The sequence below is a fragment of the Cervus elaphus genome, chromosome 14 (genome assembly GCF_910594005.1).
Source record: "Cervus elaphus chromosome 14, mCerEla1.1, whole genome shotgun sequence".
In the NCBI taxonomy this organism is placed as follows: domain Eukaryota; kingdom Metazoa; phylum Chordata; class Mammalia; order Artiodactyla; family Cervidae; genus Cervus; species Cervus elaphus.
The window spans coordinates 44,077,010-44,215,897 of record NC_057828.1 but is presented as its reverse complement, the minus strand read 5'-3'; the positions used below and the strand labels follow the sequence as shown (position 1 = coordinate 44,215,897).

General features: G+C 51.7%; 6 protein-coding genes and 2 long non-coding RNA genes across 15 annotated transcripts; 4 read left to right on the top strand and 4 right to left on the bottom strand.

Moving 5' to 3' along the window:
* Window positions 1–34,779: 34,779 nt before the first annotated feature.
* Window positions 34,780–41,257, bottom strand: FBXO2 (F-box protein 2). Its single transcript, XM_043923415.1, has 6 exons — window positions 40,637–41,257; window positions 36,806–37,174; window positions 36,220–36,349; window positions 36,052–36,147; window positions 35,459–35,597; window positions 34,780–35,221 (listed from the first exon to the last, which is right to left on the bottom strand). Exons 1-6 carry the CDS (start codon window positions 40,656–40,658, stop codon window positions 35,087–35,089), a joined length of 891 nt encoding a protein of 296 aa, XP_043779350.1. The 5' UTR covers window positions 40,659–41,257; the 3' UTR covers window positions 34,780–35,086.
* Window positions 41,174–46,304, top strand: LOC122707668 (F-box only protein 44). 3 transcript variants are annotated; one of them, XM_043923423.1, is made up of 6 exons: window positions 41,174–41,302; window positions 42,208–42,479; window positions 43,595–43,721; window positions 43,881–43,976; window positions 44,094–44,229; window positions 45,148–46,304. In XM_043923423.1, the coding sequence occupies exons 2-6, from the start codon at window positions 42,215–42,217 to the stop codon at window positions 45,289–45,291; spliced, it is 768 nt and encodes a 255-aa protein (XP_043779358.1). In that variant the 5' UTR covers window positions 41,174–41,302; window positions 42,208–42,214; the 3' UTR covers window positions 45,292–46,304. The 3 variants fall into 3 exon arrangements, with proteins under 3 accessions (XP_043779358.1, XP_043779359.1, XP_043779357.1); XM_043923424.1 differs by having other exon boundaries at window positions 41,243–41,302; window positions 42,059–42,479; window positions 43,595–43,692; window positions 43,894–43,976; XM_043923422.1 differs by having other exon boundaries at window positions 41,243–41,302; window positions 42,059–42,479.
* A 1,432-nt stretch (window positions 46,305–47,736) lies between these two features.
* On the top strand, window positions 47,737–64,274 carry FBXO6 (F-box protein 6). Of its 5 annotated transcripts, none has more exons than XM_043923417.1 (8): window positions 47,762–47,886; window positions 50,472–50,618; window positions 56,108–56,293; window positions 59,680–59,974; window positions 61,834–61,960; window positions 62,479–62,574; window positions 63,512–63,647; window positions 63,858–64,274. In XM_043923417.1, exons 4-8 carry the CDS (start codon window positions 59,710–59,712, stop codon window positions 64,029–64,031), a joined length of 798 nt encoding a protein of 265 aa, XP_043779352.1. In that variant the 5' UTR covers window positions 47,762–47,886; window positions 50,472–50,618; window positions 56,108–56,293; window positions 59,680–59,709; the 3' UTR covers window positions 64,032–64,274. The 5 variants fall into 5 exon arrangements, with proteins under 5 accessions (XP_043779356.1, XP_043779352.1, XP_043779351.1 ...); XM_043923416.1 differs by lacking the exon at window positions 47,762–47,886 and adding an exon at window positions 47,976–48,068; XM_043923419.1 differs by lacking the exon at window positions 47,762–47,886 and adding an exon at window positions 48,104–48,243.
* An 87-nt stretch (window positions 64,275–64,361) lies between these two features.
* On the bottom strand, window positions 64,362–69,741 carry MAD2L2 (mitotic arrest deficient 2 like 2). Its single transcript, XM_043923425.1, has 9 exons — window positions 69,617–69,741; window positions 69,113–69,164; window positions 68,892–69,010; window positions 67,506–67,577; window positions 66,824–66,924; window positions 65,915–66,009; window positions 65,519–65,592; window positions 64,954–65,046; window positions 64,362–64,732 (listed from the first exon to the last, which is right to left on the bottom strand). The coding sequence occupies exons 2-9, from the start codon at window positions 69,150–69,152 to the stop codon at window positions 64,691–64,693; spliced, it is 636 nt and encodes a 211-aa protein (XP_043779360.1). The 5' UTR covers window positions 69,153–69,164; window positions 69,617–69,741; the 3' UTR covers window positions 64,362–64,690.
* Window positions 69,742–77,140: 7,399 nt separating this feature from the next.
* On the top strand, window positions 77,141–105,020 carry DRAXIN (dorsal inhibitory axon guidance protein). The gene is made up of 7 exons (XM_043924441.1): window positions 77,141–77,240; window positions 91,546–92,006; window positions 94,884–95,071; window positions 96,713–96,824; window positions 97,908–97,997; window positions 99,484–99,573; window positions 103,998–105,020. The coding sequence occupies exons 2-7, from the start codon at window positions 91,586–91,588 to the stop codon at window positions 104,108–104,110; spliced, it is 1,014 nt and encodes a 337-aa protein (XP_043780376.1). The 5' UTR covers window positions 77,141–77,240; window positions 91,546–91,585; the 3' UTR covers window positions 104,111–105,020.
* On the bottom strand, window positions 104,856–112,769 carry LOC122708233. The gene is made up of 3 exons (XR_006345067.1): window positions 112,608–112,769; window positions 107,350–107,843; window positions 104,856–104,992 (listed from the first exon to the last, which is right to left on the bottom strand). It is a non-coding gene; the product is annotated as an uncharacterized LOC122708233 (long non-coding RNA).
* Window positions 112,770–115,442: 2,673 nt separating this feature from the next.
* Window positions 115,443–119,608, bottom strand: LOC122707977. The gene is made up of 2 exons (XR_006344973.1): window positions 119,158–119,608; window positions 115,443–116,015 (listed from the first exon to the last, which is right to left on the bottom strand). It is a non-coding gene; the product is annotated as an uncharacterized LOC122707977 (long non-coding RNA).
* A 124-nt stretch (window positions 119,609–119,732) lies between these two features.
* On the top strand, window positions 119,733–137,545 carry LOC122707976 (angiotensin II receptor associated protein). Of its 2 annotated transcripts, none has more exons than XM_043924033.1 (5): window positions 119,733–119,864; window positions 131,675–131,709; window positions 134,203–134,308; window positions 135,157–135,352; window positions 136,845–137,545. In XM_043924033.1, exons 1-5 carry the CDS (start codon window positions 119,838–119,840, stop codon window positions 136,946–136,948), a joined length of 468 nt encoding a protein of 155 aa, XP_043779968.1. In that variant the 5' UTR covers window positions 119,733–119,837; the 3' UTR covers window positions 136,949–137,545. The 2 variants fall into 2 exon arrangements, with proteins under 2 accessions (XP_043779968.1, XP_043779969.1); XM_043924034.1 differs by having other exon boundaries at window positions 119,737–119,864; window positions 135,157–135,331.
* Window positions 137,546–138,888: the final 1,343 nt, after the last annotated feature.

Sequence of the window (138,888 nt, the reverse complement as noted above, 5' to 3'; positions counted from 1 at the left end):
CCTCTAAGAGGTCCTTTGATAAACACCATGTGGTCTTCCACATGATGGAATATTAGCCATAAACAAGAATGAATTACTGATACACACTACAAATTGGGTCAAACTTGAAACATATCAAGTGAAAGAAACCTGCCACAAAGGGCCATGTGTATACTGTATGATCCCATTTACATGAAATGTCCAGAATAGGCAATCCACAGAGACAGAAAGCAGATTCGTGGTGGTGAGGGGTTGGGGGGAAGGGAGAAGTGGGACTGATTGCTAATGGGTTACAGGGTGACTTTCTGGGGGATGGAAAGTTCTGGAATTAGATAGTGGTGATGGTTGCCTCACATAGTGACTATATTAAAATCTAAAATCCACCAAATTATACATCTGAAAATGGTGATTTTTATGTCATATGATTTATATTTGAAGAAAAAAAGGATGAGATCTTTTGGTTACTCTGGAGAGTAAGCAAACAGGAGGGACTGGGTTGCAGGAAGAGCAGTAAGGGGCATGGAAGTCACCCTAGGCCAGCAGCCTCATGGCAACTGGAAGGTCCCACTGCTCGCACCCCAGTGGGCTGGTTGGGATGGAGGCAAGAGGGATCAGGGTGACTCCTGATGTGAGTGTGAGCATGTGATGGCTCAGACAGTAAAGCATCCGCCTGCCAATGCAGGCAGTTCAATCCCTGGGCTGGGAAGATACCCTGGAGAAAGAAATGGCAAGCCACTCTAGTATTCTTGCCTGGAGAATTCCATGGACAAAGGAGCCCGGTGGGCTACAGTCCATGGGGTTGCAAAGAGTTGGACCCGACTGAGTGACTTAACACTTTCACTTTCACATGTGGGTGGGAGGTGGGTCACGGGAGGAGCAGACTTTGGTTGTACAGTCTTTAGGTTCTGGGTTCTAAGGTGTCATCACTGCTGCTCTCCTACATAGTCCCAGGCCTTCTCTTCTGACCCCCATGGGGTGGGGTGGGCCATGCAGTCAGTTCTGGCCAATGAGTTGCAGGTTGAAGTGAAGTGCATCCCAGACTCTCCAGGGCTCTATCTGGGCCAAGGTGGCCAATAACCCTTAAGACTGGGGTGCTCCACCAACTAGGTCCTGGGGCGAGAAGACAGAAGCACAGCCCCTTGGGTCAGGAAGATCCCCTGGAGAAGGAAATGGCAACCCACTCCAGTATTCCTGCCTAGAGAATTCCATGGACATAAGAGCCTGGTGGGTCATAGGGTCACAAAGAGTCAGACACAACTGAAGCGACTTAGCACACACAGCCCCACAGCTCCCTGCAGACCCACGATGGATGATTAGTGAGTGACAAACACTCTGTGTTGGTAATGCGCTGAGATGCTGAGGCTGCACAACTCAACCCATCCCGAGCTGTGTGATGCCTCTGAGATGATCAGCCAGCTTTCTCCAGCCTGCCTCCCACCCTGAGGGCAGGGCACCATTGAGCCCTGAGCTGACAACAGAAGACATTCCTTCAAGCCAACACTTTGAGGGTTTAGTCTAGATCCTTCCATGCCCAAGGAACTTGAGGCCAGGTACATAGGAGGGACCCAAAAGAGGAATGCAACCAAGTGGGTGGTCCCAGAGCAGAACAGGAGGTGGGGGTTGAAATCAGGTGGAAAAGATAAGTCAACTTAAGGAAAAGTAAATAATGAACTTTGCTGGTGGTACAACGGATAAGAATCCACCTGCCAATTCAGGGGACACAGGTTCTGGTCCAATCCCTGGTCTAAGAAGATCCCACATGCTGTGGAGCAAAACAAGAGAAGTCCGTGTACTGCATGCAACAAAGATCCAGCGCAACCAAAAATAAATAAGTTTTTTTAAAAAGAAAAAGTAAATAACAGTGCTTAACCAAGCACTGAACTGAACATAGCCAACTTTCACTGAATGTAGACAATGTTGACAGTAGTGTTTGCAGCCAGTCTAGGTGGGTGAACAGCAGAGGGAGTAGACCCATCCAGGAAGGCATCCTAGAGGAGGTGGCAGGTTTCATCCTGAATACTTCACCCGGCCCAGGTGAGGGCAGGAAATAGCATGCAGAAGAGCTGAGAGGGAGGAACTCTCCTGCAATTCAACAAGAACTGCCTAGTTTCTCTGTGGTGGTCCATGGATCTGGCCCCTGTAGGGACCCCCAGGAAAATGAATCAGTTATTCTAGTGACTTCAGCTCTGTCCCTCCTTTGGAGTAAGACCTTGGCTCTAGAAGCCACTGTTATAATGCCCAGTTCTTACCGAGATGGAGAGTGTTAACTCCAAGACTAGCCTCCCACCCCTCGCTCAACACAGCAGAGACATCAGGACCCTGGAGAGTTGGGGGTGATGGGACCTCACTGAGAAGGTCTGCCACCAAAGACCAAATTTGCAACTTGGCTCCCAGCCTGGAGTACAGCTGAGTTCCTGAACACCAGCCCTTCTGCATTCTTTCCCCATCCCCCACTCCCACCTCCACCCCCACCAGCAATGTCTGAAGTCACGGGACACACAGGTCAGAGCCTCTTTTTCTCTGCATGACCCATTCTGCTCCTGAGAAATAGGTCAGAATAGCCCCTGATCCAGAGGACTGAATGCCATCCAACCATCTTATCTTTTGTCATCCCCTTCTCCTTCTACCTTCAATCTTCCCCATCACTAGGGTCTTTTCCAATGAGTCAGCTCTTTGCATCAGGTGGCCAAAGTATTGGAGCTTCAACTTCAGCATTAGTTCTTCCAATGAATAATCAGAGTTGATTTCCTTTGCTTGCTAAGTCGCTTTAGTCGTGTCCGACTCCTTGCAAACCTATGGACTGTAGCCCACCAGGTTCCTCTCTCTATGGGATTCTCCAAGCAAGAATACTGGAGTGGGTTGCCATGACTTTCTCCAGGGGATCCTCCCGACCCAGGGATCAAACCCGAGTCTCTTATGTCTCCTGCATTGGCAGCAGAGTTCTTTACCACTGGTGCCATCTGAAAAGCCCTGTATTATTATTATTTGTGTCTAATTGAAGCTGGCCTCTCATCTCTGCCAGACCCCATATGGATGGCTTCATAGCAGCTCCTGACTAGAGCTAACTGCATGTTCGGAAACAGTTGAAGCCAAGTTCATATCCCAGGTCCACCACTACCTTGAAGAAGTTGCTTAAATTCTCCATGCCTCTGTTCTCCACCCGTGAAATAATAGTACCTATCTGCCAGAGTTACCTGGCCCATAGGAAATACTGAATACATTCAGATTAAGTTAATAAAGAAATGAAAAAAAAAAAAAAAGAAATGAAAGCTGGTATGCCAGTCAGGTACTTTCAGTCACAAGCAACAAAAGCTCAACCAAGCTACTTCATAAGGAAAGGGTATTTAGCAGCTCCAGTAACTGAAAACTCCAGACATGATAGATAGCTTCAGATACAACTGAATCCAGGCACTAAACAATGTCCTTTGACCTCTTAGCGCTCTCTCTCTCTCTCTCTCTCTCTCTCTCTGTCTGTCTCTTCCATTTATTGCTCCATCTCTATCTCATCTCATTCTCATCTTCTGCACAGAGCCATCTCCACTTGGTAAGGAGAGAGTGAGGCTACAGACAGCTCCAGCTTACATCATCCCAACTAGTGATTTCAGAGGAAAGAGAGGATGCAAAAATCCCAGAGAAGATCTCTGATTGGCCCAGCCTGACCACTTGTGTAACCTGGAAGGAGTCCAGTAATGAAAAGCACCCCACAACCAAAAAAGGTGTACAGAGAGGGTGTTCCCCCAAAGGAGGAGGCTTCTGTCGCCAGAAAAGAAGAAAGTGATGCTGGGCAGATACGAACAATATGGAGAGTTTGGATAGTCAGGGATTCCCTACAGTGGAACTAGGCAATTTCCAGTGTGAGGTTGCAGAGGAGAAAAGGATAGAGGAGAGGGAGGAGAAAGGAGATGTAAGAGGGGTGAGGGATAGGAGATGAGGGGAGAGAGGAAAAGTAAGTGGAAGGGGAAAAGGGAAGGGGTACACCTGGACCATACAGTGCTGAAACTCTGGGCTCAGCATCCCTACATGCCCTTCAAAAGCCCTATTTGCATGGGAGTAGCCCCATGCTAGCCCCAATCCCCCTTCCCACAAGGTCCCATGCCTCTTGCCACAGCGGTTGGTTTATTAATAGATAAACCAGGTCTGAGCCAAGCCATTCCTGTCATTCCTCTGGCCATAGGTATTGGCTCTGAAGTTGAGTCACCCAGCCCACTTGGCTGAGGACTTTGGCTGGAATTCTGGATACAAGTCTCTCTTTTTCTGTACTAGGAGGTGTGGCTAGAACTGTGCAGTCCTTCAGCCTCCACAAAGGAAGCCATCCTCCAGTGAAAACTAATACCAAGAATGGAAAGCAGTGGAGAGTTGGGAGAATAATTGGGCATCTAGTGAGACTTTTGAGCTTCTGAGTCAAACAACCCTGGAGGCTGACTTGCCAGTGAAGACCCAGAGAAGAGATGACACTGCAGCTCAAATCTGGAGGCCTCCACCATAGGAACCCCCTTGTTTGGGGGAAGTAATTCTTTTGTTCTATGTAGGCCTTCAACTGATTGGATGAGGCCCACCCACATTATAAAGGGCAATCTGCTTTATTTAAGTTTACTGATTTAAATATTAATCTCATCCAAAATACCCTCCCAGAAACATCCAAAATAATGTTTCACCACATATCTAGACACCATGGCCCAGCCAAACTGACACATAAAACAAACCATCAGATCATTATTTCCAGATGCATGTTTCTCAGGTACAGACAAGAAACAACCCCTCCAGATATAGACAAGAAATAGAGGTCCAAAGAGGCCCAGAGGTCTGTCCAAAGTCACAGAGCAATGCAGCAGCAGAGCTTGGCTGCCTCCATCCTGACTCCCAGGCCAGTGCTCTCTGGAAAATCCTCTCACTCTTGCCATGGCTCCTGGGAACCCAGGGATAAGATGAGAGCAGGAGCCACAAGCAGGCCAACCACACTGCCATCCTGACACACCTGAGTAATAGGCCCCGAGAAGAAATGCTAACTGGCATGGAATTTGTTTATCATTTGCATGCTGTTCCCTGAAGTTCAAAACACACAGATATTCATCAGATCTGCCTTGTCCCCTACAGCCTCTTATCTTCAACCACATCCTCACAGAAGGGTCTCAGAGAGCAACACTTCTGCTGGTTGGTTACCTTTTCTCCTCGCATGTCTCCTGACCCCATCCTAGGGCCACATGGGCCATGGGTCTGGAAGCCCAGGTGTCCTGTCAGGTGGGTTTATTATTATTGTTGATTTATTCTTGGTTGCTCCGGGTCTTCATTGCTACATGCGGGCTTTCTCTAGTTGGGGCAAGTGGGGTGTACTCTTTGTTGCAGTACATGGGCTTCTCATTGTGCTGACTTCTCTTGTTGTGGCTCAGACTACAGGGCAAGTGGGCTCAGTGGTTGCAGCATGTGAGCTCAGTAATTGTGGCACACAGGCTTAGTTGCTCCAAGGCATGTGAAATCTTCCCAGACCAGGGATTGAACCCATGTCCCCGGAATTGGCAGATGGATTCCTAGCCACTCTTCCACCAGAAAAGTCTCTGCCAAATAGCTAATACACCGCCCCCCATGTAAAATTCACTTTAGGTGGTACAAAATGGACATTTTTAAATTTTAATACCCATGCATTCATTTTGTGTTGCTTTGAATTTATGACTAGGGGATACTGGTTTTCCATTTATGGTGATGATATAAAGTTTCCCTTTAAACTAAATTTAAGTGTTTTTTTTTTAAGTGAGTCAATGGAAATAGAGTGAGTAAATAATATTACAGACAGTAAGTCGATACGGCCCAAACAGATATGAAATGATTGAGATTTTAGAAACACTGGACTGATCAAAATGTCTCCTGCCACCATGTTGATCCACCCCTACTTGGCCTGTTCTCAGCAGAGATGAAGGCCAAGGGGACACAGTCCTGTGTGTTTGGGAGACATGTCCATTCCCCCACCTGTCTGTCTTGGAGGCACCTGGTCTTGGAACCATGGCATGTCCAGACACCTTGCCCCAGAACCCAGGGAAAAGGTCCCAGCAACAATTCTTTGGACCCAGTATCTACCCAGGACTCACTTCCTCTCATGCCTCTTAGAAGGGGAGACATGTTTTCCCATCTAGACCACTCACCATCATGGAAATAAGTCATTTCTCCACACAAAAATGCCTGCAAGGTAATTAATATCTCAGCCATTTAACTCAGCAGTAATACCCTCACCGTTAATAAGCTAGCTAAGAGTTCTGCTTGAAATTAATAACTTGCAAATGACCCAAGAGCCCTGGTTTCCTACCTTCTTTTTTTAAACAAAAAAACACACAGAGAATTTCAGTAGAAAAGCAATTTTCATTTTGAGCCAGTATCATTATTCATAACTGGAGAATTTGGAGAATTGTATTGAGTAAAAGCCTTTTCCACTTAATTAGAATCTTGAACATCACAGGAAATGGGGAGAGACCACATCTAGTACAGGAGACAAAGAGGCAGGAAATATGAATCAAAAGGAAGAAAATCTCTCCCGTGTAACTGCAGGTTCGCACAGCCAGGTGAGGAACAGGACTCAGCGTTTGCATCTATTGTAGCAAGAAAATCCAGGGCTTGCTGTCACATCCAGGGCCAAGGCTGGCATGTCATAGCCATGTCCTCAAGACTCAAGCACTAAAGTCTAATCTTAAAAGCTACAAGGGAGGAACATACCTGGTGGTCCAGTGGTTAAGACTCAGTGTTGCCAATGCAGGGGGCATGGGTTTCGACTCTGGTCAGGGAAGTAAGATTCCACATGCTATGTGGCCAAAAAGATTAAAGTATATATATATATATATATATATATATACAAGTGAAACCAGAAGGGTGTGCACAGAGGCAGTGAATGGAGAAGAGGTGAGAGGAGAGGTTTGGGGAGAGAGGCTTGGAGGCAGGAGGGGTGGAAGAGGAGAAAACGGTCCTGTCCTTCCCCCAAGACTGAGGTCCAGCCTGTGGCTCATCCCTCATGGCCACCTCATCTATGCTGCGGTGCAGAGGCTTCCTCTAATTGCAGCGAGCAGGGGCTACTGTTGGTTGCGGTGTGCAGGTTTCTCGCTGCAGTGGTCACTCTTGTTGCAGAGCACAGGCTCTAGGGACCGCAGGCTTCAGCAGTTGTGGCACACAAGCTTTAGCTGCTCTGTGAAGAGTGCATATTTTTGTACAGGTGAGGAGGTGAGGCTCAGTGAGGTGAAGGGACCTGCTGCAGGGTCACCAAGCCAGCAAGTGGCTGGGCTGCGAAGAAAGTTAAGTCCCTTTGATTTCATGCAAGGCTGAGTCACCACGGCCAACAGCCCCTTCATCTGCACAGCAGTCCTGCTGAGTTCATCCTCCCCTCCACTCTCTCTAAAGCCTCCCAGCCTGCTGATAAAGCAGGCATCATCATCACACTTCACAAATTTGGAAATGGAGGCTCAGACGAGCTGAGGGCAAGCCTGGCTGAGGCTGGGATTTCAATCCAGATCTTGGACTCAAACATCAGGAATGATGCTAGTTGAATCCAAACACATCAACTTCAACTGAACCCCTGGGAGTAGCGTCTGGGCCTTCAGCTGCCTGGAGATCCCGGTCCCACCTCCACTCCATCCCCTAGAGCTCGGAGAAAACAAGTCAGAAACATCATTGACATAATCAGTTCAGTCCAACTGGATTCACGGCACCAGCAATGAGTTGCTCTTTTTGGAGTGTTTCCATGAACTGGACTCTGAAAGCCTTCACCTCAGTTATCCCACTCTAGTGAGTAGACACCATTCTCCTCCCTTTAGGAGCAGGGAAATTGAGGCCTGGAGAGGTCAGGCAACAAAGTCCCACGGCCAGTCAGTGGCTCAGCCTCCAGAGGCCTGGTCATAACCACTAGGGGACACTGCCCTTATACTGACATTAACACCAGAGAGGCCAACAATAGCTAAATGCTCACTTGTTGTTTAGTCACTAAGTTGTGTCCAACTCTTCTGCAACTCCAAGAACTATAGTCCACCATGGTCCTCTCTCCATGGGATTTCCCAGGCAAAAATACTGGAGTGGGTTGCCATTTCCTTCTCCAGGGGATCTTCCTGACCCAGGGATCAAACCCATGACTCCTGCATTGGCAGGCACATTCTTTGCCACTGAGACACCAGGGAAGCCCAAATGCTCATTTAGCACTATTCTAAGTGACCAGTCTTCATAAAGATCCCTAAGGGAGGTGCTATGGCCATCTCTCATTGTATCAGTAAGAAAATGAGGGCACAGAGAGGTAGAGTGGCTTCCCCAAGGTCACACAGCTGGGAGGAGGCTGAGTTGGGATTTGAACCCAGAAAATAAAGTTCTGAGATCTGTGCTTTTAGCTCCCTCCCTCCTGTGACAGTGACAAGGAACCCTGGAGTCATCCTGTAGCTTCCCCCAGGCTGCCCATCATTTCTGGCCTCATCACTCCCTCCCACCCCTCTGAGCTCTAGCTCCCCTGCTCCCACCCTGCCCAATGGGCTGGGGGACCCACAGGATCCTACAGACCAAGCCCTCCTCCTGCTCCCACAGGAGTCCCCTTGGCCACCACTCTCCCACTAACTGCCCTTGGTGTCCCGTCTCCCAACTTGAACCCTAAGGGCTAGATTAGACTTGGAATGTCCCATCCCTAAAGCTCTGGCAAGCCATCTCATCCACTCTTATACCCATTCTACAGGTGGGGAGACCAAGGCCCCACAGGGGATGACCTGACATATTCAAGATCACAGGCACCTCATTCCCTGCTGGACTCAGGCAGCCTGATTCATGGGCTTCTAGTGCCCACCCCAAGAGCCAGCACCCTCCTTTCTTCTCCAGGCACTGGCTTAGAGTGACATGTCCTGATGAAGCTCCAGAAACAGCTCTCAGCTCCAAGATGCTCCATCAGCTGGTAGGTCTGGGTCCCTGTAGGGGTCACATACCACCTGTGGACAGAGGACAATCACCATAGCAGGCTGAGATGTGGCCTGGGCTCAGCAGCTGCTGTCACTTCTGATTGCACGTGAGACTTGTCCCTCTGTCCTTCCGGTTATCAGGGGGGCAAATGGGGGTGCTGCAAACAGGAATCAGCTCCTTGTCCCTTTTTTAAAAAGATTTTTATTGGAGTATAATTGCTTTACAATGGTTTGTTATTTTCTGCTGTATAGCAAAGTGAACCAGCCATATGTTTATATATATCCCTTATTTTTTGGATTTCCTTGTCCCTTCTGAGGAACCAGATTTCTTAGGCAGTGGTTCCCAAATGTCAGCTTATGAATCAGCTACATCAGAATCACATCTCAAAAATAGAGCTTCTCAGGCCCCACTCACAGATCAAGGAGAAGGCCCAGGAATCGGGATTTGAAAAGCCTCCTGTTCCCACTCGGCCTACTCTGGCCAGTGAGCTTGGGAACCACTGCTCGGGACACTTCATTCACAAAGGGTCAAACATGGGGGCATCTTAAGGACCCTCTAGTCCAGCCCACCCATTGTACAGATGGGAAAACTGTGGCTCATGGAGCTTGTCCTGGGTCACAGAGTGACTCAGTGATGGTGTTCTGACTCAGACCCAGGTGTCCTGCCTCCCAGACCGAGATGTTTGCCCTTCTAGGCCATCTGCAGAAATAGCAGAAAAGTCCTTCTAGCTCAGGGCTGGAGGCCATGCTTGGCACGGAGCAAAATTGTCATAGAGAATTGTTGGATGGAAATTGAAGAGCGTTGAATTGGAGACAGACAGTGCCTGTTTTTGCTCATCTGTCCCCCTTCTATGTGGTTCTGATGAAGCTTATTCACAATGCTCTGTGAAGCACCAACACACATCATGTCACACACACACATCACACCACATATACCCATCACACCACACACACACACATGGGAGGGTGTGTGACTGGACCAGGCTGCCCAGAGTTCTTATTCCTCTAGTCACTGTACCCCCTTCTCTTGGATCTGTGAGTGACAAACTATGTTTTCAATGTCAAATGCCTCATGATCTCTTGGTCTCACCACACCTAAATAATGATACAACTATACTTTTAAAGGAAATCAACCTTGAATATTCATTGGAAGGACTGATGCTGAAGCTGAAGCTCCAATACTTTGGCCACCTGATGTGAAGAGCTGGCTCATTGAAAAAGACCCTGATGCCGGGAAAGATTGAAGGCAGGAGGAGAAGGGGGCAACAGAGGATGAGATGGTTGGATGGCATCACTGACTTAATGGACATGAGTTTGAGCAAACTCTGGGAGATGATGAAGGACTGGGAAGCCTAGCATGCTGTAGTCTAATTTCCATCCAACAATTCTCCATGGGGTCACAAAGAGTCAGACATGACTTAGCGACCGAACAACAAAATACTTTCAAACACTCTCAGCTTCCCTGTTTATAAGCTGGAGATGCATCCATCCACCCTGCCTCACAGGATCTCAGCAGGAACCAGAAGTGATAATACTGTCAAGAGCCTGAAAACTATAGAAGGCTCAGCAGACAAGAGGAGGCAGGTCCAAACCCAAAGGCAGTCCTTTGAGGATGCACCATCAGCTTGCCTCTGCGTGATAGCTCTTTGGAACAGGTTGGGCCAGAATGATTAGCCCCCTCTCCGGATAGGTACACTGAGGCACCGCGAGGTCAAGGACTCACCCAAGGACAGGCTACCGGTTCTTCAAAGATTCAAGACTTGAAATTGAGAAAGGAGAGGAAGAGTAATCCAGGCCAGCTGGAGTTAGCCAAGGAGCGGGTCTTGAAGGAGGTGGAGCATCATGTAGAGAGACACACGGTGCCCATGTGCACACGCATACACACACATAGGTATGCACACACATGTTCACACCTGCTCTTGCTGCCAGCCCAGGCAAAATTAACAATGTAAGCAGTCTCTGTATGTGGACTTTAGAAAAATGGTACAGATGAACCTATTTGCAGGGCAGGAATAGAGACACAGATGTAGAGAATGAATGTGAAGACACATGGGGGAAGGGGAGGGTGGAATGAACTGGGAGATTAGGATTGACATACAGATACTCCCATGTGTAAAAGAGACAGCTAGTGGGAACTTGCTATATAGCACAGGGAGCTCAGTTCAGTGCTCTGTGATGACCTAGAGGGGTGGGATTCGGGGGCTGGAGGGGGATCCAAGAGGGACAGTGTATATGTACACATAACTTTGGGCTTCCCAGGTAAAGCTAGTGAGTGGTAAAGAACCCCCACCTACCAATGCAGGAGACGTAAGAGATGCAAGTTCAATCCCTGGGTTGGAAAGATCCCCTGGAGGAGGAAATGGCAACCCACTCCAGTATTCTTGCCTGGAGAATCCCATGGACAGAGAAGTCTGGTGGACTTCAGTCCATAGGGTTGAAAAGAGTTGGACACGGGTGAAGTGACTTAACACACATAGCTGATCCACTTCACTGTACAACAGAAACTAACACAGCATTGTAAAGCAATTATACTAAAAAAAAAAAGTGTATACTTGAGGACTAGATAGACAATTATCCTGTCAATCCCACTTCTAATGCCTTCTTCCTTGTCCTTGGACAAAACTAGGAATCTCTTTTACTTTTTATTTTTTGGGAAACCTCTTTTAGGTTCACAATTCAGCCCCTTCTCCAGCTGGCACTGTTTCCATGCCTCCCACACAGCCCCTCCTCACCCCACGAGTTTCCATCACAGCCCTCTCAGCCCAGCGAAGCCTGACAAATCCTTCTTGCAAACATGTATGTCTCAGGCTCAGCATAACCTCCCAAAATAAAATAAAAACAAGTTTGAAGTGCCTCCAGATAACTCAAAGTGTTCTGCTCACAGCAGCATTAACAGCATCTGCTTTCTCCCCAACAGCACAAACATTTTTTGTCTGCAGTAACCATTCAGGCCAAGTCCAAGGACAACCAGAGAAGCCTGTTGCTCCAAAGACCCCAGATAACTGGACCACAATGAATAGATTCCCCCTACCTTCCCACCCTGAGAGTGTTGGGAGTCAGAAGAAGGAAGACAGCTGGTCTCTGGTGCAGACAGAGCAGGATGAGAACAATCACAGGAATTGTCAGTGTCACTTACTATTGGCCAGGCACTGTTCTAAGCACTTTGCCTACATTAGCTCATTTAGTCCTCATTCCAGCTCTGTGACACAGATATTATTATTGTGCCATTTTACAGTTGGGGACACTTGCAGAGACTGAGACCATCTAACAACCCAGGATCAGCATCCTCTCATGGCAATCATTGCTGGAGCATAAAAATGGCTGCCCCTCGAGGTGGGCATGCACACTCCTCTTTGCCACAGTCCTGGACACACTTTGTATCCACAGCCCTGTTGTATCACACTTTGTCTGCCTGGCTCATTTAAGTCACTTGCTCCACCCCTGCATGTGTCTGGGTTTCAACTCCGACACCGTACTGTCTCCTCCCCTGTGCTTACTCCACCCTCATGCAAAGAGTCAGGATCTGAGACCTGAAGTTCTGAAAAAAGCTCCACCCTTCCCCTTCCTTTAGACTGACACCTCCAGGAAGCCTTCTTTGCTTAATCATCAATTCTGCAGGTACCTGAGGTGAAAGGATTCCTGCAGGTCATCTTTTTGCTTCCCTGGTGGCTCCGTGGTAAATTATCCATCTGCCAATGCAGGAGACATGGGTTCAATCCCTGGGTCAGGGAGATCCCCTGGAGAAGGGCATGGCAACCCACTCCAGTATTCTTGCCTGGGAAATCCCCTGGACAGAGGAGCCTGGTGGCCACCAGACAGTCCGTGGGGTCACAAAGAGTCGAACACGACTTAGCAACTAAACAATGACAACCCATCAGTTATATGTGAGAGACTGGGTAGAAAAGAGCCACAAAACGCTGCTTCCTGCCTGCCCCATCACCCATCCCCATCCCACCAACATGGTCTCAACTCCCATTCCTCCCCATGGCAGGGGAAAAAGGGCTGGTGCTGTTTGCAGGCTTATTTTACAAATGAAGGAACTGAGGCAAGACTCTGGGTCCCTCTTTGAAACATAAGAAGCAGCTCTCAGGTCCCAGGCCTCCCTTGCCACCCAGCAAAGGCTCTTTTCCCCCTCATCGCTCTTCCCCTTCTGACTCTTCTGTTAGTTCCTCAGCTCTAGGACCAGGTCTGGGTCCCCCTGGCATTCTCCTGGGCACAGGCCTCCGGAGGCCCAAGCCTGGAGCTCCCACTGAGCCTCCTCCCCTGGTACTCAGGCCCTCTATTCTGCCTCCCCCATTTACAGTCACCCTGGCCCCTCTTTTCCCATGTTCCCCTCTCCCCTCTGCACGGCCCTCCACAGGAGCCGAGCAGGGACTCCGGGACATCGCTGCAATCATTCCCCTGCTGGCCCTCCCTCCCAGGGCCCCAACCACTTGAGAAACACCTCCTTTTCTGGGGTTGGCGGTGGAGTCTTGGGCCCATCCAGGATCATCATTTCTTCGAGCCTTTGAAGCACAAGCCCTGGCAGATCACTGAGCTCCTGCTTTCTCTTCCTCCCCTGGATACTGCCTGTCTCTGGAGCCCCCAGCATCTCCCAGACAGCTGTGCAGGTTGCACACAGCACCCCCTGCCCCGAGCAGCCACATGCTGCAGTCCTAATTGTCACTCACTAGGCATCACAGCACGTCCCTCACGTCCTGCCCTATGCAGCTGCCAACTGGAGAGAGTGCCGCCGCGGTCTGTCACTCCTGCAGATGGGCGGGGTGGGGGTGGGGGGGTAGGGGGGCCTCTCCCCACCCTCGCTGAACACCCCCACCCCCACCACCAGGCCTCTAAATGCCCTCAAGCAACTGGGGGTGGACCTCAGGGACTGGGAGACAAGGGCCCCCCAGCTGGGGAAATCTCGCTTGGCTGTAATTAAACTCCGCCACCATGCTGGCAGCAGACAAAAAGGAACCCATAATGGGATTAGAATTGCCATAAATTAAAATCATAAATTCAATAAACGCCTTATCGGCCTCCCTCTGGAAACGGCTGGCCTACAGCGGCCAGCTCTGATAGGCATAATGGAGACGCTGTGGGAAGATGGGTCAGTGCAACCAGGCAGGCAGCAGGCGGGGAAGACTCTGGCCCAGCTGCCAGCCCAAGCTTACGGGGCCTGACCAGGGGGCCCTTCTCCAGAGAACTTCCCATGAGGGCAGACCACGGCACCTGGTAGTGCTTCAGAACCAGCCGTGGCTCCCTGTTACCCCCACAACTTAATGCAGCCTGGCTCTTCACCAACTCCCCACTTTAAAATCTGCTGACACATGCCTCTGCTACCCACCGCATGGATCCATAAAATGGCCTCTAGCCTCAAATGTGTGGTGTGATAGAAAGACATGCTTTTCAGGTGACTATGGTAAAAAGTCACCTAATACAAAACATAGTATTTTAACCACATTTAACTGTGTAGTTCAGTGGCACTGAGAACACACATGTTGTGCAGCTCTCACCATCATTAACTCCTGAATTTTTCACCTTCCTAAACTGAAACTGTGCCCATTCAACACTAATTCCCAACCTCCCAACCCCAGTCCCTGGCATCTCCCAGTTCTCTTTCTGATTCTATGAATCTGACTATTAGAAGGGCATGCTTGGACACAGACAAGTTCTGGGTTCTGAATCCCAGCTCCAGCACAGGCCAGTGGCATGCTCTCTGAAAGATATCTGCATTCAGGATCATCTACCTGCACGTAGTTAGAGTTCCGAATGAGTGCCAGCTTCTGTGCTCACCAGTGGGGGGGAACAGCAGTGCGCAAGACACACAGGTCACAGATCTGGCATTCTAGTGGGAAAGTCAGACACATGCAGCTTTTGCATGTGTTAATCATCAGTTCTGCAGGTGCCTGAGGTGAAAGGATTCTGACATTACTATGATTGTCCTTGTCAACAATTTCAGGAATTGTTGTTTTGTCGCTAAGTCGTGTCTGACTCTTTGCGACCCCATGGATGGTAGCCCACCAGGCTCCTCTGTCCATGAGATTTCCCAGGCAAGAATACTGGAGCGGGCTGCCATTTCCTTCTCCAGGGAATCTTCCCAACCCAGGGATCAAACCACGTCTCCTGCATTGCAGGCAGATTCTTTACAAACTAAACCAGGAGGGGCCACCAAGGGGAAGCCAAAGAGGCCCGACCAAGCTGAGAAAGGGGACTTGCAGAGAGAGAAGGTCTTTGTGAAGAACTAAAGCTGGAGCTGAGATCTGAAGAATATGCCAAGGTGGGGGTTAGTGTTAGTCACTCAGTTATGTCTGACTCTTTGCAAACCCATGGACTGTAGCTCACCAGGCTCCTCTGTCCATAGAATTCTCCAGGAAAGAATACTGGAGTGGGTTACCATTCCCTTCTTCAGAGGATCTTCCTGACCCAGGGATCGAACCCAGGTCTCCTGCACTGTAGGCAGATTCTTTACCATCTGAGCCACCAAGACTGCTAAAATGGTAGGAAAGAGCTCTCAGTGCAAGGAAGAGTGTGTGCAAAGTAGCAGGGGATCCTAATTTTTCAGGATCTGAAGTTTATACAACTTGGGTGGGAGGTGGTGGATTTAAAAAAATAATGCAAAACAGCACTCTTCATTCAAAAGAATGCAAAATTAGGTGTGAAAGTTAATGTTTATTTAGAAAGAAATACAATGAAATAAAGTTAATGTTTATTTAGAATGAAAAAGTATAACTTAACTATTTTTTAAGCTGACAAATACCACAAACATTCCAAAATCCGGGGGCGGGGATTTTTTTTTTAACTGCCTAGCACCCCTATAACAGTTTCTTACATTTTTGGCTACATATTGTTGGATTCCCCCTTCACATGTCAAGACTTTGGAATCTCATTTTCAAGAGAGAAGACAGAAAGATAATTCTTTCAGCATGGTTGAATAAAATGCACACACACATATATATTAATCTACACACTCTATTAAGAGTCTGTTATATGGAATGCATAAAACACAAGCTTCACACACAGACACACTCATTGTCTGTGGAGCTGATACAGGTTTATGTCCTACTGTTATCTACAGAAAATGTCCCCCCAAAAGATGCCTATGCCCTAATCCCCACAACCAGTGAATGTTTGGTTACATGGCAAATGGGAACTAAGGTTGCAGATGGAATTCAGGTTGCTGATCAGCTGACCTAAAATAGGGAGACTGTCCTGGATTATCCAGATGGGCCCAATGTAATCCCAATGGTTTTAGAGGTGGAAGAGGGAGACAGAAGGGAGAACCAGAGAGACGGCAGCATGAGAAGAACTCGGCCCAGCAAAGCTGGAGGAAGGGGACAAGTCAACGGATGCAGGCAGCCCTAGGAGCTGGAAAAGCAAGGAAACAGATGTTTCTCTGAAGGCAGAAAGGAATGCAGCCCTGCCCATACCTGGATTTTAGCCTTTGATTCAATCCCTGGTCCGGGAACTAAGATCCCATATGCTGCGTGGTGTGGCCAAGAAAAAAGAATCCCAGGAAGAGGATACGGAGGCTGGGGAGTGGGGGAGGATGGGAAGGATGCAATATAAGTAGGACAGATTGAAGGTGGTGTTTGAGGAAGGGGCAATGTCAGGGAGACGCCAAGCTTCTGGCTCAAAGACGGGAGGATTCAAAGAGGCAGTGGTGAGTGTGGGGGGTCCAGGAGAGGGACCCTGTGTGCCCACCTCCCCATTCCACACTCTCCCCCGCCCATAGGAGAGAAGGGAATTCACTCCTGACTTCCCCTGCAGCCTCCCAAACGCCACATTCAAAAGAGACTGAGAACTTCCCTCTGCTCTAATGCTACCAAGCACCCAGTGCCTCAGCCCCGAGGCAGAGCAAAAATCTTGCAGAAAGAAAAATGGGGCTCTCTCCTCGTGAACCACGCAGCTTCTCAGGCTCCCTCAGGAGGCCACCCATTCTTGAGCCCAGTGCTCACCCCCCACCTCTCAAGCCCCCACCCCCTAACCCTCTTGGGGTCTCCATTCCCCAACCTCAACTTCCAAACCAAGCCCAGAGTCATTGCTAGTGCTTATTAAGCCACTAATTAATTGAATTTTTCCCCCTCATTGCATGCTGTTAATTAGTTTCTTGTAGTAACAGAGACTATTATTCTTGGAAGTAATAACTTGGTTCAGGAGGCAGTTTTAATGTTACTTATAATTGTTGGAGGGGGTGGGATCTTGGGCTCAGGTGGGCGGGACTTACTCAAGGAAGGAAGGGAGTAAAGCAGACACAATTCTCTTGCCCAAAAGATGACTTTTTCATTTGTCTCAACAGTGTCCTGCCTTTTCCAATTTTCTCCAAAGAAACACATTACTTTTATAATATCAAAAGAAAAAAACTTAAGGCAGGGGAGGCCTTAGAGTGTCTTGAAAAATTGTGCCTGGGAGAACGAAGCCAGAGCGCTGGACTCGGGGGCCAGAGAGCAGTGGGCTTCCTTTGTTCCCACAGCTTCTGTTCCAGGCTGTCCTTTCTGTCTCCTCCCCATGAGCCCGCAGTGAGTCAGCCCCAAAACCAGGGTGCAAAATCAGGGCTCTGCCTCCGAGCCCAGGGACCTAACGCTGATTCAAGCTGAGTTACAAAGAGAAAATAGCTGGGAGCCATGTGTGCCCCAGATCAGGAATCGTGAGGCCACGGTGAGGAGATGATAAATAAAAACAACCAAGGGGACTTCCCTGGTGGTCCAGTGGTTAAGGCTCTGCCTTCCAATGCAGGGGACATGGGTTTGATCCCTGGTTGGGAAACTAAGATCCCACATGCCACAGGGCAACTAAGCCCATGCACCACAACAAGAGAAGCCTGAGCTTCTAGATAAAGATAACTAGATAAAAAAGCCCACGTGCCTAAATGAAGAGCCTGCATGTGCCACAATGAAGACCCAGCACAGCCAATTTTTTTAAATAAAAAATTAAATAAATAAAAGCATCCAAAATCGCAAAGTCCCTCCATTTTCATGGAGCTTGCATTTTAGCAAAAGAAACAAAGAAAGAAGAAAAACAGAAAATAAAAGAGAAGATCATCGGTGCAGAGAACCATACTGGAGATAGGATGGCCGGGGTCTCCTGGAGGAGATGCCATTTCAGCTGCAAACAGAAGGATGAGGTGGGGGGAACCCAAACATAAAAGAAGGGCCTTCTAGAGGATGAGTCTGTGTTTATCCCCAAAGAGGGGCCTCAGTGCACTCCCCCCACCACCAGATTCCTGCTTGTCCACAGAACACTGCAAAAAGCTATCACTCACACCAATAAAAGCACCCGTTAACCTTGAGTCAGCCCTCAATTAGCCACAAGGTCTTAACTCCATCATTAGCCTGGGGGTTACAGGGGAGGGCAGTGGGAACCGCATCTAATTCCCAAAATGACCTGTGATGTTGAGAAGTGGCCAAACAGAGGCTGACAACTCCTCGCTCCTCAACAGGAATTCATTTTGCTCTTCCTCAGTTCTCCCAGGACAAAGAGGCCACTTACCAGCAGGAGGATCATCCTTGGCAGCTCCAATATGACACCCATCCTTTGCTACTGCGGCAGGGGACAGTATTGGGCAAGGCGCCCAGGGGCACTGGTGTGCAGATAAATGCTTAACAACTAGCTCTCCAAGGGGGAAAAGCCCTGATTTGCAGCATCTGCCAATTTCCATGTTGTCAATACCCTAGCCAATTTCAAACTACCAAGCTGACATCACTGAACAGAGATGCAGACTGGGGTGAGTCTGCCTGGCACACCACTGCTTTAGGCATGACCCCTCTGCAAGTCTCCCCATCTGCAAAACGAAGATTAAATGAGATTGTGGTAAATAACCATCACCCTTGAGAAGTGTCAACAGAGGTTGGTGCTGACAAAACAGGGCTTCCCTTCTTCCACCCAAGGAAAGCAGAGGAGTCCTGGCACAAAGTTGAGAAAAATCACCAGAGCATTTAGGGACTGAATATCCTGTTGAACCATCTGGGTAGAGATGAGGTGGGGTGGGTTTGCAGGGGAGGGGGCAGGAAAGAGAACATAGAATCAATTCCTGCCCCCCGCCAAGCTCAGTGCAGAGTTTCACCAGCTGGGTGGTAGCAGAGGGAAGGAAAATGTAGCAGAACTTAGGGTCCCCAGGACAGGGACCAGGCTTGGCTGCCTTACGGTCTATGCCCAGTCCCTGGCCCAGGGCACAGCAGGAAACACAGCTGTTCAATAATGTTTGCCAGATGAGCTAATGAATGAATCCCAGCGTTCTCTCCAAGTGGGGGATGGGAGCCTTCCCCCCACCTCTCTCTCCAAGTGGGGGATGGGAGCCTTTCCCCCCTCTCTCTCCAAGTGGGGGATGGGAGCCTCCCCCCGCCCAGTCCACACACATGCACAGCAGGCAGCCTGAATTGTGGCTGGGGCCCTGGAACCGATCACCAGGCAAGCCCCCCACGCCTGCCCAGGACCCTGGGGTCTGGGGATGGGCCTGTGGCGCTGCATGAGAGCAGGTTAGAGACAGCCTGTGATTCATCACAGCGAATGCCCAGAAAATAAATATCACACTGCCCTAGCCCTTCCCACTGCAGCCTCTAATATCATTTCCGCGGGAAGAGGCCTTATTATTCAGTGCCTGTGGTGACAGCCAACGAGTAAATCAGTGACCTGGAGATTGCTCCCTGGGGAAATTGGATGTGGCTTCTGGTGATGGCCGCTCTGCAGGTGCTGCGTGGGAGGAGGAGGGGTGATTTGGGGGCAGGAGTTGGGGCGGGGTTTTCACATGGAGAGAAACTCCCTGCCCATCTTCCTGCTTCCCACGAAGCTCACCTGATTGGGAACTCCACCCCACGCTGTGCAGTCACTTCCCAGGTTCTCAGCGGGTTGGGAGTATGCCCACCACACCCCTGTGCTGTCACTTGCCTTCTTGGGACAGAACCAGCTCACAGACAAAGGCACAACTCAAAGGAAGCATCCTGTGGTCTTCTGGGCACTAGTCCTTCCCAGAGCCTGTCCCCCAAGCCCTAAATCCTATAACAGTATCCACTCTTCCAGGCTGGAGTGGGTGGGAACCCAATCCACCAGTTACAAGGATGAGAGATCATATCTGTTTTCCCAGTGTTGACACCTAATTCTTTACTGTTTGCCTGGCACATAATAGCCCCTCAGTAAATATTTGTTGAATGAATAGATGAATAAATGAAGGCCCAAAGAAATGGTTACAGAATGGAACAGGCATGTGTGTGCATTTTTCATCTGTTTCTCTGCCTTGTTATGTTCCTAATCTTTTCAAGGACGCACCAACACTTTTCATCACGGCAGCTGTTTAATGTACTAGGTCACACTCATTTATAGTCTCTAGCTTTAAAGTCTTCTTAGTTTTTCTTCCTTTCCTCCAACTATCATAATGACACTACTCTGAAGTCCTCTTCCTCCATCCAGTTGGTGGGCATCATGAACACGCGCCCTGCATCCACTGACCTCCTCCAGCATCATGTCTTCCCACATCCCAGCAGGCCCCCACGGGATAGACTTCATGGTCAGTCAGATGCTAAGCTAGTAGGAGCTACTTTGGGGGCAGAGGGCTTTCTTGTTGCCTTGACATTTCAGCGGAGAAGTAAAAGTTCTGGGCACAGTACCCACAGAGCCACGAACTTGGTGAAGATTAAAGGACCAGTTCCAAGCTCTCCCCAAGGTCAGCAGGATACAACAGCGCCAGCTCCACTACCTGCCACTCTGGCAAATCTTTCTCCTAATTATACCTGAATTATGCAAATCAATACCAATGTCGATATAGGATTTCCTCTAACAAGTCAAGAACATGCAAGAAGTAAAGACACGGGGAGATGGAAATCCATCTAATTAGGAGTGAGTTTCTCTCTTTCTCTCTTGGCTGTGTGAATAAATGGTTGCACGACAACCCCAGAGAAGAGGTCAGCAGGTAGAACAAAGCAGGGCAGAAGGCAGAGAGAACGTGAAGATGGGGTGTGAGCCAGAGGGGAGAGGACTGGGAGACTGTGGTCACGCTGAGAGCATGATGGATGTAGCATCAGTCACAAACAAAAATGGGATTTTTCCACCGAGCCGTTTAAAATCTTCCAAAGCTGGAAGTTGGGGGCCCAGGAACACAGAGAAGGCATAGTCAGAGGGAGGAAGGAAGGAGGCAAGGGGGAAAGAAAGAAAGAGGGAGGGAGGGAGGGCTTTCATATAGTGAACTTTTGCTATGTGCCTCTGAGAAGCATTGTACCTCCAGGCTCTCATTTAACTCTCAGCACTTTGAGTTAGGTACTGTTATGACCCCATTTCAAAGATGCAGACTGTGAGCTCAGAGAGGTAAAATATCTTGCCAAGTTTCCACTGCTATAAGGGGAGTAATAAGTTTATGTGCTCAGTCGTGTCCGACTCTGTGCAACCCCATGGACTGTAGCCCATCAGGCTCCTCTGTCTATGGGATTTTCCAGGCAAGAATACTGGAGTGGGTTGCTATTTCCTCCTCCAGCAGATCTTCCTGACCCAGAGATCGAACCCGTGTCTCCTGTGTCTCCTGCATTGCAGGTGGATTCTTTACCCGCTGAGACATTGGGGAAGCCTGTAAGCAAAAGGCTGGAGCATCAATTCTTCTTGTCCCATCGCACTTATTGCTTCATTATATGCAACTGGGGCTCAAAGGCAGAATGTGGGCAGGCAGAGAGCTGCCTTTGGGGGGTGGAGGAGAGGACAAGGACATCTACCTTGAAGCTGTAGGAGCCTTAGGCCTAGGCACCCCCTCCAGCAGACCCCTCCGGCAAGGAAGAAGCAACAGGGCCTGAGTTTATCATGAGGGCTGGCTTAACTCCCTTTGCACTTTATGCTCAATAATTTTATTATAGCTTGTCTTCTCCAGGTAGACTGGAACACACCTGACAAGTAATTTATATACTCCATGTTCAAACATCCTCCAAGCTGATGACTCAGCATGAGGCACTATAGTATAGTGGCTAAGATCTTGGCCTCTGGAAGCAGACTGTGTCTATCCACTGGCTTATAACAAGTTACTCTCCATACCTCAGTTTTTCCATCTCTAAAATGGGGCTGATGACAGTGCTTGATACATACTAGAAACTATGATAGCTGTTGTTATTGCTCAAGGCAGGGCACTAGGTCTCAAGATGACTGAGGCACCATCTCTGTCTTTGAGTAGCTCATAATATAAGAAGAAAAGGGAAAAGACAGTGCTGTAGTAAGTCAGTTACAGAGGTAAGCAAAGGGGCTATGGGAGACCAGGAAGGAAGCCTTTAACTCTGCCTGGCTTTGCCCTTTAGGGAGGCATGTTATAGTCAGGGAAGGCTTCCTGGGAGTGGTGACACTAGGTGATGGTGGTTTAGTCACTACATCGTGTCCAATTTTTGTGACCCCATGGACTGCATCCTGCCAGTCTCCTCTGTCCATAGGATTTTCCAGGCAAGCATACTGGAGTGGGTTGCCAGTTCCTTCTCCTGGGGGTCTTCCTGACCCAGGGATCGAACCTGGGCCTCTTGCATTGCAGGTGGATTCTTTACTGACTGAGCTATGGTGTTTGCAAGCAGAGGGCTCAGCCTGTCCAAAGGCCTGCAGGCATTCAGAAAGTCTGCAGCAGGCAGCAGCAGGAGTTGAAGCTGGAGAAGTGGGCGGGGCCTTGCCTCTCAGAGATCATGACCACCCATCTAAGAGGTTGAGGTTTCAGCCCAAAGTGCCAGGGAGACCCTGAAGAGAGACAGGATGAGCCTTGAACTTTGGAAGGGTTGCCGTGCATTTGGGTGAAGGCTGGAGAAGAGGTGCAGAGGTGGCGAGGCAGGAAGCTGCATCCTAGCGCCCAAGCCCCCAGCTCCTAGCTCCCAGCCAGACTTGCCTCTGGGGGGGCCCCTGGGGGAGCCTGAGCTCAGCGGGACTGGGGAAGTTATTAATCGCTCCACACCGCCGCAGGCCATGGTCCATTTGCTGCTTTTCTCGGTCTGTTTTGAAACTGTGAAATGAGCCCCAGTCTTCAAGGCGGCCGTAATAACCATCCCGATTCTGACATTTAAATTACAGATGGCATTTTCAATTAAACAGGCGCTCTCAGCAGGTTTAATTTAGCTATCAGTTCTGGTCTGTTCTTTAAGTGCTTAAAAAAAAAAAAAAAGCCAGCAGTGAATTCTAGGTCTCTTTCCAGGAGGAGGGAGGGTCTCTGAAATGTGACATAACATAACTCTCATCTTCTGGCTCTCAGAGACTTGTGCAGCGTTCTGTAAACAGTCACAGTCCATTGAATTCACCCTTGTGCACTCCCAAAGGCACTCACAAAACCACACACACACACACACACACACACACACACACACACACAGACTCAGAACTACAAATCCAGTGGCTTTGAGGGCATCGTTGAAACAAGTGTGGAGAGGCTTGTGGCCTCTCCTATCTGATAAAAAAAAATAAAGCAAGAGATTCAGGAACTAGACAAACTTGGACTGAGATCTTTGCTCTACCACTAACTTGCTGTTGACCTGGAGCAACTTACTGAACTTTGCTGAGTCTCTGTTTTCTCAGTTGTAAAATGAGAATAAAGATGAGACCAAGTTGGAATAAGTATTAAAGTGTCCAGCACTGGTGCTGGCTGATATAAGTGCCAATAATCCTTGTGCCTCTCCTTTCTTCTTCCCTTACTTAGACTGTCACCCATCAACCTGGAGCTCTCCCAGTTAAGATCGCCATTCCTTGGGTCTTGGGTCCTAGATGGTGGCAGGTCGTTGTCCGCGGTGCTGAAAAACACCTCTTGCTTACTTTCAGTTCCTCATGAGTTAGCTCCTCCCTCCTCCTGCCTGGTTGGTCTGCTCTGAGAATCTCCCTCAACCCAGGTCGCTACTGCAGGTGAGTTAGAAAGCAAAGGTCCAAATTCTCTCCTAAGGTTCTGCTTCCCCATATTCAAAGTCACTAAAATCCAGGCTGGGGAGCAGTGGTACTCAAAGAAACAACACGCCTGGTCCCTGTCCTCCAACCCTTATGGACACAGAAAATCCTCAGTTTCAGTTAAGAAAAATCCAGCTGCTGGGCTCCATCAGGTCATACCTGAGGTTTTGGTTGTCCTAGGTTGATCCCTGCTCTATTCTGGGGTTCTGAACAGGATGTAGATAGGCTGGCTTCTCTGGCCACAGCATGTGCTGGCTCAAGTACCAGGGAGAAGCTGGCTCTGGAGAAGCTGCAAGTGGCCAATTATAATGTATTTGCATGCACTGCCTGTCCCCTCACCCTAGAACACTTGTAATCAGGTGGAATTAGGGCTGAGGGAAGGACAAGGCAGAGATTATCACCCTTACTTTACAGACCAGCTAACAAAGATCCAGAGAAAGCCAGAAATCTACCCAGTGTATCAGGTCAGATCTAATTTCCCAGTCAAGCCCACACCAGCAGACCAGGTAAATGTTCACCCAAAGAATAAGAAATTGGGAGGGTCAGAAGGCTGCAGCCCAGAATCTGGTTAAAATGGTATTCCCATGGCTGTGTGTTTGGGGCATGGCTGGCTCTCCAAGGGAGAGTTTTATATGAGAGAAAGCTCTTTGGCTCTGGTAGAAACTTATTTGCAGTTCACAAAGCACTTTCTCAACCACTCACCTCCTTGGCTCTAGCAGCAGGCCTGTGTGCTAAGTACTATTATCCCATTTCAAAGGGAAGGAAGCTGAGGTTCACAGAAGTGAAGTAACTTGTCCAAGGCCATCCTGAGAGAAAGCAACAGCATGTGGACTTGAACTCTGGACATGGGAAGCTCCATTCTCCTTGTTCTAATGCCCCAGGCCACTTTACTCAGAAGGGAAGGGGGGCTGGCAGGAGCCAGGGGGGCCAGATGCCCCCTTAGGGAAAAAATACGGGGACCTGAGATTGAAACTACAGGTATTCAAACCAGACTCAAGAAGGTACATGGGTGCATATACCCACATGCTCTCTTCCAGAGGCCTGGAGTCGCCTATATGTCTTAGGGGAAAAAACTAATAACATCTGATATTTGTTTTGAGTACCAACTGTGCCCAGAGTTGCACTGAGTGATTTATGTACAGCATTTAATTTCCTTCTTATGACTGCCCAACAAGCTGACCCAACATTTATTCCTATCTGACAGATAAGTTCAGAGAGGGCCCAGCATCACACAGCCAAGAAGAGACGAGCTGGTCGCTCTGCACCGGGGCCTGGGCTGGGAACCTTGTGCTCTGCCACTTCTCAGAACCTGACACCAAGTCCATTGCTGTGCTTCTCATCACCTACCCTCTGGCTCCTGAGATCCCTTGTCCCTGGTGGACAGGGGCCAGGAAGTCCAATCAAGCACTTGAGGACCTCTAAAAACCAGGTCTCTGCCAGCTCTGCCCACTGTCCTCCTCATTTCCTTCCTGACTCCAGAAACTTCCCAATGTTTCCATACTCCCTCCCCAGCCTAGGTCCTCCTCCTCCCAGCCCTTCCTCTCCACCCAAAGGAAACCAGGGCAGTGATACTGACCTCCCTCCCCACACCTGTGCACACAGCTGATTCTAGAACCAAGATACAGAGTTGGCAGAATCAGGCTGACCCTCAAGAGATGCACATCTATCCCCTCACCAACATGGCCTCAGTTTCCTCACTTGTAACTGGAAAGGTGTGGGGTCAGGGCCAGGTAGTGACTTGAGTGCATACCCCTTAGACAGAAAGAGCCAGCACTCAGGTGGGTGTGAAACAGGACTCTCCTCTCCATCCTCTTCCTCCTTCTCCTCCTTGATCCCTGGGGGCAGTTGTTTGATTGACAGGGTAGATCTTTCTGGATGCGGTTGGGGGTGGGGAGTATAATATAAAAAGGCAGCTGCAATATTAAAACAAGACTTTACATTGGGGGGAAATAAAACAGCTACTCAGTGCTCTCACAATGCAGGATAGAGATAATCCAACTCACAAAATTGTCTTGGCCACAGGTGTATCAGACTGTGGTGGGGCAGGAGGAGGGCAGGATTAACTGAGGAGTCAGCAGAGCTACTGTGGGGTGAGAGCCCCCATCACCGCCCTCCCCATGTTCCCGCTCCTCTCTCCTTAGTCAGGCCTCCAGCCCCTGGGGAACCCCAGCCTGAATCGGACATGCCCCCTGACTCCCAGCAGCTCCCTTGGCCCCAGCTCATTAGCCCCGAAAAACCTGCTCAAATCCAGGGGGAGGGCTTTTCAGCTAAAATATCTCCATCTCAGGCTAGTTTTTTCCTCGCTTCCCCACATCATTAGTGAAAGTGCAGTCTCTGCAGCTCCCAGGCTGTGTGGTGAAGAATGCCCCCCACTGCTCCCTGGGGACCCCTGGCCAGACAGAGGACGACATGCTGGGATCTGGCCTGGGGGTGGGCTGGGGGAGCAGATGGCTCCGGAGACCAAAAGGGAGGCAGAGGGTGTCCCGGCAGAGCCCCTAGTATCCTGCCCAAGAGGATGCTGAGTCCCCAGAAAACTGGAAGCAACTGCTGTCAGCAGGGCGGTGGCCAGCTGAATGCTTGTCCTGCACCAAACACCCACTCGTCCCTGCCCGAGGCTGTGTGGGGTGGGACTGTATGTTAAATGTTCATTGCACTGCCTGGCCTCCTCCTCTCAGCCCTGTGGTTCTCAGTGACTCCATTCCAAGCCTTTCCCATTAGAATGCCACTCCTCTCACCACAATAATTAGCTCAGAAGTGGGCATATGAACCCACTGGACTTGATGCCAGAAAGACACGGGTCTGGGGGTGCTCAAGTGCCTTCTGGGGTGGGCCTGCCTGGGATGAAGCCACACAGAACTAACAGACAAAGAGAAAAACCCAAGTTCTGAATATATTGTTGGAGTTCCTGGATCCAGCTTTACCTGAAAGAAAGCTATACTGGACTTTTCTGTTATGTGAGCCCCCAAATCTACATTTACTTAAACCACTTTGAATTGCATTTCTGTCATTCATAGCCGACAGACTCGCAGCCAACACAAGCATTTTAGCACACCTCGTTTTTTCCATCAGGAAACTGAGGCCCAGAGAGGTTACACTACTTGCCCCAGGTCACAGAGCCATCAATCTGTGTGTATCGAGCCAGTGATCCAGAGCGGGGGTTGCGGGGGGGAATTCCCAACTGGAACTTGTTCCCCCTGGGGTTCTGAGAGGAAGGGGGCTGGGGGAGGCTCTGAAGCCATTTTCAGCAGGACAAGGGACAAAAAGGTAACAGGTTGCCATGGTTACCAGCTCACTGTGTGGTCCCAGACAAGCAACCTCACCTCTCTGAGCCTCGGGCTGGCAACAAAATGTCTCACCCTGAAGAGTGCAGGTGGCCCTCAGGCAGGCGGGGTGACTGCTCTTGTCCCCCACCCCCAGAGGTCTGTGAGCAGGCGGCTTCCCCAGCCAGGCAACGGAGTTCCCCCCCACCCTAAGGTCAGGCACTCCCAACCATACACACACTCCACCTGGTTTTAAATGTCTCTCAAATACCAAATTCAATTTCGTATAACTCCACCAGCTCTGCAGTGAAGAATTCATCGGATGAGGAGCCTGCTTTTCGGAGAATAATTCATTTTTCCGGTGTTGGAGAGGAGAGTAATTGATCCAGGGGGCTGACGCCTCCCTCCCTTTCTCCCTCCTCGGGACCATCCGATTCCAAATGCAGCTCTGAGACCGCTAGGTCAGAGTCAGGGGGCTTCTACTTTAATATATTGGGTTATTCCACTCGGCGGTGACGAAAAACAAGATTTAATTCCCCGAGAAATGCCAGCAGAGAAAATCATTTCCCTGCCTGCTTCTCCCCTCCTTTTTTTTTCTCTTTTTATTTTTTTCAGAGACATCTTTGTCTTCGTGCAGGCTTTACAGCCTTGCTACAACCCTACACCACCAGAGACTTCCTGAACCTGCCTACCCCATCTAGAGTCCTCTTTTCCTGTCTTGAAGAAAATACAAAACCCTCTCTGCCCACCCCACCTCAGTCAAGGGCCCCTGAGGACAGATGTTTCTATTCAAATTTGGATGACATTATGGTGCTTGTTGTTCAGTCTCTAAGCCATGTCTGACTCTTCGCAACTCCATGGACTACAGCACACCAGGCCCCCCTGTCCTTCACTATGTCCCAGAGTTTGCTCAGATTTCTGTCCATTGACATGATGCTTACCACGTTGATAAATTACAACAAGTCCGGGGAAAAGACCACTTAGTACCACAGCTCTGACTGATGGGACAGGAAGCTAACAGCTGGCCAAGGAAGTAATTTACTTTGTTACCACCTCTCAGATCAAGAGTCCACTTACTGCCTCCTCCAGGAAGCCTCCCCTGATTAAGGTCCAAATTAGCTATCCACCATGGGATATCCCAAGGTGGTGTATCCCAAGGTGGGTGTATCCCAAAATACAATGTGCTACCCCCTCACAGCCTTTTTACTCTCTGATGGTAGTTGCCAGACTTTTATTTATGTAACAAACTAGTAATAGCACTTGCTATGTGCAGGCCCTGATCCACGTGCCTTCCAAATATTAATTCATTTGAATCCTCCTAACAACCAGGAACTATGATCAGCCCCATTTTACACACAAGGAAACTAAAGCACCGACTGGTTATGTGACTTGGCCAAGGTCACACAGGTAGGGATGGTGAGAACTGGGAATCCTGGTGTCTCCTCCTTTAGTCTGTGAGCTCCCAAGGGACAGGGACCCTGTCAGTCCACTAAACCCAGAGGCCCCCACCCTCCAACAATCCCACCACTTACAGGACAGAAAACCCCGTAAAAGTCACATGGGAAAGCCCCTTGATGTGGAGCAGGTTCCAGCTCTGGAGTGAGACAGTCATCAGCTAGATTCCAACTGTGCATCCTTGGGTGGGACTGTACTGCTCTGAGCCTTGATTCTGTCAGTCTCTCAAACAGGAATGAAAACAGTACACAGGTGCACTGGGAGGATTAGATAAAGCCATGCACCAATGGTGCTTTGAACACACCTAGCATGTAATGAGCACTCAGTAGGTGTGAAAGAGCCTGGACTCGAAAATGGAGGCTTTGGGGATACACTTGCACACTCAAATAAATAACAAAACCTGATCAATTCAAGTCAATGAGGCAAGCTCTGAAATCTGGGTGGAAGGGTGGATTTTTCTTAATATTGGTAGTAAGATGGGTGAGTTGCCAAGAACTACCAAGAAGAATCTTGCAAAGTACATGCAATCCATTTACTTCTGGGAGTTACTGAGATGTGGGAGACTCTGAAACAAGGGATCACTGGACCAGAAACAGCACTTGATGGGTGTTTCAGTCCTTCAGCAAGTGTGTATCCAGTTTCTTGGAGCCATGTGGAGGTGGGAGGGGCACAAGCCTTGGGGGCCCTTTGGACCCAGCTAGCTCTGCTGCTGACTGCTTTGTGACCTTGACCGTGAGACCCACCCTCAGAACCGCAGCTTCCTCAACCATAAATTGGGATGACAAAATGAAGCCTCCCCAGGGACTGCTGTGGGGGGCCAATCATGTAACCAGGGTAGCAGATCAAGAGGGAGTCATTCCTTCCCATTTCTCAATAACAGCAGCAGCAGTCAGCCCAATCCCATCAACCTCCCATCTTGTGCAGAAAACCTCAGAGGCACTGGGAGCTGGACCGGGAACCTGACTCCTTGGAGCAGCAAAGCAGATGGGCAGGTGGGGTCGCAGGTCCCATTTTATAGATAAGGGGCAAAGGGCTTCCCACATGGCACTAGTGGTAAAGAACCCGCCTACCATTGCAGGAGACATAAGAGACGCGGACTTGATTCCTGGGTCAGAAAGATACCTTGGAGGAGGGCATGGTAACCTACTCCAGTATTCTTGCCTGGAGAATCCCCATGGACAGAGGAGCTTGGCGGGTTACAGTCCTTGGGGTTGCAAAAAGTCGGACATAACTGAAGCAACTGAGCATGCACGCGTGTATAAGGGGCAAAGCCAAGCGAAATCCAAGTGTTTCTGTCTCCAAATCCATGCACTTGATCCTGGACGAGCAGCCTCCCTGATTCCTGGGAGAAGAAGGGAAGAGGGAGATCAGGGCTGGGAGGAGGCTGGGGACCCCTGTGTGCAGGTTCATTTATCAAAGGCGACCCCAGAATGGAGTCCATGAGGCTGAGACAGGTCACAGAGAGACCCCCTATGGGAGGAAAAGTAGGGGAGGGTGCCAGGCGGCCTGGGATGGAGACAGGTGAGTGATCAGAGAGCACTGGAGCCTCAGAAAGCAAATGCCTGGTATGTGCAGGGGTCCCTGGATTCCCATGGAGCCTCCCTCTGTGTCTTATAAACATCACCTGGGTGGCTGAGTCCATGCTCTTCATCTCCCTTCTTTGGCTCTAGCCCCTCCCCTAATCCAGGCAGTTCTTCCTTACATCTAACTGAAACCTTTCATGCTACATCACCAACAGACCCTCCCTGAAGCACCGGAAGATGTCCCCAGCCCTGCCCATGCCATCTGCGAGCTGGTGGCGCTCCTGGCTCAGGGCGGTTATCTTGCTGACAATTAATTGGCTTTTGTTAGAGGAGAATGAATACCATCTCATCTTAATCTTCCTCATTATTCTCCTTGTTCAGCAGAGTCAACACAAGATTAGGTTTAATTTATGGGGAAAAAAATAGCAAAGTCATTACTCACCAGGAGATCAGGATTGGATCTGCCTGAGTGTTCTGTGTTCACTGCAAGTGAGGGACCACGAGGAAGACCTGGAGTTCTGCTGAGGCAGGGACAGGCTGGGGGGACCTTGGCCCCCAGATCCATTTGGGGCTGGATCCCTGGAGACCACCAGCCCTTTCTAGTCTTACAGGACTCAGGCCTCAGAGGACCCAGCCTCCTACATGTTTCTCAGCAACCTTTGCCATAAGACCAGTCCCAAAGGAGGGCAGGGAGCTCAGCCTCTGAAGAGTCAGACTCAACCCAAGTCCACGGAAAGAAATCAGGATTTGGATTCAGATTCTGACTTCTGAGACCACTTCCTCTGCAGAGAACTGGCCGGAACCAGCCCCTCCTGGGTGCTCCCTTGACAATGCTGCCACCTAGTGGTGCTTAGAGGAACTGGTCCTTCCTTCCATCCCTCCACATCCCCAAGCAAACCATACCATGTACCAAAAAAATCCAGATTCACAAAGTAAATCAGAAAGGGAAAGAGGGACTTTTAGCCATTTCAAAATGGTTAAATAGATTTCCACCAAGAAGTCTAAAAGAAAATTCATCTTATCTTCCCTGACTCCTTAACTAAAATGGCCCAGACCCCTTAGCACCCCCTCTTTCTGCCTGGGGAGATAATAAGCAGAGAAGCCCAGAAGCCTCACAGTCCTTGTCATTTCCAACTCTTTCCACTTCCCCTGCCCCAACTCTGTCCTCTGGCACATGCTCATCTTGGACCCTGTACCACAGTGGAGTAGCTAGGACCAGCTCAATTACTAACTCGTCATATGACCCTAGGCTAGTTACCCAACATCTGAGTCTTATCTCTTTCATTCATAAAATGGGAGTGCCTGATCCAGCAGAGAGGGCCACTGAGCAGATTAAACAAGCCTGTGTACTTAGCACAGGAACTGGCAGCAGAAAGTCCTCAGCAAATGCCTATCACCCTCACCAACATCATCACTATCATCCTTTTCATCCTGCTTCTCTGAAAGTTTGGTTTCATCCAGCTTCTAAAGGTGGCTCAGTGGTAAAGAATTCCCCTGCCAGTACAGGAGACACAGGTTCAATCCCTAGGTTGGGAAGATCCCCTGGAGGAGGAAATGGCAATCCACTCCAGTATTCTTGCCTGGGAAATCCCATGGACAGAGGAGCCTGGGGGTTACAGTCCATGGGATCACCAAAGATCTGGACACAACTGAGCACACATGCATACACCTCTAACTCCTCATCCCCAGGTCCTGCTAGACAGAAGAGATTTTTTTTTTTCCTAAAAGGACACTGATATCATCTCTGCTTCATGTATCATTTATAGCTTATTAGACAGAGCACATGGTAGGTGCTGGGGAAACTCTCAGGATCACCTGCCAGCGTCTCCAACTTCATGTCAAACCACTTCCCCACTTGTTCACTGAGCTCCAGTCACACTGGTTGCCTTTCTAATCTGTAAGTTCATTCCCAACCCCAGGGCTTTGCATTTACAACTTCTGCAATGTTCTTCCCCCAGATATTTGGTTTCTCATCACCATTCAAATGTCACTTTCTCAGAGAGATCCTCCCTGATCACTTGACCGTGCACAGCAGCACTCCTACACTCACTCTCAACTTTGTTTTCTATGCTATAGAGGTCAAGCGCCTAAGTGGCTGGGTAGAACTCCCGTTCTACCACTTACTAGCTATGTGGCCTCAGACAACTTGCTTTACCTCTCTGCGCTTCAGTTCTCATATGTAAAAATGGAAATGCTAATAATAGTGGTTCCTACTTCATACGGCTCTTATGATGAATCAATACATGTAAAGCTCTTGGAGTAGCGCCTGTTGTCTCTAAGTGTTATATCATGTTGGTAATTATCCTATTTATTTAACTGCATGTATTTATGTTTCTCCATCTAGACAGTATATTCCAGGAAGACAGAGGCCTTCTTTGCTTTATCCCTGCCTGGCAGAGAGCAAATGCTTAAAAATACCAGTTGATTAGAAAGAAATCTTAGGGCCAGGCAGGCCTCTCCTCAATCACACTCAGGTGCCTTTGAGCTAAGTAGCCAAACAGTCGGCTATCTCTGGCTTTCACACTCTCAGGGCCCTCGAGCTCCCCCTGCTGGACAGAGAATAGGTTTTGTTGTGTTGTGTTTTTTTGCCTTGAGGCTGATCGCAGCCTGCTGTAGCTGTCAAATTTCCACGCCCGCCTAGGGGACAGTAAACCTGGCTCTTTAGAGTCAGAAGCACCTGGATCAGAACTTGTGCTTCTCCAGTTATTCTGCACGTCATACGGCAGGAAAGTCTCTCATTTGAGCCTCCTTATGGGCAGAAGGGGGGTAACGATGCCCTTGCCCCCTCCCCCACATCTAACTGGGTTATAGGCAGTGTGGTGTGAGGGCACCCCGGGCACAGGGAGACCTGCAGGCCCCCACACCCCCAGAGTCAGCCCTTGAATGATGCAGAGAAGCCGTCTCATCTTCCAAAGCTAAACACCACCAGGTATCTGCTGTTTCTCTAGGGACAGACACGCAGGGACAGTCTGGAGCACCCCATTATCTGAGCCCCTTGGGTCTCCTCTGTGGGCCCTGTGGCCTGGGGAAAGAATCTGGCCTCTGTCCCTCTGGCTCCTTCCTCTGAGAGCCGGCAGTTAGCTGGAGATGGCCTTGCTGGGCTTGCATACTCCTATTCACTTGACCCTCACCTCCCTGGCTGCTGTCTCCCCCATCGTGGCCTCAGAGGCCAAGCGTTCCCTGCCTCACTCCACACTTGTTTCCAGATCTCACACTACCCTTGGCTTTAGCTGAAGACCACAGACACTGCAACTCCTATATCTCCAGCCCAGAGTCCTCATGGCCCTCTTTCCTGAACACCCCCTGGGGGACTTCTCCCTACCTACAGCACCTTTCATGCCTTCCATACCCCTGCCCTGACACCTAGTCCTTGTGGACCCCTGGACTCAGATTCCTGGCCTCTCATACCCACTGCAACTCTGTCCAATCTCCTCCCAAACCCCCTCTGTGGTCTCTGGTCCTGACTCATCCCCATCTGGTTCCCCATGTGCACATCCTGTTCCCTCACCCCCAAAGTATCACCTTGCCCATTACTCCTTTACTTAAATCTGGGAGCTCAAGGGGTAACCCTCTTCCTTCATGCCTCCTCAGCAAACTGGGTCCCCAAGGAAAGGCATCACTTACCCTGTCTGATTGGCAACTCAGGTGCGTGTGAACAATGCCTTTCCCACTGGACTGTGAAATCCTCTAGAAAGGGCCAAAGGTGCTCATGGGACAGAAGGCTGTGTCTGCACCTTCAGACTAGGAGTTTTCAGGGATGTGTCTTCCCTATCTGACTGAGGATGCTCCCAGAGCAGGGAGCATATCTCCACCATTAGACTGGATATAGCCCTTCCCCAGATGCCCCATCCTTGATGTGGCCAGGCGGTGGTGACTTTTCCAGGGACAAGGAGTGTCTTTCTCAACCTTGTAACCTTAGGACCCTGCACTAGGCCTGCCCCCAGGTTGGGGCTTAAGGAATCATGGGTGAATAAATGAACCAAAGAACAAATGCAGGCAGGCTGCAGCTTAAACTCTGCAAGCCCACTGACCCAGCAGGTGGCATCAAGGAAAGCTGGAGGGGCAGGGAGATTTTATTGGTCATCCTTCTGGAGAGAACAGATTTCTCAAGACCCTCAACCACCCCCAAGACCAGCAGCTGAGAGTCTTGGGGAGGAGGCTGGGTTTGAGAGGTGCTGGGAAGGCCAGAAAAGGAGCTCCTGACCCAGAGCCTGGTACACACCCTTCGCTCCACCTCTCCCTTTGAACCAGTGCCAGGGGCTGGCCTCTGGGCAGGACTTGGAAAATGACCCATGAGACCAGATGCTAATGACTCCTGTCTAATCCAATTCTAGGCCAAGGAAGACAGCATGAAGTGGGTATGAACTGAAGAGGGACACCACGCTGACCCTTCCTGTGCCTCCCACCTGGTCACCGCCCCCCGCCCCCCAATCTCCCACCTTGAGCCACTGGCACTAATCGTGGGCCCAGGAGAACTGGTACCTTAGACTAGGTGCTGCCATCACTCACCATCCTGCCTTCAGAAAGGAGCAGGGCAGGGGATCAAGAGAGGCCAAGAAGGGAGCCCCCACACACGCCCTGTTCTGGCTTCTGGGCAGTTTGGGTGTCAGTCAGGCGCCAGGCCCAGCTCCCCATCCTTGGCCTCACAATCCCAGCCTTTGTTCCGCCGATCCAGGCCCGGCTGGCTCTGCACCCGCCCAAGGGCCCCTGGAAACCAGAGCAGCTGGAACCCCACCAAGTATTTATCCAGACTGGGCCAGAGGCCCTCAAGAGACAGAGACTAAGCAAAGGGAGGGGGGTTCATTCATCCGTTTGTTCATTCATTCCTTCCTGGGACAAATAATATTTATTGAACGCCCACAGTGGCAGGCACTGTGCTAGAGGACAAGTGCTAGGGGATTTAGTGGTCGGCCCAGTGCAGACCCACGCCCTCACCCATCTTATTTTCTGGATGCAAATATATACCAACAAAACCTCTCTCTCCCTATGTGGGGGCTGGGCTTAGAATATGGGACGGAGAGGAGTGCGTGGGGGTGGGGAGGGTGAGGATGCTACTAAGGCCTATCTAATCCTGGGCCTCTGCCCCTCCAAGGCAGCTGGGAGAGGCTGGAGGACAGGTCACTCAGGGCTCCACCCACACGCTGCTGTTGGTCACCCGAGCCCCGAACCAGCCCTTCCAGTAGACGCAGTCCTGTCCCCCATGCTCGAAGCGGACGAAGCGGACGCCGGGCCCATAGTCGGTGAAGGTGTGGGAGATCTGGAGGTGGGGAGTTGGGGGAGGGTCAGGCTCAGAGCCCTGGGGCCTCCCCCAGCCACCCCACCCGGGCGCCCTGACCCTCCTCTAGCCCCCTGGACTTTCCAGCTCAGCATCCCTCCTCCGGGTCTCTCCCGCCGTCCAGGCTAGCCCCGCCCACAAGCCCCGTGGGCGGGGTTTCAGCGAGCCCCGCCCCTCGCATCCAGGCCCCGCCCTCCGCCCTCGGGCCTCTGAGCTCACCTCAATCCAGCCACCGTCGTCGCTGTCCGCCGGCACTGCCACCTGCCCGCTGTTGAACTCGGCCAGCACGTCCTCGTGCTCCGACAGCAGCTTCACCGTGAGCTCGTACAGGCAGCCGGCGTCTCTGCGGCCCGAGTACCTACCCCAGGGGAGGGAGCGAGCGCCCGGGGCAGGCTTCAGCCCTGCTGAGCCAGCACTCTGGGCCCAGCTCTTAACAGAAATTAACCCTGCCGGCCGGTACTACCAATGACCCCATTTTACAGATAAGAAAACCGAGGCCGGAGAGAGAAAATGACTCGCTCAAGGTCCGAACCCAAGAACTAAATCCCAGATGGGCCAGACCGAACCTTGGGACCAAAACCAAGCCTGCCGAGAAAGTTCTTGTTTGGATCGCAGATGGATATTGAAAAACAAAACCAAAAAAGCTTGTCAATATTTAAAATTCAAGAGGGGAGGCGGTTTTCCACCTTCTCCTGAAAACCCGTGGCCCGTGTGATCGCAGGCTCTAGAGTTGGGAGGCAGGGGTCCCTGAAGCGGGGTAGCCGGTTCCAGTTGGCCCTCGACCCCACTCCCCTAGCCCCCCGGCCGCTCACCAGTCCTTCACCACGATGGCCGGCTGAGTGGTGTCCAGTAGCTCCTCCCAGTAGCCCTCAGCCTGCAGATCAATAATCTGCGCTTTGCGACACCACCTGGGAGACTGGGGGTTAGGATGGAGTGGAGACTCCTCCCCTCCCCTTCCCATCCGTCCCCCTTCTCCTTACTCGAAGGAAGAGGCGAAGTACTTCTTGACGCTCTCATCGTGGATGAATTCTACTCCGCAGTCTCCGGGCAGCTCCTCCACCCTCCAGCCGTCCCCACCGTGCTCCACGTCGCACCAGCCCTCCAGGTCCTCTGTAGGAACACGACAGCCCCACGCTGGCCACCCAGTCCCTGCGAGGGTGTGGTGGGGCTGGCTCTTGTCCCCATCGTGGGGGGAGGGCAAACGTGGTCCTTAAACGTTGGGCAGAGGGTGGTGAAGGTGAAGAATGAGCACTTCCTGGTTTTCCCCCAGATTTTCTCACGCTCTCGGGAGGGTCTTCCGCGGGACCTGTCTTGCCCCAGGTCCCCGGGGATGGAAGGATCCCCAGAGACAGCGAACCTGCCCCCCCCCCCCCCCGCCCAAACCTAACCCAGGGAGCAAGACAGAAAGATAATACTACAGTATGTATTGGGGATACTCTGTGCTGGGCACAGCGCCAAGCACTTTATCTCATCTACCGCTCAAAGCAGTCTGGCCTTGTTACGGCCCATTGTATAGAAGGGGAAGCTGAGCTCCCAAGGCCAGGGAGACAGGGTGCGACCTCTCACCTTCCCCACATGGGTTGCGCAGCAGGTTGCGCCGCCTCTTGCTCAGGAAGTAGAACTGCTGCCAGTGGTCGCGCTCGTCCTCGGGGCCGTCCGGGGGCACCAGCCCCTCCTGCTGGCACTTGAGAAGCCACAGGGGGGCGCCGTCCACCAGCTCCTTCCAGCGAAGGCACACCAGGCGGCAGGCCTGCACCAGCTGGGCGGCCGGCAGCTCGGCCAGCACACGCAGCAGCAGCGGCTCTGGCAGCTCGTCCAGGTACGCCGCCTCCTCCTCCCCCTCCTCCGGCCGCTCCTCCCCGCCGCTCGCCTCCTCCGCGCACGCCTCCTCCTGCTGCTCCTCCGGGCTTACCTCCTCCGGCTGGCCCACGCTCCCTGAGGGTGGGCAGGGCGGGGGTGCTGCTGAGACTCCCCCCGACTGTCCCCCGCCGCGCCCCACAACCTCTATGTGAAGGGCATCGCCTCCACCCACGCTCCGACAGTCTGCGACTGGGGCCGGATTCCGTGACCAGAGAGTAGGGCCTTGTGGAGGAAGCCCAGGGGACCGGGGCCACGGATCAGCCCCAGGTGAACTGAAGAGGGGCCTCAGAGAACTGTTTCCCCTGCAGGGCCAGTACACCACATACCTGAGCCGAGAGCAATAACTGATGATATTTCTGACACATGGAAGTCCCTTATCCCTCTGAACAGCCCTCTGAGATCTCTGCTCCAGTCACCTCCTCAAAGGAGCCCTCCTGGACCTCCCCTATTACAAAGTCCTCTCACCTCACCGTTGGGAGTTCCATCCTTCCTAGCTTTTATCCAAGAATGTGATGGTTTATAAACACCTTTCTTTGGACTAGACTGAGGGAATGAGGGCAAGAACAGGGTCTGGGCAACTCACTGCTTCACCCCTAGTGCTTGGCATTGGACACCCTCCCCTGCCCACTGTCAGCAGCTATTGTCTATTGGGCTGGGCTTTCCTGATGGTTCAAATGGTAAAGAATCTGCCTGCAATGCAGGAGACCTGGATTTGATTCCTGGGTTGGGAAGATCCCCTGGAGAAAGGAATGGCTACCTGTTCCAATATTCTTGCTTGGAGAATCCCATGGACTGAGGAGCCTTGAGGGCTACAGTCCATGGGGTCGCAGAGTTGGACATAATTGAGCGACTAACACTACCAAGAGTTAGGCCCTATTTCATTCTAAGCATTTTAATTGTATTTACTCTTTAAATCATCACAGCGTCTCTTCAAGGTTGTCAGTATTATCGTCCCATTCCGTTGATGAGGAAACTGAGGCAGTGAAAGGTGAAACCACCCAGGATCACACAGCAAATGAGTGGCTGGAACCTGGGTTTGAACCCAGGCAATGGGGCTTCCGAGGTGATGCTAGTGGTAAAGAACCCACCTGCCAGTGCAGGAGATACAAGAGATGTGAGTTCAATCTGTGGGTCAGGAAGACCCCCTGGAGAAGGGCATGGCAACCCACTCCAGTCTTCTTGCCTGAAGAATCCCATGGACAGAGGAACCTGGCCACATGGGGTCAAAAAGAATCAGACATGACTGAGGCAACTGAGCACACCACCAGGCTCCAGAGCTGCCTTTAAGCACCACAGCCTTGAGAAAAAGATTCGTGGGGTTGGGAGTTATCATTTTGATTTCAGGTGAAAATGCTCAGGCTCAGAGGTGTGGAATGACTTGCCAAAGGTCACAATGCTGGTATTCAGGCAGGGGACACAGGGACCTGAGGCCTGAAGGGAGAAGAAACAGGGGCGTGGGGATCGGGGAGGGAGGCTCCTTAAAAGACAATGTGTGTGTCAAACAGGGAGGTGTACTATGTACTTGGGAAGGAGGGTTTCTTCACTACTTTTTCTATCCCTGGCCCTCAACTTCCCTGTCTATAATATAGGAATAATCCCTGCGCCAAGGCATTCAGACGGTACTGATGATCAGCTCCGCTGAGGAGTGGGCAAGGGCATTCTAAATTATGAGAGGGACCCATGTCAGGAGCTGTGGGCTGAACTGTCTCTTGGATCCTGGCTGGCCTCAGCTGGGCCATCCAAGCCTTGAATAAGCAGATACTGTGTGCCCCGTGTCCCTGGAGACGGTGGGGAGGAGGTGGAGCCACTCTGAGTGATGGGGGAGGCCACTGCTCTCAGACCTAGGATCGGGGCAGGGAGGATTCCCTAAGGGCTGGGCCTTGGAAAGCCAAGGCAGGGGCGGAAACAGGCCAGGCACCAGGGGAGGAACAGGCAGGGCCCAGACCCAAGGCTGGGGGTTGCCAGGACCTGGCCAGCCAGTCCTTCACCTCCTCACATGCAGCATTCCCCACCCCCAAACCCCAGTCAGACCCCCGAGAGCCGAATCAGGGTTTACCTCTTCAGAGCCCAGTGTACACAGGGAGTCCTCAGTACATCTTATTCAATGAATCTTATTAGTTAGCACAGTTCCCTTCATTATTAGCATTTTTTTTTTTTTTTTTTTGGCCACATCTTTATGATATGGGGCTTTACCCACCCCTCTGGCCAGGAGGAAACTGAGGCCCAGAGAGGCTTACTGGCCTCTCCCAAGTCACACCATAGAACAGTGGGGATGGCGGAGAGAAACATGCCTGCCCTGAAGCCATGTCACTTGCCTGTCCTGCTGCCCACAGCTCTCTGGGGAGCTGGGCCCAGTGTCCTCACCTCTCTACCCCTCCCCCTGCCCTGCCCTGCCCTGGCCCTGGTGGACACCTGATGCTCCCCAGAAAGGTGCACCTCGCCCAGTCCCCTCTCCTGGCCCCAGGCCTGGCACTCAAGGCCCCAGATCTGATTACAGGCCCCCCACCCCCTCTGGAGCACATACAACTCCCCACATTGTTGCCTTCAGAAAGTTATCTGGGTCCTGGAAGCTGCCTCTGAGGCTTATTCACTCACTTGGATTGGGCCCTTGAGTCCAGGGAATAGCTGGGCCCTGAGAAAAAGCAGGAAACCATTCTGGGTACTATGAAAGGTGTGGCAAGGGGGCCATGGATTGGGAGCAAGAGCTGAAGGAGGTACGATTTTCAGGGCTAGAGGTGGGGGCAGGGCAACTCAGCCACCCTAGTGAGCATCACTGTTACCCATTGTCTCCCCCAGGCAATGGCCTCTCAGAGGTGCCTGACGACAAAGGGGTGAGGGAATCTGGGAGTGGGCAGGTCTTGTTCCCACCCTGACTCAGCAAGCAACCCCTCCAGGCACAGCGGGAAATTCTAGAGACGAGGAGGGGGTCTTTGGTGCCAGACAAGATGACTGGGCAGTCTCAAAGGGCTCGAAGCGTCAGCTAGAGCTGATGCCTGAACTCTCTCACCACTGGCCTGGTGCCCACTGGGCATCCAGCCAACCAAATGAGGATAGCCCCTCCAGACGAGGGATCCCAGGAGGAAGGCCTGGATAGGGTGGGGAGCGGCCAGTACCCCAAGAAATTTGTGGGGATTCAGACAACTCATGGCCCAGAGTTGGCAAATTCAAGAAGCTGATGGAATAAAAAGGCTTGTGGCCTCTTCCATCGCAGATGGGTCCCAGACCCCGGTCCAATCAGACCCTCAGGAAGCCGGGAGGAGGAGGGAACGTGGATCACTCCTATGCTATCTGCGTATTAAATGGGACCCAGGAGTCCTCCCTTTGCCTGTCATCTCTCAAGGCCTCCCGCACATCAAGATACCAGACAGAAGGCTGTGCTCCTTGAAGACTGTCTCAAGGGCTCTGCTTGGGTGAAAGTTTGCCGCTCTGGGTCTGGGGGGCCCCCTCGCTCTCTGATGCCCCCTCTCCGTAGCACTCGCCCGCCTGCCCCGGTCACCCCTCCTGGACTGAGCGAGTGGATCCGGTGGCGGCGGCTACCTGGGTCACCGTCTCCGTCCATCGCTGCGGAGGGCGTTCGCGAGAGGAGGAGGACCCGGAGCGCTGCGGGGCTGTCCGAGTCCCTAGGCGGCGGCGGCGAGTCCAGGCGCTGCCCGCGTCTGGGTCGGGTCCCGGCCGGCGGAGCCTTTTAAAGGCCCCCGCCTCCGCCCCCGCCCAGCGTTTGGCCCCGCGCCGGGACGCCCCGCAGTCCGGAGCAATCGGCCAGAGGCCGGAGGCTCCCGGTTTCTTGGCGGACCCAGGAGGCCCGGAAAGGTCGGGTTTTGTTTTTGTTTTTTAATGCAGGAGGAGGGGGAGCCCAGTTCGGGCGTCTCCCAGAGCCCTCCTGGGGTGACTGCGATGAGGGGGCGGGTAGAGTCTGGGTCACGCAGAGGGTGCGGGGTGCGCGGCCCAGGCGGAGCGAGAGGGCAGAAGCTCCTCCCGGCACCGCCCCGCCCCCGCCACCCCAGGTAATTTTCCTACATCGGTGAGGGGCGCGTCCCAAGCCTGGTGCTCCCCAAGCGGCGGGGACCGGAGCCGGCCGCGGGGGCGGGGCCGGGGCGGGGCCTGGTCGGTCGCGCAGGCGAGGCCGCACCCACCACGACTGCAGGTCCAGGCAGGCTCAGCCCAGGCCGCCAAGCGGGATCGCACAGCGGCGGCCGAGCGCAGGTGACCGGTGGGAGTAGGCGCGGGGAGCGCCGGGGAGAGGATGCGGATTGCGGGGACCGGGGGCCTCGGCGGTTCCTGGCACCGCCGCAGTGCGCTGAGGGAGGCCCAGCGCGAATAAGGCCCAGGCCGCGGGGTTGCGCGGCGCGGCCTCGGGCGGCGGCGCGGGCAAAAACCCCAACTGGGGTTGCCATCGATGCGCGGGGGTCCAGGCCTAGACTTCGAAAGCCACAAGGAGGGATGGGAAGTCGAAGACGCGCGAGGGCACCTGGGCCTGGAGCCCAGCCACGGGGATGGGGGTGGGGGTATAGGAAAGGCGACTCGCCCTCGCCTACCGCTTCTCCAGTCTCACTCAGGCAGGTCATTTCCTCCGTGGTCTCGGAAAAGTGGCTTGAGCCCTTTGGACGTCGGTCGGAGACAATGACAATTATGCTTTCCCCTCCTCTGTTTTGAGGATGGGAGAGAGAATGAGAAGGTACCAGACAGGATGCGGAGCTTTGCGTTCGTATTTCCAGGCGAAAGACTGGCCTATTGAAAAAGGCTGGCTCTAGACCCAGAAAGGGCTCAGGCTCCTTTCCGCTGCTCCTGTCCGTGCGTCCTCAGGCAGATCCCACCTCTTCTGCCTCCTTCGCCTCCCTTAGGGGCTATGGTGAGGTGCCAGTAAAAAAATCAGAGCCCACCTTTTACTGAGCTTCTCCTGAGAAGGGGTCCTTGAACCCTTTCCAGGAGGTAAGTACTGTTCCTGGCCCCATTTTACAGAGCAGGAAACTGAGGCTCAGAGAAGCCCGGTGACTTTCCTGAGACAATCAGTGGCAAAACTGGGAGGAGAACCTCCACCACGGCGTGCTGTGAGTACCTGGTCCTCGGGAGGGGGCCAGGTCTGCAGTGTAGCTTGTCAACGCCCACAGGAGGGCCATGGCGGTGGGGAACATCAACGAGCTGCCGGAGAACATCCTACTCGAGTTGTTCACACACGTGCCTGCCCGCCAGCTGCTGCTGCGCTGCCGCCTGGTCTGTAGCCTCTGGCGGGACCTCATCGACCTCGTGACCCTCTGGAAGCGCAAGTGCCTGCGCGAGGGTTTCATTACCGAGGACTGGGACCAGCCCGTGGCCGACTGGAAGGTCTTTTACTTCCTCCGCAGCCTCCGCAGGAACCTCCTGCATAACCCATGTGCTGAAGGTGGGATGCTGACTGGCTCTGACATGCCCCCCCCCACACACACACACACTCTGTTGTGATGTCAGCTAACATTCATTAAGCACTTAACTATGAGCCAGCCAGGCACTTTATGGGGCTTAATGCCTTTCATCCTTTCACAGCAATCCTAAGAGGTAGGTGCTGTTAGACATCAATCTTTCAGATGGGAAAACTGAGGCCAAGAGTGGCATTTCTTATTCCACTCTTAAGGTTATTTCCCCAGTGACCTTTCTGAGGAGAAGGAATGTTGGCCAGTTGGAACTAATTGTGCCAGGACACAAGACCCGGAAGTCAGAACCATATTTTCTTGGCCTGGTTCCCAGACTCCAGGATTAAGCCTACTAGGAGTGTCCCAGAGGACAAAGGGGACTTTGCTCATGAAAGAGGGAGAGATCCAATCTTCTTTCCAACACATTCCAACAGCAGGTGAAACATGACTTCTGTGGTCATCCAGAGGCCCCCCTTTCCATTGCTGTGTTGTAACTGATTAATTAGACACTGGGATGGGATGAGAACCTCATTCTCCTTTATGTGGTCAAATTCTGGAGTGAAATAATAAAACCACCCAAAGCTGTCCAGAGCTTTCAGATGCCTCCTCATTTGACTCCCCAACAGCTATGTTCTTGACCAGCAGTTGACATACCATGGTCCATAGGCCAAATCTGGCCCAGGATCTAAGAAGAATTTCTGAGGTTTTATGTGATAGTCAATATGTAGCCCACGAAACCTGACACTTGTGGAAAAAGTTTACCAGTCTCCATTCCTGACCCCAGTTTACAGAGGATGAAACCAAGACTCAGAGAGAGAAAGCAGCTTGCATAAGGTCACAGAGTCCAGTATTGGTAGAGCTGGGACTAAATCCAGATCTGCCTGGTGTCAGAGCATTCCCTAACATTAGTCGTCTGGTCATTCCCACTGTCAGGATTCCCAGTAGAAGTTAGTCATGGTGGTGCCTGGCACACCGGATGTGCAGGGTTCCCCAGCTAGGGGCTTGAGGGCAGCTGCTGAAATCCAGGGAGAGATGCTGGGAGCAAGGGGCGCTTTGGCGCTGACCACTAGGGGGCCTCCCTTTGATGTGAACTGTGCTTTCCCGCCAGAGGGCTTTGAATTCTGGAGCCTGGACGTGAATGGAGGTGATGAGTGGAAGGTGGAAGATCTCTCCAAAGACCAGAGGAAGGAATTCCCCAATGACCAGGTCAAGAAATACTTCGTGACTTCTTATTAGTAAGATCCATGGGGTCACGGGGCGGGGGGTGGGGGGGGGGCGGGAGGGACCCAAGTCACTGCACCTTGAGGCCTCTCCTGCTCTGGGAAGGGCAGTCCTAACCCTGGAGGGCCCTGGTGGCGAGCCCCAGCCCCTCCCACCCCTCCACCCACCCTCAGCACCTGCCTCAAGTCCCAGGTGGTGGATCTCAAGGCCGAAGGGTACTGGGAGGAGCTGATGGACACCACACGGCCAGATATCCAGGTCAAGGACTGGTGAGTGCCTGGGGCGAGGGCTTGGGGGGGGGGGGGCCTGCCACTCAGATGCCCCACCCCCACCCCCACCCTGCCCCCCATCTCCAAGGCCCTGATGGGCCCTCCCTCTGCCTGCAGGTTTGCAGCCAGGCCAGACTGTGGGTCCAAGTACCAGCTGTGTGTTCAGCTCCTGTCGTCAGCACACGCACCTCTGGGGACCTTCCAGCCAGACCCAGCAATGATCCAGCAGAAGAGCGATGCCAAGTGGAGGGAGGTGTGTGAGTCGGGAAGGGCACAGGGGCACACTGTCCAAGGCTGAGACCGCAGTCACACAGGCCTGGGTTTAGATCCCAGTTCCTCTGCTTCTGACCTAGGCTTTGGCTGCTCTGACCTCTAAAAGACTTCAGTGAAATGATGCTGGGAAATATATGTTCAAAAAAGTTGACTACTACTAATTACTACCAGTTATAACTATTATTTAGGTCAGGATTCAGTGATCTTTTTCTTAAAAGAGCAGATACAAATAGTTTAAGCTTTGCTGGCTGTACTATCTCTGTCTCAACTACTCAGCTCATCAGCTCTGCCATTGTCATGAAAGCGGCTTTAGCAAAATGCCCATGTCTGTGTTCCAATAAAACTTTATTTATAAAACCAGGTAGTGGGCCCCTGGACCAGTTTCCCAACTTCTGATCTGGACCAGTGCTCTCCGGTAGAACTTTCTGCAGTGACAGAAATGGTCTGTCTGCCCTGTCCAGTTTGATAGCCCAGAGCCACATGCAACAACTGAAAACTTAGTAAAAGCCCGTTTGTAGTGTAGCTGAGGAACTAAATTTTTAATTTTATCTAACATTAATTAATTTTAACTTAAATAGCCACATGTGCTCAGTGATGACTGGACATCCTTTGGCAGCTTGCAAAGTTTCCTTCAGTTCCTTTGAGCTGCACTTAGATAATCCCATGGAGTGGATCCGGCAGGATTTTGCTCCATTTTACAGATGAGGAAATAGAGGCATAGACAAGGGAGGTAGTCTGCCCAAAATCAGAGTAAGGACTCAAATTCCATTCTCCTGACTCTGGGTCAAGCACTAAGACCTCAGCCCATCCTGGCCCCCTCACCCCCTCAGGCAGTGCCGCACTCGGGGTCAATTCCCCTGACCACTCTCCTTCCCTCCGCCCACACCCCCTTCACCAGGTCTCCCACACTTTCTCCAACTATCCACCTGGCGTCCGCTACATCTGGTTTCAGCACGGCGGCGTGGACACTCACTACTGGGCCGGCTGGTACGGCCCGAGGGTCACCAACAGCAGCATCACCATCGGGCCCCCACTGCCATGACACCCCCGAGCCCCCAGCCACCTAATCCCAACTGAAAAACTGCTGTCAGAGAAGGGCTGGGTTTGGGAAAGGGAGGTGGAGGCCAGGCTCCCCCAGACTTCCTAGTTCATCTTTGCCCCCAGCTCCCCAGTTGCCACTTTGTGGAGCCTCTTTGTTTGTGCGGCCTTTATATGTTATGCGTAGCTAGCTCTCTGCCAGGGGTCTCAGTCTGAATGATGGGGCCCCTGAAGTTAGGGAGGTACAGGTCGTTCCCCCAGGCTCCTCCCCCAGTCACCTCTGAGGGAAGGTCTCCAAGTTCTGATGGTAACCCAGATCTATGTGTCTACCTTCTCTCCCTGGGCCATTTTCTCACTGTCTTCTTTGAGGGCCCCCAGAGCAGGGACAGTCAGGACTCCCGGCAAGCCTGTGACTACCCTATGTAGTAAGGTGCTGGGAGGTGACCGTGCAGCTCAGACAGCTCTAGGAGTAGAAGGAGGGTTCTGCTGGCCCATCCTCTGCCCCCTTCTCTACCACCCTCAAACTCTCTCACTCTGAGCCCCTGCTCAGGGAGGTGGCTTTGGCCCAGAGGCTCAGGCCTGGTCTGAGATAGTCAGGCCCAGTGGGGTGGGGTCCTGGCCAGATCTAGACAGTCTTCAGTCAGGGAAGCCCCAGAAGCCACACAGGTATTAAGTGGAGGCAGGGCTCTCCAAAAGACCCCCCTGGAATTCTGTGCAGGGCAAGCCAGGGCAGGTGGGGGGGTGGTGCCAGGACTGGTCCCTGAGAACTGGGATATGTAAACCCTAAATGAATAGGATAGGGGTTTTCAAGAACCACCTGTCCGCCTCCATGCCTAGACCATGCTCTCTTTAGCTTGGAGAGCATTCCAGGCCCCCACGCTACCCTCAGAACTACCATTCCCAGGACCTCCCCACCCCGTCTGCCCACATTCCCACCTCTCCCTCCTGCTGAAAAGAGAGCTGTGCTCTAGTCCTACCCCTGCTGCATGTGGCCAAATAAAAGGTATTCCAGCCCAACATGTGCCCTGTGTTTTCTGGGAGAAAATGGCAAACTTCATGGGAGGTTCTGCCTCTGGCCTGCAGAAGGTGCAACTTGTACGGCTCTGTCCAAGGTACAGAGAGGGGTTGACATTTCAGGAGCCAGCCTTTGAAGAATGAGGGTCCTGGGACAGACCGCTGGAAGAGCTGCTGACCCCACATCCCAGCAGCCCTCCAGTACTGCTGGCTTCCTCTGGAGGCCTGGTCACCAGCTGGGGGGTGAGGCATGCAGGTTTCTTGGGCAGCTCTTGCCTACACCTCTTGCTGGGTCAGCAGTGCCACCAAAGGCACTACTTACTGCTGTTTTTTTTCACTGCCCAGAGCTTTACTGACATTGGATGAAGCCTAAGAATTTATAGTGGCTTAGCTGGTCAAGAATCCACCTGCAATGCAAGAGACCTGGGTTCAAACCCTGGGTTGGGAAGATTCCCTTGGAGAATCGAAAGGCTACCCACTCCAGTATTCTGGCCTGGAGAATTCCATGGACTGTATAGTCCATTGGGTCGCAAAGACTCAGACACGACTGAGTGACTTTCACTTTCAAGAATTTATAAGGGTGCCTGGCACACAGTAGGTGCTCAATAAGTACTGTTAAGTTGCAATATCTTCACTTAACAGTTAGCTAGAACCACAACCCACTTAACTGTATGGCAAGTAAGCAAAGGACTCTGTCTTGGAGGAGACGCAGCCCTAAGTTAACAGCCTGGCCTGAGTCTGGCACCCCTGGGCAGCGCACAGCCTTTATGACCCTTTGTGATTACCTGAAGTGTTGTTCTTCAGTTGCTCAGTCATGTCCGACTCCTTTGAGACGCTATGGACTGCAGCCCCTAGGCTCCACTGTCCATGGGATTTCCCAGGCAAGAATACTGGAGTGGGTTGCCATGCCCTCTTTCAGGGGATCTTCCCAACCCAGGGATCTAACCCGGGTCTCCTGCTTGGCAGGAGGATTCTTTACCACTGAGCCACCTGAGAAGCCCCTGAAGTAGGTGCTTGCTAATTATTTATTGAATAGAGAAAGTGAAAGTCGCTCAGTCGTGTCCGACTCTTTGCGACCCCATGGACTATACAGTCCATGGAATTCTCTAGACCAGAATACTGGAGTGGCCAGCGTTTCCCTTCTCCAAGGGATCGTCCCAGCCCAGGGATCAAACCCAGGTCTCCTGCATTGCAGGCGGATTCTTTACCAGTTGAGCCACAAGGGAAGCCCTGAATAGGGAAAGGAATTAACTTAATCCTAACAAAAAAACACAGAGTGGATTTTACCTTTGAGTTAATTGAGGCTGCCCGAGAGATGGTAGGAGCCAAGCGCAAGGCCAGAGTTTCAGCAGTCTCCCTCCAGACCCACTTCGCTCCGGGGGTCCAGGGATCCCGGGTAGATGTGTCTAAGGAGTGGCCCCAGAGGGGAGGAGCTGGATCAGGAGGCGGCTCCGGCTTCCCCGGAAGGAGGAGAGAAGGTCGGCCCCCGCCGCTAAGCCGCCCGCCGCCTAGAAGGGAACGCTTGAGGTCTGGAGCTCCCCCGACGCGGCCCTGGCCCTGAGAACCCCAGAATCCCTGGCACACGGTGGGTGAAGGGGTTCCGGCGCTGGGTTGGCGAGGTCTCAGGAGCGGCGCAGAGGGAAGCGGCCGGAGCGCGGCGCGTGACGCAGTCGCGGGGCGGGGCGAGAGCGCGCGGCGTCTAGGAGGCCGCAGGCTCCAGGCCGATCCCCAGCTCCGGTCCCGCGGAGCGCGCCGCCCCGCGACCAGGTCTCAGCCCAGCCGGGGGACGGGTAGGGGGGTGACAGGCGTGGGAGGGGGCTTGGATGTCAGGCACTGCGGGTCTCCGGTTCTCCCAACGTTGACCGAGCCCGAGGACGCCGTCACTGGCGGACCGACACCCACGGCAGGCGGAGAGGGACGGAGGGAGCCGCTTCCGGGCATGGTAGGGGCGTGGCGGGGGCGGAGCCCATCGCCGGGGTCTGGTCGCCGCGGCGCGGAATCGCTCGCCTCCGGGCCTGGCTGTCCCGGAGCATCCTCGGTTTCCGGGGCCCCTCCCACCTCACCTCCAGACCAGCGCCCTGGCCAGGAGACAGTCTAGGGACTCTGGGCACCGTCACTCCCACGGGCCTGGGACGGGGCCAGACTTACCCAAGCCTCAGCTTTCGCTTTCGGAAATAGGCTTAGTAACAGGGTCTCAGGGGGTTCTTAGGAGAGTCTAGGGAGAAAAGGCTAGTGTGTGGCTTCTGGACTGGTACGCAGGAAGCCCAGTAGGTGCGAGAGGCTGCTTCGTAGCGCTGATGCGCTGATGTAGACGTTTCCACTTAAGAGTGCCTCAGGATGACCTTCACCCACCCACCCCGACCCCCCGCTACCCCCGCTGCAGTCAGGCTTTGGGGATGGGGTCCAGTAATAATGTGGGTTGCCATGCCCTCCCTCAGGGGATCTTCTCCGCCCAGGGATCGAACCCGCGTCTTTTATGTCTCCTGCTTTGGCAGGCAGGTTCTTTACCGCTAGTGCCACCTGATGTTGTTAGTCGCTCAGTCATGTCCAACTCTTTGCAACCCCACGGACTTTAGCCCACCAATCTCCTCTGTCCATGGGATTCTCCAGGCAGGAATACTAAAATGGGTTGCCATTTCCTTCTTCAGGGATCTTCCCGACCCAGGAATGGAACCTGGGTCTCCTGCATTGCAGGCAGATTCTTCACTGTCTGAGCCACCTGAGAAGCCCAGTAACATGGGACCAGACTTTGGACCACAGGTTAAGACACCTCTAACTTGGAGATCCAACCAGTCCATCCTAAAGGAGATCAGTCCTGGGTGTTCATTGGAAGGACTGATGTTGAAGCTGAAACTCCAATACTTTGGCCACCTGATGCGAAGAGCTGACTCATTTGAAAAGACCCCGATGCTGGGAAAGATTGAGGATGGGAGGAGAAGGGGACGACAGAGGATGAGATGGTTGGATGGCATCACCAACTCAGTGGACATGAGTTTGGATAAACTCCGGGAGTTGGTGATGGACAGGGAGGCCTGGCGTGCTGCGGTTCATGGGGTCGCAAAAAGTCATGCACGACTGAGAGACTACACTTTCGCTTTTCACTTTCATGCACTGGAGGAGGAAATGGCAACCCACGCCAGTGTTCTTGCCCGGAGAATCCCAGGGATGGAGGAGCCTGGTAGGCTGCTATCTGTGGGGTCGCACAGAGTCAGACACGACTGACACAACTTAGCAGCAGCAGCAGCCCAAGGGACCAGGGGACTGTAGGAGCCAGGCTTGAGGCCAGAGTTTCAACAGTCTTTGTCCAGGCGGGGGCCCACCTCCCTCCCTGCATCCAGGAAACCAGGGTAGAGGTCTAGGGAGTGGCCCCGCAGGCCAGGGGCTAGGTCAGGAGGACTCTGGCTTCCCAGAGGGAGGAGGAAGCAGAGAGAAGGTGAGTCCTTGCAGGAGCTAACAAGTTCCTTGTGGTGGTGGTGGTTTAGTCACTAAGTTATGGCCACCTCTTTTGCGACCCCATGGACTGTAGCCCACCAGGTTCCTGTCCATGGGATTTACCAAGCAAGAATCCTGGAGCGGGTTGCCATTTCCTACTCCAGGGTATCTTCTCGACCCGGGGACAAGTACCTTATTTGTTTATCTATTTCTCTAGTAATGGTAAAATGCTTCTACCTGGGCAGGTGCCAGTGTGCCCACCCTCATTTTTTATGGGATGAATGTGTTGAGAAGACTGAACTGTGTGAAAATTAATAAAGGGAAACTGATAGTACAATCCCAGCATCAAGAGGCATACTGAGCATTTCTGGCAGAAAGTGACAATACTACTGCAAACAGGAGGCAAAAAAGAACTTATCCTAGTGAAAGTGACAATACTACTGCAAACAGAAAGCAAAAAAGATCTTCTCCTCGTTTGGCAACAGCTCAGCCAATGAGAGACTAACAACTCAACCAATGAAAAGCCATTATGCTTCCAACTCCTAGTGTCTTCCAGTGAATTTTTTTGTTTATAACAGCCCCACCCAACTTTCCCTTCTCTATGAAAAGAGTCCCTTCTCCTTTACTGAGCAGGACTTGTAAGTGGTTTGGTGAAGTTGCATAGCCTGAATTGCAGTTCTTTGCTGCTCCAAAATAAACCGGTTTTGCTAGTAAAAAACGACCATTTTACTGTTTTAGGTTAACTTTTCACGGAGGTTTCCACAGAGGTTTCACGGAGATCCAGGGAAGACCTTCCAACAACTCCAAGGCTGCTGAGCAAACAAGTGCCGCAACTCATAGAATCCACTGGGCTCATTACTTTCTTGCCAACCTGGCAGTTTGAGGGTAAGTTTTTCTCCTGGATCCGAGCTCCGCTCTTTCTGCGTTTTGAAGCTCTCCAGGCTTTATTTGGGGGCTTCCCTAGTAGTTTCAGACGGTAAAGCATCCGCCTGCAGTGCAGGAGACCCAGGTTCGATCCCTGGGTCAGGAAGACCCCCTGGAGAAGAAAATGGCAACCCACTCCAGTGTTCTTGCCTGGAAAATCCCGTGGACAGAGGAGTGTGGTGGGCTACAGTCCATGGGGTAGCAGAGTCGGACACAACTGAGCAACTAACACACAGGCTTTATTTGGAATCAATTTGAAGGCGCCATCCTTTTTTTATTAAGGCTTTGTTTGTCTGTGAGTATTTGGTTAGCTCTTAGGCCTCACTCCATGTTGAAGTCAGACTGTTCTAGTGGAACTGTGCTAGCTTCCAGCCCGACTACTTTTGGAACCAGGCTTTTCCTATTGAAACTGTGCTAATATTTGGCCTGGAGGCTGTTTAAGAATGATTCTTTTGTTCCAGAGAAAAAGCCCTGAAAAATAGGATCCTGGTTATATAAAAATGTTTTGAGGGTGCTTCCCTTTTCAGGGATCCGAGGCAATTTTATGTTAAAAAAAAACCTGCTGTCTCTCCTTACAAGCATTTTTAACTAAATGGACCAACCGAAACAGATGTAATTTAGAACATCAGTGACCAATGTAGGAAACTTTTGAACCCCCCAAATTTCCTTTCTTAAAATTGTTCAAAGTAACTGAAGCAAACATTAAAGACAAAACAGTTTCTGAGGTCTTCGTCTACCCCGTCTTCTTTGTCTGTGGATGCTGGCTTCCCGATGCTCCCTCACTCTGAACCTATTGGAACATGCTCCTTAAAGTTAATCTTCTGAGGATTGAAATAAATCTCAGATTACCTATGTTCCCTGGACCAATTGTGAGCCATAGTTAAAGCATTTCCTAAAGTAACTGAGGATCCCCCATAGGTTTGCTGGAGATTTTAATACAGTTTTTCAAACCTGCCAGTCTGGTTTCTCAGATTTATATCAGTCCACGTGCTTGTTGGTGAGTGTCAAGTAAACACTGGATGTTCCCCATGGGAACATTCTGGAAGGGTTTTAGTAGAGCAAACCCCTACCTTTTGGCAAGAGGCTATAGCACTCATTGAAAACCTCCACTGAGCAATGACAGTAGCTTTTCCTAAGCCTGTTGATTGGAACAAAATGCAGCCTTACACACAAAAATCTGATGATGATTCTGTTCATGATTAGTCTAATCGACCTAAGGTTAATTTTTTTAAATGTATGTATTTTATTGACGTATGGTTGACTTACAATGTTTCAGGTGCACAACAAGGTGGTTCAGTTATACAAATACACTTATATTATTTTTGAAATTATTTTCCATCATGTGTTGTTACAAGATATTGACTATAGTTCACTATGCTATACAGTAAACCTTTGTTGCTTATTGTGTATCTATTTTTTAATTAAAAATCTAGCATTCTATTCATACTAAGTCAAACAAGTGAAATCAAAATGTCATAAATTTTTTAGTTAGGCAAAAATTCATAAGTTTTATAAAATATATATATTATACATATTTGTATATGTATACAAAAGCTCTTCTGCTACACTTGATAAAGGCTTGAGAAAGAACGTCAGAAAAAAAAGAGTTGGAGAACATAAACTAAATGAAATGGGAACACTGAATATGAAATAGAAAAAGTGAAACAAACTAGATAAAAGTAAAAGATCATCATATGCCCAGTTGTTTTTAAACAATGACTGCTCATTAGAAGCATTTCTGGTGCTCTGGAGGAGAAAAGCAATCCCTGAGCATTTGTATGATTTCAGGTTATTTTTAAAGAAATATTCAACTTCCTTCAGATGTTGAGTCCCCTTGGGTAACCGTTACTTCCATGTTTATTAATGGACTGAACTGGGATCTTTTTCTTTTAGTTAAAAGCATGAGGATGGAATGGGAAACTGTGTCCACTCTTATATTCATTTGGTAAATCAGCTTACTTGCTCCCTAAATGAGCCACCAGAAAGAAAGACCTCTAAAATTCTTAATCTTCAGCTCCAGCAAGTGTAGGTCCCTAAAGAGATCCAAAACCTTCTAGTTTCTGGTATTGCAGAGAATCAGGGTATCAGAAAAAAGATTTTTTACCAATTTAAGCATTTCAGGAGTTTTCAATCTTCTCATCAAGTCTCTCATCAGCCTTTCCAGTGTCCTCCTAATGCCCAGTGAAAGGGGTCCGAGAACTGCAGGGGCTCTTCCCAATCCTCCCTGTTCATTAGCTCCAAGAAACATCTCTCCAGATTAGGAAGGAATTTCTGTCCTTACTGAGAGCAGAGCCACACTCTTGGTGCTCAGCCCCACTGCAGAGAACTAATACAGTTCAGATAGGGGGTTTCTAATAACCCTCAACAGGCTCCTGTCTCCGAGCCTTTTCCCTTTTGTTTGGGCCTTTTGAGAGATACACACCCGTTCTCTTAGCTCCTCCAGCTCCATTCATTATTAGGTTAAGGCTTCTTGGAAGAGTATTATACCAGAATTTCTTCCTCCCAAAAAGAGGAAATAATTCTAGAATTTAACAGTAGCCATCAAAATAGCCAGCCAGGTAAATAAAAAGACCTTTTGACATCTTTTACTTGTTCTGTGTCTGACACTATGTGGGCTGATTCTGGAAATACCAATTGTTTGTCCCTGATGAATCAACTACTACCCTCCTTAAGGGCCAAATCTCAAACTGATACTGGCAAAATTCACAGTGTACCTCCCATTAAGATTCAAATAGATCCCTCTAAACTCTCTCCAGAATTAATCAATAGTCTATAAGTAAAAAAGCCCTTCAAGGTGTAAAGCCCATAATAGAAGATTTCAAGGCTCATGGTCTCATTATCCATTGCAATAATCCCTGTAATACCCCTATTTTACCCAAGGGGTAAAACCGAGATGCTGAAGATGGTTTGTCCAGGACCTCCAAGCATCAAACACTATTATCTCTCAACACCCAGCTGTTCCTAACCCCCACATGCTACTGACATCTGTTCCCTGTGGAAGCAAGTTTTTCACTGCGACTGATTTATGCAGTGTATTTTTCAGTACTCCAGTTGATAAAACTAACCAATAATCTTTTTGCCTTCACCTGGAATGGACAACAATACACCTGTACAGTGATGCCCCAGGGTTTCACAAAAAGTCCTTACTTTTCACATATCTTGAAAGCTGATTTAGATGATAAGTGATTTAGATTTTGCTTTGTTAAAATACTTGCTCTTGTGCTCTCCTTCTCAAACTTCCTCACAGGAAGACAGCATCCACCTGCTAAAACTTTGAGACATAAAGTCTCCAAAGAAAACCTGCACTCTGCTCAAACTCAGCTTTGATATCTAGAGCACGTGATCTTAGAACAGGGACTATGTTTGGATCCAGATAGGCTCCATAACGGGCTCCATGACATCCTGAACTTCCCCAGATCAAAAACTAAGCACCAGTTATGAGGCTTTCCCAGCCCTCTAGTTACTGTTGAAATCAGATTCCAAATTTCTCTCTATGGCTCAGCCCTTACGTGATTTATTAAAAACTGGTAAAGTTGACTCCGTTAATTGGAGAGGTCAAGATGATACAGCCTTTGAAGACTTAAAGAAAATCTTAGAGACCACCTGCCCTTGAACATCCTAATCACCAGCTTCCCTTTTTCCTCTTTGCATATGAGAAGGCAGGGACTGTCCTCAGAGCACTCACCCAAAAACATGGGGACCATCGTCAACCTGCAGGGTTTTGTAGCCAGCAGCTGGACCCTGTGGTGCAGGAATACCTCCCCGCCTCCACCCATGCCTCAGCCATTCCTGCCACTGTCCTCTGGTTAAGGCCACTGAAGAGATAACCATGGGATCCCATTCAACCACATTTGTACCCCAGGTAGTGGAAGCCCTCCAGAATTCTCATCCACTCAACAGTTTTCAGTCAGTTGTCTCACCTCATATAAAATCCTTTTGCTGACTGCTCCCCACATAACCCTTTCACATTTACTAATTTCTGCCCAGCTGCTCTTCTTCCCACCTTTACCACGAAACCCCTCAGCAGTGCCTGACCCTCACAGGTCACTCTTTGATTTAGAGGAGATGCCTCTAACCAATGCAGATTTTTCATGGTTTACTGATGGTCCTTATTTAAAGGGAGAAAACGGTAAAGACTGTGCTGTGTATGCTATTACAACTCCTTTTGATATTGTTGAAGCAACACCTTTGTTCATTGTTCAGTGACTAAATCCTGTCCAACTCTTTGCCACCCCATGGACTGCAACATGCCAGGCTTCCGTGTCCTTCACTGTCTCCCGGAGTTTGCTCAAACACATGTCCATTGAGTCGGTGATGCCATCCAACCATCTGATCCTCTCTCGCCCTCTTTTCCTCCTGTCCCCAATCTTTCCCAGCAACAGGGTCTTTGCATTAGGTGGCCAAAGTATTGGAGCTTCAGCATCAGTCCTTCCAGGGAATATTCAGGGTTGATTTCCTTTAGGATTGACTGGTTTGATCTCCTTGCAACATCTTTACCTATGGCTTAATTACCCTACAGGCTGAATTATATGTTTCTCACCGAGGCTTCTAAGTTTAGCAAAGGCAAAACTGCTTATATTTATACTGAGAGTCAGTATGCCTTTGGAGCAGCCTATGACTTTGGGATAACATGCGATCCCCTGGGCTGTAGCCTGCCAGGTTCTCCTCTCCTTAGGATTTTCCATGCAAGAATCCTGGAGTGGGTTGCCATTCCCTCCTCCAGGGGTTCTTCCCAACCCAGGGATCAATCCTCCGTCTCTATATCTCCTGCATTGCAGGCGAATTCTTTACCACTGAGTCACTATGGAAGTCCCCACAGCTGATAAAAAGAGATATATTTTAATATTGTGTGTGTTAGTCACTCAATTGTGTCCGACTCTTTGCGACCCCATGAACTATAGCCCACTAGGCTCCTCTGTCCATGAGATTCTCCAGGCAAGGATACTGGAGTGGGTTGCCATTTCCTTCTCCAGGGGATCTTCCCGACCCAAGGATTGAATGCAGGTCTCCTGCATTGCAGGCAGATTCTTTACCATTTGAGCTAACCGAGGAGCTCAGAAAAACAAAAATATATCTGTATCAGCTACTGGAATACTGGAGTGGGTTGCCATGCCCTCCTTGAGGGGATCTTCCCAACCCAGGGATCAAACCCAGGTCTCCCACACTGCAGGCAGATTCTTTACCATCCGAGCCACCAGTATTCTTGGGAAGCCTAAGAATACTGGAGTGGGTAGCCTATCCCTTCTTCAGGGGATCTTCCCAACCCAGAAATCGAACCAGGGTCTCCTGCATTGCCTGCAGATTCTTTACCAGCTGAGCTACTATGAAGAAGATTGCTCTACCAGAGCATTGTTATTTTTAATGAAAGCAATTAAGCCTTTATTATAAAATCTTCTTCATAGTGTGTTCTTGGGAGATGAAGACCTTAAGTATCACACCTTTCAATCTAGAGATTTCATCTATTGGAGAAGACACCTCAAGAAGGACTCTCTTCAGCCTCCCTGGAAAGGCCCCAACTGCTGCTAACCTCCCCTTGTGCTGCCAAACTCCAGAGAACAGACTCTTGGATTCATGTAACGCATCTAAAGAAAGCACCAGACCCTGACTGGACCTGCACACCATCTGGTGACCTGAAGGTAAAGATTTCCTGGAATTGAAGCAGATGACATCCAATGAGGCAGCTTGCCCCAGATGTCTAGACAAGGCCTGTTAGAGGGTTCAGTATTCACAGATGTGGCTGTCTTTCATCTAGACTATAAAACTGACCCTGGATTCTTAGCCAAATTCAGTCTCTGCATTTGCAACTTAAAATCTGTATCACTGATGAAACATTTGATTCCAAAGAGTTTCTTTGGAGATAACAATATTGTCTAATTACTCCGTGTTTATTCCTACACTGTGTCATTCCAAAGTTCTTGTTAATTCCTTCAGTTTTGAGCATGACTTTGCTTCCCATTTGGCACTCATGGTAAACAACCGCCTGCCAATGCAGGAGACAAAAGAGATTCGGGTTCAATCCCTGGGTGGGGAGGATCCCCTGGAGGAGGGCAGGGCAACCCACTCTAGTATTCTTGCCAGGAGAATCCCATGGACAGAGGAGCCTTGTGGGCTACAGTCCATAGGGTCACAAGAGTTGGACACAACTGAAGCGACTTAGCAACAAATTGCTGTATTCAGTCTTTTAAGATACAGACTTTTAGATGGGAAATTCCTGAGAGATCTCCTCCTGCCCACCCTGCCTTGATACTTAAATGTGACCACAATGGGTGTCCAATATGTGCACTTTCCCTCTGACATACGACAAGACACTCAGGAAGGGTCCTTGGTGGCATCCAGGGACAAAAGGTGATTCAACGCTAGTTAAAAAAACAAAAAACCCTGAGTCTTGATCAGGGATGCCTTGGAGAAAGATCTTGATCCAAAGGGAGAAATGTGAAAATTAATCAAGGGAAACCTTACTAAAATGGACTGGGGAGGACAGAAAGGGGAGTACTTGACAGTCGATACACATCCCAACAGGAAGCATCAATACAGATCTCCAGCAGGAAGTAACACTACTAGTGCCAGCAGAAGGAAGAAAATTTTTCTCCTTTCCTGGCAACAGCTTAGCCAATGGGAGACTGTCACAACTCAGTCATTGAAAAGTCACCATATTTGGAACTCCCAGTTTCCTTGAGCAAGCTTTATAACTATCCCTCCCAACTTCCATATCTCTTCTATAGAAGAATTCCCTCTCCTTTGCTTGGGCTTCCCTTGTGGCTCAGCTGGTGAAGAATCCGCCTGCAATGCAGGAGATCTGGGTTCTGGGTTGGGACGGTGCCCTGGAGAAGGGAACGGCTATCCACTCCAGTATTCTGGCCTGGAGAATTCCATGGACTGTATAGTCCATGAGGTCACAGTCTGACACGACTGACGGACTTTCACTTTCACTTTCTCCTTCAGAAGATTTACAAGTGGTTCACCAGTTGTATGTCCCAAATTGCAATTCTTTGCCAGTGTTAGTCTCAGTTGTGTCAGACTCTTTGTGACTCCATGGACTGTAGCCCACCAGGCTCCTCTGTCCGTGGACTGTTCCAGGCAAGAATACTGGAGTAGGTTGCCATGCCCTCCTCCAGGGGATCTTCCCAACCAAGGGATCGAACTTGGGTCTCCCACATTGCAGGCAAATTGTTTACCATCCAAGCCACCAAGGAAGCAGTTCTTTGCCACTCCGAAATAAATCTCTTCTGCTGGTAAAATATCTGGCTGTTTTATTGTTTTAGGTTAACAACTGCTTTTTTGGCCAAAGTCACCATGGAAAATGAGAAATCTCCCCAGTGTCCCTGCATGTGGGAGGAGACTATTCCCTCCCCCACCCATAAGCAGATAAGGCCCTGAGTGATAGTGGGTACAGGCCCACCTCACCCCCACCCCCTGAGGGAATCCCCTTAGACAGCTGGATAACCAGGATCCCCCCAGGCAAGATTCAGGCCAAGGTGGTGACACCACTCTAATTTTCCCAAAACCCTGTGCAATTCAGGACTCCCCTTGGTGACTCATTGATAAAGAATCTGCAGTGTAGGAGATCTGGGTTCAGTTCTTGGGTCGGAAAGATCCTCTGGAGAAGGAAATGGCTACCCACTCCAATATTCTTGCATGGAGAATCCCATGGACAGAAGAACCTGGCGGGCTACAGTCCACGGGGTCACAAAAGAGAGTCAGACATGACTAAGCAACTAAACAAGGACAAAAGAGTTAATGATGCTGTGGAGCACTTCTCAACCAGCCTTGTGCTCGATGCTTTACTTGTACCTACTCAGTCCTCCCAGCCCTTTTGAGGTCAGGACAGCTACTACCTCCATTTGGGGTGGTGGGGGGACTACCTTCCCGGGACAGGGAAGCCTGGTGTGCTGCAATCCATGGGGTCACAAAGAGCTGGACATGACTTAGCAACTAGACAACAATCTTCCCAGATAGTCATTGCAGGCCACAGCTGAAACACAAGCAATCTTGCATCTTCACCCTCAATCTGCTTTTCAGTTTCTGGGCATTTCAGAGTGACCTGAAGTCCAAGTCAGAACTGTCAGGGTTGTGGGGCGAGGGGTTGGGGGGAACTCCTCTGGGGGATATTTTATCACATTGGTTTTCCAAGCTAAAGTGAACAATTTGGGGAGAGGAAGTTTGTTATCTTGGGACTAGCCCATCACTTAAGTTGTGAGCTAGTCTGTGGATGCAATAAAGATTTTTTCTAACAGTGAATTCACAGCATTAAAATGATATCACTGCAAGCTTTTGCACAGCTTATAGACATCAGCATGGTCTTCGCAAAATCTTACAGTTCACCAGGCCCACCAACTAAAAATGAAGCCATTAATTTTTAATGGGGGGATGGAGCCTCTTAAAAAATTAGTCCCTGAAGACTTTATCAATATTATTATTGTACTCTTTCAAACGCGCATAACATGTGACCCCTTTATTGTGAAGGTCTACTGTATACTAGGGGCTTCCCTGGTAGCTCAGATAGTAAAGCATATGCCTACAATGTGGGAGACCCGGGTTTGATCCCTGGGTCAGGAAGATCCCCTGGAGAAGGAAATGGCAACCCACTCTAGTACTCTTACCTGGAGAATCCCATGGACTGAGGATCCTGGTAGGCTACAGTCCATGGGGTCGCAAAGAGTCGGACACGACTGAGCGATGTCACTTCACTTCACTGTATACTAATGTGTGTACTCAGTCGCTCAGTCGCGTCGGACTCTTTGCAACCCCATAGACTGTAGCCCAACAGACTCCTCCATCCCCAGGATTTCCCAGGCAAGAATATTGGAGTGGGTTGCCATTTCCTTCTCTGGGGGATCTTCCTGACCCAAACCCATGTCTCCTGCATTTCCTGCATTGGCAGGTGGGTTTTTTTACCACTGAGCCACCTGGGAAGGCCACCATGTACTAGAAGGGGGCTCAGATGTTCCCTGGCCCGGGTCCCTGGGGATCTGTGGGGTCCGCCTTCCTGGTCGGAGCTCATGACCACTGTTGCGTCCTACAGGCCTGTGTGTACACCTCATCCCCCGCAGCCATGGCCCTGGTCAGCATCAACCAGCTGCCTGAGAACATCCTGCTGGAGGTGTTCACGCACGTGCCCGCCCGCCAGCTGCTGCAGAACTGCCGCCCCGTGTGCTGCCTCTGGCGCGACCTCATTGACCTCGTGTCCCTCTGGAAGCGCAAGTGCCTGCGGGAGGGCTACGTCACCGAGGACTGGGACCAGCCTGTGGCCGACTGGAAGGTCTTCTACTTTCTGTGCAGTCTCCGCAGGAACCTGCTGCGCAACCCGTGTGCTGAAGGTGAGCGGGGGCTGCCTCCCTCCCTTTCCTGAACCTCAGGACCTTTGCACTTGCTGTTCCCACACTACCTGGACTATTCCCTCACTGTCCCCCACCCCCCTGCCCCAAAACCTGTCACTCTTCCTTGGTCCTTCTCATCCATCAGATCTCAGTTCAGAGATATGCCCTGATCCTGCATCTGAAAACAGTGCCCCCCTCATGTCACATCGCCCCATTTCCTTCCTTCATTGCACTAGTCATAACCTAGAATTACTCAGTTTCTTGGGTTTTTTTTTTCCCTCTGCTACAAATTTCAAGTTCCCGGGGCCTGACAGATCTTGCCACTTGGCAGCCCGTGTCCACATAGCAAGTGCTCAGGACACATTGGTTGAATGAATGAGCATACACCCTGCCCCCCTTCCCATCTAGTTCAGTCTTTGCTATCTAAGGGCTATGTGCAAGCTGGCTCTGTGCCTGGTCTGAGTCATTATCCTCCTGTCACCTCATGATACAGAGGAGGAAAATGAGGAATTTGAGAGGTGACTACAATCACATGGTTTGAGGCTCCAGTTTTGCCTATGTTCTCTTATATTTGCCAGGGTTTGTTTATTTTTTCTCCCTTCGTTAGCACCTTCATTTCACATCAGGCATCATGCTTCCTGCTGGGATGTAGCAGCAACTGATCAAGAGGCCTAGTCTGTACACTTAGGACCTTTTTCATGCTTGTTTTCTCTCTCTGTTCTCATGAGTGTCATGCAGGTTAGCCAAAGAAGAAAGGTAGGCTCCATTTTATAGGTGGGGAGTACGAGACCCCCCAAGATGAGTGTCTTGCCCAAAGATCTAGAACTGCCCAGCTTCTGGAGTCTGGTCCTGACTACTAATAGCCAGGCCCCATATAGGCCCCACTCAGTCTCCTGGCCTGCCCCAAATTCTGCTCAGAAGCTGCCCAGCAGGTCCAGGCCACCAGCTTGGCTCATCAAACCCTGCAGAGACGGCCACCCAGCCTTGCTCAGCTCTCCCTGTGGGCCTGCCTGGGCAGTAGCCCAGCTCCTGGATTTCTGAATTCTTCTGGTTCTCTGCTGGGGAGCCCCCAGGGAACCTGGGAAATAGATGTGGGCTCCTAGTAGAGGGAACAAAGGAGTGATTTTGAAAAGCTCCCCTGGTGATTGTTCTGGAAAGCCTGGAGAGGAATCAACTTGTTTCAGGGGAGACAGAAAGGATAGACTTATGCCTCCAAATCTACTCTGCCAACCTGGTGGGGAACCTGTCCACAAATACAGGGTTACTACACGGCACCAACCCAGAGGATGCCCGGCCCCTCAGTCCTCCCTCCTGCCCAGGGCAGCAGGTTCCCACCACCCACCAGCAGACCGCCTCGGATCTCAGTTACATAGCTGACCTCCCAGACGTCGACACTGGGGGGACTGCCAGAAAGTGGTCTGAGGTGGGATGAACTCATACTAACCGTTCAGAAGAGAATTACCCTCTCGGGCCCTGCATCATTCAGTGGTTTGAGAACTGAAACTTGGGTATTTCCCAGAGCCCCTCCAGCAATATGGAAGTGAGGAAAGTTTGGTTTAGAATTTCTGCTTATACTTTTTCTTTTTTTTTGCCCCCAGCTTCACATTAGGAATTTAGCCAGTCAGAAAAAGTTGGAAAGTGGGAGGGGAGGGTCCCGGATCAGAGCTGATGCGATAGGCTCAGGTCAGAATGTGGAGCAGTGGGGGGTGGGTCTTTGCAGAGTGGCTTCAAAGTGGCATGGGGGGCATGCCTTGAGATCTGAGCCTCCCCAACCCCTGCCCCGCCTCCCAAGACCAAGTGGAGAGGGCCAGGCTGAGCATTCACACAAGGGATCTCACTCGGGCTTCTGTTTTTCCTAGAGGATATGAGATCCTGGAAAATTGACTCCAACGGAGGGGACCAGTGGAAGGTGGAGAGCCTCCCTGGAGCACATGGCATAGACTTTCCTGACTCCAAAGTCAAGAAATACTTTGTCACGTCCTATGAGTAAGATAAACTGAGCCGAGAAGCTGTGTGGAGGGAGGAGGGTCCAGACACCTTCTGCCAAATCCCAAGGCCTAAGTGAGGGCCTGCCTATGAAGCTCCAGGGAGGGGGTTCCCAAAACCAGCTCACAGTCTACTGCTACCTAGAGCAGGAGTCAACTCAGTGGCCACGTTAAGAGGCAGCAGGGGTGGAGAGCAGTTTAAGGAGGCAGGGAGCCCATTTGGGTGGGGAGGCTAAGTCAGAGGCAGTACAGCCTGTCCCCAGTCTAGGGACCTGAGTTTACAGGTGCCCTCCTTAGGGTGCTAGGAGACTGGGCCTAAGGACTGGGGTGGATGCAGCCCAACACAAGTGGGTCAGGCTCCCCGCATGTTCCCCACAGGGCTGCCAGGAAGCAGGAGCCAGAGTCCACAGCAGCAGTGACTGGCCCGCAGTGATCGAGCGGGGACTCCTGGGCCCCTTAAACTACCCCGCTGGGTCCAGGCCATGCCTGCAAATGCATGCCTTTCCCTCTGCTCCCCAGCATGTGTCTCAAGTCCCAGCTGATAGACCTCAAAGCCGAGGGCTACTGGGAGGAGCTACTGGACAAGTTCCGGCCGGACATCGTGGTTAAGGACTGGTGAGTGCCCCCCCCACCCCGAGTCCCACACTCTGCAGCCCTCCCTCTTCTCTTCCTGAGATCCCCTGTAGGGAGTGCCCGTGGAACCCAGCAGTATCTTGGGGAATGGGTTGCCCTCCTTCCTGCTGATAGAGCCAGCACTTACTCATTGAGCACCTGCCTCCCACTACCACCACCGCCCTGCACCAGCAGATGTTAACCCCAGTTTACAGATGGGGAGACTGAGGCCTACAGATGAATTGTCACAAACAGGCACGGGAGCAAAAGATAGCAGAACCCAGCCTCCTTGGACCTCACAGATACTCACATGCCTCCTTGCCTGTCTGCCACCCCTGCCCCTTTAACTGTTCATCCCACGACTCTATCCCAGGCTCCTACTCTGTGCCCAGATAGGGTGGGCACAGGCTCTGCCCTGGCCTGGCTCAGGGCAGAAGCTGAGCCCCGGTGCCAGCCAGGCCCAACACTCTGAGGGCGGAGGGTGGGGTTTGAGGTGTGCAGAGCTACGGAGGTTTCAGAGGGTACAGTGGGACTGCCCAGAGGCTGAGTTCTGTGCCAGCCCCCATCACACAGGCCCTCCCTCCCAAACCTCCATGAAAATGTACAGGTGACACACATCTGACAGCCCAGGCCTTTATCTTTGTAAAGAGCCTGTCGCTTTTTAGGTTGAAAAAAGCGTTATGTTGGAAAAAAAAAAAGATTACGTTGAAATCTCCACTGGAACACCCAAGAAGGTTATTGCCCCTTTTCTCAGATGGGCTCATTGAGGCCCAGAGCAGACTATACCCCCAGGGGCACACGGAGCACTGCAGCCACCTGGGCCTCATGAGCAGAGCAGGGCAATGAAACTCGGAGCCCCAATTTATGGGCCTGCTGCCTGCTTGCTTCCAGGGCCGCCTCTGTCTTGGGGTGCCCTGTCCTGAGCCCCGCCCTCCCACAGGTTTGCCGCCAGAGCAGACTGTGGCTGCACCTACCACATCCGAGTACAGCTGACCTCAGCCGACTACCTCGTCCTGGCCTCCTTCGAGCCCCCGCCCGTGACCATCCACCAGTGGAATGATGCCAAGTGGACAGAGGTGAGGCCTCACCTGCTTGCCCCTCGCCACCTACTTCTCCCAAGGCCAGGATGGCAGGAAATCAGGAGCAGCCGCAGGGCCTGGGATGCCCCAGTCCACTGCCTGGAGCTCCTGCCTTCTGGGCTGGAGGCCCTCCCTTGCAGGACCTGGCTCCACCCTTCCCTTCTCCAGCTCCAGTCCTAGTGATTGCTCTCTCTCCCCTCCCTCCAGGTTTCCCACACCTTCTCGGATTACCCTCCAGGTGTCCGCCACATCCTCTTTCAGCATGGGGGCAAGGACACCCAGTTCTGGGCAGGCTGGTATGGGCCCCGCGTCACCAACAGCAGCGTCGTCATCAGCCACAGGGTGACCAGGAACCCGCCCCCTGCCGTGGCGCAGCCCTAGACCTTGCAGAGGCCAGAGGAGGCACCCCACCTGCCCTCCGCACTCCATCTCCACAAGCCATCTGACTGTCCTCTGACAGCCATCCATCCGTCCTCTGCCTGGGCCAGTCGAGTGCCAAAGGTCCCCTGCAGGCAAGAGCTGAGCCTGTAGGGGGCAGCCCCCGCTCTGACCTGCGGCAAACCCAGCTTGCGAACTTACTGTCAGGTAGCTCTGACTTTTTTGTTGTAATAAATGTTTTCAGCAAAACTCGCCTGGGACTGGGGCCAGGGGTGGGGCTACAAGGTCCTTGGCACTTGGGCAGAGAAGCAGCCCCTTCCTTCCAGGTAGTGACAGCCCAGTTCAGCCCTGGGGGCTCTTTATTGAAACAACTCACAGCACAGCATTTGAGACAGACAGAATCCCGGCCGGCCGAATCCCAGAAGGCTGAGAAACTGAGGTCCCAGCACTCTTCCCTGTCCTCCTGGGCGGAGAAGGGAGCGATTCCTCCACGAAGGCAACCAGGCCTGAGCAACCCAGGGCTGGAGGCAGGGGTTGTCCATACACAGAGACAATAAGAGCACTTGGAATCAGGGTGGCCCTGCAGCACGGCCCAAGGCTGGGCCCCCAAAGTCTGACAGTCGTGGCTTTCCTGGGGGGTACGGGGGAGGGCAGGTGCACCCTCAGCTGCTTTTATGCGCCCGCTCTTCTACGTAGAGCTGCATCTGATGGACAGGAATAGACACTATGGTCAGACGGACAACCAGGGCACCACTTCTAGGGAACCCACGGGGTCTCCGCCCAGGGTGGGGCTGTGGGGTCACTGCCAGGGGTTAAAAGAAGAGGGGATTGGGAGCCTTATGCCAGGCATGCCCTGTCATTTCCCCTGAGCCTTTGTCCACAAGCCACCTGGCAGGCCTCAGCACAGGGGCCCCAAGCGGCTCACCTTTAAGATGTCTGATGTCATGGTCTTTAGAGGTATCAGTCGGGGGTCGTGCATGTGGACATCCTGCTCGTCTGCCAGGATCCAGGGGAAGTCCTGCGGAGGGGACCAAGGGAAGGGTGGCAGGGGGCCCGCTGCCCACCTTCACTTTGCTCCCCTCTCCCCTTCCAGAATGGCATCCTCAGACATCAGGAAGCATCAGAGCCATCAGGGAATTGCCGTTGTGCAGAATCCCAAGTTCCCCCACCAGAAAGGCGTAGTCTGTAGATCTGAGCTGGCCTGGGAGCCCCAGTGACTCAACATGCCCCAAACACCAGTTCAGAAACTGGATCAAGGCTCCCCTCCACTGAGCGGGTGCCTCACCCTCCTCTCAGCGCTGAGTGCCCAGGTAGGGCACTGACAAGGTGATGACCTCAGAGCTGATGCAGGAGAGCTACTGATGCCAGCACTGCCATAAGCAGTGTGATGAGTGCCCTGCTGGGGCAACACCCCTGCTCGAACAGAACTCTTGATTCTCAGCACCTCCCAACTATCTCCTGCCCACCCTGCTACACCAGTCCCATCTCACCTTGATGACCTGGATCTTCTCCATGTTGCGAGTGGCAGCTTCTCTCGTGTGCACTAAGACGGTGAAGGTACAGCCTAAAGAGGCCAAGTTCGGTCAAGCCTGGGCCACCCCATACCTGCCACTGGACACAGCCTTTTCCCACACAGCCTAACTGGCACAGCAACCCCACAGAGCAGAGTGTGAACCCAGTGCTCAGACAAGACACTCAACAGGGAGACTTAACCCCCAGGTGGAGTCAATCAGGGAGGCCTCCTAGAGTAGGAGGGTTCTTAAGAGGGGTTCTAAAAGGCAGGAAGGAAGAGAGGCGGCTTGGTGCAGCCAAGTAGGGACCCAAGGACACAGGCCAACACTGAGCCATGGAAATGCCCAGGGAAGAAGGGGTGGGGAAGAGCACACCTGGGGGGTTGTGGTCCAGAACAGCATCACACACACTGATCTTCAGGATGAAGGCTCGGAGCAGCTGCTCCACGTGAGATAGCAGGGAGTCGGAGCTGGGAAGGAGAGAGGAGGAGGGTCTCCCAGCACATGGGTGTCTCCCCTCCCACTGGCAGGCAATCAACCCTGGAAGCAGCCCTGGGGGTACAGAGGGCCTGGTGCTTCTGAGGGCCTGCCTACTTGATTTCACATGGTTAAAATCCTCTGGGGAGTTTAAAACCAAAGCCTTGTCCCATCCCAGGCTAATTAACTCAGAATGGGGTGGGGTGGAGGGGTGCGGGGAGCATAATGAACCCTAGTAGGTGGTTCTAACGTGCAGTCCAGTCTGAGAACCAGGACACCAGGCCAGGAAGGGACAGGGCTTGCTTGAGGCCACACAGCAAGTAGGGACAGATTCTAGTGCCCTGACCTTACCACAGGAAGCTGGCAGCTGACCAGCCCAACACAGCCACCCAAGGTCAACTTCTAGTTGACTATGGACTGTATGCTTGACTGGGAAGTCAGGAAACTGGGTCTGTGTCCTGGCTCTAGGTGACCAGGTCAAGATCATCTGAGAACCAGGACACAGTTGATTGATTTCTGCATCTATAAAACGAGGTTGGGACCAGCCATTTGCCAATGCCATGATTTTCCAGGTGTGATACAGGACGGTTTTCTGTGATACAGCAGGGTTTTCTGTGTAACCTGTGTGACATCCACAGAGACTGCTGGGTGGCCAGCTGTGCCTCGGCCACTAACAGGCCCCGTTAGGGCAGCACACCTCACCACGTGTCCTCCCAGGTCTTTAGCAAGGCATTCGGGGGTTGCCTTAAAGGGGTTAGGATAGGGGTATTGCTAGGGAGCCTGTGGATGGGGAATAAGGCAGCGCACCTGATGGATAGCAGCGGGGGCTGGGTGATTTCAAAGACAAATTTCTCCACTGGGCGGTGCTCCTTGTCCAAAATTACCACCACCACTTTCTCCACATCATTCTGCAAGGACAAGATCCCCCTCCTCCAGAGCTGGGTCCCTGCCTCCTGTCTCCCCTGCTCACTCCCCTCCCTGCCACCTGCTCCCTGCCCAGGGAAGGTTGGGAAAGACACTCGCAGTCCTGCTCAGATTCCAGGCGCAGAGTCCCTGGGATCCCAGAAAGAGGTTTGAGAAGTTGAGCAGGCACCCCAGTGGTACCCACGGAGAGGAAAGGATGCTGGGTCCCATTGTAATGCTAGGATGTCTCAGGGAGCAGAACAGATAGAGGGAGGAAGCCCTGAGGGGCCAAGCCCAGACAGAACTTGGGGCAGAGGGAGAGAAAGGAACATGGGGAAAGGACCCAAAACCCTCAAGGCAGGCCCCACTCAGCAAATTCCACGAACCAAGGCTCCAGGCCCAGCATGCCTTGAGCATACCCACATGCCCTGGGGCCTGTCCCTGGGCAAGGGTGGTCTCCAGAGAGCAGGGAATAGGCTTCTGGGTGTTATTAGTCATGTGGACACCACATGGTCCCAGCATTGCCCCATCCTGGAGCATGGAGGGGCACGGGAGGCAACGTAGGCTGGGGGCCTGGTGTTCTCACCTTTTCCAGGAGCGGCTTGACGCAGTGCAATGTGTCCTGGATATACTGGTTCAGCTCCGGATGACAGGACATCTAGACACAACCCCCACGACGGCTGGTGAGGTTGCAGCACTGATGGGGGGACCCCTGACACCCTCTCCAGCTGCCCAAGGCCCTGCCTGCCTTTGGAGAAAAGACCAGCTGTTCCCTAGGGCTCCCCACCAGGAGACAGACTTCCCATCATGAGGCTAAGAACTGAAGAAGTTAGAAGATCCTAAGAATTCAGTCCCAACATTAGCATTTAATACAGTATTAGGAGTTTCTAATGCGGGGCCACTGAGCTCCTCCAGAGTCTGAGATGTCTCTAAAAAATTGTGGGGATTTGAGCATACAGGCATTTTTCCAGAGAAGGGATCCAGGAATTTAATCCATTTTCAAACATTAAGAATCTGGAACTAAGGACCTGAGTGGCCTCAGGCTTAACTCCTCTGCCTTTCCTTACTTCATCTGTGGAAGATCTCATTTAAAAAGAAAAAGGAGGATTAAGTGAGACAAGTACCTAGTACACAGTGTTGTTGTTTAGTTCTCAAGTTGGGTCTGACTCTTGCGACCTCATTGGCTGGAGCCCACCAGGCTCCTCTATCCATGGACTTCTCCAAGCAAGAATATTGGAGTGGGTTGCCATTTCCTTCTCCAGGGATCTTCCAAACCCAGGGATCAAACCCGGATCTCCTGCATTGGCAGGTGGATTCTTTACCACTGAGCTACCAGGGAAGCATGGTACACAGTGCGTACTCAGTAAGTGCTGATTCTTTTTTTTCATTTTCCCTGTATATCTTTTTGCTTGTTTTTTGTTTCCCACCCCCCACCCCCCACCCATATCTTTTAAGCTTCCACCACCTTCCAGTGTTCAGTCATTTGTTCTAATATTTACTGAGTGCTTTCTAAGGGGCAAGAACTTCTAGAGGCTGCTGATGTAGTCACATGTATTTACTGCTTCCTCTGCCTTTTAACCTAAAACAAACTGTTACAATTAGGGTAAATAAAGGTAGAGAGAAGGTGCCTGAGATTATAGGAATCCCCTCCAAACCAACCATTCATCAGTTTCGGGAGACCTTTAAAAATCAAAGATGGGGGGAAGGGTGGGGGGGACTCTAATTAGAGGACCTGGTCCCTAACTTCTGGCAAGGGGAATTCCCAGTTCAGAGAGGAGGGAAGGAGATGCCATGGCAGTGAGGGATGGGAGGCTGTGGAGCTATTAGCTGCTTCTGAACAAGAAGGCAAAGTCAGGCCGCTGGGGAATGAGGGCGCTGAGCCTGAAGGTGGAAGAGAGTTGAAAATCCCCTCTCCATCCGCTCTGTGATTTGGAGGTGACCCAGTGCACCCAACCTGGCTGTGGGGACTCACCTGGACAGGCACATTGTACTTCTTACGCTTCTGGAAGATGCCCACCGGGTAGACCTCACGCACGTAGAGGATCAGGTGCACCGCCACCTCCAGGAACTCGCAGAGCACATCGGCCACCACTGAGAGACGGGCAGAACCCGGTGCGCTCGTCGAGGGGGAAGCCCGCCAGCCCTGGCCCTCCCTCGCCCCCTACCCGGGGTCCGCAGGTCCAGCCTCCCTACCTTGACCAAAGTTGAGGTCCTGTCGCGTGAGCGTGGTCATCCTTCCCGACACCTGGGGGGTGGGGCAGAAGCGGGAGCTAGTTCCAGAGGCCCCGGCAGCCGCAGGGCCCGCCCACTCCCACTGCCCCGCCCCTCGACCTGGGAGGGAACCCGGGCAGGACTGCCCGTCCCTTCTCACAGAAGCAGAGCAGCTGGGAAAGAGTCCCTCCCCCCGCCTCGCCCGCCCCACACAGGTGTTAGAGCTGGGAGGCAGCCTAACGCCTGCGATCAGCTTCCGTGCACTGGCCGCTTCGGCCTGCAGTCTCGTGGAGCTAGAAAAGGCCAGAGTTGTGCCCGCATGAAAGGGCACGGCAGCGGCCGCAGAGGGAACAACTGGATGCGCAGGGTCAGGAACGTAAAGCTGGACACGCGGAAAGCGAAACTAGGCTGGAATTAAGACTTCACCCCCTGCGAGGCTGGATTCCTCCTCTGCGAGAATCCCGCCCCTCCCCTCTCTCCTCGTACCGACTCCGGCCTCGATTCCCGGCTGGGGGCCCGGCCCCCGCGAGGGAGACCACCGACCAGATTACTCCCGCCCGCCTCCCGCTCAACCCGCGGCCGGGCGCTGCTCCGTGACGTCCGCGGCGCTCCGCCGGGTCCTAACGCCGGCTCCAGCCACGCCCACTCCCCACTCAGCCAACCACGGGTGCGGGGGGGCGGGGCTGAGAGAGGGGTGGGCCCTGCCTGGGCGCCAAAGTGATCCCAGGGCCCGAGTCGGCTGATGCTGCGCCACGCCGTTTCCTTTCAATTAAAGGTGGGAGCGAAAAAAACAAAACAACTTTGGTCTCCACATCGGATCGCAACATATTTGCCTCCTCACGGCATTTCTCTCGCTTTAGGACATAAGGGACGAGGGCGGGTAGGTGTTGCTAGTGAGAGCCACTGGAGGTCACAGATGGGCACTCTGGACAGCGACATCTACCGCTAGCTCCAAAGTCACCATCCCCGGAACCTCAGCTGCCCAACCGAAAGCGAATCCGCCGGCTCCGGGGCGGGGATAGAGGAGGGCCGGCGAGCAGCGGGGACGTCCACGTTCCCACCCTCATCTGGAGCCTATATGCAGCCAGTCTTTACCTCCCAAGAAGAAAAAAACCTCCCGGGTTATGCATCGTAACAATAGCTGACATTTATAGAGCCGCTTCCCAGGTGGCTCAGGGGTAAAGAATCCTCCTGCCCATGTGGGAGACGAAGGAGATCGGGGTTCGATCCCTGGGTGAGGAAGATCCACTGGAGGAGGAAATGGCAACCCACTCCAGTTTTCTTGCCTGGATAAGCCCATGGACAGAGGAGCCTAGCAGACTACAATCCATGGGATGGGGTCTCAAAGAGTCGAACACGACTGAGCATGTACACAAAGCACAAGAACAAGCCAAGTGCCAGAGACTGGACTTAGTGTGTCCCTGGATCAGCTCACCAAGTTCTCAAAACAATTTCACTGCAACAGTTGCTATTATTGTCCCCGTTTTACAGATGAGCCAAACAAGGTTCAGAGGGGTGAAGTAACCTGCCAGAGTTACCCAGCTACTGGGGGATGGTGTGGACACAGATGTCTTCTACCACTTCACTTTATAGCTCGAATGTTCCCCAAAGGCATGGACTCTGGAAGGGCTGAGAGGATCCTGAGAAATAATATTAATATTAAAATAATTCCTAACACGAACACCCACTATGTTTCAAGCACTGATTTCTTTAATTTTCTCATTAACAATAACAGCCAAGCCTCCATTTTACAGTCCTACTTCATAGATGGTAAAACTGGCTCAGAGATGTTTCCTAATTTGCCCAAATCACACAGCTGGAATACAAACCCAGTTCTGACTTCCACTCTAACTCCAGGGCTTCAGCTTATTTTCAACCCCTTTATTTTACAGGTGGAAAAACTAAGGTCAGGGAAGTGGCTGTGAAGTTATGGACAACAAACCAGGGACAGATATCTAGGGATCTTGTCTCTGACCTCCAGGGACACAAAAGCTTGTTAGAAGTCACGCCCATCTGTTGGTACACAGATCTAGCCAGGAAAGTTTACTGTTTACCGCTTAGTATCAGAAACCTCCACTCCCTTCACCCCAGATGCTTTCAAACCTGCACTTACACATTTCATATGGCAGTGGTGGTGGAGGAGAGAATAAGTAATCTGGCCCATTAAGCCAAAGATGCCAACAGAGCATTTCTCAGAAGCAGTCTCAGGAAATCTGCATCAAAATCCCCAGGGAGCCCATTAAACACTTGGAACCTGGGCTTTCTGGACTTATGATATCAGTCAGGGTGCACAACAGGGCACTGGCCCTTTAACAAGCTCCCAGGGGCCTGATGCCGAAGAAAGGGTGGGAATTGCAACCACCCTAATTGCTTAGGGAAAGTCTGCATTTCATAAAATTGCAATGTTTAACCCTATAGAATGAAGGATTTATTTTAGAAATGGATGTGCCTGGCAGAACATTCTGGGCACAGCAACCCTTCCCAAGACCTGGAGACCCTGCCCACATCACGTAGGAGAGGACCATTTCCACATGGAGCCAGCTGAGCAGCTCACTTGCTTGTAGGCAGGTGTCCCCTGGCTCCTTGAGACTTAATCACTGTGGATGCTTGGGAAACTGGGGAAAATGAGGGTCCCTCTTTGTCCCTCCCTGGAGGCTGCTCAAGCAGCATTTTCATTGGTAACAGAAAGTGGCAGTCTTAAGGGGGGCAATTCTTTGTGAAAAGTCCCTTAGGATGGAGCTCTAGGGAGCAGAAGCTCAGAGCCCAGTTACTCCTGTGGGGTGGCCTCCAAGGCACAGCGCAGGTGACGTGGGGTCTCGTGCCAGTGTTCCTTCCATTGACCCTAAGTTCCAGCCCCCTGCCCAAAGAAGACATAGTGCAAGCCACTCAGAGGTCTCCTGCCACACACAGCTAAAGAACTTCAGAGAAATCTTGGTAGACAAACACCCCAAAACTCACATTTTTGCACTGGGGACACTGAGGTCCAAACAGCTTTGTCTGACCCTGGGGTACCTAGCTTGTCAACTAGAAACTGGATAAAAATACCTCAGTTTGGGGCTTTGGATTCAGAGCTAGCCATAAACAGAGGAAGGGGGGCTAGGAGACAGCTGAGGAGGGATCAAACTAATCTGACTCCATCCCCCAAAAGGCCTCCATCTCATTTGTGAAATGAACAGGCTGGACAGATGTTCCCTAAACCTCTGATGACCTCGGGTTCCTCAGGGGCCAAGAAGCTGGGGATAGGCAGGGGCAGAGGGGCGAATCAGCATGGGACCATGAGAGAATTCTGTGAAAAGTCATCTGTCACTTCTGTCCACACGGCATCTGATTTTTCATATCTTAATCCATGATGGATGGTCATGGAACCCAGATTACATTATGGAGTTAATTTATTACGTTTTTGAATATCCATTTGCTGGGAGTCTGCTTTTCAAAGTTATTTGCATATTCTTCACCATAATGACAATATGTAGGAGGGCACCTGGGAAGGAAGGGTAGATGTTTAGGAGGAGGAGAAAGAGCTTATTTGCCAACTGCAGCAGGTTCCTGAGGGTCTTCAATGGGAACAGAAAGAAACTCACTCCCTAGAGACATTTAAATTGAAAGTGAGAGGTGAGATGTAAGAGTTTTGCCAAGACTGCATGGAAGAAGGAAGATTCCTGGGGTTCACTGAACAACACACAATGAACGAATGGGGTGTGTAACAACGAGCAACGAAGTGTCCAGACCCCTAAGATGTTTCCTCTCATTCCCACCAGGATGATCACAGGACATATCATCCATCCCATCGCTGCCTAAGGTTCCCAGGACACCAGACACAGGAAGGCGGGAGGAGCCACAGAGAATCAGCCAAGTTTAGCCTGGTGACAATCCCACTGTCACCAGGGAAGAGTGCTGACAGTGGGATTGACCACAGTGCTCAGGAACCCAGCCAGCTGGGGCACCCCCTGAGCAGAGGCCCAGCCTCATTCATTCTCTATGTTCAGCACCTCTGCAGTGCCTGGCCAAATCCAGGTTCTAAATGAATGTGTGTCCAATGAGTGAATGAAAGAATCTGAAGGAATGAAATGGTGGTGGATAGTGACTCACTGACACTTGCCTGACATGAGTCCTTATTGAGTCCGGATGAGGAGCAAAGGCCTCTGATTTCAGTGGGCGGGCTCTAGGTGGTGGTGTGCAGAGAAGAGCTGCTTTCACAAATGAAGCAAGAGCTGCAGAATGCAGCTCCCACGGTGCCCCTCACACCCTGCTGTGAGAGGCCGCTGCTGCTCTCCCTACCACTGCCCTTTAACCAGATGAATCTCGATGTCTTCATCTGTAAAATGGGATCGTGGTAGCACCAATTCCATAGAGTTGAGCAAGGAATACGTATGATAATGTTTGTAAAAACACAAAGTGCACAATGTCTGGCACGTAAATGCCCAATTAATGGCTGTGGTGACAATGATATTAAGTTTGACACACACACACTACCTAAGCCCCTAGAGCAAACACTCTGGACCAGCCATCACGCCTTTCAAATCCCCATCCAAAACATCCATAGCTGTGCCCCTCTTGCTATTTCCATTTCCCCAGGCAGCAGAGTGAAGTGAAGTCACTCAGTCGTGTCCGACTGTTTGCTACCCCGTGGATTGTAGCCTACCAGGCTCCTCCGTCCATGGGATTCTCCAGGCAAGAATACTGGAGTGGGTTGCCATTTCCTTCTCCAGGGGATTTTCCCGACCCAGGGATCGAACCCGGGGTCTCCCACATTGGAGGCAGACGCTTTAACCTCTGAGCCACCAGGGAAGCAGGCCACCCCCAAAATGCCCTGAAGGGGGACATGCATCCTCATGGCCCAAGATGCCTAAAGATAAGGGGCTACAGCTGAAATCAGCGCCTCGCCCTGCTCATCTGGCCTTCTGGTGTGAGGTGGGACCTGTACAGCTGCCCCAGATCCTGGGGTCCACTGCTGACCTCAGACTCAGGTCATAGTCCTGGCCGTAGGCCAAAAATACTGGATGGCCTCCAATATATCATCAACCAGAGCAGAACCCCCATGCCATTTCCTCCCCAAGGTTCTGCTGACTTTCTAGTGTCATTGACCCCCTTGTTGGTCAGGGGGACCTTACAGATCATTTCTTCTTGAACTCTGAAACTTTATTCACAGAAGTTCACAGAGACACTAACTGTTAACCACATTTTAGGGGGTTGCCGTGCCCTCTGAAGTCATCCTGGACCACAGAGTAAGAGACCTTGATGCAGCTCAACTGCTACTTTTTAAAAATAACTGCTTTACTGAGATATAATTAAATAAATAATAAATATAATTCAATAAATAAACCTTTTCAAAGCATCCAATTTGGTGGTTTTTAATATAGTCACAAAATTGTGCATCCGTTGCCAATATCTAATTCTGGAACATTTTCTTTGCTCCAAAAAGAAAAACCCACACACATATTGGCAGCCACTTTCCTACTCTCGCCTTCTCCCAACCCCTGGCAACCAACCCCTAGTCTACTTTCTGTCTCTATGGATTTGCCTATTCTGAACATTTCATGTAAATCACACAATACACAGTCTTTTATGTCTGGTTTGTTTCACATAGCATACTGTATTCAAGGTTCATCCAGTCTGTCACATATACTGGTACTTCATTCCTTTCTGTGGTCAAATAATATTCCACCACATGAATATACCACATTTTGTTTATTCACTCATCAGGCTATGGGTATTTGAGTTGTTTCCACTTTGGCCATTCAAACATGGAGAAACTGAGGCCCAGAGTCACCAAAACCTGGATGGGACAGGATTCCAGACCTCTACTAACATCTACCTCCCCCTACAGCATCACTCTGGGAGGGCCCAGAGAATAGAATCCAAAAGACCACCCTACTGATGAATATCCATCACAACAGCGCTGGAACCAGAAGAGCCAATAATTCACTTCCGGTTCAGTAAATGCTGGGCCACAACTTCATCCTGGACAAGGGGAATCATGCCCACTGTCCTCCTCCCAGGCCCAAGCTACCACTGCCTCTTTTCTGCCACAGATTCCAGCTGGTCTCCCTGCTTTTGTCCTTGCCAAATGCAGTCTATTCTTTACTGTGGGAATCAGAGCGAATTTGTTACAACCTAAATCAAATCATGCAGGGCTTCCTTGGTGGCTCAGCGGTAAAGAATCTGCCTACCAATGCAGATTGAATTCGGGTTCAATCCCAGGGTCAGGAAGATTCCCCTAGAGAAGGAAATGGCAACCTGCTCTCCAGTATTCTGGCCTGGGAAGTCCCATGGACAGAGGAGCCTGGCAGGCTCTACAGTCCATGGGGTCACAAAAAAGTAGAATATGACTTACCAACTAAACAAGTCAGATCATGTCTCTGATCAGCTCATAACCCAATCCATCCTGGGGCCCAACAGGCTGATAATATTCATATTACAATAACAATAGCTGATAATTTTTCTAGATGATATCCTGTGGGACCAGGACCTTAGAAACATTATCTCCTTACACAGCCATTTCACTTAATCCTTGATCCCTGAGAGTTAGGGCTAGCTGTGAGCTCAGAGAGGTTAGGCCACTTGAAAGAGAGGGGGAATGGCATCAGAAAAGGAGCCCAGGCATCTAGCCTGACTACAGAGCAGAGCTCTTAAACCTCTGAGCGATAATTTGCCACCCTCCTGATAAAGAAGATAGTCGAAATGGAAGCCGCTGGGACAGCTCTGGGGGCCAGGCAAGACTGATGCTTTGCACAAACCGGGCCCGCCCCACCGCTCTTTGATCTTTGCTGCGCTGGTGGCCCCTCTGACCCCGCCGTGAGTTATGGGGACCGCGGGACCCATACACAGCATTCCTGGACTCCCAGGGTCGGCACTCTGCGCGTGATCAATGAGCCCGCCCCGAGCGCTGGCTTTGTCCTGCCTGGACCGTGTTGTGGAGCGTCAGACCTATTTTGGACGGGGCGTGGCGAGAGGAGGACTGTGTGTGTGTGTGTGTGTGTGTGTGTGTGTGTGTGTGTGTGTGTGTGTGTGTGTGTGTGTGTGTGTGTGTGTGTGTGTGTGTGTGGTGTGTGTGTGTGTGTGTGTTGTGGAGCGTCAGACCTATTTTGGACGGGGCGTGGCGAGAGGAGGAGTGTGTGTGTGTGTGTGTGTGTGTGTGTGTGTGTGTGTGTGTGTGTGTGTGTGTGTGTGTGTGTGTGTGGTGTGTGAGAGGCGGACTCTGTGTGTGTGTGTGTGTTAGGTACGGGGTATGTCTTTTTCCCGGGGGCTCTAGTGCAGCCGTCAGGGCGCCGAGTCTCACCTGATAGCACTTTGAAGACCCCCTAGATTCCCACATGGAAGAGCGACCCCTCCCAGAACCTCGCCCCCAACTCCGCTCACTTTCCTAGGCTGCAAAGGCCCCGCGGTGTCCGGTTCCGCCTTCCTCGCACCGGGCGTTTCTTCCGTCCCATTTGACAACCTAGGCGGAATAATCCTTTTGGAGAACCGCCGGCCCCTGCTCCGCCAGACACGCCGCAGCTGAGCGCTCAGCCCCGATCCATTGTTGGGGTCCGCCAAGGACCCCCTGCCGCGGCCCTTTGTCGCCCGCTCCCAGCCGGGCCGCTCCAGAGGCGCCACCGCTGCCTGCACCCCGCCCGTCCCACGCGCCCCGGGCCGCGCCGAGGCGGCTCTTACGCACCGGGAGGAGTGGGCCCGCCTCTCCCGGTGCCCGCAAGGCCGCCCGGCTGCGCCCGCCTTTGTCTACCTTCTTTGTCTGCCCCGCGCCTTCGCGGCGGCGGCGGCGGCGGCTAGGCCTCTGGGGAGCCGGACGGGAACGCCGAGCGCAGCTGGCGAGGGCGCGCTGGCCGGGAGCGCGCTGGGCCCGGCTCGGCCAAGGGCTGCCCCTCGGCTGGGGGCAGCGGAGCCCTCTCCCCCGCCACCCCTCCCTCTCCCCTCCTCGTGTTCCCGCCCTCTTCCCTCCCGCCCGCCCCCCTCCCCCTTCCCTCCAGCCCCTCTCAGCCTCGGCACAGCCTCCTGCCGCCCGCGCACCTCTCCGCGAGGTCCTGGCTTCGCAGCTCTGCCCTCTGCTGCGCTCGGCTCCCGCAGGCGCTCGGCCCGGAGCCCCTCGGCCCCCGCCCCGCCGGTCAGACAGGTAAGGCATGGCCTTGGCCCGCCCCCGGCCCCGCCCTCCCGCCTCACCTAGTTGCGCGCCTGGACAAAGGTGGGCTACCTGGAGCGCTCAGGAGCCAGGCGCGCTGGGGACCGAGGCTGGAAGTGAGGATGCTGCTTTCTTCCCTGTCCTCCCGGCCCTCGGACACGTCGGTCGGTGGGTCCGCCGCCTCCCCTCCTCGACGCGTCTCCCCCCATCTCCTGGCTCTGCTCCTGGGCTCCTCGTCTGCCCACCTTCCTCCGGGCACCGACTTTTCCACGTTCTGACACTGCCTCGCGTGCGCCCTCGCCTCGCTCCCCCGGACTCATCTCTCGCCCACTCTCCTCCTCCGCACTAGCCTTCTCCCTGTGGGATCCGGTCTCTCTTTGTCTCTCTGTCTCTGAGTCTCCGGGTGGTCTCTTGGGCTGAGGCTCCCAGACTGACGTCGTTTGAAGAAGCTCGAAAAACTCCCCGAGCCCCGGGCAGAGCTAGCAGGAGTGTCCTCGGCTTTTAGCGAGGCTACCTACGGGGCTGGAGTGTGTGCAGGGAGGCGGGAGGTGCGCCCCACTCCCCCGCCAGCACTGCGGGGGTCCCGCGCCCTCCCATCCGACCCGGGCCAGTTCCGCGCCCTAGTGATCCCGACGGCGCCGAGCTAGCTCTTCTGGCCCCGGTTCAGGCCCTCTCCCTGCCCACTGCCTGCTTTTCTCCAACCGCGCACCGGGGTCTCAGGAGCCTGAGGGAACCAGGTTTGAGAGGTGAGGCCTCTTGGGTTTCCCGCCAAGTCCTCCCTTGCTCCACTGGATGCTCCCTCGGCCCTCGCCTCGGTCTGCTCTCTCTTGCTCAGAGCACTCTTCCACGCTACCCACCTCCCAGCCTGGTGGCATGCAAGAAATGCCCTAGCGTTGGTTCAGGACCCCTCCGGAGTCAGGCAGACGGAGGCTGAGGGACAGATCCTGGACAAAGGAAAGTACTTCTCTGAGCCTCAGTGTCCCCTTGATAACTCGGGGATAACAGCACCCACCTACAGAGATGTGTGTGGAAACGGTGAAAAACCGTATTGAATGTCAGCGCAGCATGCACTTGGCGGCCATGGGTAATTCTACAGTCTTTGGGTGGTTGGGGATGAGGCTCCACAGAAAGGGGGAAATGGATCCAAAATTCAAGGCTTAGAGACCCTGAAAAGAAACCTGACTATGGCCCCTCCCCTATCACAATCACCTCCCCCTACACACTCTTCCAGGCACTCTTCTCTCTTTCTCTCCCTCCTCTTCTCTCCTTGTCCTAAAATCGGAGCTTAAAAATCAGAATGAAAAGGGCCTCTGCTTTCAAAGTGAGATCAATGTGGCTGTTGATGTTGCCAACAGCTGGTCATTGATTGGGAGACATACGTGTGTCTCATTGCCAATTCCGAACCTCCATCTTGCACCCATTTCTTTTTGTTTGTTTGTTTTTAAAAAATATGTATTTATTTGGCTGCACCAGGTTGTAGTTGCAGCATGTGGGATTGAGTTCCCTGACGAGGGATGGAACCTAAACCCCCTGCATTGGGAGTACAGAGTCTTAGCCACTGGACCACCAGGGAAGTCCCTCTATTTCTTTTTCAATGTCGCTCACTCACAAGCCACTTCCTTTCCTCTGGGGGGATTGTCTTTTGGACCCTGAACCTGCTGAGGAATCACTAAAACCCTCTGACCATCTGTGTCATCACAGCAGGTGGCACACAACTCCAGGAGTCAGGCAGTGATGTGGACTTGGTGGCATAAGGCGGTCAACTTTATAACATCTCCTGACTGGCAGCTTCTAGATTCTCCTAGCTGAGTTTTTCAGCTCCAGCCAGGACTGGCAGCCAGAGCCTTTCTCTTTAGAGAGGCAAGAATGGGACTGAGAACACACACACCCACACATATACCATCCAGACTCCTGTTCACCATCCTTCCTGCCACTTTCACTGCCTTCCTCACCATTCAGTCCACCCCTCTCCCCATCCCTAAACCCCTCAATGGCTCCCTGTTTCCCCTAAATTAACAACTTTGCCTGCCTCCCACCACACCCCCATCAGCATCAGAGTTTTCAGCCATGATAGAAGGCTGATCATCTCCATGCCCTGATGGACTCCGAACTCTTCCCTCTATCTGAAATGTCTCCCCTTGCAGGCCAAGGTCAGATGGCCCATCCTGTGGGAAGCCCTCCTGCTCCCCCTTTGCCTCCCTGTCTCTCCTGGGCTGCACTTCCCTGGGCGGGGCGGGTCTTGTTCCACTTATGGTCCCAGTGCCTGAGACACAGCAGGTGCTCTGTCCATATTTGTTCTGATGAATGGAATCCTTGGCTAAGGGGATAGGGGTGAAAATTGCAAACCACAGGTTATCCCTGGGTTCCACTGGGTCCTGCTGGCCAGGCCAGGGGAAGAGTGGGCTCTAGAGCAAAGGACCAGAGCTGGGGTGGTTGGAGAGGGAGCAATTCTCCTGGAAAGTCCCTGTGGCACCAGGGCCTCTGCCTGTCTCCAGAAGTTGAGGATGATTTCTGTGCCTGATGGTAACAGAGGAAATAGACTAGACAGGGAAGCAGCTGCCTGAATTCAGCAGACTAGCTTAGCAGCTGTGTGGCCTGCACCTTCACTTGTTTCAGCCAGAAACGTGACAGAACAGAGATTTTGCATCCTGGCCTCCCTGATTCCACATTCTGGGGTGAGCAAAAGCTGGGCATGTTCCTGGGGTGGGGAGGAGTCATTGGGCATCACTCTACTTGCTCCTTCAGGTGAGGTTCCCTTCTCTTGCTGCTCCATGCCCTCTGCTTGTCCAACCCCAGCCCTTCCTCTCAAGGGGGCCAGTGGAGCACATATCTACCCAGGAAAGACCCTGTCCCCATGCCAGGTCCCAGCTTTGGCAGCCACCCCCCCCACTACAATACCATGGCCTGGCATTGACTCTCTGAGACCCCCCCCCTGAGTGGGTATGGGGGGCACAAGTACTAGAATCCAGAGCAGCTGGGATGACATAATTGCAGAACCTCAAGTTTTTAGGAGCCCCCTCTGTGCCAGCCTCTGGGTTAAGGCCCCCATTTTGTCATATCTAAAAGTCACAGCATCGGCACTGGTATTAGTGTCTGAGTAAGCATGAGACATCATGGTCAAAATGTGGCCTTTGAAGTCAGGTGGCCATAAGTTCAAATCCCCACTCTCCCATTCACTCTGCTGTGTAACCTTGAGCAAATCCTTCAAATATTTGTCCCGATGTTGATCCACTGTTACTGTCATTATTACCTGAAAAATATTGTCCACTTCAAGGGGCTAAATTAGATAATACACATAAAACCCTAAGTCTTAAGAACAGTCGATGCCCTGTAAATGATACCCAAACAAACATTGACTTTTCAGATGTGGGACTGAAGCCCAGAAAGGTTAGTTGGCTTGCCCAGGGTCACACAGCTATTAAATGCTGGAGCCAGGATGCACACCCAGACTTGTCTGACTCCAGGTGTCTTTCTACCCCACACTGGCCTCGTCCAGAACTGACAGCAGGCATTTTATCACTTGATGATTAAGTGATGGGTCCAACAAAATTGTCTAGGAACCAAGATAATAACATTTGGGGGATGAGGGCACCAAGAGGATGGCTTAGGAGAGGAGGAGGAGGGGTGGCCAGTACCTGTAATATAGTAGGAGATAGGACTCCACCCACCTTCCCCCCAAAATAATACCCTTACATAGATTTTTTTGAGGTGTGAGGCCTTGGGAGGGTGGGAATTTCCAAGGCTGCGGATGAAAAAAAAAGCAGATGGAGCTGGCCCTGTGGGGAAGCCAAACCTCATTTGCCAAGACAATGGTCCCCTCCAGGCGGGCCTGGGCCTGTGCTGACCCGCCCCACCGAAGCCATCAATCATCCCACCGAGGACTGGGGACGGGGCTACCTGTGTCCACCCCCTGCACATGAAGGCGCAGATGCTCGAACACTTCCAGGAACCCACCCCCAAGCCCCACGCCCGCTCTTTCCCCTCCTCACGATAACAGCAGCTACTGTTTCCTGCACCCTTACTGGGTACCACTTACTGTATACCTTTACCTCCCTTCATTCTCGAAACCTCCAGCATTTTACAGGAGAGGAAACTGAGGCTCAGAGGGGTTAAATGACCTGACCAGGGTCACACAACTCTTTTTGCTCTGTTCGGGGGGCTCTCCCATGGCTCAGATAATGGGTTTGGATTGACATGTGTGTGTTTGAATCAGTAATAATTATATTTGTGCCTTCCTCTGTCACTGGGCCTGCAGCCTCCCTGCCGGATCAGAGTGGGGACCTCTAGATGGCAAGGACTGTGTTTTTACCCACAGATTAGAAGCTCCCTCCAGCAGTTTTCCCCATGTCCTGGGAACATCCGAAGCCAGAGTTGTGGGTCCCCTCACAGGCTGGGAAATCCCTAAGGGAAGCAGTCAGATCTCCTACATTAGACTGGAGGCTTCCTGGGGCGGAGGCTGCTTTTCTTACTCAAACCAGGGCTCCCTGAGGACAGCAGCTGTGTCTCATCAGTCTTAAGAGTCCGCCAAGGTGAGACCTAGACTTCCCTGTTAACCATGAGAACTCCCCAGGGCAGGGCTTCTGTCCCAGTCAGAGTTTACTGGCAGTTTCCAGAAGCAGGGACAGGTGTTCAGACTGGAGCATCTTCCCTTGTGTGGCACCCAGGCCCTGCACCCAGAGGGGATCAGGAAGTGCTGACTGCCTGATGTCACTCTCCATGGTGCTGCATGGTCAAGAAGCAGAATTCTCTGTGAAGCTGGGTTGCCTGTGCAGGGTGGGTGGGGTCTGGCTGTTCTGAGCCTGGGGAGGGGCTGAGAGGTGTCACTTTAGGGGTGCAGACCCTCAGAGAGGCAGGGTAGATGGGTAGGGACTAGCTCAGGACTGTCAGGGTCAACCTGCCAACAAGCACCCTCCACCCAGGGCAGCTGTTTCAAATCTCACCCCCCACACCCCCCACTAAGCTCACCTTTGCTACCTTCCCACCCACCTACACTGCCTGAGTTCCTTCCATACCTAGAAATGTCCCCTCTCCCAACCACACAGAAGTTCTAATTTCCTGAATAGTCAAATCTCATGACAGGTTAATAATCCCATTTCACAGACAGGGAAATAATGACTCATGATGAGGTGTGGTGGTGGGAGGGGTTGTGGGAGGGGCTAGAGAGGCAAAATCTGGTCCCAAATTGCCTTAGGACAAGCCCAGCTGGTAAAATTAAGATCCAGCTCCCCCTCCCCCACCCTCATTGAGGACAGAACTATTTTGTTATTATTTATTTACTTGTTTATTTTTGGCTGTGCTGGTTCTTTGTTGCTGCACAAGCTTTTTTCTAGTTGCGGCGAGTGGGAGCTCCTCTCCAGCTGTGTTGTGTGGGCTTTTCATTGCTGTGACTTCTCTTCCTACAGAGCATGAACTCTAGGGCAAGTGGGCTTCAGTAGTTGTGGCTCCCGGCATTAGAGCACAGGCTCAATAGCTGTGACACACAGGCTTAGTTCCCCAAGGCATGTGGGATCTTCCTGGACCAGGGATAGAACCCATGTCTCCTGCATTGGCAGGCAGATTCTTTACCACTGAGCTACCAAGGAAGCCTGATAAAACTATTTTGATTGAACAATTACAACTTCTCACTTTCCAGCTCTGGGGGAATCAGCTCCCCTTAAAGAAGATAGGAATCTGCTCCTAGGGAACCAGGACCTCTAAGACCCCCACCCCCAACTGGAATTCCAGATTTGTGGAGCTGACTGCCAGGTGACCCCACTGTTTTAAGAGCCGAAGGGGGGACCTGGGGATGGCCATCTCCACTGTTCAGTTCCAGCCATTCCAGGAAGTGTATGACTGAGTCATGAGGAGGTGTCAGAGGGGAGAGTCAGGCAGATCAGTTCCAAGTTAGAGTATTCCTTCTAACAAAGTCTGTCCTGAGCACTTTTGAGTTGGGGTTCTGGGCATGCAAACGCTGCCCCTGGGGCTCCCAGGTGTGAGAGTGAGGTGAAAGTTCTTTGTCTGTAAAGGAGCTGATCTCTGTCTGCTCTATGTGTTGTGTAAATGTCCCCTGGAGAGTTTTAAGCTGGAAAACTAGTGATCCGATTTGTCCTTCTGATCACAAAGCTGAAAATGTTTTGGTGATAAGCCGGGGCCAGGGCCAAGGCAGACAGCAGCACCGGAAGTTGTCTGGGTTACCAGAAACATGGCAGGGAACGCAGCCGGAGTTTTGTCTTAAGGCGGCACCCACTTGGAGCCCAGTCTGACCTGAGGCTGCTACTCTGAAGGACAGAATTCAGCCCCTTAGTGTCAGGGTTCCCAGAGGGGAATGGTGAGATGCTCAGAAGGCCACAAAACCCCAGACCCACTTCTCCCATGAGCTGGGAGGGCTCAACACCTGAGCCTAAGAATACTGACTCCCAAACTGCCCCAGAGTAGGGCTGGGTTCTCTAAAGGGAACAAGATCCCCATGGAGATGTTTCTTAGCCTCTCAAGGTTAGAGGTCTCTTCTAGTCCAGGTTTAGCAGAAGCCAGCTACCTTCCAGTTTCTTTTTTTCTTTTCTTTATTTTACTTTATTTAATCTTGGCTGCACTGGGTCTTTGTTGTTGTGTATAAGCTGTCTCTAGTTGCGGCGAGCCGGGGCTACTCTCCAGTAGCAGTGCTCAGGCTTCTCATTGCAGTGGCTTCTCTTGTTGCAGAGCGTGGGCTCTAGGGTGGGCGGGCTTTAGTAGTTGCACCTCGTGGGCTCTCTAGTTGTGGCACACAGGCTTAGTTGCCCTGCGGTGTGTTGGAACTTAGTTCCCCGACCAGGGTCAAACCTGTGTCCCCTGCCTTGGTGGGTGGATTCCTAACTCGACCACCAGGGAAGTCCCAACCTTCCAGTCTCTGATGAGTTAAAGAGGGTTAGAATGTTTCTGTGTGGAGCATCATTTTTTTTTTTCTTTTTTATGGAGCATCATTTTAAGACCCGAGCTGTGGCCAGGGATGTGGCAGGAATTAGAACCCTTCTCTCTCCAGTTCCCTGACCCCCCAGCACTGTGCACCCCTTTCTGAGGAGCCCTTGAAAGATAGGTGTGCCCCAGTCATCCCAGAGACCCCAGGGCTGGTCTCAGGATGCCACCCTGGCAGCTCGGTGAGTTAGGATCTCACCTGTGCTGGAGGTCAGGCATGATTGGAGAGGTGGCCAGAGCAAGGTAGAGCTCCTCCGAAATCGAGTGAGAGGGAGGGCTGGCCCAGGAGTGGACTTCTTATCATCACACATTATTGTGTTTTGTTTTGCTCTCTCTCTCTCTTTTTTTTTTTTTTTGGCAAGGAGCTTGTGGGAGCTTAGTCCCTGACCAGGGATTGGATCCATGCTTCTTCCGAAATGAAAGTGCAGAGTCCTAACCACTAGACCGTCAGGGAAGTCCCACATATTGTCTTTGAACACTCACAGATATGTCCTGTGAATTCATGCTACTTTGATACCTGTCCATGGTCCCTGGGGGCTCACTCCAGAACCAGGAGGATATAAGATGTCATCCCTCCCCACAGGGGGGTGTCAGTTGGATGGACAAACAAATAGAGGATCTTGTCACCATGGATCATAAATTCCCAGGCTCCCTTGGCGGAGGGCCCTGGAGACCATTTAATCTAACTCAATGATCCAGTAGTCTGCTTCCACTATGCTTCCCATCTGTTTTATTTATTTATTTATTTATTGAGCAGTGCCAATCATTTCCCATGAAATCTTATCCATAATCCCAGATGTTCAGTTTCTGAGTCAGGCCCAACTCTCTGTGACCCCATGGACTGCAGCACGCCAGGCTGCCCTGTCCTTCACCATCTCCCAGAGTTTGCTCAAACTCATGTTCACTGAGTCGGTGGGGCCATCCAATCATCTCTTCCCCTGTTGCTCCCTTCTCCTGCCCTCAATCTTTCCCAACATCAGGGTCTTTTCTTGTGAGTTGGCTCTTCACATCAGGTGGCCAAAATATTGGAGCTTCAGCATCAGTCCTTCCAATGAATATTCAGGGTTGATTACCTTTAGGATTGACTGGTTTGATCTCCTTGCAGTCCAAAGGACTCTCAAGAGTCTTTTCTAGCACCACAGTTCAAAAGGATCAATTCTTCTGTGCTCAGCCTTCTTTATGGTCGTCCATACATGACTTTTGGAAAACCATAGCTTTGACTATATGGACTTTTGTCGGCAAAGTGCTGTCACTGCTTTTTAATATGCTGTCTAGTTTTGTCATAGCTTTTCCTTGTCTTTTAATTTCATGGCTACAGTCACCATCCAAAGTGATTTTGGAGCACTAGAAAATAAAGTCTGTCACTGTTTCCATTTTTTTCCCCATCTATTTGCCATGAAGTGATGGGACCAGATGCCATGATCTTAGTTTTGTGAATGTTGAGTTTTAAGTCAGCTTTTTCACTCTCCTCTTTTACCTTCAACAAGAGGCTCTTTAATTTCAGTACTAAGACCAAAAAAGGCATGATTTTAAGAGCAGCGTGGCACCCCACCACCACCACTGATTTCTTCCCCAAATCAAAATTTTTTTCCATCTCATGAAGATCCAACTTCAAGCCCTACTTTCACCAGACTCTTCAGCCTCCTTGGAGGGGCTATGCAACCTCTGTTATGCCCAATGTACCATATTGCCTACTTTAAAGTAAATCAGTGACAAAAAAGAAGCTATCCTCAATGGTATAAAAGAAGACAGTGGATGTCAGTCACATTTGTCAATATGAAGCGGAGCCTCTAACTGGCTTTGGTCGTTGGTGCCCAGAAAATCCTGGAGAGTGTAAATAAGTCATTGCAAATGTCAACAGTTATTTTAAACCGCTCACATTTCATCCCTGGAACACTCTTCACTGACCCAGGAGAAGACCAAGTTATGGTGGGGCTGTGCCCGAGTTAAAATTGGGTAGAGAATGCATTAGAGTGGCTGTTGCTTCCCAGGTGATGCTAGGTGGTAAAGAACCTGCCTGCCAATGCAGGGGACATAAGAGACGTGGGTTGGATCCCTGGGTTGGGATGATCCCCTGGAAGAGGCATGGCAACCCACTCCAGTATTCTTGCCTGGAAAATCCCATGGTCAGAGGAGCCTGACAGGCTACAGACCATGGGGTCACAAAGAGATGGACACGATTGAAGTTTACCTACAGTATGGGCTTCCCTGATAGCCCAGTTGGTAAAGAATCCACCTGCAATGCAGGAGATCCTGATTTGATTCCTGGGTCGGGAAGATGCCCTGGAGAAGGAGTAGGCTACCCACTCCAGTATTCTTGGGCTTCCCTTATGGCTCTGCTGGTAAAGAACCTGCCTGCAATGTGGGAGACCTGGGTTGGGAAGATCCCCTAGAGAAGGTAAAGGGTACCCACTCCAATATTCTGGGCTAGAGAATTCCATGGACTGTATAGCCTATGGAGTCATAAAGAGTCATAAACGACTGAGCGACTTGCAGCTTGCAAAATAGTTTTAAAGCATTTTTTTAAAATTAAGGCTAGAATCAAATGCTTAGAGAATCCCTGAAACATTTCTACCAAATATGGTGGCTCAAATGTGTCACTTTCACACGTGAGAGAGAGATTCAGGGTGAAAGAGTGGGGGTTGATAGCCAAGTTCTCCCAATGGGTGGTTGTCTGGCTCACAGTCTGGACTGTCATAATGCCTCAGCTCCATCAGAGCCTCACTGATATCCCTGGCCTGGGACTCCCATCGGACCCTCTTCAGCCAGCCCAGCTCCCACCTCCCACCTTCCACCTGCCCCCCTCTCCCCTCCAACCCATCAAGCATCGGGTGAGCTGATCAGTAAAGGAGGAATTCAGGCCCCGCAGTTGTCTGCCAGGCGGGCAGGCAGGAGCCTCCGCCTAGTCTCCTGGCCCCTAAATGCAAGGCTGTTGTGGGGAGAGGGGGTGGAGGCTCAGGAGTCAAAGCAGGCTCCAGACTCCATTAACTGCCCTCATTTGCATGTGACACTGCCTCCCTGCGGGCTTCTGGATGGAGACCTCGCTGGCAGTTTAACTCCACACAGTATGGGGACAGGAGGAGGGCTTGAAACAAACCCCTTCCTCCTCTGTCAGGTTCCTCTTCTCAGCTGCCAGAGCCTGGCCCGGCTCCTGGGCTCTGACTGCACTCACAGCAATGGCAGATTACATGGGAGAGGCAAGCGACTCCCGCTGAAGCTCAGTGGATGGGTGAGGGGGTGCAAGGACTGACTGTCCGTGTGCGCTGGGTGCAGAGAAAACCCAGACCCTGAGGTGGGGCTTTGTCACCCACCAGCGGTGGTCACCTTGTGCTTATGGCTCACTCTCCCAGAACCCGGGTTTTCTCCTTTTAAAAGTATGGAGAACAGCCTGCCGTATGCGGGCAGTTGAGAGGATGCAATAAAAAATGGATGAAATAAGCTTGTAAGAACCTGGCTTCCCAGTCGCTCAGGGAATAGCAGCTCCTATGGTGACAATTGCTCTAGCTTAGTTAAGTTTTTAAGGAGCCACTATTAGATCTCTGTTGTGAGAGAGCTGTCTCTGGGTGTGGATGGTCCTCCTGTCCCTCAAGTGCTGCTGAGTGTCCCCAGTCCTAGGGAAACCAGACCCAGGCCCAGAAGAGTAGTCTTTGTGTGCAAACCACAGGCAGAACCATCCAGGGCTGATGGGGACCCTGGGGAGGTGGGGCACCCGCTGCCTCTTCTCTCCTGGCTGCTTGGTGCCTTAGGAGGCAGCCTCCAACTGGCTTCCTGAGCGGCAGAAATGGATCGGAGCCCTCATCGCTGTGGATCCTTGGCACGACTTCTGTAGCAGCCCGCGTTTCCTAAGCGGCTCTTTGCCAGATTGGCATCTTGGCTGCTGCACTGTGCCAAGATTCAAGTACAAATCCTGTGGGCTTGGAAAGAGGACTCCATGCTGTCTTCAGGGCAAAGAGGCTCTGGGATCCCCAGCCCTCAGTCTAGCATGCTCTCTCTCTCTCATTCTCTGTCACACACACACACACACTCAGACACACACACACATACACCCTCCCTGGGAATTTATGTATGATCTTGGGCTCAGGTATCGTTTGATTCCGTTCTGATCCATAGTTGTTGTTTAGTCTCTTAGCGTGTCCAACTCTTTGTGTCTCCGTAACTCGCCAGGCTCCTCTGTCCATAGGATTTCCCAGGCAGGAATATTGGAGTGGGTTGCCATTTCCTTCTCCAGGGGATCTTCCTGACCTAAGGATCAAACCTGCATCTCCTGCATTGGCAGGTGGGTTCTTTACCACTGAACCACCAGGGAAGCCCAAAGTGCCTATTATTTGCAGAGCCTTGTAAATGTGATAGGAACAGAGGGGAAAAGGGGACAGAACTTCCTGTCTAGTTGGGGGTCTTAAAAAAAAAAAAGCTGATTGGCCGAGCAGAAAATGATCTGGGCAGAGCTGTGTGGGATCCCTGAGGAGGGAACCATATCTCAGTGGGGAACTAGTGAAGGCTTTCTGTCAGAGGGGACATTTGGGAGGAGTCCCAGAGGACGGGAAGGATTTTCATAGAATAGCATCAGCAAAAATAGAGAGAAAAGAAAGATGCGGGATGGCAGTGTTTGAGGCCCAGGGAATAATCTCTATTGGCTGTGATGGGGAGGAAATAGAAGGCAGGGCTGCAAAATTAGGTTGGGGCCATGTTACACAAGATCTTGAGTGCCAGGGTGAGGAGTCTGTGGTTAAATGGGAAGGGAGTAGGGAGCCAGGGACAGTGGTAAGCAAGATCAGAGTAGCTTGGCAGCAGTATGGGCTGTGGCCAGGGGCAGGATGGTACCAATAAAAGTCTGAGGAAGGGGATGGCCTGCATGCTGAAATTCTCCCTTCCCTGCTTCAGGCTGGCCCCATACATGATGTGTGGGGTGCAAAGCAGGCAGGGAACAAAGATGGCACTGAAGTTGGGGTTCCTGGGTACAGTGAACTGACCCATGGTCACCAGCAAGGGCTTGGTATCAGGACTTCATTGGGGGGCAAATGTGGATGGGGTCATGATGCAGGGGGTTGTCTAAGGTTGGGGTGGGGCTGGGCTTCAGCTCCTGGCTCTGCAGGGGAGATGCTGTCCTCTGGGACTAGTGCGAGGGCTGGTGACCGAGCTCGGAGTCATTGATTGGCCTCATGTGTGTCCACAGGGACAGCAAGCTGCCCCTACACGACACGGGACTGCTCACTCCTCGCCCCCTGCCAAGACTCATCCCGTCTCTTGCCTGCACTGTTTGGGTGACTCACCTTGCTCCTCTCTACCCTCAAGATGGAGGGATTCTACTCCCTGCCCAACGTCCCAAAGGTTCCCTGTCGATGGAGGCACTCTGTGGGTTTCTCCCAGGCTGTCCATGTGATGTCCCCACAAGACAGAAGTGGGGGCTGGGTGGGGGACAGCATCCAAAACAGACTCCACCTCCCTCAGTCACAGGGAGCAGAGGATGCAGTCGGGTAAATGCAGCCTGGCATCTGCCTGGGGCTTGGAAATAGGGTTTGAAGGGTCCCCGGGAGCAGAACAATGCTTGACTGACAAGCCCCTCAAAGGGCCCCTCCTCCTCCCACCTGGCTGCCTCCGGAGTGCAGGCCCGCCTAAGCACCAGCCTCCAGGGCTCTCATTATGGAAAGGCTGGGGGTGAGGCTGGCGGGGCAGAGCCCAGGACGGTGGAGGCCAGGGCCCCACGCCTCCCCGGGGACTAGGACATGCCAGGAGGGAATGAAGGGAAGGAAGGGAGGCCAGTGACCAGGGAAGGAAGGGAGGCCAGTGACCAGGCAAGGTGGGGGAGGAGCTGTTTCTCTCCCTCTGCTTCCCACCCCCATCCCAAGCAGGTCAGCCTACCCTTCCCGCCCGCTTCAAGAGCCCCTCACTTGGGGTTAGCTAAAGGTGAACCTGGGGCGGGATGGCCGTGGCGGAGGCTGCAGGAACTGAGGGGGCTGGAGGGAGAGATGCTGGCTGAGGTCTCCAGGCCACCAACCTTTCTTCAGCCCTGGGCAATTAGAAGGCCACAAATCACAAGGAGACGGTTGTGTGAGCACCTTTGCGAGCCTAATGGAATATGGCAGGGGGCCCGGGGAGGCCGTAAAAATTCAATCAGCCCAGCTAACCTGGTGCCCAACTCGCCTGGGATACAGTGAGGCTGGTGGGGTCGGCGGGGTGGAGGTGGGGGTTGGAGAGGGGAGGGCTGTGGGGAAGGGGAGGGGACATCCCCACTGTCCCCCAGCCACAGTCCTCCTGAGCCTTAGCTCCCAGTTCTTCTGGAACATTTGGGAATTTTGACTCTTCCTCCAGTGCAAAGAGGGGAGCAGTGAGGTCCCATGAGATGCCCCCACTTCCAGTGCAGAAGGACAGGCTGTCCCCAGGGGAGGTCAGAGGTAGTTCACCCCACCCTGCAGGGTCAGAGTCCAGCCTCCAAAGCGCCCCCTGGCCCCTGGCCCCAGGAGGGACAGAGCTGGCCCTGTCAGAACCTGCCTGGAACTTGGAGGAAGAGAGAAGGCAAGGCTGGGCTGTCCAAGAACAGCACGTGGAAGCTCAGGGCACAGGCTTAGCAATGACTAAATGCCACTTACTCCATGTGACTCAGCCTCTCTGGGCCTTAATTTCCACTTCAGAAAATAATAGGCACCACTTCCGAGAGTCGGCGAAAGGACCAAGTGATAGAAACGCACACCAGGCGCGGAACCCGATTCTTTCTTACAGCACGTGCTCAAATGCTTTTATTCCGCTTGTTTGATTTTAGGCTTTGAGTCAAGTCTCTGGGACTAGAGGCCTATTGCTGAGCTTGGAGGGACTCAGCTCATTCCTGGGAACTTAGCCCAAGGCAGAGGTTTGCACAGAAGAAAGGAATCTAGACTGGAACCTGGGTGTTTCTTAAAACGATTGAAACCCAGGGATTCTCAGCTTCGGCACTGTGGTCTTTCTGGGCCGGGACAGTCCTGTGCCTTGTAGGGTGGTTAGCAGCATCCCTGGCCTCCACCCAGTAAAGTTGGTAGTGCTGCCTAGTTTGGGCCACCTAAAATGTTTCCAGATGTTGCCAAATGTCCCCCGGGTTGGGGGAGGATCAAAGTCCCCCTCCATCCCTGTTGAAAAAGACTGGGCTATAACAGTGTGAGTTAGGGAGGGACGTCCCTGGTGGTCCAGTAGATAAGACTGCACGCTTCCATTGCAGGGGGCATGGGTTCGATCCCTGGTTGGGAAACTAAGATCCCGCATGCCTTGCGGCATGGCTAACAGATAAATAAATAAAAATAAATATAACTAAGCAACTTATAAAGAAGAGTGTGAATGAGAGGACTGTGGGTGTGGAGGAGGAGGGCTGCAGAGATGCCCCCTCATGGTCCTACTTTTCTTGCAGGAAGAAGCCCTCGGCTGGGCCCACCACCCACCCTGCCCCCATGCTGCTCCTCGCCCTCCTCCTGCTCCTGGAGCTGAGCCTGGCAGGCTCCCTGGGACCCGGAAGCTCTGCTCAGAACCTCCCGGAGAATCATATCGACCTCTCGGGACCGGCACTGTGGACGCCTCAGGCCAGCCACCACCGTCGGCGGGGCCTGGTCAAGAAGGAGCGGGGCCCAGGCACACCTGGCTGGACCCAGGATGGGGCTGTGGTCACTGCCACCAAGCAGGCCTCCAGGATCCCAGGGGCAGAGGGACTGCTGCGTGGGCCAAGTCCTGCAGGCCTGCTGCAGGACAAAGGTCTGCTCCGGGGGCTGACTCGGCCCTACCCCGAGAAGGAGAGCCGGGCTCCAGGGTCAGAGAGGGTGAAGAAACGAGGCAGGGAGCACAAGAGACGGAAGGAGAGGTTGAGGCTGCACAGAGGTTAGCAGGAGGTCTGCGAGGGGGTGGGGCCCTACAATGGGGGGAGGGGGGCAGTGGGGGAAGGGGATCAGACCCAAATGACCAAGGGGTCGGACTTCAGGGGTGGACATGGAGGCTGGGGGTGGAGTCAATGGCAAGAGCTTCCTGGGAGAACAAATTGGATGCCCCAAAGAGGGCAGGTAGTGGACCCTCAGAGGAAGAGAGGGGTCTCACTAGATTCAGAAGGATCTGGTAAGAAGAGGTGCTGGGAAAGGCTGGGGTTGGGGTGGAGCAGGGGAGGAAGAGAAGGGTATGTGGCCATAGGAGCTTAGTCTTATCCATAGATTATCCTCCTGATTCAGGAAGTTCTACGTTGTGTCTGACCTAAATCCATCCTATTGTAAGTCCTGAACAGAGATGGAACAATTTGGCACATCACTCCAAGCACATCACTTAATCAGTGCTGAAACATAGAGCAGAGGCCAAGAGCTTAGGCTCTGAAGCCAGATCTGCCCCAATTCAGATTCTGGCTCCACGACTTCCTGGCAAGTCACCTTTCTGTGCCTTGGTTTCTGCAAAGTGAGGGCATAGCCCCCTCTATCCTCACGGTAGATTCAGAGAAATCTTGCTATCTGGAGTACCTAGAACAATGCTTGTCATTTGGCAGGGGCAGCAGCAGTGGTTGTTTCTATTCAATAGTTAATTCTCAACTTTCTCTCGATGCTGAGTCCATCCATGTCCTCTGACCTGGACATGGCTGACCCAAGGAGAGCGGTCACGTCCTTATTTCTCCTGCCTCTGCCCTGTTCGTTGATGGAGTTTCCTCCCCATCCTTCTTTGTTGTTTTTTCAGTTGCTCAGTCATGTCCGACTCTTTGTGACCCCATGGACTGCAGCATGCCAGGCTTCCCTGTCCTTCACTATCTTCCAGAGCTTGCTCAAATGCATGTCCATTGAGCTAGTGATGCCATCCAACCATCTCATCCTCTGTCATTCCCTTCTCCTCTTGCCCTCAATTTTTCCCAGTATCAGGGTCTTTTCCAATGAGTCAGCTCTTTGCATCAGATGGCCAAAATATTGGAGCTTCAGCTTCAGCATCAGTATTCCAATGAATATTCAGGGTTGATTTCCTTTAGGATTGACTGGTTTGATCTCCTTGCTGTCCAAGAGATTCTCAAGAGTCCAACCTCCTTACCTTCCTTCACATTCCCTTCATGTTCCCAAATCTGCTGTGAGCTCCAGACTCTCCAGAACAAACATGTTCCAGCAGCTCCAACCAGCTGACCCCTCTCCAATCTCCCCTGGCCAGAGCCCAGGCAGGCAGCCTTGGCTTCAAGTCTCTTCATGTGACAAGACTGCCTCTAGGGGCGGGCCAAGTGCCACAGGCATGGATGGGAGTGGGGTTCTGCAGGAAGTGGGTGATGGAGCCTCAGCCTCCTTTTCTCCTGCAAACAACTGAGGCTTGTTACCCTGCCAGGCCCACTGAAACCCCTCAGGTGGGCCGAACACAGTCAGAAGAGGGGGGCCCAGCTTAGATTCTCAGCCTCCCTCCCCTGGGGATCATGTGTCAGCTTGGTGTGAGGGTGGTAACATCCTTGATGCCAAACTGGAAGGCGTACACCCTACATGGACTCAGCCCAGCCCAGCTCCAGTCCCGGCTCCAGTGGACCAACGGGGCCCTCCCACAAGAGTGAGTGAGGAGGGGACAGTGGCCATCTGGAGCTCAGGCTGGATTCATCTCAGGACGGTGGGGTGGCCCCAGTGGACCCAACCAACCTTAAAGTCAGTTCTTGTCTGAGAAAAAGAGGCAAGGATAAGCGTGGGCCCTCTAGCTTTTCTTGAAGCCTCCTGGTTCCCGTGTGCGTGTGTGTGTTAGTCACTCAGTTGTGTCCTACTTTTTGTGACCCCATGGACTGTAGCCCATCAGGCTTCTCTGTCCATGGAATTTTCCAGGCAAGAATACTGGAATGGGTTGCCATTTTCTTCTCCAGGGAATCCTCCCGACCCAGGGATTGAACCTGGGTCTCCCGCATTGCAGGCAGACTCTACCGACTGAACCACCAGGGAAGCTGGTTCCTGACCACCCCCCAACCCTGCACGCTTTCCCCCTCACACTCATCCTACCCCATGCCCATGTATCTTGGAAGGCGGCATCAGTGGTTAAAAGTATTGATTCTGTATTAGATGGACCTGGGTTTGAATTCAGATTTCAATACTCACTGGCTGTGCACCCTCAGGCAAGTCACCTAACCTCCTTGTGCTTCAGTTTCCTTCCCTGTAGATGAGACTGAAAGAGTAACTACCTCCCAGAGCTCCTGCAAAGGTTAGGTGAAATAACGCTTGTAAAGCAGGACCCAGCATGCAACATGGTCCCAGCTGCAGCATGTGCTCAGCAAGCAGGGTCATCATCACCACGTAGGGAGCTCTCACTTCCCAGCCTTCTCAAAGGCCTCTCCCCTCTGCAAGGCCTCTCAGCCTCATCACCTTACTCCCCTACTCAAACTTCACCTCCTCCAGGAAGCCTTCCATGGTTAATCCTACAAACTTCACCTCCTCCACGAAACCTTCCATGGTTAATCTTACTGGTTTCCATTCATTGCACTTACACCCCTGGCTGCACTCTGTCAAGCTGGACTTGGACTTGCTGGAATGTTGTTTTAGAGGGAGAATCCCCAGCAACACTGCAAGTTCATCCTAGACATTCCCCCTTATCGTGCCCCCAGCCTCCTGTTTCCAGCCCCTTCCCCAGGAGGGTGGGCAGTGGGATGCTGGTTGAGCCAGTAACTTGTCCTATGGCTCCTGCTGCCCCCTAGCTCGCAGCAAAAAATGCGGGTCCTGCTGTGGGCCGATGGGGGTGATGAGCAGATAAAGTCGCTGTGTTCCCTGCTCCTTGTCTCAGGCCGAGCCTTGGTCAGAGGCCCCAGCTCCCTGATGAAGAAGGCGGAGCTCTCAGAAGACCAGTCCCCGGATGCTTTGATGGAGGAATCCTCCACCAGCCTGGCCCCCACCATACTCTACCTCACCACCTTTGAGGCACCTGCCACCGAAGAATCACTGATCCTGCCCGTCACATCCCTGTGGCCCCAGGTAAGGGGTTGGAAGGGTCCTTGGGACGACCTCATGCAAACCCCTCCTAGTACCTTTAGGGAGACTGAGGCACAGGGGCGGGAGGGAGATGGTCCAGGCCCATGGGGCTGGATGGAAGCCGGTTCTCCTGATGCCCATCCAGCCCATCTATAGCCAGCAGGCCCACTGTCCAGGGAGTGCTGCCACTGTCCAGGCAGTGGTCCAGGGGCTCATTCTATGGAATGCCAAGGAATCAAGTGCCAGCTCAGCACACTGGTCTCTGAACCTAGAAAAGGCAGGCTTTTGGGGAAGAATTTTGTACATCCCGCAAAGGACAGAGAATAACAATGTCTAAAACCATGTCCCCACAATCCAGAATTAACAAGCTTTAGTTAACACTTTGACACATCTGCTTCAGACCTTTAAAAAGAGAGGGAGCAAGCAAGCAAATGTGGCAAACACACCAACCATTAGTGAGTCTACGGTAGTTTAGTTGCTAAGTCATATTCAACTCTTTGCGACCCCATGGACCGTAGCCCACCAGGCTCCTCTGTCCATGGGATTTTCCAGGTAAGACTACTGGAGCGGGTTGCCATTTCTTTCTCCAAGGGATCATCTCAACCCAGGGATAGAACCTAGGTCTCCCGAATTGCAGGTGAATTCTTTACCAACTGAGCCACCAGGGAAAACCCCTGGTGAGTCTAGACAAAGGGTATTTATTCTTGCAATTAACACGAGGTGTGTCTTTGCACTTCTTCTATGGCTTTGAACATTTTTTCAAGATAAAATCATTAAACATGACCAATAAAATAATACATGTAGAAGAAGTAAAACTTTTTTAGCAGATCTTCCTTATTCTCTTTTTGAGTCTTGCACTCCCTTGAGATCCTGATAAACCATCTCCAACAAATCCACGGTTATCCATGCCGTCGAAGGGCTCCCTGAAGCCCATCTGTTGAGAATCCAGCCCTATGGCGTGCTTGCTTGCTCAATCACTTCAATCTTGTCCCACTTTTTGTGACCCTATGGGCTGTAACCCACCAGGTTCCTCTGTCCATGGCATTCTCCAGGCAAGAATGCTGGAGTAGGTTGCCGTACCCTCCTCCAGGGGAGCTTCCTGACCCAGGGATCGAACCCAGGTCTCCTGTGGCTTTTGCATGGCAGGCGGATTCTTTACCGCTGAGCCATTCTTGTCCACGTTCTACTGTGCACAGATCCAGCCCCGAAACCACAAAAGGTGGAGCCGGGGGGTCTAGAGTAGAACTGAACTATGGGCGTGGCCTCAGCAGTGCCATGCCATGGAGAACTGAGGACACCTGTAGGGGAGAGAAGGGACAGGGGAGCGAGCAGCTGGGCTTCCTCCTGAGCGGACACGCTGCCTCCCCAGCCCCCGCCCGCAGAGAGCCTGGGGACTGCAGCAGCTGTCTGTAGGCTCTGTCCTGCCTGGGGGTGGCTGCTCTGGGAAGACACTGCCCAGGTAGCTGCTGGAGCCCGAGTCCTGGAGGCCATCTCGGATTCCCCAGGCTGAGATTGCAGGCTGTCCAACACACCATGAGCTGGCCTAGGAGGAGCCCCTCCTTTGCCCTCTGATCCTGGGGCCCCACCTTTCTTCCTCCGCCTTTTGGGATCTTCAGGCTCCCTCTTCTCCACCCTCCTCCGCAGGCTCACCCCAGGCCTGACGGGGAGGTGATGCCCACACTGGACATGGCCTTGTTCGACTGGACTGACTATGAAGACTTAAAGCCTGAGGTCTGGCCATCCACAAAGAAGAAAGGTACGTCTGCCCACCCCTCCACACCCCTGCTGGGCTCCTCCCCTCCCCCACCATGCCCTGGGATAGGGGCCTGGTGACCCCAGCCTGACCTACAGATGTCCAAGTTGGGGAGGGGCATGGAGTCTATAAAGAAACAAGTACCTGAAATAGACATGTTGCTCTCAAGTGCTCATTGCACACCGGATGGATTCCAACTAGCTACTCCTTTAACCTGAAGAGAAAGAAAACATGTCTGTTCTGTTGATCCCCTCTGCCTTTTTTAAAAGTATTTTAAAATTTTGTTTTTATGTATTTATTTTGGCTGAGTCTGTGTTGCTGCCTGGGCTTTTCTCTAGTTGCAGAGAGCGGGGGCTACTCTCTAGTTGAGGCCTGGGGACTGCTCACTGCGGTGGCTTCTCTTGTTGGGGAGCACCAGCTCTAGGGCAGGCGGGCTCCAGTCGATGTGGCTTCCCAGGCTCTAGAGCACAGGCTCAGGAGTTTCAGCACACCAGTTTAGTTGCTGTGGGATCCTCCTCACCCGGGGATCGAATCCGTCTCCTACTTTGGCAGGTGGATTCTTTACCACTGAACCACTAGGGAGTGTGTGTGAGTAGCTTAGTCGTGTCTGACTCTTTGGGACCCCATGATCCTCCAGACTCCTCGCTCTGTGGAATTCTCTGTGGAGTTTGTTGCCGTTCTCTTCTCCAGGGGATCTCTTCTCCAGGGGATCTTCCCGATCTAGGTATCAAACCCAGGTCTCCTTCATTGTAGGCGGATTCTTTACCATCTGAGCTACCAGAGAACCACCAGGGAAGCCCCCCCGCTTTTATTTGTCCACTCCATTGGCATACGGGATCCTAGTTCCTTGGTCAGGGATAGAACCCGTGCCCCTTGCATTAGGAGCACAGAGTCTCAACCACTGGACTGCCAGGGGAGTCCTCTGACCCCATTTTTAGAGAAGGGAAAACTAAGGCAGAGAGGCTTCATGTCTTCCCCAAGCCACACTGTGGAAGTGGTGGTGTCAGCACTCTGACCCTGGCATCCAGTGCCTAATCTCTGCGCTGATGAGCCTCAGCCTCTGACCACAGGTCCTGTTTTCCCCAGAGAAACACCGTGGCAAACTCTCCAGTGATGGGAACGAAACATCACCAGCTAAAGGGGAGCCCTGCGACCATCACCAGGACTGCCTGCCAGGTACCAAACCAGCATTGTGTTCCAGGCACTAGGCAGGGCGCTGGGGGAACTGTTGTGGGGGTGGGAGCAGGCGGGTGTTCCCAGACACATGAGCAGGATCCTTTAGGGATAGTAAATAATAACAACCACTCTGATGAGAGTTGCTGCCATACTTTATTCTATTTCATCCTCAAAGCAACCCAGACAGAGAGAGACCCTGTCATTCCCAATTTTCAGGCAAGGAAACTGAGGCTCAGAGAGGCCAAGTGTTTCAGCTGTGATCACAGAGCTCAGAAGTGGCTCAAACCTGAGTCTGCTGTTCTGAACCGCTGTCCCACACTGCCTTAAGTCAGGATAACCCTTCTCCCGACTTCTCCCTAATGTCTTATCAGGCTTCATTCTGTCCTCATCCTGTCGTGACACTGCTGGGCTCCTGTGGGTGCTTTGATGATATCCTGACCTGTTCAGCAGCTGAGCCCATCAAGACAGTCTGAGAACAGGGGCCTGGGGTTTGGATGGATGGTCTAAACCGCTGGCCCTCGACTGGGTCACTCGGGACTTCTGGGAAGCCAAAACCAAGTTGGAGTTAGAAGGGCAGAAGGTTTCTGGGGATGGTGGGGGATAAGGCCTATGAACAATAAAAGCGGGAGGAAGGAGGAATGGACAGGAGTCTGATAGAATCTCGGCCAGCCCAATGGGCAGCTCCAGAACAAAGACTCCCTGTTACAAGAGGCCCTCACTGGGCAGAAATAGCCAGGCCCTGGCAGCCAGTCACTGCCCAGGCTGTTCTGCCCAGTGTGACATCATCAGCCCAGGAGGCTCCTGAAGGTGTTAACAGTGGTGGCTGGAGGCTAACTGCTCTCCTGGCCAGTGGACTGCAAGGGCAGACACTCGAGTGGCACACCTTGGCTCCTGTTAATTCAGTAGCCAGAATATTCTACAAAACAGCAACTGAATCATTTGGCATTGTGTAAACCAGACCACCAGCTCCCTGACAAGTTGTTTCCCTTCCAAATGGTTTTTCCACCCAGAGCAGGAAGAAAAGGCTCAAGTTTGGGCCCACTGGACAGTGGCTCTGAGAGCTGGCTCTGTGGTGGGTGAGGTTGTGCCTGGGGTTGCATCTCAGGGGCTTCTGTTTCCCCATCTGTCAAAAGAGGACGTTGGCGTCCATGATCCCTGCGGCCCCTCCCAGCTCCACGCTGACTCCACACCTGGCGGCCCCCCAGCCTTTCCACCCAGTGGGGAATCAACAGTGCTTTTCCTCCTCCCATGATCAATCAATTGCCCATCTGGGGCGTCTAGGGTCTCAGCCGCCCGCCCTCTGGGGACCTTGGCCGGGACATCCGTCGGTGGTTCCGCCTGGGAGCCTTGTGCACCAGATGGTCCACCCTGCCAGGGGCAGCCCCGCCACGGAGATGATGGATCTCCTGTCCAGTGGGAGCATGTATGGGGCGGTGGGGAGGGTCTGCTCGGCACGGCTGACCGCGTGTGCTTGCCATGTGGGCAGGGACCTGCTGCGACCTCCGGGAGCATCTCTGCACGCCCCACAACCGAGGCCTGAACAACAAATGCTTTGACGACTGCATGTGCGTGGAAGGTGAGGCCAGATGCCGGGGGCTCCCTCGGTGCCGAGAACCTTGCCACCTCCCATTCTCCTCGAGGCAGGGGTGGGCAGCGAAGGGGGTGAGAGGATCCCTGGGGAACTGAAGACACCAGCAGGAACAGCTTCGCTCGGTGCTTTCCCAATCTGTGAATTCATTTAGTTCCATTCCTGGCATCGTTGCTCAGATTTGCTTTTCTCATCTCTTGAAATACAAGCTGGTATGATCTCCCATGATCTGGAGACAGGAGAAGGGAGAAGAGAGAAGCGTATCTTTTAAAAGAAGATCAAACCTGAGAAGTCTGGTGCTTTCACACCAGAATTCTATCCCAGGGGAGACATTCCAAGTGTGATAACAAGGGGTGAGGAGTGAATTTCCCAGCACTTTCCCAAGGAAGGAGGCTCTTACCCAGCTGGCTCCCTCTGAACTCCTCTGAGCGAGCTCTGAGCTCCCACGTGGAGCAGAGCGTGTCCCTCCGCCCAGGTGTGCCTAGATGTACCCAGCTGTGTGCCAAGCACTCTACCTGTTAGCGCCTCAATCCTCACAACCATCTCAGACAGGAGCTATCGTTCTCCCCATTTCACGCAAAAGTAAACTGAGGCACAGAAATGTTAAGTCACTTTCGCAAACCTATATAGGTAGAAAAGTGGGGGAAATATTTTAAATTGTGTATTCTGAAAATTTTCAAATACATATTAAAGTCGTCTCAATAGTATAAAGAACCCCCATTTCCTATCATCCAGTTTCACTAATTCTCACTCACGGCCGATCTGTGCTGTCCCCTCTGCCCCATCCAGTTCCCCACTGCAATAGGATTTTTTTTTTTTTTTTTTGGCAATAGGATTTTGAAGCAACTCCTAAGAATGTAGATATTTTACCTGTGAATATTTCCATATATACATCTCAGAGACAAGTACTCTTTTAAAAACAAAACACCGAAAATGCACAATAATTACTGGATGTCATCCCACCTCCAAGGTTCACTTCTCTAGGGTGAGGGGTTTGACCTTTGTCCCTTTGTGGACCGTCCTGAGGTACACGCCATATTTTTTGCTCACATTAGCTTCAAAGTTATCTGCTGTGAAAGCAATAAAGCTGCTTCAGTCCAATTATTCATTTGTCCAGTTGGTCAAGACATATTTCCTGAGTGCCTACTGTGTATCAAGTTCTGATCAAGACATTGGGGATTCAGGGGTGAAGAGAACCAACAAGTTCTCCACCATGGATTCCATTCTAGTGAGATGAGTGACAGTTAGCAAATAACTGGGCTTCCCGAGGAGCTCAGATGGTAAAGCATACGCCTGCAATGCAGGAGACCCAGGTTCAGTGCCTGGTTTGGGAAGATTCCCCTGGAGAAGGAAATGGCAACCCCCTCCAGTATACTTGCCTAGAAAATTAGGCAAAATCTGGACAGAGGAGCCTGGCAGTCTACAGTCCATGGGGTCGCAAAGAGTCGGACACGACTGAGCAACTAACCCATACACACACACACACACACAAGCAAATAATTAGATGTCTGTAAAAAGGAGTAGAACTGTAAAGACAGTAATTCAGGCTGGCCTGGGAGTTATCTTAGAAAGGATGGACAGGAGCGGCACACAAGCAAATAATTAGATGTCTGTAAAAAGGAGTAGAACTGTAAAGACAGTAATTCAGGCTGGCCTGGGAGTTATTTTAGAAAGGATGGACAGGAGCGGACAGCAGAACTAGCCACCTGAAGATGAGAAGTGGGGTAGGAAGGGAGAGTCCCAGACAAGCAGCAGAGCAAAGGCAAGGACCTCGGACAGGAGCAAGGCTGGCATGTTCGAGTGCGCCTGGCACACAGCAGCCACACGCTGGCACAAGAGGAGGTAGGAGAAGTTGGGGGGTAGGATCAGGACTTCATTTACATTATCATGGGAAGGTGTGGGCAGGTTTTTTCTTTTTTCTTCTTTTTTTAGTATTTATGATTTTGCTGCATCGGATCTTAGTTGCTCCGCCACATGTAGGATCCTTGTTTGCCCACTAGGGATCAAACCCGCATCTCCTGTATTGCAAGGCGGATTCTTAACCCCTGGACCGTCAGGGAAGTCTCTCAGCAGGTTTTAAGAAAGGGAATGACTTGGTCTGACTTTTGAGTATACCAGCTCACTCTGGCTGCAGGACTGTGACGGGCAGGACTGGAGAGGCAGGGATGAGCTAGGAGGTGAGGGGATGGAGGTAGGCAGGGGTGGAGATGCTGAGAAGCCGCCTTCTGTTGCCTGTGTGCAAAGTGGGGGCACATTTGGCGAAGGAGGAGACTGAGGTGCATAGCAGGTTGGAGGGCACTTCATTCCAGGGAGCTTGGAATAGCATCAGGACCTCCAGGTCCAGCCTGCCCAGGTGAGGGGACTGTGGCCCTACTGCTGCACATACCCAGTTGGTGCCCTGCTGGATGCTCAGTGGGCAGCCCTCTGCCAGGGAAGCCATCCTTCCTTCCTCCCCTCAGCCTCAGTTAGGAGGGGGTAGCTTTTCATGCCTTCAAAAGCTAACTGTGCAGCCAAAGCCCCATCTGCTCATTTCCCTGGTCCCTCCCATCCTGGTCGGTCCCGCCAAAACTCTCATTTCCTCCCTAGAGACTCAGACTCTGGGGAAAAAACAAAGAAATTGAGTGGAAATGACAGCTCCTTAAAGATGGTCCAGGAAGAGGTTTTCACCCAGATGCTAGAGCAGAGGGATCCAAGTGATGCCAGGAACCCTCATGAGGACCAAGAGTCCTGAGGACTTCTGAGAAATTCTGAAATGTTGCATTCAGGTCCCAGAGCTGAAGTCCAGCAGTCTAGGCCAGCCTGAAGGGTTCCAGAAGGGCTTCTGTGGCTACCAACCACTCCTATTCATGATCCCCTGCCCCTCCCAAGTGTCACTCGTGTGGCCACAGATCTGAAGGCTCAGTGATCCAGGTGTTGGTTCTAGACCCCTAAGGACAAACTTCACGGCAATTCCTGCATCCTCTTGACAGTGACATAAGCAGATCTTAAATTGGTGATGGCCCCTCTCCCTGTGGTCACTCCTAAACGGAAATGTAGAGATTGTTCAGACCACACTAACACCTCCTTCCCTAACCCCCGACGCCGGATCAGGAGGATATGGCTTTTTTTTTTGGCTGAATTGCTGTCTTAGTTGCAGCACACGTGATCTTCATTGTGGCATATGGACTCTCTAATTGTGGCTCTTAGACTTGGTAGTTGCAGCGAGAGCTTAGTTGGTCCATGGCATGTGGAATCTTAGTTCCCCAATCAGGGATCAAACCCACATCCCTTGAACTGCAAGGTGAATTCTTAACCACTGGACCACCAGGGAAGTCCCGGGAGAATGTGGCCTGAAATGAAAAACACGCCTACCTATGTATACCAGGGGATGTCTATCATGGGCCATGATTTAGCCCAAGCAGGAACCCCTCCCACTGGTGGGCCAAGAGGGGCACGTATACTGTAATTAAGGTGGTCAGGGAGGGTCCCTTTGAGAAGGGACTGTGAAGGAGCCAGCTATGCCAAGAGCTTCAGGAAGGGATTTCTGGCTGTGAGAACAGCAAAGGCCCTGAGGCTGGAAATGGTGGGGTGTATGAGGAAAACTGAGAAGACTAGGTGTGGCTGGAGTTACAGAGTGAGGAGGAGTGGGAGGTAAAGAGAGCAGACAGAGGGCAGGGCAGGTCCCAGAGAGTCTTGTAAGCCAGGGGAAGCAGTTTAGATCTCCTTTGGAGTACGGTGGGGAGCCCACGGGAGGTTTTATAGGGAAGGGCAGAATCTGAATCTCTTTTATTTATTATTATTATATGCTATGCTGCATGGCATGTGGGATCTTAGTTCCCTGACCAGGGATCAAATCCAAGCTCCCTGCATTGGAAACACAGAATCTTTACCATTGCACTACCAGGGAAGCCCTGCATCCCTTTTAAAAATAATTTTAATAGACTATTTTTAGAGTCTTTTTAAGTTTACAGGAAGATTAGACAGAAAATACAGCAGTCTCATATGCCTCCCCCCCCCCCCGCCCCCCAGTTTCCCCTGTTATCTTACATTAGTGTGGTACACTTTAAGACTGGTGAACCTATAGTGGTACATTATTAAGTCCATAATTTACATTAGCGTTCACTCTTTGTATTGCACATTCCTAGGGTTTTGACAAAGACTAGACATGTACCCACCATTATAGATAGTATCGCACAAAATAGTTTCGTGGTTCTAAATATCTCCTGTGCTCCATCTGTTCACTCTTCTCCGTCTGTGATTCTGTTTTTTAAACCCATTCAAGCTGCCGTGCGGGGGATGGATTGGTTGTAGGGCAGAAAAAAAGAAGGCAGTGATAGTGAAACGGTGCGAGGCCGGGCGGGGGGCGGGGCGGGGGGAGAGGTGGGGAGGACGGACTGGTCTCACGTCTGACCCCCTTGCCTCTCTTCGCTCAGGGCTGCGCTGCTACGCCAAATTCCACCGGAACCGCAGGGTCACCCGGAGAAAGGGGCGCTGCGTGGAGCCCGAAACGGCCAACGGCGACCAGGGGTCTTTCATCAACGTTTAGCGGCCCGCGCGAGACGCCTCCGCACCGGCCTGGGGAGCGAGCTCCGGAGTTTTGGAGAAGCCGGGCAGTTTGTTTATAACTAGCGGTGGCGGATCAAATGCGGGACCAGCTGACTGAGGCTGCAGGCTCAGATCCAGGACGCTCCGTTCCGAGCCCTGGACGAACTGCCCCCGCCCAGGAGCCGAGCAGCAGCACGCCTGCACCCACCCCTGGGCGGACGGGAGACCCACACCGCCTGCGCATCCGGTGTCCGTGTTCTCCGCGATGGCAATGTCGAGAGTGCCCTCTATCGTCCGACCGCAGCACTGCAACGGTTTCAAGTTTCAAAAGGAAGAGGTTTTTGAGCTGGCAAAGAATGGAAACTCCTGGAGAGAGGGGGAACCAAAAGGCGGGAGATGAATACCGAAGCACCTCCTATGTACCAGGCACTGTGCTAAACGCGGGCCATACGTTATCTCGTTTATCACATGACCTTTTAAAGTAGGCATAATCACCATTTTACAAGTGAGGAAACTGAGGCAGGCTTAAATGATCTTGTCCAGGGTCCCAGATCAATGCTCCTCAAACCTTCACCTGTGTGAGAATGCCCAGGGATCTGGTTAAAATGCAGATTCCAATTCAGTCGATTCTGCATTTCTAACAAGATTCAGGGCTTGCTGATGCTCCTGGTGACCCGGGACCTCACTGAAAGCACCAGGTCCCGGGGAGTCAGGAGTGGAGCTGGCATCTGAACCTGGGTCTGCCCAGCTCCAAGGCTCACATCCTTGCTCTTCCACAACCAAGGACTCATTCCAAGTTCTCCACGGCTTTCAGTGAGAGACACGTGTTCCTTGGTGGTTCCTTTTGCTGTGGTGAAGGCTGGAATAACAGACAATTCCTTCCCTGGACAAAGGTGTATCACTTCAAAGAAGAAGAAAAAAAGAAAACATGCATTAAGCACCTGCTTGCTTACAAGGCAGGATTTGGGAAGACTGGCGAACTGGTGTTCTGAGAGAGGAAGTGTTTAAGGGAAATGGTAAAGCTGTTCCTTATGTCTATGGCCCTGCTCACCCCATCCCAGGACGTGCACCTTGGAGGGGCCTGAAAGCTGCCATCCCAGGGGTTCTTTGACTTTTGGAGTTCATGACCTTTGAGAATCTAATGCAAGCATGGACTGAAAAACACACATTGCCAGTTGGCACCCACTTTGTATACGTCTTAGTGGTTCTAGGTCCCCCAGAGACCATCCCAGGTCTACAGGTCTACACTTCTTCAACAGAGTGTACTGAGGAGCTGGGGACATCTCTTCTAACTGCATTCATCATGGGCCAGACCCATGATGCCCACCCGAACACCTTTCCAAGCTGATGTGACTCTAGTGGCCACCTCAGGGGAGTCACTTAAATCCCTCCACCTGGCATCTCACTCCTGACCAACCCTCAGGTCCAAGGCAAACAAGGTTGCAAACCTTCCCTCTCCAGATGCCTTGCTGGCCTGGACCCCTGCCGGAGGGACCACACCCACAGGATGCCAGGCCTGTTTACTCCATTGGGAAAATCAGTTGGGGGTCAAGGGTATGGCACCGAGGAAGGCAAACAGATCTAGAAGAAACCAAATACACCGGCTCTTTTCTCCTTATTCAAGTTCAAAGCCCATGGGAATCTTAGGGAGGGGAGGACCGCAAGAGATCAAAGCCGGCTATTTGAAAATTGAATCCGCCTGCAGTTTTGTCTGTTTGAGACCAGACAAGGCCTGTGCTGTGTGCCTCATATGGGGTGGCCGATTTAAGATCATGATAGAACCCTAGTGGTGGTGGCTGCTGGCAGAGAACCCAGAATTGCTTTTGTCTGGTGGCGGCGGGGCGGGGAGGGGGGGTGCGGTGGGCAGTGGTAAGGGTGGCCCTGGCCATCGATGATGGAAACACAAAGCTGGAAGGCTCAATGGAGCTATCAGTGCCTACCAAGGGAGCTCCATGGCTGGAAATTCAGGGCCTATCTCTTTGCCCTAGCTACTGCCATTTTGCATTTGCAAAGGCAAAGTGGGTGGAATTCTCTTAACTCCAGAGTTAGGGGTTCCAAAGCCCCCTCTGTGTTTAACAAACCTCTGTGCCAGAAGTTCTTCCTTAGGTCTACCTTAAATTTCTTTTGCTGGTGCATAAGCCAATATCCTCGAATCCAGGGTTCAACAAACTTATCATAATGGGCCAGATAAATATTAATATTATAGGCTGTGTTCCAATGAAGCTATTTATGAACACAGAATTTCAGATAATATTCACTTGTCACAGACGATTATTCTTTTGATTTTTTTAAAACACATTTTGAAATGTGAAAACCTCTTAACTTGCAGACTACACAGAAACAGGCAGTGGGTTGGACTTGGATCCCAGGCCGTGGTTTGCCAATCTCTGCTTTAATCTGCTGGTCTCAGCCTTGGCTGCACATTAGGACAGTCTGGGGAACTTTCAAAGATACCAAAACTTTCAAAGGTGCCTGAGCCCACCTGCGAAGATTCTGGTTTAATCGCTCTGGGTTGTGTCTGGGCATCGTACTTTTGCAAGGCATCCGGGTGGCTCTACGTGTCACCTGGGCCTGGCCTGGGACCCCTGCCCTTGTCCTCCTGCGGTAGTGAAGCTGCTGACAAACAGCCTGCTCCACCACTCACTACCTTGGTGATCCTAGGAGACTTCATTAAGGTCTCTGTGCCTGGATTTATCTGTAAAATGGGGATAATCACTCCTTCTTCATAGTGGTGTTGTGAGATGTAAATACAAAATCCTAGCAACATGCTTGCTACAGTGCCTGGCACATAATAAGCCCTCAGTGTCAGCTAATTTATTTTCTAGGATGATTTTAGCAGGTGTTCTGTTTTTTGACAGTGATCCATCATGTACTCAGAGATCAGTTCAAAGTCACCATTCAGGATCCTTTCCCAAAGCATGTTCCCTGGAACACAGGGCTGTGAGATACTCCCTTAGGAAAGAGGGGATGGGGTTCTGTGGTCAAAGAGGTTTGGAACACTGTTCTGGACTCAGCCCAAAGCAGCATGTACAGATTCTGTACACTAAGGCAGAGCTGTGGATGTCAGTGGCTTTGCAACAACAGGATCAGGAGTTTGTAAATATATCCCCCCTCCTCACCCTGAGGCTGGGAAGAGCTGAGCAGGAGGCCAAGTGGAAACCAATAGCTACTGGGATGGTCACCTGTGCCCCCTGCATTCCTCCTGAGGGAGCTTTCCAGCCATTCCCCAGAGATACTCACTGTTCCCACGGGGATGCCTTTCTGTGACTTGTCTGGTGATGCCAAGAGTGGCTCCTGAGCCTGCCAGAGATGGGCGAAGGGTCAGAGGACATGAGAACCATGCCACATGGGAATGTGACAGCTTCACCTGCCCCTTGAGGAATCACCGAGCCATATGTCATGTCCCGAAGCCAAGACCCCTTCCATCACCTAGAAGCTACAGGTGGAGCCTTTGTTGTTAATTCACTCAATCATGGCACCCCATGGACTGCAGCACGCCAGGCTTCCCTGTCCTTCACCATCTCATGGAGTTTGCTCAGACTTATGTCCATTGAATTGGTGACGCCATCCAACCATCTCGTCCCCTTCTCCTCCTGCCTTCAATCTTTCCCAGCATCAGGGTCTGCCTTACTTCAAGCCATATTCAACACATCCAATACAATCTGATGTTGAGATGACGGGCATCAACTTCCTGGAAGGGATCCGCTTTGCAGCTGGAGAGACTTCCATGTAACCTGCAAGGAACACGTTTATGAAACAACAGAACAGCAAGGAAAAATTGGTGCTGGGAGACACAGCAGGAGAGGCAAACTATTTAGGCTCCTCGTTGGGGGTTGCATGCAGTTGACAGGGACACCATGTCCTTCATGATGATCTACACTCCTGTGGGAGATGGGAGGGCATGTGCTGGGGAGGGCATGGTAGGACTTGCCAATCTGAAGAAACAGGGGCTTCCATCACAGGGAGTATATTTACTGAATCCTAAATCAGGATGGTGGTCTGATGGAGGATAAGCAGCCTCTTCTGGATGCAAAAGGATTTCTGGTCCCTCCATCCTTTTTTTGTTATTGTTGGGACAAGGAATAGTGATTTTATTCGGAAAACCAGCCAACCCCATCTTGCCTGAGTTAGAATTCAGTCTCCTTTTATATTTAAAGGGGAAACTCAAACACTTTTTGGTTCTCATCAGCCTTCATCTCTTCCTCCCTGCAGTCAGTCATTCACAGGTGAACCTGATCAGGATGTTCCTTGTGTGCTAAACAAAGGTATTTTAGCTAAATGCTCATTATCTGGGAAGCAGGGTTCCCAGTAATGGGCCATTATGTGTAATTTAAGTTTATAGGCAATGTCCCTGTAGTGATTTATTTGTAATAGGATACAAAAGGTCTTCCCTATCACAATTCCCACTGTCAATGTCCGTCCCAGTCTTGTGGGGGAAAGACCTGGGAACTTGGCAGAAATGTGGGATCCCGGCCCCACTGGGACCTGTTGAATCAGTATCTCTAGGGGTGGGTTTTCACAGGTTCTCCAGGCTGTCCTTGTGCACAGTAAAGGTTCAGAGACACAGCAGAGGCAGAGGGGGAGACAGGACAGTCAGACAACCAGGGACATTTGGATGATTCGGGGGCGTTTGCATATGGGTGTGAGTTGACCAATCTGAGATCCACTTTGCCTGGGTAATAACCAGCAGTGACCAACTTGCAGGCTCCAAGGCCCTGCCTCCTGGGCTGGAACTGGCCTTTATTTTCAGAGGAAATGAAGTGGAGCATCTGGGCCTGGGGCCTCAGTCGTTGGGTTTTCTGGCTCTTGGGAACTTCCCTGGGGGACTATGGTTCCTATTTATAAAGTATGGGGGCAACAGGGAAGTGGGGAGGTGCTACACCCTTGAGTCCCATGCTGGCGTGTTGCATGCGCTCTCTTGAGCTGTAAATAAAGAGATGATGGTTAATAAGCTTCGCTGTTGTCTCTCTCTGCCCCTCAAGATGGTCTGTCTTGCAGACAGGGAGCACTGTCAGGGTGTTTCGGGGGAACTCAGCCTGGTGTTTCTCCAGCTACTTATTCATTCATTCTGCACCTTGTATTAAGCATTTGCTCTGAGCTAAGCAGAAGAGAGTGGCAGATGATGAGATGGTTGGATAGCATCACCTATTCAATGAACATGAACTTGGGCGAACTCCGGGAGATAGTGAGGGACAGGGAGGCCTGGTGTGCTGCAGTCTATAGGGTCGCAAAGAGTCTGACATGACTTAGCAACTGAACAGCCAAGCAGTACACAGGCAGGTAGGGTCTCTGCCCTCACCTGGACTGCATCATGGTCCTCTAACCAGACCACTGGGTGGGAGTTTCATATTTTTTATCTTCTCCCACTTTAGGGTTGGGGCAGCTAAGGTCCCAAAGAGATTACAGGCCATATACAAGGCTGGCAGGCACACTGCAGGCAGAGAGTGCTGAGAAAAGCAGGTGCCCGCTTGGGCAGAATGAGGAAAACAAAGCCCCGCCACCTGAGGCCAGGCCTGGGCAGGTTCAGATGCCGACTTGGGAAAGGGCGTGAGCTGGCTGGGGGTGGACTGTCTTAGCACCAGGAAGGACATCTGTTATCTTAGTGGCAGCTCCAGCCAGCACCACCCAGCTGTGCAGACCAGACCCCCTCCAAGCCTAGCCGATCAGAGCACGGCTATGTTATGGCTTTCAGTGGCTCTGTGTCCTAAAGCCAAGGGCGGGTCCAGACCCTCCTGGGAGCCAGAGTAACCACAGATGTGGGAAGCCCCTAAAGGCCCAGGGTCCTTGTGGGGATTTCCCTGCCCAGGCACCACTGAGGGCCTGGTTCCTGCAGCTTGGATAGGGAAACCCCCCTAATCCAGGGTTTCTGTAACACAGGCCTGGGGCGCCAGTGTCAGGATATTCTGAGGGGCAGACCCACGGTTCTGAGCCTACCCAGGCCCCTGACTCAATCTCTAGGGGTGGGCTTGGGAATCTGCATGTTGATAAATACCCCCTCACACCACCCCAAGTCCTGAGAACTACTGCACCAAACCTTCCTGAGAACTCACGTTCTTCCCTGCTAAGGCCCCAGATAGCTGGCAAATCCCCCACTGAGAGTGGATCCCAGGAATCAAGCCCAGGAGGTCCGCCTTCATATAAGCAACTGCTCAACTCAGCCATTGTAATACAAAAGCCTCCAGAGACAACACAGAAATAGATGAGCACAAATGCATGAACATGGTTGTGTTCCAATAAAACTTTATTGACACCAAAGGGCAGCAGGCTGGATCTGCCCTTGGTCTGTAGCCAGGCCCTAGTTACTGCTGACCCCGGGGTCAATGGTTATAGAAAGGCATGCTGGGCTTCTAAAAGCCCCCTTTGTTGTGGAATGTCAATTCAAACCCATTTCTGCTAAGGAGGGTCTGAGCAGTCTGAAGTGAAGGGTCAAGATCAGCTGAACCTGAGGCCATGGGACTTCAATGCTCCGTGCTGGCAGCGTGCATGCAGCCCTCAGGGGATCAGGTGGCTGGATTGGCAGTGTCTCAGGGTTCTCCAGAGAAACAGAACCAACTGAGCATTTGTATTTATGTATCTTTAAGTGTCTATGTGTTTACTTCTTCTTTATATATGTATTTATATAGAGATTTATTTTAAGGAATTGGCCCATGCTATTATAGGAGCCATCAAGTCTGAAATTTGCAGGGCCAGCCAGCAGGTGGGAAACTCAGGCAGGGCTCAATGTTGCAGGCTTGAGACCATGTTTTTTGTTCCCCAAGACCTCAGCTTTTGCTCTCGAGGCCTTCACCTGATCGGGTGAGGCCCACCCACATTCAGCCAGGTCCTCTCCTTTACATGAAGTCAGCTGCTTGCTGATGTTGGCCACATCTGCAAAGTGCCTTCACAGCAGCACCTGGAGTGGTGTGTGATTAAATCTTTGGGTACAACAGCCTAGCCAAGTTGACACATAAATATAATCACAGGGGCAGAGGCGGGGGGAGCTCCTGGAGCTGGGCTCCCAAACTCCAGATCCAGATCACAACACTTGGGTGTGTGGTAGCATCATCTGTGATGTACCATGAAGCTCTGGGCCTCCTTGCTCCGTTTGCCAGCTTTAGCTTCAGGTGGCAGCAGCAGTGGTTACCATCTGTCATGTATGTGGGCATGGGTGCTTTGGTGTGCCCAGAGGAACGTCTGGACCTGAAATTCCACTTGGAGTGGATAGGGTGCAAGGGTGCTGTGAGTGGACCCACATAGGCAAGTGGCTAACAAGGGCACCCCTTCCTTTCATCACACCCCCACCCCCAATGCTGTATCCTGAAACCCACCTGTTTGTGCTGGGAGGCCAGCCTCAGGACAACTGGGCTGCTTCCACACTGGTGATTGGTCAGTGCGGTAGGGCTGGGTAGTCAATTCTGCACAATGTGGCCCCAAAATGTCCCACTGTGTTCCCACCCTTGACCTTGTGTCAGCTCCCCACACATAGTGAAATCCAGGGTTAGCGAGGAAACGCATTCATCTGAACACTGCCCTGACCTCTGTTTACTGAGCTGAGTCCACTGCATGAGGCACATACCCTCTGGTGTAGCTGGAAGTTGTTAGAGCCCATTTTGCAGAGCAGAAGAACTAAGGCACTAAGAAACAAAGGCCACTTGTCCAAAGTAATGTAGTTACTTAGTGGCAGAGCTAGGGACAACTACCAGGTGTCTCTGAGTCTAAAACCTAACTGTGGGTAATAATTCCCTGGCATTCTAGTCATTGGGGCTTCCCTGGTAGCTCAGATGGTAAAGCATCTGCCTACACTGTGGGAGACCCAGTTCAGTCCCTGGGTCGGGAAGAGCCCCTGGAGAAGGAAATGGCAACCCACTCCAGTATTCTTGCCTGGAAAATCTCGTGGACTGAGGATCCTGGTAGACTACAGTCCATGGGGTTCGCAAAGAGTCGGACATGACTGAGCGACTTCACTCACTCATTCTAGTCATGAAGACTCCACACTCCCCTGCAATACAGCACAGGGAGCCCAGTCTGGAGCTACGTGATCACCAAGAAGGGTGGGATGGGGTGGGTGGGAGGCAGGCTCAGGAGGGAGGAGATAAATATATATATGGCTGATTCGAGTTGTACAGCAGAAACAACACATTGTAAAGCAGTTATCCTCCGATTAAAGGGAAAAAAGAAAGAAAGAGTCTATGCTTCTGAAGCAGAGGGTATGAGTTTGGTCCCTGGTCAGGGAACTAAGATCCCACATGCTGTGCAGTGCGACCAAAAAATAAAATAAAACCTGATTATGGCCACCAGTCTCATGTTCCTCTCAAAGGCCATAAATTCACTGAGCACCTCCCAGGAGTCAGTCACCAATTCTCACCCTCAGGCCCATCCACTTGGCAGATCACAGGAATGTGAGCTCACCCTGGGGCCATCAAGACTGCTGTTGGGGCCAGCGGGGGTGGGGGGTGGGACAAGAGCTCTGCCTGCAGGTCCCAGCCCTGGGCTGCCTAGGGCGAAGGTCACCCACTCACCTTTAGGCCGCCTCCCGGAGGGCTCCTCAGAGAGAAAAGGGGTCGAGATTCCTCCCAGGGGCTTTCCAACTGGTGGAATCTGTGGAGGCACCCTGCCCAGTCCCACCACTGCTTCCTCATTCTTTTCTTATCTCTCCGCTAGCTCCTTAGTGACCCCCAGCATGTGAGCGGAGACCTCGTGGAGCCTGCAGCAGAGACTGAGAACCAGTGAGCAGGCAGCAGTGGGTGAAAGCAAACACCAAGATAAACCCCACCTCAGATAGGCATCCGGGGCACCGCAGGGCTCAGCAGCATAGCTGACCTTGTTTGTGTTTCTGAGCAATCACTGAGGAGCAGCCAGAGCTCTCACATGCCTCCTTGGACTCCAACCCCATCCACGTGGAGAGATGGGAGGCCACACAGAGAAAAGGAGGCAGCAGCCTGAACTCAGGACAGAGCTGGGACAGGCAGTGGAAGTGGGAGGCAGTCGGCATATTTAGTGAGGGGCCTGTGAGATCAATCTGCCTGCCAATGCAGGAGGCATAGGTTCGATCTCTGGGTCAGGAAGATCCCTTGGAGAAGGAAATGGCAACCCACTCCAGTATTCTTGCCTGGAGAATTCCACGGACAGAAGAGCCTGGTGGGCTACAGTCCAGGTGGTCACAAAAGAGATGGACAACAACAATAACAATCTCAAACTCCCAATCCAGCAATCCTCTTTATGTCACCAGCTGTATGCATATGTGTGTGTGTGTGTGTGAGCACATGTGATCTCACAGTTGTTCAGTTGTTAAGTTGCGTCCAACTCTTTGCAACCCCTTGGACTGTAGCATGCCCAGCTTCCCTGTCCTTCACCATCTCCCAGAGTTTGCTCAGATTCATGTCCATTGAGTCAGTGATGCTATCTAACTATCTCATCTGCTGCCTCCTTCTCCTTTTGCTTTCAGTCTCGGGGATTAGCAGATGCAAATCACTATACACACACACACACACACACACACACACAATGGATAAGCAACAAGGTCCCTGCACAGGGAACTTTTTTCAATATCCTGTAATAAACCATAATGGAAAAGAATATGATAAAGAATGTATAGATACATATTGTTGTTGTTTAGTTGCTAAATCATGGCCATCTCTTTTGCAACCACATGGACCATGTAGCCATGTAGGCCACCATGCTCTTCTGTCCATGGGATTCTCTAGGCAAGAATAATGGAGTGGGTTGCCATTTCCTTCTCCAAGGGATCTTCCCGACTCAGGGATCAAACCTATGTCTCCTGCATTGGTGGGCAGACTCTTTACCACTGAGCCAATGGGGAAGTCCACATATATTATATATATATATACAATTGAATCACTTTGATGTTCAGCAGAAATTAATACAATGTTGTAAATCAACTATACTTCAATAAAAATAAAGAGGATGGCTGGAGAATAGATGAGGGGAATGAAGAAAATACCATAAGACTGAGAGTTAGAGTGCAGCTGAGGGGCTGGACCTGTCTTGGGCAACAGCCAGTTACATTGCTTTCTTTCTGGCTGACATCTCACATGACCACTGGGACACAGCAGGGCACAGGCAGTTTCGTTTCTGCCTTCTCCACACTCACCATGGGGTCTGTAGGGCGTTGTGATGGGTTCTCTGATAGCTGACTTGAGCACTTGGATGTCTGGAGGCATGAGGAAATATTGCTAAGAGTTCAGTGAGGCTGTCCCAGGATGGGGCTCACCCAGCAGTAATTTTCATAGGGCCCCGAGGAGCTGGCAAAGCAACTGGAACATTAGGAATTATTGGATGCATTTTAGGGCTCAAGAAGGAGTATTCAAGGAGACTGACTGGGGCCTATAAAAGTTAGTGATGGATGCTGCCATAAGTCTCAATTCTGTGCCATTGGGATAATTGTTTCAGAATCAGTCTCCCAAAATGAAGGGCATTATTATAAGAAAACTCCTCACATTTGTACCTATTTATATATATATATATGTGTGTGTGTGTGTGTGTGTATGAATAAAATTGGTAAAATGTCTCTATTAATGAAAAATGTTCATCTATGTTTATATAAACGAATTTAATAATAAAAAAAAAGAATCGGTCTCCCTTTCTTCTGACTAGTGATACTAACAGATGCCTCCCTGGAGAGGAGGCTCTCACACCTCCTGGCAATGTCCAGGCTCTTCAGAAAACCCAGGAAGAGAGGAGCAGAGTCACCCACCCTAACATGCTCCCCCAACCTCCGGGGCATGTGCTTCTCCAGGAACCATCCCTTGCCCGGCTCTGAGTGAGTGATGCCATGAACACAGATGATCTTATTGACAAGTCACAATGACCTTTGATACTTTCAGAAACTTGGTATCAACCAGAGACCAGGCCAAAGGATCTGGGAGCTCAAGAAAGCCATCCTGACTCCAACCCTACAAGGTTCCACTCAAGTTTCATCACTTCTACTGCCCATCCCCCACTGTCTTTGCTCAGAAAGAAATAGATCACATCCTCAGATACAAAGAACAACCCTGACTGATCTTGAGTGGCCTCAGCCTGCAGCAGCTTGAAGCGACACTTTGGTTCCCAGCCAGAGATTGAGGTCAGGTCTCAATCCTAACCACTAAAAAAGATCCTGATGCTGGGAAAGATTGAGGGCAGGAGGAGAAGGGGGCAACAGAGGATAAGATGGTTGGATGGCATCATAAACTCAATGGACATAATCTGAGCAAACTCTAGGAGACAGTGAAGGATAGGCATGCTGCAGTCCAGGGGTGTCAAAGAGTTGGACTGAACAACAAGACCAGTGGTCAGTGACATAGCCCTGGCCCTTCGGCTTTGCAGAAAAGAATTCCCACAAAGACAGAAAATAGTGAAACAAAGTATTTATTAGGAGGAAAAACAGAGTACAATATGTGTGGATATACACAAGGGCGGGCTCAGAGGGAAAGTGTCCTCGTGGTAGTTTGAATCACTTTTATGGGGCATTTCTTCCAGGTTTCCTTTGACCAATCGTGCTTTGCCTGGTCCTGAGGCTGCCCTGGTTTAGTTCAGGGTCCTCCCACATGTGCATGCGCATCTCTTGGCCAAGATGGAGTCTAGTGCAGATGACCGTAGGTAGGTAGACATCACTTACTATGAGGTGATGCCCCCTCCTTTTTTGACCTCCAAGGAGCCTTTCTGCGCATGTGTAGTTGGGGAGGTCTGCTTAACTTCAAGTATGAGGACGATGTGGTCTTTTATCTCTTATCTGGCAGGGCCCAGCCTCCTCCATTATCTTCCTTGTAGGGAGTTTCTGCTATTATAATGGTGTCCCCTGTGGCTCAGAAATAAAGAATCCACCTGCAAGTCAGGAGCCACAGGAGACATGGGTTCGATCCCTGGATCAGGAAGATCCCCTGGGGAAGGGCACGGCAACCCACTCCAGTATTCTTGCCTGGAGAGTCCTACGGACAGAGGAACCTGGCTGTTTATAGTTCATAGGGTTTCAGAGAGTCAGACATGACTGAAGCAACTTAGCACACATGCACAAACTGTTATTATGAAGTTTCTGTTCACAGGGAAGAAACTGTTCAGCTGGGGGGCCATCTATCTCCTGCCTCATGACCAACGAAACACCTCGGGCTTCCCCTACCCTGCCAGACCTTAGGCCAAGAAACACAGAGCTGGTGTGTTTGGGTCAAGCTGAGAAGAAGCACTGGGGCAGGGGTCTCCAGATTGAATCCAGATGCAGCATAATCCTGGTAGCACCCAGGGGCCACGGCTCTGCCTTTCGGCCCCTTCCCTGATGAGCTCCCTGGGGAGGGCCTGCTCTCTCACAGGTGGTGTGACTTTCAGACAATATTTTGGTTACTTTCTCTGTTTTGTTTCTTTCTGTTGATGTCACCCACTTGCGGAAGTGGCCAGATCACAGCAGAACTGTTGAGTGTCCAGTACATTGTGGCCCAGAAGACAGTTAAAAATAATTTCAAAGCCTTTTTATATTCAGTGCTTCCCCCCACCCGGGGCCTGTTTATCACTCTCTCTATTTTTGAGATGCAGAAAGAAATTCAGAGAGATTAAGCAACTAATCCAAGGTCACACAGATATAGATAAGCAGCACTGGGCGGGGGCGGGGCGGGGGGACAGTAAAGGCTGGGTAGGCGGCAGCATGCTGAAACACTGAGGTCCATCTCCAAGGCTTTGCTAGTGGGAAAGAGGTATAAGCGTCTCCCAGTCCAAGGGGCCTTTCCCTGGGGCTTCAATTCAACAGGCATGTATCAGGAGCCAGGAGATGCTGAGAGATGCCAGAATATGCTGTGGTTTTTTCATAGCAGTCAGCAGTGACCTGCTTATTGAGCACCTACAAAGTGCCAGAAGCTATGTCAAGCATGCATCACCCTGAGGTTTAAGACCACTCTGCCAGGAGGCAGAGCAGGGATCCAAATAATACCATTAAAGGACACAAGTGACCATGGGAAAGAAATGGCTGTGACTGCTTCATTGGGCATTTGTATAACCAGAAGCACTGAGTGGCTTCCTGACAGAATCTGGATTATTCTGAAGACAAATGGGTGGCAGGTTTTCCCCCGTGCCCATGATGGAAGTGGTGCCACCACACTGGTTTAGCTGCTGTATTCCAGGCAAGTGTGGAGGTTGCAAGAGCCTCCCAGGGCTTGCAGTCTAGATTGTGGAGGGTGCGGGGAGACAGACAATAAACATGTCAACAAGTAAATGGAGAGGTCAATACCTTCAAGTACTGATAAATGCTACAAAGGAAAAAAAGTAGGATGGTTACTACCATCTTTGAAAACAGTTTGACAATTTCTTAACAGTTCAAGTATACACATACCATGTGATCCAACCATTCCATTCTAAGACAATCACCCAAGTAGGTGTTCAATAACTATTCCCTTAATGAATAAATGAATACATTTATTCTGCATGTCAGTTTTTTGGGTTTTGTTTTGTTTACAATTGTGGTAAAAAGAAATAAAGTTTACCATCCTAACCATTTTTAAGTGTACAGTTCCTGTAATGTAAAGTACAGGCTTCCCTGATGACTCATGGTAAAGAATGCCTGCAATGCAGGAAACCCAAGTTTGATCCCTAGGTCAGGAAGATCCTCTGGAGAAGGGAATGGCATTCCACCCCAGTATTCCTGCCTGGAGAATCCCATGGACAGAGGCTACAATGAGGTCGCAAAGAGTCAGACATGACTGAGCAACTAACACACACACACAATGTCAAGTACATTCACCTTGTTGTGCCATGTCATTTCCTTTTCATCCTGAAGGTACTGAGGATAAAACTCAGCCGAGACAGACAGAATTGGTCAGGGACATGAAAAATTTAAACTTGACTTCCAGAAGTGTACTCCCTAAAAAATATGGCCCAAAGCCTGTGCTTTGTGAAGGTCCACTTGTCCTTCCATAGTCAGAGTGGGTCCTGGCAGGAACTCTGGCTCATTTGAGAACAGTTTCACTTTCCTTTGTCCCTTTGGGCTCCCTCCCCCACCCCTGCTCGGTCTGCCCCACCTCCGCCTTGCCCCAGAGGGCCTCTGGCCCCAGCTGGTCAGATGAAGGCAGTGTCACTGCAGGGACATTCCAGAGATCCAGCCTTGTGCTTCATCTGGCTCCAATCTGTCTTCCCCTCCTTGCCTCACTCCATCTTTGCATCTCAGCCTGGGCTGTATTTTCCCGTGATGTGGGCAGTGGAGGTGAGTGGCTACATGTCACAGTCCTGAAATGAGACCTCCTTGGTCCCCAGCCCAGTTTCATACCAACTAGGGATATGCCTTTGGGCAAGCCCCTTAACTCCTCTTAACCTCAGTGATCTTATGGTAAATCAGCATAAGAATGGCACCCACACCACAGCGGTTGTTATGAATATTTATTATGAGCACTTTTCACATTGTCTGCCACAAAACTGTACTTAATAAATGTCAGCTCTAATCCCAGGAATTGTTTGTTTTGCATTTGCTCCTTACGAGGTGATCAGTTTTATTACATATCTACATGCTTGGATTAAACACCTCTAGGATCTAGGTTTATAGGAGACATCTCTTAGAAGGAAACAATATAATAATAATGTTATAATATCCAATAGCTATTGAGGAATTCCTCTTTTCTAGGTACTATGCCAGTAACAATAATTAGTGATAATTAACTAATAATGAATATCAAAACAGTAGCAAGTCCTGATCGAGTGCTGTCTGCCAGGCAATGTTCTAAATGTTTTTATATATTAACAAATCCTTATTAACAAATTCAAAATAACTATCCTTCAAGGGAGATATTATTTCCCTCATTTTACAGATCAGAAAACTGAAGCACAGATAGGCAAAGTGACTTGCTCAAGTAGAACCAGTAAGTAGACAAAGTTAGAACTCAAACTCATTTCTCTGGTCCAGCTAGTCCTCTGGGCTCTGAATCTCAAACAATCGTGCCCAGTGTAGCCATCTGTCCCGCCTCTCTCTGAAGCTTACCAGCTCTCCGTTACTCTGGCAGATGTGCTATTCTGCTCAGGGGGCTAGACAGCTGTGTCTCCAAAAGGGACATTCAAACAGGCCAGCGGACCCCGCGGCCCTGCAGAAGACCTCACACCCACCTGGAAAACTCTGTTCTTCATATCTGGAGAGAGTCTGTGTCTTGATAGGATCTTAGGACCCACCCAGGCAGTCTTTCAGGTTTCCACGTGGTCTCTCCCCTCCTGGAAATAAGAATAAGCACTTAGAGGGGATCCCAACAGTCTCGAATAAGTCTTCCTCACCTTTAAAGTAAGTGTCAGAATCATTTTTTTCTTCAAACATGAATTAGTTCATTCATCCTCACAAGGATTCTATGAGATTCTTCACTTTCACTGGGGAAGGAGGAGAGACTGTGCCCTCAGGGATTAGACACCAGCTGTTGCCACATCTGCAGTTTGTACTTGGAGGTTCCCCCAAGTTCTCCTGGCTGCAGGTGGCCCCGTCAGCCCACCTGCTGGGATTTTAACTCGGCGAGATATTGCGCCCTTTGCGACACAAATCTAGATATTCTCCAGCCGCCCCCTGCCCCCCGCCCCGTAACTACCTGGGCGGTGGCGACGGTAAGGCTCGAGTGGCACGACGCCGTCTCCTAGCAACCGGGCAGTCGTCACATGACCTATTCACGTGGCCCCCAAGCCCAGCTGGGGTTGGAGCGCTAGCAGCGGGCAGCCGGCGGGGCGGGGCCGGCCAAGTTTGTTTCCCGAGTTCGGAGACCAGGAACCCCGCGGTTGTGGCGCAGGTGCTGTCCGGCTGGGTCGCGATGGAGCTGCCAGCCGTGAACCTGAAGGTGGCGATGGGCGGGGCGGGGGTGGCGCGGGGCGGGTCTCCCGGAGCGTGCTGGGCATTTGCGCTTTTAAAGTAGGATTTTAGAGGTGAGAGGACCGAGAATCTGGGAAAAGTGGGGTGGTAGGGAGAAAGAGAACGAACAGAGCCCAGTTGGAAGGAGGTGGGCGGATAGACCATACCAGGGAAACGGATCCAGAAGGCCAGCAGGAAAGACCGAGAGGGAGCTGGAGGAGGGAAGCGGCCGTCTCTTCCTGGAGTCAGACCGGTTCAGCTGGGAGCGCTGAGCCCCTGAGGCTCGCTTTGGCCTGCGCGCCCAGAATTTCTCTGGAGAAAGAGGAAGGCGTGGTGGTGGGGAGGGGGAGGGACTCACGGAGAGCCCGAGGCTGGACTTGGAGGCAGGACATTTCCCCTCCACCGAGAGAGGGGTAAAGCTTTCACCTGGACACCCAGCACTGCCCTTACCGCCTCTTTGGTTGGGAAGATCAAGTTAAGGAAATCAGATGATCCCAGACAGATGGTTTTTCAGAGTTGATAGATTCAACGTCTTTATTTCTTCAGCAACACAGACACCAATAGAATTTACTCAAAAGCAGAACCCCCCAACTTTGCACATTTAGGAAAACCCTGTAGCTGGCTGGGGTGTCTTCATTTCCTGAGCTGTAAGAGTGCCAAAAGCTGTTCTTCTTTTTCTCCCCACCCTCCCCCAGCCCAGTGCTTCTTGGCTGGGTTTGCCACTGAGAGGCTGAAGCCTTTAGCTTTGGTCAGAAAGGTGTTAACCTTGGACCAGACCTGCCATTTGGGGCCTGGGGACGGTTTCCTTTGAGATTGTATGCAGGAGTACCCCCTTACTCACCCTTGACAAAGCTTTATGTACCCATGGTGTCTGGTACTAAAGTAATGTAAGAGATAGATGACTACAGAACAATACATCATCCATATTTGGGTTATTAGACATGGTCTGTGCTGTGACTTCACGTGGGCACATTTCCTTAATATTGAATACTTGCTTCAGCAGACCTCTCCGAGGCTTCCAGTCAACCGCTGCAGGGGGTGTGATGGCTGTGACAAGGGAAAGGGCTTGAATTGAAGGTTTAGCAGGGAAGAAATTTACACGAGGGCAACTGAGGTTCGTTGGTATCAACATTCACTCTGTTCCAGGCCGTGTGTGGTTAATGCCGACTACCTTTTCTCTGATTAGAGATTTGCCTAAAGTAATTATTAAGGGGGAAGGAGGAAAGGGACAGAGCGGCAGGAACTTACAAGGGAGTGAGCCTTCATTCTTGGGGCGTCTGTGGTATGCCGGGTTATTTAATTGCATCAACCTTCTGAGATTTTTGTAGTTGAGCCAACTTCAGCTCAGATCAGATAGGTAACTTGTCAAGGCCCCACAGAGATTAAGTGGCAGAGTCAGAATTTGAACCCATCAGGGTCAGACTTCAAAGCTGTGTCCTTTCCTGGCCACCATTAGTTAGGGCCGACTTCAGCTTTGACAGTTTATGCCCAGTGGGAGGGCTTAGTCTGTTTTGTGGCCTTTTTTTTTTGGAGAAACTTTATGGGCCTCACAGGCCACATGTGACCACAGATGTGAGCTCTGCTGGCTTTCAGTGCCCACAGTGAAACAGCTGGTCCTTTCTTTGACTTGGGAAATAAAACACCATATCTCCAAGGGTCTTAGCTGCTACCAGTCAGAGACAAGTAAGTGCTGAGAGGTCGTGAATAGCTAGGGTTGTCAGGTAACATTGAGGACATCCAGTTGAGTTTGAATTTCAGATCAACAGTGAATAAATTTTTTAATCTAAGTATGAAAAGTGAAAGTCATTCAGTCATATCCAACTCTTTGTGACCCCAGGGACTGTATAGTCCTTGCAATTCTCCAGGCCAGCATACTGGAGTGGGTAGCCTTTCCCTTCTGCAGGGGATCTTCCCAACCCAGGGATCGAACCCAAGTGTCCCACATTACAGGCAGATTCTTTACCATCTGAACCACCAGGGAAGCCCCAGAATACTGGAGTGAGTAGCCTATCCCTTCTCCAGCAGATCTTATATCACAGGCAATATTTGGAACAGTCTAGAAAATTATTCATTATCTGAAATTAAAGATTAACTGGGAGTTCTGTTTTTGTTGTTGTTTTTTCTGGCCTCCCACGGGAGTCTAAGTGGGATAGTCTGAGATCAGAGCCCCTTGGGAGCTCAGAAAAAGCCCAACTCCCCTGACCCTGCACTACCCGTGCCCTCTTTCACACATTCCTGGGGCATTGGCTCAGTGCCTGCTTGTGCCTAGCCTAGCCAGAGTGGGCAGGTGAACAGAAGCAGCTGCCCCAGGCCCTCTGGGTAGTTCCTAACCCAACACCACGCATGAGGCAAGTCCTGAGCTGAAGGAACGTCGTTGTGAGAGTTTAGAAAGTTCTAGACTTGGGTTCATGAGGGCTTGTAAGAAAAGGCCCTTGGGAGGAGGGTGCAGGGGGGTAGTAGAGCACGAGGGTTAAAAATTCCGGAACCTGACTGCACAATAGTCATGAGGACGGCCTTGTCTCGGGGCTTCCTGGGTGGTGCAGTGGTAAAGAACCCACCTGCAAATGGAAACATGGGTTCAATCCCTGGGTGGGGAAGATCCCCTGGATTAGGAAGTGGCAACCCATTCCAGTATTTCTTGCCTGGAGAATTCCATGGACAGAGGAACCTGGCAGATTACAGCCCATGGGGTCACAAAGAGTTGGACACAATTGCACGTGCACAGCCATGTCCCAGAGGCTGACTACCTAGCAGGCAGTGTGTTGAATGTTTCACACACCCCTCCACCTCTCCATAGCCACACAACACCCCCATGGAGCATTATTGTCCCCACTTTAGAAGAGCAAGCGGCAGTTGTGAGAGCTCAGGTGATGGCCCAGAGTCACACAGCTCTCAGTCATGGAGCTGGGGTCTGATCCACATACTTGGCTCCAGCAGCCACACGGTCAACACTGCCTGCCTCTCCCTCCCCTCTCTGGCAGCCCTGACTACTGCCCCCTGGGCTCAGCCCTTGGGGATCCTTGGGGATCTTGCTGCCTCATTCGATAGGCCGCTGAATGTTTGCACAGGACTAAGAAATATATTCTGGGTTTTCTTTGTTTATTTATTTTGTTTTGGCCACACCACACAGCTAGTGGGATCTTAGTTCCTCAACCACAGATTGAACCTACACCCTTGGCAGTGAAAGCACAGAGTCCTAACCACTGCCCCATCAGGAAATTCCCAGGAAAAATATATTCTGTATATTAATCTGTATGGAGGGCGATTCCCTGGTGGTCCAGGGGCTTGGACTCTGTGGTTTCACAGCTTGGGGCCCAGGTACAATCCCTGGTCAGGGAACTAAGATCCTGCAAGCCATATGGTGTGGCCAAAGGAAAAAAACAAAGTCTTTATGGTGACCTCAAGTCTGTCGACCACCTGGCTAGGCAGTGCCAGCCCCACTGCCATGGGCCCTCCAGTGACAAATGAAGAGTCTGAATCCTGGTCCGAGGACCCCTCGATTTCCCCTTACCCTTCATTTCTCCTCGTCAAACATACTCATTTCCATCGACCCTTCCCTTGCTCTCCAGATCCTGGCACTGTAGTACAGTGGGTAGAACACAGGCTTTGGGGCCAATCAGATCTCCCTCCGAGGCCAGGCTTTGCTGCTTACCAGCTGTGTGACCTGAAATAGGTTTATTAACCTCTCTGTTAAGGTTTCCTCACCATAAAAAGAGCATAAAAATAGACCCTACCTTCTAGGATGATAAGAGGAGGATCCAGTGGTTCAGGAAGTGGTGTAGCTTCACAGTTTTGTTGTTTTTTTATTTTAATCTTTATTTTATGTGTTTATTTATTTTTGGCTGTACTGTGTCTTTGTTGCTGTGCAGGTTTTCTCTAGTTGCAATGAGCGGGGCCCAGTCTCTAGTTGCGGAGCATGGGCTTCTCACGGCAGTGGCTTCTCTTGTTGCAGAGCATGGGCTCTAGGGTACACAGGCTTCAGTAGTTGCAGCACATGGGCTCAGTAGTTTGTGGCCCATGAGCTCGGTTGCCCTGCAGCATGTGGGATCTTCCCAGATCAAGGATTGAACCAGTATCTCCTGCATCGGCAGGCGGATTCTTTACCACTGAGCCACCAGGGAAACCCACATCACGTTTTTATCCGCAGAAAAACTCAGACCCAAGAAACTGATTCTGCTTTTTGCATCTGGGCTCTCTTGTCATACATAACTGTTTGGGCCAATGAATCTCTCACAGCCTCAGTGTCTTCATAAGTGAAATATAAGGGTTAAAACTCTACCTCAGACAGTCACAAAGATGACATGGGCCAAGTGTTCAGGGCAGTGTAGATATGAGGCAGGCACATCTGCATCAGTAGCAGGGGTTGCTGTAGGTGACGTGGTTTCAGGATGACTGTCCGCAGAGGTTGTGGTGGTGGTTGTTCAGTCTGTCAGTCATGTCCAACTATTTGTGACCCCATGGACTGTAGCCCACCAGGCTCCTCTCTCCATGGGATTCTCCAGGCAAGAATACTGGAGCAGGTTGCCACTTCCTTCTCCAGGGGATCTTCCTGACCCAGGGATCGAACTTGCATCTCCTGCATTGGCAGGCGGATTCTTTACCACTGAGCCCCCAGGGAGGTGCTTACAGTTATTTCGTGGAAACATCCAGTAACTGTCAGATGCCTGTCTCTTTCTGGTTGAGGCGCCCCTGTGGGACACCAGGGTGATAGATGCTGCCTCTGTGTCACTGGGGAGGAACCCAGGGCTCCAACACAAAAGGAGGTGGCCCCTGGACCAGAACTCAGGTCTCTTTCCCCCTGTCCAGCATCTTACAAGCCCCTGCTGCCATGGCCGGTCTCTCTGTCCCCTGCTCTTCTGACACATCGAACACTGGCCTGGGAAAGGGCCAGGCAGCCCCGCTGGGCCAGGCGCTATATGAAGAGTCCAGGAGCTCAAGTCTCTCTCCTCTTGCCCAGCCGGGAACAGTCAGGGCGCCAGGAGCAGTCAGGCCACCGGGGCACATGCTGAGGCCCCTCTCTCCCCCATCTCTGTGGCCGTACCTGAGACTCCCCAGTATTCTCTTGGTGACCAGAAACCTCCCCCAGAGCCAGAAGACAGTTCTTTTGTGTTGAGATAAGGGCTGTGGGAGATGGCAGGGCTGGTTTGGCTGGGTTTCTTTTTCTTTTTTAATTTCTATTGAAATGTGTTGTTTAATCACTAAGTCATGTCTCTTTGTGACCCCACGGACTACAGCACGCCAGGCTCCCCTGTCCTTTGCTGTCTCCTGGAATTTGCTAAGATTCATGCCCATTGAGTCGGTGATGCTATTTACCATCTCATCCTCTGCCACCCTCTTCTCCTTTTGCCTTCAATCTTCCCCAGCATCAGGGCATTTTCCAATGAGTCGGCTCTTCACATGACCAAAGTATGTAGCTTCAGCTTCAGCATCAGTCCTCCCAATGAATATTCAGGGTTGATTTCCTTTAGGATTGACTGGTATGATCTCCTTGCAGTCCAAGGGACTCTCAAGAGTCTTCTCCAACACCACAATTCAAAAGCCTCAATTCGTCAGCACTCAGCCTTCTTTATGGTCCAACTCTCACATCCGTACGTGACTACTAGAAAAACCATAGCTTTGACTATATGGACCTTTGGTGGCAAAATGATGTCTCTGCTTTTTCATACACTGTCTAGGTTGGTCATAGCTTTCCTTCCAAGGAACAAGCATCTTTTAGTTTCATGGCTGCAGTTACTGAAGTATAGTTGATTTACAGTGTTGTGTTAGTGTCAGATGTATAGCAGAGTGAATCAGTTAAACATATACCTATATTCACTCTTTTTTAGATTCTTGGCTGGGTTTTTTGTTGGAGCTTTCCTGCACATTCGACCCCTCTGGGCCTGAGTGGGTGTGCCCTCCCATTACAAAGATGGGGAAACTGGCAGAGGAGGCTTAGTCTTCATGAGTTTCTTTTCCCACGGCTGAAGAGGCATGTTCCACTGGTGCTAAGTTTCCTAAATATTGAGCAAACAAAAGTGATGTTGCACTGAGGGGAGGTGTCTCTGTTAAAGGCCCGCAGGATTTCCAGGTCATACTGTTTTCTTCCCCAAAGAGAGGGCCTAGTTTGGGGGCTTAGCCAGGTGCTCACTCCATATTACAGGCTTTTCCGGCTCGAGGAAATACTTTACCCCACAGGTTAGAGAGTGGTTTCCTCACAGGCTTTCCTGCGTGTTGCTGCCTTTCCTTTTCTGGGCTCTGTAGGCCAGGCCTGGAAAATCCCATGGACGGAGGAGCCTGGTAGCCTGCAGTCCATGGGGTCGCTAAGAGTCGGACACAACTGAGCGTCTTCACTTTCACTTTTCACCTTCATGCATTGGAGAAGGAAATGGCAACCCACTTCAGTGTTCTTGCCTGGAGAATCCCAGGGACAGGGGAGCCTGGTGGGCTGCCGTCTACAGGGTCGCACAGAGTCAGACATGACTGAAGCGACTTCGCAGCAGCAGCAGGCCAGGAGCATCCCTTTATTAAAGACCTGCTGTGTGCGCAGTCTAGAGGTGGGAACCAGAGCATTTGGGAATGAAGACCATTTCTGAAGTAGAAGTTGAGGGAGGGAAGGACTCAGTGTTGATGTTGGGGAGGGGAGAAGTGATATGACTGTGACGCCTTCCTTGGTGTCTTGTAGTTAAAAACCCAACACCAGGACCACGTGGCTGGTGGCGTGTGGCAGGTCCTGTCCCCTCTGTGGGCAGGACTTCCGTCGGAGGGGCCTGTGGTTTGCTCTCAAGATAAAGATCAGAAGATCCCACACCTCCCAGGCTCAGCCCTGCCCCCCACCCCCACCCAGCTTCCTGTCCCTCCTCTACTCTCCTCTTCCACTCCAGCTACATGGGCCTCTTTTCAGTCTCCAGAAGGTTCCATGGTGCTGTCTTCGCGTCAGATGGTCAAAGTATTGAAGCTTCAGCTTCAGCTTTGGGCTTCCCTGGTCATTCAACTGGTAAAGAACCTGCCTGCAATGCAGGAGACCTGAGTTCCATTCCTGGGTTGGGAAGATCACCTGGAGAAGGGAACGGCTACCCCCTCCAGTATTTTGGCCTGGAGAATTCCATGGATTGTATAGTCCATGGGGTCACAAAGAGTTGGAAACGATTGAGCAATTTTGACTTTCACTTTCTTTCAGCTTCAGCACCAATCATTCCAATGAATATTCAGGACTGATTTCTTTTAGGATTGACTGGTTTGATCTCCTTGCAGTCCAAGGGACTCTCAAGAGTCTTTTCCAATGCAACAATTCAAAAGCATCAGTTCTTTGGCGCTCAACTTTCTTTATGGTGCAACCCTGACATCCATACATGACTACCGGAGAAGCCATAGCTTTGACTATGTGGACCTTTGTCCAAAAAAGTGATGTCTCTGCTTTTTTACATGCTGTCTAGGTTTGTCATAGATTTTCTTCCAAGGAGCAAGTGTCTTTTAATTTCATGGCTGCAGTCACCATCTGCAGTGATTTGGGAGCCCAAGAAAATAAAGTCTGTCACTGTTTCCATTGTTTCCCCATCTATTTGCTATGAAGTGATGGGACTGGATGCCATGATCTTTGTTCTTTGGATGTTGAGTTTTAAGCCAGATTTTTCACTCTCCTCTTTCACCTTAATTGCTTTCTGCCATGAGGGTGGTGTCATCTGCATATCTGAGATTATTGATATTTCTTCCTGCGTCCTTGATTCTAGCTTGTGCTTCATCCAGCCCGGCATTTCGCTTGATGTACGCTGCATATAAGTTAAATAAGCAGGGTGACGATTTACAACCTGGACATACATACTCCTTTCCCAATTTGGAACCAGTAAATTGTTCCATGTCCTATTCTAACTGTTGCTTCTTGACCTGCATACAGATTTCTCAGGAGGCAGATAAAGTTGTCTGGTATGCCCATCATTAAGAATTTTCCAGTTTGTTGTGGTCCACACAGTCAAAGGATTTAGTGTAGTCAATGAAGCAGACGTAGATGTTTTTCTGGAATTATCTTGCCTTTTTCTGTGATCCAACAGATGTTGGCAACTTGATCTCTGGTTCTTCTCCCTTTTCTAAATCCATTTTGAACATCTGGAAGTTCTCAGTTCACATACTGTTGAAGCCTAGCCTGGAGAATTTTGAGCATTACTTTGCTAGTGTGTGAAATGAGTGCAATTGTGCAATAGTTTGAACATTCTTTGGCAATACCTTTCTTTGGGATTGGAATGAAAACTGACCTTTTCCAGTCTTGTGGCCATTGCTGAATTTTCCACATTTGCTGGCATATTGAGTGCAGCACTTTCACAGCATCATCTGTTAGGATTTTTAAATAGCTCAGCTGGAATTCCATCACCTCCACTAGCATTGTTTATAGTGATGCTTCCTAAGGCCCACTTGACTGCACGCTCCTGGATGTCTGGCTCTAGGTGAGTGATCACAGCATTGTGGTTTTCTGGGTCATTATGATCTTTTTGTGTGTAGTTCTTCTGTGTATTCTTGTCACCTCTTCTTAATATCTTCTGCTTCTGTTAGATCCATACCATTTCTGTCCTTTATTATACCTATCTTTGCACGAAATGTTTCTTTGGTACCTCTAGTTTTCTTGAAGAGATCTCTAGTCTTTCCCATTCTATTGTATTCCTCTGTTTCTTTGCACTGAAGTGGGTAGCCTATCCCTTTTCCAGGAGATCTTCCCAACCCAAGAATCGAAGCAGGGTCTCCTGCATTGCAGGCAGATTCTTTACCAACTGAACTACCAGGGAAGTCCACTCACTCCTCAGTCCCTGGGAAAAACCTCAGAAGACTATTTCTACTCTCCCTTGGTTTCCGCATCTTTGTAATAGGAGGACACATCCACTCAGGGCCTGGGTGGAACAACACCTGGCTAAGCTGGGATTGAATCCTGGCTCTGCTCTGTGACCTGGTGCAGATTACTTACCGTTGAGCCTTGGTTTTCTCAACTGTAAAACTGGGGAAATGGTGCTTCAGAGGATTGTAAGGATGAAACATGTTCACAGGCAGAAAAATCTTATCTTGGTGCCTGACACGTAGGAAGCACTAATTAATAAAGGTAGGTGGTGACCAAGATTCCTTCCAGAGCTCGCCTGCTGTCATGTTGTTCTTGTTCAGTCGCTTAGTTGTGTCCAAATCTTTTCAACCCCATGGACTGCAGCATGCCAGGCTTCCCTGTCCTTCACCAACTCCTGGAGTTTGCTCAAACTCATGTCCATAAGTCAGTGATGCCATCCAGCCATCTCACCCTTTGTCTTCTCCTCCTGCCTTCAATCTTTCCCAGCATCAGGGTATTTTCTAAGGAGTTCTTCACATCATGTGGCCAAAGTATTGTAGCTTCAGCTTCGGCATCAATCCTTCCAGTGAATATTCAGGTTTGATTTCCTTTAAGATTGACTGATTTGATCTCCTTGTAGTTCAGGGGACTCTCAAAGAGTCTTCTCCAGCACCACAGTTCAAAAGCATTAATCTTCAGCATTCAGCCTTATTTATGGTCCAACTCTCAGTCATGTAGGCTCAGCTTTTTCAGCATCTTGAGACCTCTATAAAGTCAGGTGTGTTGGTCCTTAAAGAGCTGTTCTCTAGTCCTCTGTAGCTGGAAGAGGAGTTCTTTAGGGGTTGGGGACCACAGTCTGGACTTGGTTCACTTCACGGAGCACTGGGGGCAAGGTGGGGTATCGTGGCCATCTGCCCTGGATGTCATCTGGCCATTCCCCCCCCACCCCACCCCGCACCGTGTGGAAAACATCCATGTCTGTCTAAGCCCAAAGAACTTCTCTCTCTAGCACAAAGGTTAGGAGCCCTAGTTCTGGAGTCAGACTTACCATTTAATTACAGTTTTGCCATCAGTGGAGTCATGATCAACTTAATTTGCCTCTGAGCCTAGTTTTCTTGACTGTAAAATGGGAATGATTCTAGTATCTGCTTCAGAGGCCCAGAGAAGGTCATGTGAGACATTGGGCCCAGGGCCTGGCACATTGCAGATGTGCAATAAATAATCTTTTTTTTTTTTTTTTTGGCTACACTGGGTCTTCATTGCTGCGTGCAGGCTTTCTCTACTTGTGGTGAGCTGGGGATACTCTCTAGTTACCACACTCCGGCTTCTCGTTGCCGTGGCTTCTCTTCTTGCACAGGCTCTAGGTGTGCAGGCTCAGTAGTTGTGGCGCACAGCGCCTAGTTGCCCTGTAGCATGTGGGATCTTCCCAGACTAGGGGTTGAACCCGTGTCCACTACAGGTGGATTCTTAACCACTGGACCGCCAAGGAAGTCCAATAGTAATTCTTCTAGAAATGCAGCCAGAGTTCCTTGCTGCAGGTGGCATCCTCTCCTTAACACCCCCCAGCCCCCTGAGCACAAGACCAGAAACCTGGGCCTTTCACTGCAGTCCTTTCTGGGTCCACCCTTGCTCTCTGGGCCCGGCATGCTGCTGCTGCCTCAGGCTTTTGGCATCCTTGAACCCTCAGTGCCTGGAGCAAACTCCCTTAAAGGTCCTCGTCCACCACTGGACCCCACTCCTGCCGTCTCGCCACCACCCCCGACCTCAACCCCATCCCGGCCCTCCCCCTCCTCAGGGCTCTGGGTGTTGTGTCCTTGCCTGGGAGTCCACCCTGGAACACCCCACTCTCCCTCCCCTGTGCCTGGCTGGTCCCCAAGTCCCCTTTAGCACCAGCTCCGAGTTCCCCGCTTCTTCCCCCTGCCTTCCCCGTAGCATCCATCTGCTCCTTCCTTCCTTCCTTCTTCTTTTTTAAAAATTATTTATTTGGGACTTCCTGGCAGTCCAGTGGTTTAAGAATCCACCTGGCAATGCATGGGACGTGTGTTCGATCCCTGATCCAGGAACTAAGACCCCACATGCCAAGTAAGCTACTAAGCCCTCGGGCCACAACTAGAGAACCTGCATAACACAATGAAGATCCCATGTGCTGCAGGTAAGACCCGACATAGCTAAACAAACAAATGAATAAACATTTACTAACAGAGATCTTTAGTTGCAGCATATGGGATCTAGTTCCCCCCACCAGGGATCAAACCCTGGACCCCCTGCATTGGGAGCACAGAGTTTTAGCCACTGAACCACCAGGAAAGTCTAATACTTCCTTCTTTACTTGCTTTGCAATCAGGACTCTCTTGATTTCCAGGAATAGAGACCAGTTCCAGTAAAGAGGCCTGTCTCTGAAGGACATATGTGGCATTAAAAAGGGTGGGACAGTGCATGGACTCTTAGTATAAATCCTAACATGTTACCTTCCTGCAGAAAAGCTCCTGGTGACTTCCTTCAGCACCCTAGAGATGAAGTCCATGCTCCTTGCCGAGGCCCTCCAGGCCCCCCTTTCCCCTCTGGTCTCCTGCCCCCGGGATGCTCTCCCATTCCTTGGATGCACTGGGCATCTGCTCAGCCCCACACTGTACCCCAGCTCCGGTGTACTGAAATCAGCTTCATTTGAGCCCCTCCCAGCCATCAGGGCCTCCTCTGGTTTTAGAGCAGATTCCCAGGTTCCCCAAAGGAGCCTCCTTGGAAGCAGGAAGGGGTGGGGGTGTCAGCTGCCCTAAGGGACTGGGAAGGGGTGACCTGGCAGTGTCCTCTGGCCTGATCTGTGCTCTTCCTCCTTTTCTACCACTGTTGGGGGCCACTTTCTTGCTGGTGTCTGAGCAGACATTGCTGAAGCCCTCTTAGGTTCTAGGCAGGGGCTTCTGGTGTCTTTTGATTCCAGAAGCTTTCCTGCCCACTCATCCTACCACCATGGTGGTCACAGTCACAGTTCTCTTCTTTACCCCATCCCCTCTTTTTTTGTGCCACAGGCGATCCTCCTGGTTCACTGGCTGCTGACAACCTGGTGAGTGACTGTGGATGTCCAGTTCTGTGTCCCCCTGGTCTCCCGAGATCTGGGTCCACATGTCTCTCTGGGGTCCTGTCCACATGTCTTCCTGGGGCCTTGTCCATGTCTCCTGGCCCATTCCAAGACTAAATAGCTCCTCTGTCAAGATCATCATCAGCAAGCTCCTGTGTCCCAAGGATGCAGGTGGTACCCAGAGGCCTTTGCCATCACTGACCCTAGGAGCTTCGAGCCCTCATCCTCAGGAAGACGGCAGCCCGGGGGGCAGTACTGACAGCTCAGACCTTCCTCCAGACACTGCCCAAGCCCTCTGGGGCCTGGCATCCCTCTGGTTCCTCCCCCAGGGCCTTTGCGTCTGGGGCTGTGAGGTGCTGAAGCCTAGAGGCTGGCCTCTCATACCTTGCTGGGGTGGATGTCCAGTGGAGCTCTATGTGTCTGTGACCTTGGGTGAGCCACTCAAACCCCCTGAGTCATTTTCTCACCTATAATGTGAGAGTATTACTGACCCTCCCACTTATCTTGTTAAGTCATCTGAAGGTGAAAACACAATTTCTGAAACCATAATAATTGCTGACCTTTATTGAGGGTGCCTTCTGGAGGCTAACTCAGCAGCTCAGCAAGTAGACACATGATGAACCTGAGTTCAGGGGTGAGGTCACTCACTTAGGGGCGGACCCTCACTCTCGTTTCATACCCCCTGCCCAGAGACAGCAGACTCAGGATTTAGACTGACCCTGGTCATGTCCTTAGCCCTGCCATGTTCCAGCCGGGTCACCTTGATCAAGTGACTTCACTTCTCAGTACCTTGGTTTCCATCTGTAAAATGGGTGCAAGGATGCATGGCCCTCAGGAGCTGTGAGGGAGAAGCATGGCCTTGCTCTGCTCACCAGACATTGCCCAGGGGCCTGCACAAGGAAGGCCCGGGGACCGCAGGGTAATTTTCATCATTACCCTCTGCTTTATCTGTTGAGTTTCTGGGGAGATTTTTCTGCCCGACCAAGACTGGAAACCATTGAGCTCACATGTGCATTTTGCAGACGTGGAAGTGCAGTGCATGTGTTCATGGGTGTGAATAACAGGATCAGTGATCATCATGGTTATGGCCTTGGGGAGCAGAGTGAAAATCCAGATTGCTCAGGCACACTCCCTGAGATTCTGAGTTAATGAGTCCAGGCTGGGCCCCCAGCACTTGCTTTCTCAAAACCAAAAAATGAGATGACTAATTCTAAGTAAGCCCCACGGTGCTCTGCACCTAACTGCTTTGCACATGTTTTCCACATGGTACACTTCAGGGAATGTCATTTACATTTATGAAGCACCCCACTGTGTGCTTGGGCCATCCAGGTGGGTAAGAGCATGGCCTCTTGAGCCAGACTGCCTGGGTTTAAATCCCAGCTCAGCCACTTAGCAGCTGTGTGACCTTGGGCAAGTTCCTTGACTTCTCTGGGCCTCAGTCTCCTCATCTCTAAAATGAAGATGACCGTAGTGCCTCTTTACAAGGGTTGTTAACACATATGCACATAAATGAACCCATTTAAAGCACTCATGACTGTGCCAGATACTAGTAAGAGCTCTGGGTTAACTATTCTTTTCTTTGAATTGACAAACAGTTTAGTTAGTAGCGATGCCCTACAAAATAAAAGAGAGTGGGTGTTGTGTTAGAAGGTGGTCCTTATAGTGGGGCAGTCAGGGAAGGAGTCTCGGAATTAACATATGAGCTGAGCCTAAAATGACAAGAAGGGACCAAATGTTCAGGTAGAGGGAACAGCAAGGCAATGGATGGGAGATATAGGCTGGGCTATGTCATCAGACCCCACAGGGCCCTGTAGACCATGGTCAAGAGTCTGAATTTTATTCCAAGAAAGTGTTGGAGGACTTTTAGCAGAGAAGTGACATCTCCTGATTTACCTTACTGGTTGCTATTTATGCAGGAGTTAATAAGTGTCGCTAGTGGTAAAGAATTTGCCTGCCAATGCAGGAGACGTAAGAGACACAGGTTCGATCCCTGGGTCTGGAAGATCCCCTGGAGTGGGGCATGGCGACCCGCTCCACTATTCTTGCCTGGAGAATCCCATGGACAGAGGACCCTGGTGGGCTACAGTCCACAGGATCGCAAAGAGTCAGAAACAACTGAAGTGACTTAGTACACATGCAAGCACATTTATGGAATGGCCAGGATGGGGCAGGAGTGGAAGTTAGGGGACCAATGGGGAGAGGCTACAGCGAAATGATCAATCCCAGTAGGAGAGGATGGTGGTTTGGACCTGAAGGGATATGACCAGATTCCGGATCCGTTTGGGAAGCAGAGCCGATGGGACGTGCTGACATTTTTGGCGCATGGGTGGGAAGTAGGGGAGTGGAGAGGGGAATGAGGCCAAACTGTGGCTTCTGCTCGTGGGGCCCCTGAGACCTGGTGCCCCAGGAGGTGACCTGTGGGAGGGGTGGGCACCTAGGGGGCACCTCTTGACTTGACTCAGTCGCCTCCTCCCACAGGGGCTGCATCGTGTTCCAGGGCCCGTATCCCTGGACCAACTTCCCCATCCTGGCCTTGGGCGTGTGGGCCGTGGCGCAGCGGGACTCTGTCGACGCCATAAGTATGGTGAGCTGGGGGAGCAGCCAGGGAACTGGCTTCAGGGTGGTCGTGGGCCCAGCTCCGTCTTCCCCTTCACCTGTCCTGTCTTCTCTGCCTTCTTTTTTCCCCATTTTCCATTTTCTAGAGTCCAGGTTCCCAGCCCACATGTATCTTCACTAGCCTGGCCTGCTGCTCTGCCTGCCTGGCTCCGAGAGTCTCCTCAATTTTTTCCCCAAAAAGGGCATGGGGTGGACCCCCACCAGTGCCCCACGAGATTGGCCGCTCCTGGAAGGCAGTAGGGCATGCACCAGTAACCCCGCTTGAGGGCCCCCATAATAGGGAGGGCTCCCCATGAAGAGGGAGCACCACCACTTTGTGAGGTCAGAGTGGACACAGTTTGGCTAAACTGTCCCACTGGCAGCCCCCAGACACCCGCTCAGACCCCATGGCTGTGAGCACCAGCATGGGCCTCTCAGGACGGTTAGAAACAGATTTCTTCAGTGGTGGAGATGGAGCCAGTGAATTCCAAAGGACTTTCCATCTAGAAGATTCTGAGCCCATGTCTTGTGCCTCATCATAGCCTCAAGGATGAGAAGAGTTGGGGGAGAGGGCTCTGTTAGAGCCGGCAAGTTGGGTCCAGACAGGGACCCCAACCCTGCTCTCAGCCCTGCAGTCCCCAGTCAGGCATCTAGTCTGCAGAGTCCCACCTGCTGTCTTGGTCTGTCTTCCAGCAAGCCCCACGGACACAGTAGGGCACAAATGGAGCTTCCAGTCTGGTATATATGGTGGGGGGTGGGGTGACAGGGCAGCAGCGTGCTCATCAACACTAATGACACTGTGCTCACCCCTCGGCCCTGTGCCTGGCTGTCTTGCAGTTTCTGGGTGGCTTGGTGGCTACCATCTTCCTGGACATTATCTACCTTGGCATCTTCTACCCGAGGTCCAGCCTCTCGGACACGGTGCGCTTCAGCGCAGGCATGGCCATCCTCAACCTGATCCTCAAGCCGATCTCCTGCTTCTTCGTCTACCAAATGTACCGAGAGCGTGGGGGTGAGCTCCTGGTCCACGTTGGTGAGACCACCACCTGCAGCCAGCTCCCCAATTCCCCTCCCACCAGCCCAGGTGCTGGCACTGCTGTCTCCTCCTCTCTCCTCGGTCTCTGCCTTGCCCGCCCCCCAGGCCCTGCCCCAGGGAGCCAACCTTGCCCCCTGAGGCAGGGATTCAAGGTGCAGGGTGGGGCCTGGTGTGGGCTCTGGGCACCAGGCTGGAAAGTGTACAAGTTTCTGGTCTCCTAGAAGAACCCAAGGGTTCCCCAGCCATCCCTGCCTGGTATGAACTTTCCCTGGCACCAGGCTATGGTGCCATGTCCTTCTCTCAGCTTAAACATGGGTGCGACTGGGGGCCTGATCCAAGGCCCCAGGCAGCTCTGGGCAGCCTGCAGCCCGAGGCCCATAGACACCTGCAGGGCCAGCTTCCCCTCTCAGCTCCCTCTAGTCCCATCGCTGGAACCCCCTTTCCTGCCACCTATGGGGTCTGGGTGACCAGGGGAGAGGCAGTGCTGGCCTCGGTCCTGGGAGCCCTGGCTAAAGCCAGCCCTGAGCTGCACATGCCTTTCCTTAGCCCGGCCCCACCCGCCCCCTCCCACAGCCTCTCTGAGCTGGACCCCTGCTTGTTGTAGCCCTTCCCCAGCCCCCTGTGACACCCGATTTCATGTCCTTTCTCTCTGAGAGAAGTGGGGAGAGGTGTGGCCTTCTGCCTTTCACTCTTGAAGAGTGGCCTGAGACCTGCTGGGGGAGCAACTGGGTTGAGGCTGGGAATGGCCCAGGGCTGCCCACCCTTGGCAAACCGCCAGGCTGTGGGACCTGCCCTGGGGTAGGGAGGAGCCAGCACCGTCCCTTCATTAGACAGATGAAGATACAGAGGCCTGGGGCGCTGGGGGCTTGTTCAGGAGCACAGGACAGATGTGGGGAGTGAGGACAGGAGTGAGGAGTATGGCACCCAGAACCCAACAGCCAGCCTGACATCGTCTGGGCTCTGCAGCTGCGCCAGCCCAAGGGGCCTTCTGGATGCTGTACAATGATGTCTGCTGTCTGGGAGAGGAGCTGGGGGGAGCCCCTGGGTCCAGGGCTGGGCATCCCTCAGCCAGATTCCTGAGCACATGCTCCCAGGGAAGCACTGAGGCATAGTGACTGAGAGCCCTGTCTTTGGGGTCGTGCGGCGTAGGTTTGAACCCTAGTGTCCTCTGTTTCAAGCTTTATAATCTTAAGCAAGTCGGTTTATCTTTTTAACACTTGGTTTCCTCATCTGTAAAGTAGGGACAAAAAAAAAATACCCTGCTCTGTAGGGTTACAGGAGGATTGAATAAATGATACATGCTAAAGGCTTGGTGCCTGGGGCTGCTGCCACTGTCACTGTCCTGGGTGCCCAGATGCCCAGCTCTGGCTTTTCTTGATGGGGTGAGATGGGCAGTGGGGAGTAGGGGGATCTTGGTTTGGCCTCGTGGAATGTCCGAAGTCCTCACCCTTCATTTTTTTCTTTCCTTCCATCTCCCTCCAACCCCCAGGTTCCCTTGGGCCCTCAGAGGAGCGCAGTTCATACCAGCCGATCGACTCCTCAGAGGTGCCTGCTGACCCGGAGAGCAAGGCTCACGTGACCCGAGGATACTGAAGCCCAGCCCAGGGGCCAGTCTGACAAACTGTGGGGCCGGCAGAGAGGAGGCCTCATCACCTTCTTTGTGCCTTGGACGTCATCCTAGGGGGTGCCCCTGACCGCCCCCTGCTTTCTCAGAACTAACTTCTGTCCTCCAGTTCCTCATCTCAGGGGTTGCCTGAGTCAAGTGCCCTAAGAGGCCCAGGGCCCCTGTGCACACCTGTCCCCAGTTCCTCGAGGCCTCTCCTCCCTTCTGGGTAGCCCACTGGTCCCAGGCTGGGAACTCTGGTTGCTTTTGTCCCCTCCACCCTTAGCTGCTCCGTGCAGGCCCCAGGCCGAGCCGTGCCCAAGCCTGGCAGGATCAGGCCTCTGGGGGCCACTGGTGCCCCCCACCTCGGCCTCTCCTGAGGTTGGCCATGCCCTCCCACAGGAGCTCCGAGAGCCTCGGGTTTTGCTCACTGCCAGGAGCACAGGGGTGAGGACCCCTGGCTTCTCACTACCTGGTCACTTGGTGCCTGGGGACCCCAAGGCTGGAGGCAGGAGGGGTCTGCGGCCCCTCAGACCCCCATCAGCCTCCAGCTGTGGCCACAGCATTAAAGTTCAGGGAATTCTGCAGCCAAGTGTGTTTGAGCCGTGTTTCCTCTCCTGTCAGAGCTGGGGCCTGGACTTGCCATTCCCAGGAAGATTTCTCCTGTGAATCTCTAGGGTGCCAGGGCTTAGGTGCTTGTTTTCTTGTGACAGAAGGAAATGGGGGCTTGTGACCAGCTGGGCCTGCGGGTGCTCAGCTCCGGCCTAGCCGAGGCCCCAGGAGAGAAGGGCACTGCCATTGTGTTAGACAGGCATCCATGTCTCTGAATTAAGTGACTCAGGTATTGGTTTGAGTCCTGCTCTGCCATTGACTGTGTGCCCTTGGGCATCTCAACCTTTGGACCCCGTGTCTGCTGGAAGAGGGCTGATAACTGCCCAGAGAGAGAGACGACACAGGTGAAATGTACAGTGCCTGACCCTCGGGAGGGCTCCCTAAATAACAACAAAGGTTTTTGGTGGGGCTGCTACCTAAGCCCATGCTGATGTTGGTCAATAGTCCAGGGGTGGTCTCCCCCTGACAGACCTGGTGTCTTGGACTCAGAGTAAACTGGGACACCTGTCCAGAAGTTCCAGGGGTTTCATGGCCAGGACCCTACCCCACCCCCATTGGGATGGGTATTGACCACCGGGCCCCAGGCATCTGGGCTTTGTCAGGCCATCCTGGCTTGCTTGTCCCTGGCACAGAGAGGTCAAGGCTGGGTGCACAGCCCCCACCACCCCATTCTTCCGTATCCATCCATCCAAAGAGGCTGAGTGCCTACCAGTGCTGGGCATGGGCCTGGGGCTACAGGGGTGAACTCAGGTCCTGCCCTCAGGGTAACAGACACTGGGAGTCCTCTGTCAGGAGGCCTGAGCCCTGAAAAAAGGAACATGGGCCTCCAAGGAAGGGACTCACGCTCTGGGGCCCAGGAATGCAGAGCAGCTGCAGCTGCAGAAAACCAGAAACAGTCTCATAGTCAGACGAAGGCAGACAAATAAGCCATGGTCCATTCATTCTAAGGAATACTGTTCAGCAGTTCAGATGAATAAACCAGACCTATTTCTATCAATGGCAGTCCCCCCAAATACCGATTGCAGAATGGCACATGCAACCTGAGAGCATTAGTGTGAATTTTAAAAGCTCATAGAAATACTTTATATTGTTCATGGGTGTGTATGTGGTAAGACATAAAAGCGTTGACTAGAAGGACCTGTCTCAAGTTCATGATTGTGGCCCTGGGTGGGAGAGAGTTTCCAATTCTCTGCCCCGCTCCTTTTTTAAAAAAAATTTTTGGCTGCACTGGGTCTTCATTGCTGCACACAGGTTTCCTCCAGTTGCAGAGAGCGGAGGTTACTCTAGTTGCAGTGCAAGCTGCTTCTTGCGGTGGTTT

Excerpts from the sequence above, each read along its gene's own strand:
- FBXO6 (XM_043923421.1), top strand. The coding sequence starts at position 59,710 with ATGGCCCTGGTCAGCATCAACCAGCTGCCTGAGAACATCCTGCTGGAG. Across the intron at positions 59,975-61,833 it reads GCGCAACCCGTGTGCTGAAG|AGGATATGAGATCCTGGAAA; the intron begins GTGAGCGGGGGC and ends TGTTTTTCCTAG. Across the intron at positions 62,575-63,511 it reads GACATCGTGGTTAAGGACTG|GTTTGCCGCCAGAGCAGACT; the intron begins GTGAGTGCCCCC and ends GCCCTCCCACAG.
- DRAXIN (XM_043924441.1), top strand. The coding sequence starts at position 91,586 with ATGCTGCTCCTCGCCCTCCTCCTGCTCCTGGAGCTGAGCCTGGCAGGC. Across the intron at positions 95,072-96,712 it reads TCACATCCCTGTGGCCCCAG|GCTCACCCCAGGCCTGACGG; the intron begins GTAAGGGGTTGG and ends CCTCCTCCGCAG. Across the intron at positions 97,998-99,483 it reads TCACCAGGACTGCCTGCCAG|GGACCTGCTGCGACCTCCGG; the intron begins GTACCAAACCAG and ends CCATGTGGGCAG.
- LOC122707976 (XM_043924033.1), top strand. The coding sequence starts at position 119,838 with ATGGAGCTGCCAGCCGTGAACCTGAAG. Across the intron at positions 134,309-135,156 it reads CTGTCGACGCCATAAGTATG|TTTCTGGGTGGCTTGGTGGC; the intron begins GTGAGCTGGGGG and ends GCTGTCTTGCAG. Across the intron at positions 135,353-136,844 it reads TGAGCTCCTGGTCCACGTTG|GTTCCCTTGGGCCCTCAGAG; the intron begins GTGAGACCACCA and ends TCCAACCCCCAG.
- FBXO2 (XM_043923415.1), bottom strand. The coding sequence starts at position 40,658 with ATGGACGGAGACGGTGACCCAG. Across the intron at positions 36,148-36,219 it reads TACTTCGCCTCTTCCTTCGA|GTGGTGTCGCAAAGCGCAGA; the intron begins GTAAGGAGAAGG and ends CCAGTCTCCCAG. Across the intron at positions 35,598-36,051 it reads GCCATCGTGGTGAAGGACTG|GTACTCGGGCCGCAGAGACG; the intron begins GTGAGCGGCCGG and ends CCCCTGGGGTAG.
- LOC122707668 (XM_043923423.1), top strand. The coding sequence starts at position 42,215 with ATGGCGGTGGGGAACATCAACGAGCTGCCGGAGAACATCCTACTCGAG. Across the intron at positions 43,977-44,093 it reads GATATCCAGGTCAAGGACTG|GTTTGCAGCCAGGCCAGACT; the intron begins GTGAGTGCCTGG and ends CTCTGCCTGCAG. Across the intron at positions 44,230-45,147 it reads GCGATGCCAAGTGGAGGGAG|GTCTCCCACACTTTCTCCAA; the intron begins GTGTGTGAGTCG and ends CCCCTTCACCAG.
- MAD2L2 (XM_043923425.1), bottom strand. The coding sequence starts at position 69,152 with ATGACCACGCTCACGCGACAGGACCTCAACTTTGGTCAAG. Across the intron at positions 66,925-67,505 it reads TCAAGCCGCTCCTGGAAAAG|AATGATGTGGAGAAAGTGGT; the intron begins GTGAGAACACCA and ends TTGTCCTTGCAG. Across the intron at positions 65,593-65,914 it reads TCTGGACCACAACCCCCCAG|GCTGTACCTTCACCGTCTTA; the intron begins GTGTGCTCTTCC and ends TGGCCTCTTTAG.